The following is a 144179-nucleotide window of genomic DNA, read 5'->3' on the forward strand; positions in this document are numbered from 1 at the left end:
TCCTATAAGTTCGAATTTATTTAAAAAAAAAGACAATCAGGTAAGGATGGGTGTAGGTGGGAGACAGTTATAGAGGAGTTAAATAAGACTGTTTCGAATCTGTGCAGTTACTTGGGTTTTCAAATGAGGAGACTCAGGTCTTAAGAAATCGGGGTCAGCATCACATACAGGCCAGGTAGGTGTGATTTTAAAGGGCTAAGAAGATTTCAGTATCTGCCATTATCTGAAATGCCCTGCATTGCATTCGTTTGTTATCTGCTGTAACAAATAACTCCAAACTCAGTGGACTAATACGATAACGCTTTATTTCTAGTCAGGTCACAGTCCAGCGTAGGTTGGCCAGAAGGGAATCTACTCCACACCATCATTCAGGGACCCAGGGAAATAGTAATTAAACCAAGAATGTGTCATTCCCACACAAACAGAAAGGGCTCCTAATAAGTCACGTGATTCAAACAGACTTCGGAAACTCTAAAACGGCCGGTCGGTGTTCGCGCGCTGGAAGTATGCAGAGCACCTCACGAGCAAAACCGGGGTGTTCGCGCGCTGGGAGCATGCAGAGCACCTCACGAGCAAAACCGGGGGTAGAAGCAGAATCAGATGAAGAGAAGAGGAGTTAGGGAAGAGACTTGAGGGAGCCCCTTGCATTGCTCTCCAACTCAAAAGAGGTTTAAAGAAAGGGAAAATGAGTCCAAAACCCAGAAAGAAGTTGACAAATCCCTGTAAAGAGAAGCTACTGGCAACAGGGAATAGGTTGTGCCAAAGTAGGCGCCTTTGGAATCTTGCAAACACTCTGAGAATCCTCTTTCTAAGGACAAATCACCTAAACCAGGACGGCTTGGGGTCCCAAGAGCAGAATATGCATGCCGCTGTCTTAAGGCTCCTTCTCTCCTGCGGCCACTCATTTCTTACTTAGTTCAGCCAGAGCAGCGGTTTCCAAAGAGAGGTAGGTGGCTCATCACCAGACATGGGGTGAGTGGCGGGAGGGTGTGCGGGACAGGGCAAAGTCCTGGCTCCATACCACCTGACACCCCTGGATCTTCGTTCCTGCCATGGACAGCTCAGGCTGGAGGAAGAGGCTGTGGCGTGAAGGTGGTTTCAGGTAGACCAGGTCCAAACTAGCCTTGGGGACGGGAAGTCTCTTAGTTCCCTGGGACTGGGGGCTGGGTGGGGGAGACAGAATTTCATCATTTAAATTTCATTATTCTAACAGACACCTGAAGAGACTTCCAGGGAAGTATAGTGGCTTGCAGGTGAAATTGGAGCTTTCTGGAACTGTTTTACAACTCCTGGTGGTGCACTCACTTGCCTAATTGAGCAGCACCTAAACACTGTATCAGTGGGCACTGTTCTTCGTAGGGTGACCAACACTTCCCGGTTTGGCCCAGGACTTTGTGCTTTTAAAACTCAAAGTCCCACATCCCAGGAATCCCCTCAGTCTTGGGCAAACCAGGATGGCTGGTCACACCAGTTTTCTACACAAGTGTACTAACAACATGAACTCGGGGCTGTTTTCCCCAAATGATAAGAGATTTGGGCTGAGCCACTGACACGTTCACCTACAGCCAGGTAGGGCTTTTGTCTGTGATGGGGACACAAAGCCTCATTATACCATGAGAAGACTGAATTTATGACTCTAGTTCAAGACTTGAAGGGAGCTTGGAGATGATCTAGTACAACCATCTAGATGGCAAATGAAGACACAGAGATGCAGAACCCTTAAGGAACTCGCTTAAGGCCACACAGCAGAATTACCAAGGACCAGGACTCTTTCTACCACCCTGCATGACTCCTTCACTAGTGCACCAGGGCAACTGAACTAATGAGTCCCAAGAGGCCATCCTGGACATTCGTCTCAAATCTTTATAAGAAATATTCCCAATAGTCACCACCAGTGGCAAGGGGAGAAGGGCGGCAGCACACTCCATTTCGGGAGACCTTGTGTGGTGGCTGGGAGGCCACAGCTTCCCACCATGGGTAGCCAGGACCTACTGGAGCCCACTCCCCAAACTCCAACCAACCCCCACCCCACCCCCAAGAAAAACAGTACTAAATGATCTGTAATCCATTCTCCCACCCTACCTCTTGGATTTACTCAGGGCTAGAAAGAAGGCAAAAGGAGAGGGAAGGGAGGGCATAGAATGCCATTAATTAGGGGCTTCCTGTGACAGCCTCCACTGAGAATCTTGTAAATAAAATTTATTGGCACCTTTTGAGAAACTGAGTTGATTGCACAGAAACATCCATTTCTGTTCTCTGAAAAATAAGCCAGCAGTCAAACCACTACTTCTTCAACCAATGAGGCACCTACTTACAAATATATTATGTTTAAAGGAAAAGGTTTTGATCACACACAGAAAGGAGTGTTTTGCAGTAGTAACGTATGTTCCTTGGGGAAACAGGGCTTTTAAAATCACGACGCTTATAACGTCTCTCATTATTATCTCACAGTCATTAAACCTCACCTGTAGAAGGGTAATTTGGATTGGGTATGGCTTTAGAAAGCATGCGAAAAGTACCATCAATGAATACTTCTCTTGTATTCTCTTTCTTAATTTTTGTATTTCTTAATTTTTGTATTCTCTTTCTGGACTAGATATAGTCTGTGTAAAAGCAGGTGGACGTGGGAGTGAGACCATGCAGGTTCATTCCACCATCTCCAATATTTGGAGAGTTGAAGAACCACTTCAGATAGATGTATCTGAACCGAAAAAGATAAGATAATTGCAACGTGAATCACCTACTACGGTTCACTTTATGCCTCCCTGACCCTGAGACATACCATGTTCAGACTTTTCTCTTTATCCTTTGACCCTGCAAATATTTTCGATGCTCTGACACCCACCTTAAGATCTCCCCAAGACATCACCCCAAGATGCTCTAGCCCACACCATCCTCCCTTCTCTGATTTCATATCGCTCTTAACCATTTAGCTACAAAATATACTGTGCTTTGCCTCATGATAAATTTGTCTCCCTTAGAGTATATAGAATGGCCCACGTGGAAGCAGCATGTTGCTCAATTAATATTTGTTGAACGAATGAATGAATAAGAGCATGGTTTGGGGGTCAGAAAGTTCTGGCTTTCCCTCTTACCAACTAGATGATCCTTATCAAGCCACATCCTTCATCACTAAATGTGACTAATCCTACAGGGCTCAGGGGAGCAAAGGAAATACCCATAACAAGGACTCAAGAAAAGAGAGAACCCTTTACCCATGCCAAGTGCCCAATGAGTAGGCATTCATTTATTGATTGTCTAAACCAGTTTATATCCCAGCGTCTTATTTGAAAAAAAAACAAAAACAGCATTCATGTAGGGACATGTGTTCCAGATTTTAATTAGGACAAACTTTGATCTACCAAGTGTGAAAATTCTTCCAGGAACCCAGAGCAAGCCCTGTGGCAAAAAGACATGTGGAAGTCGGGGTGCAGGCATGTGTTGATGTGCCCTCTTATCTGAGAAGGAAAGTTTCCCAAACTCACCACAATTCAGAAAATGTTTGAGTCGCCAGCCGTGTTGGTATTTCCCTCAAAATGCCTACTCATGTGTCTTATACGTAGTGAGATGTAGTGGACATTCCACTGGTGTTTGTAAACTAACAGCCACGATTCAAAGGTGTTGGGAATTTAACCGATTGGGGTGGGAATGTTTTCAAAAGGCATTTCATACTTAGTGTTCTGAACTATGTTTCAAGATAAAACAGCGCCCCAAAAGATCACCCAACGCTGCAGCCAGAACAGCCCTGGGCTAAGAACTGTTGAATGGTGCTCTTTAAACTCTGCCTTGTAAATACTTTCAGCCTCCTGAACCCATACCCCCTGAACTGGTCTACTCGACTAACCCCAATACATGTTAAATTTATTATTTTTAAACAAGATAAAAGACCTAATCAGATTTATTCCCTTTAAAAGAAGAAGAAGAAGAATTCCATTTCTAACCAAGCCGGGACCCTGAGCTGGCATATCTGCTACAAGCACCCAAATGTTCTACATCGGTGAGGCACGTGACCTCACCTGCCACTCAGGCCAAACCTCCTTAGAGGGCTCCCCTGGCATTTTTAAAAGTCGCCTTTGTTCTCCGCTTGGCATGAGCCCACTTTTCCCTCACCAAGGATTGCTCATGGCCAATGACTCTTCAGGGATCCACCGATGCCTCCTGTAGCTGTGCCTGGGGACTTCCTACCTGGCTACCACCCAGCAGCTGTCTCCTAGGTTCCCTTCCACTCTTTCCAGGTGGACTCATGGAATCTTAGAGCGATCCACGGGAAATGGTCTTGGACTTCATCATGTCACTTTGCAGATAAGAAACAAATCCCCAGGAAGGGAAATTAACTAGAAGAGCAGGCTCTAAACCCAGGTGCTTGGTTCCGAACCCAGGCCATGCCCACTAGATCTGTGGCCTGAGGAAACACCCTGAGCCTCCACTCCCCCAGCACACACTCCTTTTGAGTCACTTGGGAAGTGGAGGGTTTGCCATCCATGTCTTGGGCCACCAGATGTCTACCTGGGCATGGTCCCAGAGGCTGCCATCCTCCTTCCCAACGTCCCTGTCCACTCCAGCCTTGTCTTAGCTGACTGCCCAGTATCTTGTCCTCTCAAGGTCAGACACCTTGCTCCTAGAATCATTCAGGTGGGATTTAAATGTGACAAAATAAAGACCCCTCCCAGATAATATGAGAATATTAATGACTTTGCTATCTAGACCGGAACAGCAACTTTTAACAGAGGGTACTTGAAACTCAGAGGGTGATGGGAACAGCTAACCTCCCTTGGGGGTAAGGCATAGCTGCTGGCTGGGCTCAGAAGTAGCCCAGAAGATATCAGTAGTCAGGTTCACCTGCATCTGCCATCTGAATGGAATCTGCAATAACCACATATCAACACCATGAATCCAAGACTCACTCTCCTCCCTTCCAGGAAAGGGTCTGTCCTCAATCCCCCTCACCCCAGGGGTAGGACCAGCTGCAGCCTGAGCATGTTAGCTTCTTCAAGAGCTCCCCAGCCCCCTCACTTACCTCTGCACTGCACACACACGTGCGCATACACACTTCCTGCAACGCCAGCCCACCCAGCACCTAGCATGTATCTAAACCCAGGAGCAGGCACGTCCAGAAAGGACAAGATTGAAAACCCCAAAGAGAGTCTGCAGGATGAGTCACGATACCTGGGCACTAATCCCCAACTCTTCTCCTAACCAGTTCTGCAGCCTCCAACACACCACCGGACTGCTCGGTGCTTCAATTTATTCATCTGAGAAAGGAGGGTAGTGGTAACACCTGGATGGCAGGAGGTAAAATGAGAAACTAAAAACTCTTTGACCAAGTAAAATACTTTTTAAAGGGTGCAATTATCTTACCACCTTATTAGCAATAAGCCAATCACTTCCTTGCCCTCCTCCAGACATATACTCACCACGTTTCTTTGGAATCCTTTCAGGAAACGCCCCAGATTTACCAGATAGCTGGCAGGAATGAGCCTAGCCTTTTGCTTAAATTCTCTTGTGGTTCAGCCCAGCCTGTACCAGTTGCTTAAAAATTAAATGAAATTTAAAAGGGCAGGTTTGACCAGGCCACCTCTCGGGACTCAAAACAAAATCATTTGGTGGAAAATGAATTCCAACTGTCTGCCTCCATCACCAGCCAGTTCCTGCTGGAAGCCACTGGAGAGCACATCACTGAACTGAGTGCATGGGGTCTTCGGCCCCGTGTTGGTTGCAACTTTAAGTTTCAGAAGTCCCTTTACTTTTGAGGCCAGTTTGTTTTTTTTGTTTTTTTGTTTTTTCCACGTGAGCCAACACCAGGAATCAATTCCCGGTCTCCGGCATGGCAGGGAGCGCTCTGCCTGCTGAGCCACGTGGCCCGCCCTTGAGGCCAGTTCTCGACCTTCAACTTCTAAAGCCCCTTGGCAGCTGGACAAAACACTTGCCCAGCTGCTTTATCTTAGTGTTCACACCTTGCATTCCAGCCACCCTCTTTCTATGGACTTTAACCTTCAGGGTTTGACAAACAGAGAGGGCTGCAGGCGAGAGCTATGGTTAAGCCCTCTTGTTGCTTAAGGGGGAAAAAAAGAAGGGAGGGGATTCTAAACAAAGAATGACCATACACGCCATCTGGCCAGGCACGATTTTGATTCTGTCTTCCCTGACCCAGCCCCAGTAAAATGTTTGTTGAAAGGCAGATCTTCCACTTTTCCTAATGGAAAGTACAGACAACGTGAAACTTTTAGAATTCTAAAAATAGATCGCGTGATTTTTCTACTTTTCAATCAGTCAGTTAATCAAAGCTTTCACAAATGAACAGTAAAGACTCCAGCTCCAGGGCAGGGGACATTTTACCTGTCTTTTGAATAATCCTCTAACTTTAAGGGACCCCACTGCTTGCACTTCCTGAGAACTCAGAAATTATTCAGACATGAAATTATGGTTATAGGGAGCAGTAAACACAGAAATTGACGACTCTTCCCAATCTCCTCCCCAACAGAAAATTTCCACTAAAGTAGATGGCTACGAGGGCACAGTTCACCTAGAAAGCACTCATATCAACCGCAGGCCTTTAAGTGGGCATAAATATCAGGTCAGTTCCTCAGCCGTTTATCCCTCACTGGGGGATAAAACACATAAATAAGCTGGAATGGTCACTTTCCACCACAGGTCTCCAGGCACACTGCCACATCGTGGAAGGTCAGTCTCTCTCCAGCGGATGCTGGGACAGTTTGCACCCTCAGGCCCAGCGAGTGCCGTCTTCTCCAGAACCAAGGCCTGCGGACCCCTCCGGCAGGGCCTTCGGTGACTGCCAACAGTCACCCCTTCCCTTCTCCTTTTTCCGCTTCACGGTCTGTGCCATTATTGTCTGCCCCACACCAGCCCCTGTCCTTTGTCCTCGGGCTTTCTCTCCCTCATCGTTTGGCTTCGTTTGTTGTCGTTTTTCTGTTGGGGTTTTGCCTGCTGACTTTTGGGATGAGGGAGGAGGTTGGAAATTTGTCCTAAACCATGCGTTAGTCCCCAGGCCTCAGACCTCTGTGAATTGGCTATGAAGACAGCCAAAGGAAGCTGCCACCTAGCACCGATGAGATACTTCCAAAGTCTGCCCCGGGAAAGCACACGGAACCGACTTGCTGTCCTGGTGGGAGGGGGGAGCCAGGTGGAGGACTCCAAATCGTCAGAGAACTAGTCCCCTACAGACCTCGTTTTACACCATCCTCACACAGTACTGACACATCTACTCTGGTGTCCTGATGCAACTTCTCACCAACTGTGTAGTCTCGGGGGAGCCCCCCGACCTCTCTGAGCCTCAGTTTCCCAGGAGGTGAAATAGTGCCTGTCCTGCCCGGGTCCCACCCTTGCATCCCTGTGAGGGCCCAATGAGAGAATCCTCGTGAACGCTGTCTGTAGGTTAACAGGTGCTCAAATGTAGGTACATTGATATTGATGCCTTTAGCACCAGGAATAAGGAAATGGTTGGGAATCTAAACAGCATGAGCTCCCCCGTGAACTGCTTCCCACGCTTCCCCCAAAACCAGAGGCTGCTTCACCTGCAAACCGGGGCTGTGCCTTGGGCATTTCATGCGGATGCTCGTGGCTTGTTCCGTCTCAGATCCCGCGGGGCAGAATCAACCCCAAGCGGAGCAAGAGTCTCCCTCAGACACAGGCATTTAGGGTTCTCTGTTCCAAAGGAAGCACGTGGGAGACACCTTCACAAGGTTAAAAAGGAAACTGAAGCTAGAGCTGGTAATTGAACTACTGGGGGAAACGGAGCGTTTTAACCCATGCCTTTGAAAACATGAATTAACAAACCAACTCCCAATCCATCCCAACCCCCTAACCATCTGAGGGTGATTAGAACAAACTGATGTTATCATCTGAATTTCTGGGAGCTTCAGGAATAACTTCCCTTTTGCTTAAAAAATTAATTGCAAGTTCCAACAGAGACCTGAATGTCTGTGGCTCTCCTGATTGATAAAACAAGAAGTAAAATCCTTCCTGGAGAGGAAATCATCCCACTGAAATTTTTGTTGACCTTTCAAAGGGCCATTTACACCTAGATTTCTACACAGAATTTGCTCATCACTTGGGAATTGTGTGCATGGGACAGTGGAAACCACAAAGTGTGGGATGGGGACAGGTGGAGAGATAAGAGATTCACATTGTAAGGCTCAATTAATAGAACTCCAGAAGACTAGTTTCCCATATATGAAGTAAGCTGGACTTAAAAACGAAAAAACAAAAACCTTCACTGAATAATGCAAAGTTCAGCTGTGGCCTCTGCAGCTGCAGAACTAAAATAGTTCCTTAGACGCTTTCACTCCTCTTGTCAGCCTGAGGTCAGCTGGTCCCTGCTCGTGGCTCAAAGACTGGAGACTTCAAAACTCATAGTCCGCACGCAGCCCTCTTAGGAGTTTTATCAACCCTGCCTCCATCCCCGCCCCCACCCCAAGGATGGAGAACCTCTGGTCCTTCCACTCCAACAAAACCAGCCAGGGTGCAACTTTTCCATTCCTTGTGATGACTGATTGGCCTATTGTTCTTCAATGCATTCACTCTGAAGAGTCTCTTCAACCCAGTCTTTGTAGAGTGAATGTTTTCTCTCTTAATTGTGCAACAAAAGGATGTTCCTCTTATTAAAGGAATTTCAAGCATCTGCAGGTTGGTGGGGACAGATAGTCCGAGAAGCCCCTGAGATCTCTGTAGCCATGTTTAAGTGTCTAAGGTGATTGGGGTGGGGGGGGTCCCAACCTGCCACCTCCCCCCCCATCTTCCACTCTCCGGGTGGTAGCAGCCTAGGTCAGGGCAGACCACCCTGATAGCTATAGGTTCTTCTAGGGCTTGAGCCAGAGGCTTGAGCAAATGTCTCTGCTCAGCAGACCCTCTGTGCCCCCAGGCTTGGGTGCCCCTTCCCTCTTAGCCAACAACAAGCTGGGGTTCTCTAAGATAGTACTTAATGCCGTTTCATGCTTGCATCCTGACAACCTCCAATACATCCCTATGCATCCTGTAATGTTTCTCTCTAATCACAAATCTTCTCACCAAAAAAATAAAATAAAAAACAAAAAGCAGGTGTCTGCTCATTATGCAAGCCCTTCAAATGATAAATGCCAAATGAGGGGTTCACGTAGTAGGTCAGAGGGTGGGATTGGCGGTGTTTCTCCAAAGTTCACATGTACAGGGGGCTTTGTTAAAATGCAGTTCCGAACTCAGGGAGGGGCTGCAGGTTACATTTCTAACCAGCCCCCAAGCTCCCCGCCCCCTGATGGCACTTTGCAAGGGGGAGAGACCAGACCCCCAGGAGAGGAAGGTTTCCGAGGAGCAGTTTCCTTGTCTGTTGCTGCAGGGGATGGGGAGCATTCTCATGGGGTTACTCTGGGAGGGAAACACGATTCACCTGCCCAGGAGTGGGTCTAGTGGGGAGAAATCCGAAGTACCCTGCAGACTGTTTGTGCCTCCCAAGGAAAGAGGAACTGACCTTTTTCTCAAGGGGAAGTACATCTTCTCTTCTCCAAACCACAGGGAACAACCATACCAGCTCAAGTGAAGTTCCTGCGATCACACAGGCCGCGTCCTCCGGCCCCTGCCGGGAGAGAGCCTTACCAGGGCCCAGACACCCAGGGCCGCCGTCCCCCTCTCCACCCCCACCCCAACGCCCCCCACCCGCCCCCGCTTGCATTCCAAACACACCACTGCCATGCCTCCGAGCCCAAGCCAGGAAAGAAAGCTGTGAAGCCGACACTTAAATGAGATCTTTGCAATTATCTCTCAATCCTGGCTCGCCCTGTGCTTCTTTATCACTTTTTTTTATAGCTAAAGTTACTCGCCCTCGTTTTAAGTACGTTGTGCTAAAGGCATAGGCCAACTTCTGATATATTCCCACAAGCAAAATTAAATACCAGCAACATGTGTTTTAGTGAATTGGGTCCCTCAATTTGCATCTTATAATAAGGATGTTATCATACTGGTTTATGGCTCAGCTCTTTAGTTTTTATCTCTCTGGGGCTAGATTCCCCCTCATGAGTTCAATATAAGTCTATGAACTAATGCAATCTTTAAGACACTTTTCTTCTGTGTTAACATTAACACCCTTATGAGTGAAAGGGTTTTACTCCCCGAAGTGTACCGGGTGTTTGCATTCACTGGAGGATGTGGCAGGATATTAGCCTTTGGTGATATCTGCAGCTGCTCTTTAGCGAAAGGAGTTGAGTCAGTAATCCGGTCTGCCACTGTAAAAAAAAAAAAAAAAAAAAAAAAAAAGGCTTTTTCACCTCTTTGCACTGAAACATAATCTCTGGTGTGTTCATTCCCTTACATTTAGATTAATTATAAAACATTGTCACCGGAATATTAAAGTAATGTTTAATACACAGAAGGGAATAAGGTATTCTGGAAAATGCATAATTTTCCTATGATGATTTCGCCAGTTGCATGCAATATGATCTTTTGATTGCCAGCTATAGAAATATTGTGACTAAGCTTTCACTAGCTTTTTATTTTTGCAACCATCCTGTCATAGCACTTTGAAAACTGTAAGCTTGGCCCATCAAAAAAAAAAAAAAAAAACCCTAAGGGTGCTCACGCTAAAGAGTTCTCCTCTCAGCTTGCTTCCCAAGAAGAGGGGTGTGCCGTCCACATGTGGCACCTTGCACCTCACCCATCTGAACCCAGCTGGGTGGTGGCGAAGGGACTGACTCCCACCCTCTGTCCAGGCCCAGCACACACCACACCAAGGAGATCCTGGGGGTATGGAAAGGTGTGTCAACATTCCTAAATGGAAATCTCCAGTCCTCTCGCTTGTTTCAGAGTTTCCAAGCTCTGCTGAGCCCTGTACCCAAGAGGGATGGTCCAAATCAATCCATAGGCGGAGCAGTCAGCAGAATGTTCCTTGCTGGCAGTGGCTGAAATGGGACTGGCATTCCTCGGAGGGCCCCGCCGCTGGGGACGACGGGTTACCTCAGCCATTTCCCTCTAGGTCACTGGGCTTGGCCCTGGGCGGTGTTTGTTAACAACAAAGTGTTGTCGCCAGCAGATCACCTCCTGTCCTTAGAGGTCTCTCTCCAGGCCCTCTGCAGCTGAAATTTTTCCATTTCAATAATGATAAAGATGCTAACAGCAGAAGGAGCTCTCCCTCTACCCCTCAGCAGCACCCACTGGGCAGTTTCTCCGCCTCAGCCAGAAAGGGCGGTAGAATGCGTCGAGCTTTTAAAAGCTGGAATTAATTTTCAAATATTTTCTATTTATCCATGCCACACACCCAACAACTGTCATCTTCCGGGCTCCCTATTCCTCTCTCTGACCCCCCACCGCCTCCTCTGCAAAATGTGATGGGAGAAATGAAACCCCTCACTCCAAAAGGCCCAGAGTCTGGAGGTTTAATTACCCTCTTCATTTGCCACACGGAGGCCCCTTGGGTCGGAATTAAATGTGATGTCTAGTAGGAAAGGGGATAGGTTTACTCCGCGCCTGCCCATCCCACGTCTGTTTTATACACACAACGACTCCTTGGGCGAGGAGAGGATAGGCTAGCCTGCCCTGTCTATCCAGGCTTCCTAGCCTTTGCCTTTAAGTTCTGTAGGAGGGTGAGAGCCCTGAGCTAATGCAGTGTCTGAAGATAAAATTCGAGACACTGAGGGTGATGACTATAAAGCAGCAAGACCCAATAATGTCATTGCAAACATCACTGTCATTACGGATGAGGTGTGTTTTCCTGCCTGGATGCTTCTAGGGACAGCTCACCCAGGAATATGCACATGGTCTCCATGGGCAGGTATATGGGTGCACACAGAATTATATGCACAGCTGTGCATATAAACACACTTCCCGAATGCACACCATATTTCTGACTCATGGGGAAAATGGAAAGGACAGTCACATGCTCTCGGCTCCTGGGATGCACAAATGAGTTTTCTAACCCAAGTATGGATGACTTGGTGATGGTCATTTTGCTGAGCCATGGATTGAGCCTGTGCTGACATAGGGCAAGGGATGCTGAGCTAATGAAGGGAGCCTTGTCTTCCCCTCCACTCATTTATCTCATTCTGCTCCTTGTTCCCTCCCCACTCCCATCAAGGTCTATAGGGGTTACTTAATATTTTCAGTTACACGTTCCCATATTTTAGTGGGAGGGGAAATGCAGGCCATCTTGGTAATATCAAAGAGTTTCCACACTTCAGGGGAATGTTTCCTCTTATGTTGAGCTCCTTGGACCATTCCCAGGCATTAGCTTATGAACAATCCTTAGCATGTACTTCCATACTTGTTCCCAGGTCCAGCGTGTGTTGCACACTCTTGTGGTTGGGGCCAGTGCAGGGGCCCTGGGGGTGGCCGGGTCACAAGAGCGGAGAGGGGTCTCTGGGAGAAACTCAAGAATGAAATGAAGAGTTCACAGCCTTATGTCAGAAATGAATTCTTCATGTGCCTTAAATGCCCTGACATATGACACTGGACAGTCGTAGACCGGTCCACCTTCTCAGCCAGTGGTGCAGGGGAAGGGCATGAATCAATACCAGATGACATGACTTCAACATGCAAATTCTAAAGGTCTCTATTTTTGAAATGCAGGCTCGGAGAGGGCAAAGCCCAGCCTGCTCTGCCTTACTTTGTGCAGAGACCACTTCTCTGTTCTGTGTGAACATGCTTGCTTACTTTCAATCCATTCCTTCATTGTGAAATGTGTATAATGCTATGACCAAATGACAATAAGATAATAGTCTTACAGGACTTGGCGTGTATCAGCAAGCATATTGCAAAGGAAATGCAACATCATAGATCTTTTATGAACAGTTAAGAGAATTTTAGAAAATATTTAATCCTTCTCCCTTTTCCCTCTCCCTTTTCCCTCTCCCTCTTCCCTCCCAAAGTCCTTGGCGCTCACTGACCTGTGGGATTCTTGTAGTTTTCTATTTTTTCTCCACTCAGGTTTATCCTTTTGCTTGAGACTTGATGCTCAAGTGTTAAATGCTTGAAGAGATATGTGTTTCCTTTGCATTGTAAAAATAGTCAATCGTTAGAAACCAAATGATTTATTTTGGCCTCAAGGTCTTTACCTTTAGACCTTCCCTTGTCTAGGTGTCTAGCAGTTAATACTGTTCATTGAAGACCTGTTGTTGACGTCCATAGATAGTCTGGAATGGATGGAGACCACAACAAGTGTGGAATTTTGATAGACCATTGGACAAACGGATTCTTTTCTATTTTAAAAAGACAGATGTCTACATAATTTGGCCTAAATGATACATTCATAGATGAGTTTTTCCTCTTGGAAACTGCCAGCACCTTTAAGAATCAGTCTCCTAGTGATCTCCTGGCATTCTTTGAGTCCCCCTTCAATCCATTTCATACCCTGCCACAGTCTTCCTAAAACGTTACTCTGGACACTGCTTTGAACAAAACTATTTATTGCCTAGAAGATAAATTATAAGCCCTTTAGTCAATCATTAAAGGGCCTCCATAATATGTTTCTAGCCTTATCTTTCATTATTATTATTATTATTATTATCATTATTTAGCACGGGCAGGCCCCGAGAATTGAACCCAGGTTTCCAGCATGGCAGGGGAGAACTCTGCCTGCTGAGCCACCATGGCCTGCCCATCTTTCATTATTTTTGTAGACAAACCTTCTCCTCCTGCCACACTGATCTAGTCATTTCCCTCCAAGAACCACAAAATTGCTGCTTCCGTTGGTTTGCCTTCATCCTTTCTCTATCACCTAAATCCTGGGCTGCCTTTGACAACCAACCAAAAGCTCAACAATGCTGTGGACCCTAAAGAAATTATCTTCTTCTCCATTCCTACAGTTTGTGCCTCTCAAATATGCATCAATCCAATTGCACCCTTCCATTGTTCATTATCCGCTTTTATACTTAGCATCTCATCCCCTCAGTAGGACTGACTCTAAGCTCTGTGAGGACAGGGTTTGGGTCTTGAACTTCTTTGCTCTCCCTCCCAGTGTCTAGAACAGCACCTTCTACACTGCAGGTGGAAGAAAAACCACAACTTTGTTTATGCCAATCTTCTGCGCGAGCTCAGTGTACTGCACGTTCAAGAAGTAAAGATTTCTTTTTCCTGTTCTATGTAGAACGATTTGGGTGCATGCAGTCGGTTATAGGTTAGCTCAGAAGGTTAAAATACATGAACGCATCTCCCTGTCTTGGTTACTAACCTCTGATCACAGGACAAAGACCCCATTCCTATCGCTACCTTCTTATGAAGTCATCTGGTATTTCCAGCCACAAGGAATGGGCCAAATGCATGCATACTCATCTCCACCATATGAAGAACAACTTTTAAGTGTGTATCCTACTGATTAGGTATAAAATATAGCGTTCCCATTCATTGTGGGGCACGGAAGCCGCTTGCCTGACACTGCTGTCTACATTAGCAAAGTGAATTATATATTAGCATTTTTAAAAGACCCACTCTTCTCACACCATCAACTTAACAGAGACCAGTTATTTAGTAGGATTCTAATTCGTTTAATTTTCCACTGCTGACAATTTTGGACAGGCAATGCCTACATCTTTTCCCTCTTTGCAACCCTTCTCCAAGCCTTTATCTAGCTCATAGGTTGCATATGGGGGGAACTTAATAAATATTTGTCAATTGAGCAAATTAATGAGCCTGACTGAGGACAGAGAAGACATTTGAGTGAATTCCTCAGGGGTGGATCATCAGTCCACACCAGTCACCCCAGCACCAAGGATGGACAAAAGTCAGCCCCATGGGAAATAATGACTTTAGCTCTGCTTGGTGGTCAACAGAATCAGAGCCCTCAAACAAAGCCACCTCAAGTGGGCTTTCTGACCGGTTAGCTAGGACTGTTTTGTTCTGTTTTTCGATATGGTACACTCAGCCTTGGCATCACAAAGGGTGACGAAATTCCATAATGAGAGGGATACTGGGAGTCATTACGCACAGGTGAAGAGTGAGGGCTCTGGAATCCTATCACAGCACCAGTGCTAGTTGTGCAACCTTGGCCAAATCATTTAGTCTTTCTAAGCTTCAGGAAAAAATGGGAATACAAATAGCACTTACAACCACAAGATGGTTAGAAAGAATAAATAAGAAGATACATGGCAAACATTTGCCACCATGCCTAGAACACAGTAAATTCTCCATACGCATTAGTTGGTACTATTATCACTAGCTTAAGTTATATATTCTGTTTATCAAACTCCAGGCAGTCTGACAGCTGAGCAGGAAAAGAGCTGGGAATCTCAGTCAGAGGTTGTGTCTTGGACATGTGCAGGCCTTCAGTCCCCAGGCGTCTTCACCATCCTCAGTGAGTTGTGCAAGACACCGCTGTCCTCCGGGGCCACCCTCCAGCAGGGCAAGGGGTGGAGGGACCACCATCCTCAACGTGCACCCCAAGCACCGCAAATTCAGCTATTTAAAAATTGTGAGCATTTTTTTTATTGGAAGGCAGCATTCATTTCCAAATAAAAATCCCAACTCTTTTTCTGTGACTTTTTTTTTTAACATGGGCTTACTAGTCCAAAGCAAAGGAAACCTCACCCTCAAGATGGACCATTGTGCCATCTCCACTTCCCCACTGTCATCAGAAGTGGATGCTAATACCTCACCCCACCCCACCCACCCATCCTACCTGAAGTCTAGAGATCTTGGAGGCTTTTGAATGACTCACTGCTCTAACTGCTGTGTGCTGCTGGGAAGAAGTTGGTAGGGAGCAGGGTGTGTCCTTCCTTTTTTGGAGAAAGGAATGGGTTTTCAATGAGCTCACGTAGGAAGAGAGGGGATGCCAGGCAGTGGCATAGCAATGATAAAGCCAGGGCCATAACCAGCACAATTTTGTCTGGATCAAAAAGCAGAGGAGGCCACCCCTGGCACATCAACCCGTGTCAGAAAGAAAACCAGATGTCCTCTCCGGGAACCAGAGAAAAAGAACTCCACAAATAAGACCTCGTGGCTACAGTCAAATCCACATAAGGGGAACCACTTTGGAGGAAAATCTCTCGTGTTCCTGAGCTGTGTCTGAGCTTTTGGTGAGTTTCTCAAGAGGAACATTTGCATCTTGGTTTTTCCCCTTTGTGTGGTGAAGCAAGCAACAGATAAAAATCAGTCACTCTGAAACGGAGACGTGAGCAACTCTGCAAATCACAGAACAGAAAGAAGGATAATCTCTGCGTACCTCTCCATTGGCTTTCTCTGTATCTGGAAAGAGAGGACAAATTAGCAAGAAGAAAGGAGCAAAGGGGCAGCGCTGGCAATAGGAATCTCCTGTTTGCATTATCTTGAGGAAACTCAGGGACCTGTCGCGGGGTGGGGGGCAAAGAGGGTTGGGGATCAGGCAGATCACTTCCTCTCAGACCTCCTCCACAGGGATACTTGATTTGCCGTGGCTCTGTGGGGCTCCCTGCTGTCTCGCTTCTATTTCAGGGACGACTTTGTCCATGCAGGCTCTGAGCAGATGCTCCACGCAGCAACTGCAGCCGGAGCAGGCCCCAGAGATTCAGAGGCCACCTATGTCCGTTCAAAGAAATGCGTGAGAATCAAAGTATGGTTGGCGAGAAACGAAGTGGCAGCAGAAGAGCTGAACGTGGCAGATACTATAAAGGAAGAGGCAGGATATGTCCCTCTCTAAGCAGAGTCAGGAACCCCTGACCAAAAGGGAAAATGGATCAAGATTCCTCCTGCACAGAAAAAGAATGTGTACTATAAATAGCACGTGAGGTGGCATCGTCTCCACAATCCAGAGTCGTATACCATTTCAACCAGCCTTCCCTTTAGTGAACTGCTATTTCACCACCTTTGAACTCAAAATGAAGTACGCCCAAGTGACAAGATTCAGGTCATGCGATTGGTCATTTGGATTCCCTAGCCGGATGTGATGTGGCCTCAAAATTCAAATTAAGAGGGTGATTCTCTTAAATCTCGTCTAGAGAATGGAACAGATTGTGAGATCTGTTTAAGTCATTTGAGATGAATCTGGTTTGATGAGTAGCTCTTTTTTTAATGCCCTTTTAACTTTAAAAGCCATCTCCCAGCAATTCTTGATCCCCAAGTTTATTTCCACTGCAGGTGGGTGAATTAAAGGACAAATCCTCCCAGGTAGTGGCCTAAATGCTCTCTGTCATAAAGGGCACTGCTTAGGAACACTTGGGATGTTGGAGTTGCTCACATGGTCCTCACTAGGACTAACACCAAAATGGACTTTTGATTTCGTTCTTAAAGCCTTCTGAAATGCATACTTTTCTGACATTCCTGTTTTTGAATTTAGTAAGTCACAGGGAGAGATTTGCCCTTTGAATTCCTTTGCACAGGAGCTGGGATCTTGGGTTCCAATTCTGCCTTGGCCACTAACTAACTGTGTGGTTTGGAGCTCGGCCCTGACTTTTTTTTGCAAGCTGTGTGATTGTAGGTAATTTGACTTACTCCTCAAGCCACCCATTGTCCCCGTCTGTAAAATGAATAATTACTATGGTTCCTTTCAGCTCTCGTCTATACTTGTCCTACCCAATTTATAGAATCACTAGGGGAATTGATTCTATCATGTATATAAAAGTGCTCTAGAAACCTTAAGCATTGTTATTTCCTGGGACTATTTTAAAAACTAAAAAGCCTTCTACAAGGGGAAAGGTAATGTTATTAGCAATAAAGTATGTTAATTTACACCACGATATCAAGGAAAGCAATTGCCACTTCTGGATTTGGTTGAAAGTTAGAAGCCCTTTGGCTTAATGTAAGACAGGAGGAGTGCAAACTGAAGAGTGTTTTCTCGAATCAGGAGTCAGAGGAAAGAAATATAATATTATGATCCCCTTGCTGGGTCAGAACTCAGGCAACCACGGATCCTTGTAGAAGGAGAGTGTGTTGGCAACATCTGCTGTTTCTGAACTTCCACCAGATTCAAAATTCTTCAAGTCTGATTCCCTCGTGCCATATCCAAAAGTGATCCAGTGTTATGTGGCATGTAAGAAGAGAAATAACAGTCTAGAAAACACTTAAATTCTAATCTCTCTCTCCTCCTCCTCCCTAGCTACATTGATTTTAAAAGTAATTTTTTATAGGAATGAGCATTAGTTAACACTACGTAAAAAAAAAAACAAAACCCGTATCAATATTAATAATTATCTTCTTCAACATTAACCTCATCATCTTGCCCTTGAAAAAATAAAATCATCGCAACACACACAAAACTTGAAAGATAATCCTCTCCACTTGGGAGATTTAGCTCTAACTCAACTGCCCAGGAAATATTTTGCCAAGGTTTGGAACACAACCTAAGCAGAACACAAGGCTGCCTTCCTTGCCTAAGATGTTTCTTTAAAACATCACCAGGTCTCGATGAAATTATGTCTTCAAGCATTGTCCATATTCCAAAGGCTGGGTACAGGTGCACCTGGGGGTACTGCCATCATGGGCTCAAAAGTCCAATAGACTTTTTTGTATAGTGCGACAATCTGGGCAGACCCAAAACTAGTGCCCAAAGACCAGGCTTGGGAGAGTAAGAATACTATTCTGTACATGGTATCCCACCAAGCCCTGAGGACCAGGGACTGTGTCTTTTAATCTGTGTTCAACGTAAGTTAGAAAAGCAATTGATCTCTGCAATTTGAAATTCCAGTCTTCAGAGAAGGCACAGTGAGGACCCCAGTCAGATAGGTCAGTCTCTTCTCCTGCTTCCACTACGCACAGATAACTCTGATGTCGCCACATCACACAGAGAGATGTCTTCCCAAGTCATCAGCCCTGTGTGGGGTTTCAAAAGCTCCAGTCCTAGTAGGACACCATTCCATCATGAATTTCATCAATGAATTGTTATTCTTTTCAATTAAAAAAGGGATGGAGAGAGACATGGTTGATTTTTTTTTTTTATTAATAAGTAATCTTTCTTACCCAAAAGGGGGAAAGAAAACATATCCTTTATTCACTCCCTCTCTCATCCCACTCCCACTTTCCAAAAAAAAAACTTCTAGAGATATCAATTTAGTTGCAAATCGCTGCTAAGAGGAAATAAGAAGTGGGGGTGAGAACGCAATTCAGAAATGAAAGCATATTGAGCACCAAATGCAGTTACCAAGGCTGAAGTTGTCCAAAGAACCATGATCATTATGCTTTTAATTCAGGTGTCCCTTCCAAGGTAATGTCGCTCTTTCTAGGTGTCAGCAGAAGAATCTAAGGAGAGAGGAGCTGCCACCAAGTCTCTCAGGGGTTTAGGTTTCAATGACTTGGAAGCAGAACTTGGGGCAGGAGTGAGAGTGCTTCTCCAGGAAATAACTTCTTGTCTGGAATTCCTATCATGACCCAGGTAAGAGGAACTCTAAAAAATTCAACAAGGGGGTGGGCCACCTGGCTCAGTGGCAGAGTTCTCAACTGTTATGCCATGCTGGAGACCCAGGTTCGATTCCCAGTGCCTTTCCATGTGAAAAAAAACCTCGACAACGCCAGCTGTTCAGCCAGGGTTATTCATTCGTCATGGAAAAGCCACTGGGGAAAGGAGGTGGCATGGAAGGACTCTTGCCCCCTGCCCCCTCCTGCAACGCTCACAGCTGCTGGTAAGAAGAGGTCACTGCAGGCCCTGACCCACGGACAGCACTAGCGTTGGTCTGTGTGAGTGTGTGTAAGCCACACACGTGTGTGCATAAGCATTTACAGCTTGTGTGCTAACACAGAGAGATGCACCCGAAGAAGAGAAATTCCTTTTGATCAGAGTTCAGTGGAATCAGTTCTGGACTATAAACCAGAAGATCTAGCTTCCCTGCTTTACCTCTTCTTAACCACCTGGCCTGGGTCAAACCCATGACCTTGTGAGCCTCAGTCTTCTCATCGGTAAAGTGGAAACGGTGAGATCGGCCTGTTGAGGAGCAGACGAAACAATGCACATGAAAGCTCTAATAAAGCACAGGATGGTACACCTCTGAGGCGTCGTTATTTATGATGAATAAGCAGGAAAGGATCCAGATGCCAATTATTTTGCTATCTTTTCACCAGGCTAGGTAATCTAGCCAGAGGATGAGTAAGATTTTTCCCTACTTAACTTTCACAGCCAATCTGTAAATCTATAATACACAGGTGTCTTCTGAGTTTTACTATTTATAAATCTATTCTAATATGCTATATTGTTTCTAATTCTCTTCTGGATCACCAGGCAACAGAAAACACCAAATTGAGCAAAGTGCTTTGCAAGTAACTTGGCCAGAATTTTTATCCTCTCACTTATTTGTGTCACTAATTTTTAAGAGATGAGCATGACTATCACCCCAGTGGTATACTCTGATGTGAACTTCCTTCCTCTTATAATGTTTCCCCTTTAAAAATTTGCCCCAAATTGCCTGGTATAGATAACAAGGGATATGTTTGTTTGTTTGTCCACATAAAGATATATTTGCCAAATGTCTGGAAGCCTAAAATTAGAATGTTTAATAAGCAACTACTGGTATTTATCGCCTTCTTTGAGATTTACCACTGGCCCAGTGACGTTATCTTTGCTGAATTAGATTAAAAGACAAATTCAAATCCTGCATCGTAGCCTCGGAAAGCATATATTTGAGGAACAGAATTCCACGTGCCATGGTATGCATTATTTAATGGTATGCAAATTCTACGAAGGCCAGTTAAGAAAGCCACACTTCAGCATTAATAAACAGCAATGCCACTACTGCATTAATTATGATATTGCTGTGATTTATTCCCGTTTCGCATTCTGATTCTCCTTGAAAATTTATGCCATCTGATAAGCAGTCACCTATTTCCCCTTCTCCACTTCTTCCGACCCATTCCTCACATCTGCCTCTCCTACCCACCCTATGGCTATCTGTAGGAAACGGGTACGGAAATACAGTCATCCCCAGCTGCACTGTCGTACAAGCATTATAAAGGAAAGAACAAGCAAACACCACCTAAAGCTCCAACATTTATTGTGTCAATGTTAAGCACACTTTTTAAAAGACAACATAGAATGTATAGAAACAAGGGGCTGGGGGCTCATGCTCATTTCCACAATACAGGTAATTGGGTTGGCTGGTTCCAAAAGGGCGGGGATGTCACCCAGGGCAGGGACAGCCCATGGGCCCTCTATACGGGGCTGATTCACTGTTCCAAGGTGGGTCTGTTTTTGAGTTTTTACTTTTTATTAAAAAATATAAATAAAATGGCCCTGCAAGGCCCAGGCAGGAAGGACTCTGCAGGACTCTGCCTTCCCACAACAGCTTCTTGGAGGCTACTGTCAGAAAACAGCACAAACTAGCAGGATGATAGACCACGCTGATGTCGGCTGGGCTGCAAAGCATCCAGCCCGCCCCTGGGGACTTCATATTTTCTCAGAACTTAAGGGCTCTCGAGCTTCCATCCGAAAACTGCCACACATCTTGAGCTCTCTGGGAACTACGCCGAATGGGGGTGTGTGAAGAACCTAGAAAGAGGTTGGGGACAGAGGAAGGAGGAAAAAAAAAAGTACAGGTGTGACTTGGCCCAGTGATTTTTCTGTTCTCTAACTAGCGTTTCAAAATTTTAACTGAAATCCAACACAGGTTGAGCCACCGGAATCTTAAGCACGATTTCAAACTCAATTTCCCTCCCCCACCCCCACCCCCAGGATCGCTGATCGCTGCTGACTTTCCCACGCCTCCCTCCCTTCCTTCCCCCGAGGGACCCAGGCCGCCCCACCCAATCATCTGAGGGTCCTAATAAACTCCGGACACACCTGGAGGGAAACACTTTCCCTTACGACTGAGCAAACCTGTAGGAAATAGTCCCTTTGGTTGAGGAGCATAGGGGAGGGGGGAGGGGAGGGGGCTTTTTTTTTCTTTAAATAATAAAAATTATAAAGAAACAAAAAATCAAAATTGATGTAAAAGCAGCACAACGAAAACATGAAATGTCATCAAGTTCAACGTCAAAGCAGCCAAAGATTTACAAGAGGCGAACAAATCTCTGAGGAGGAAACCCGAACCCCAAATGAGTTGCTCCCAAATTGCACCAAAAAACTGCCTGGAGGTTCTTTCAAACATGCAGTTTTCTTTTCCTTTTCCTTTTCCTTTTGTAAGGGGGAAAGGCAGTGGTGAAGGGGAGGAGGGAGTGGTTATTTTCCTCCGGGGCTCCTCCCGGGCTGGGTGCACTGGCTTGAGCGGCAGAACCGGGAGTCCGGATGTGCGAGGCGGACGGCTACCACTGTGGCATACCAGACCTCGTTGCCATGGCGACCCAAAGCAGGGGCTGGGGGCGGGGGGGGGCTCCTGTCCCCTGACTCGGCGCCGCAGGAGGCCCGGGGTCTGGCGCTCAGCTGCTCTCTCGCCTCCCCCACCCCCCACCCTCCCTGCGTGCGAGCAGTGGAGACCCGGGATGAGGGGCTTGCTGTGTCCAGGTGGGCTCTGGGGAAACCCATTCCCAGTCCAGCCCTAAGTCACTGTCGTTGCGGCCCTTCCAGCGGATACCCCAAGCAAACCCCTTTGTCAGGCCTGCTGCCATATTTAAGGCCCCCCGCAGAGAATGTACAGCACCTGGATGGGCAGGTACTACCTTCAGGGGCATTTAAAAACACAGCCTCCTATGGGGCTTGGGGGGAGATGGGGGTCCCACTTTAGAGAAGAGACTTGGGGAAATTGCTTAACTTGCCAGCTCTGCTGTCTCTATAAAATTCCTATGACATGTGCTCCCTTTATATGCTCTTTGCCACTTTACAGAAAGGAAAAACAGTATTTGGATCAACCGTTGAGTTGTGTTCAGCCGAGTTTGGGTACGTAAGTACAATAACCCACGTGGACTGTACTGGTCTCCTTTCCCATTCGGAAGGGAAAAACTAATCGCATCCCATGGCCACAGATGACACTGGGAAATAGAGAGAGAGAGAGAAACAGGCCCATCCCTCTAAAGGCCGATTCACTGGCCGTGTGCTTTCATAAATGAAACAGCGGGCTAATGGGATAACAAGATGACAGCAAGCAAAAGTGCATACCCAACAACCCGTGTCTACAATTTGTCGCTGCAGCCCTGGAATAAATGTACACAATCCCAGTTCCATCCTGTGCTCTGACGTCCCATATCTCTCAAACGGGTTCGTTTATTCTTAATTGGGAAAGCTGCAGGGTCTTAGGAGACAGTCGGGAAAATTTTCTAAGTGGCTCCTACTTTTTAAAAGCCAACAGTCTTTTAAAAAAAAAAAAAAAAAGCATTTTTTTTTAAGCAGGGTTAAAGAACACTGCCAACCCCATCCTCATACCAGCTGAATTCCCAATGTTTTTTTTTTTAAGTGGAAAGTTGTCTGAAAAAAAGAGAATGGGATGGGGACATTCTCGACCACACCAGGCCCAGGGACAATGGAGTAACAGAATCGCAATGGAGAACACACAGTTACGACACAGTCATAAGAAATCATGTGTGTGTGCACGTGTGTGTGTCTGTGTGTGCAGAGGAAAGGAACTTTAAGAAAGAAAACACTGTATTTCCTCCCTCACTCTTTGAGTTAAAACTTGAAGTAGGACATTATGGGGCCTGAGGCTTCCCAACTCCTTTTCAGGAAAGGAGTTATTATTACCTTGAAATCATCCCAGTACCTTTTAGCAAACTTTCAGTGTGAACAATCACCCCATTTCCTGATTCCTCCAATTGCAATATCTAACCCCCCGAACTTCCTGTCAAAGTCTCACTTCAAACATTATAAATATATACAATAGGTACTTACTGTACATACAAAAATGGTATTTAAATAAACAGTTAAATCCACAGAATGCCCTGGGAAAAACACAACTACTTCACGCTAGTACAAATGAAGAGCCCGTGCGTTCACCTCACTTCTTAGCAACCTTTAATATGTGTTGCTTTCAGCCCTTTTGTAGGCCTGAAACAAAGGGAGGATAGTGAGTGGTCTCTGTAAAGAGGTCGTACCTGCACTGGGAGAGTTTCTGAGTTAAAATCTGTGAGAAATAGGATTGATTGTATGCCTGCTTATTAAGATGTTTTCAAAATGTGGATAAAAAAGGAACATTTTAAGCATCAGGGGTTCAGGTGTGTAGAGAACACTACATCAGCACAGCAGGGGGGATCACAAAAACTTATTTGAGAATTCTGAATACTGTTAAGGTTTCCGCATTAAAAAAAAAATCATGAATTCACCCTTCTGTTGGAAATTTTTTTTTTTTAATGTTACCTTACACTGAGATTCTTAATTTTAGGGTTCCAGAAACAAGATGTCATTTACAAGGTTTATTCTTACTGGCTAGGTTTTCATACTTCTATTATTCACTCAGCTTCACAACTATTTTGTAAGAGGGCTTCAGTAAGTCAGGAGACTAAGTAAACTGAAGAATCTGTCTCCCAGTGAATTTACTTAACTCTGGGACCATGTAAATCAAACATAATCTGTGATTTATCACCAGATGCTTGCCCCCCTCCTCATTCCCCATTCTATTTACAAAATTTGAGCTTACAAGTCTACGGCATTCACCTTTGATTCTGTCAGAATGCAAAACCTAATTACACTAAGAGCATCATATACTGAGAAATTTGAGTGAGTCCTGTATATAAAGCCAGCACAGCTGCCCCTCATGGCTGCTAATAAAAGCGTAATAGGGACACAGGGGTTTTATGGACATCTAATATGGTGAGGTAGAAGTCGCCATGTCTAAAACCCTGGCATCAGCGAATATTTTTATCTGTCTTGGACAGCAGTTTAGATTCAGTTTCGAAACAACCTAATCTAAAACAACTTCGTCGTCTCTCAGTTCACTGATAATTAGCAAGTGTCCCACCTCCCTATGTCCTGTCCCATCCCAGCTCCTGTACACTGCTCCCCAGCACCCTGTCTCCTGCCACATCCCTCTCGGCCCCCTCTCTCTACTCCCCACCCAATCTGGCTTTGAAAAAAATACCTACTTTCTATTTTAGAAAGATAACCCTATTCTTGCCTCACATAAAAGGCATCACATGAAAAGGCCACCTAGCAGGTACTAGGGCATAGGGATTGAGCCACAACAAGAAAAAATGCTACCACAAGAAGACAACAGAACAGCTTTTGCTTTGTTTTTTACAAAAATCAGAACAATGCTCTATCCATTCATGTGCACTGGGAACAGGAGACGGTATCACAGAGGTAAGTGTTTTAGTAAAGCAAAGAGAGGCTGTAACATGCAGTATTTGGAAAACTGGCAACATGGATCTCTGAGGAGGTCTTTAAGAAAGACCTAACTCGCTTTCCCAAAACAATGCTTGCGTAACACCCCGCAAACCTGCTGGTTGGTCGAAAGATAAATGAAGGGTATTCCCAGCCTCCATTTACAGGGAAAACCCAATAAAAGTATCTGTTAAATCTAGGGCTCCTGGGGGATCTCAGAATTACAAGGCACAACACCCTACAACTCGGAACCAGAGGCTGATTTCTACAGATTAGGCCAAATCTGTCTGAACTCCTGATTGCTTTCTTTTTCTTTCTTTCTTTCTGTTTTTAACCTGATACCTTTGTTTCTGAATTTTTAGAATCAGGGAGTGGTTTATTTATAATTTAGAATTGGGCAGTGGCTTATAAATAATTGGTTACTTTTCATATGAAGACTGTATGTGGAGACCAAAGGGCTGATTTTTTTAAAGCCTTTTTTTTCCTTTTTTTTTACATCATGTTCTAAGACAGGGCAGGGATGGGAAAATAGAGAAGAACTTTTAGACAACAAGAACAGCACAAAAATCCAAAGGAAGTAAGAGTCTAAGATGCTACTACCACACGTTTTTCATTTATATCTGAATGGACTACTGCTAAGAGATGGAGGAAAAGTTTTCAACATCAGACTGAAAAACAGCTTTCATTTCTTGAAAATTATTCTAGAACTGTAAAGCCTGAAAACTATTTCCATGGTCTGAGATGTGTCTATTTTAATATAGCAAGTACTTTATGTTCCTTTAGGGTATAATACATGCATCAAAATGCCCATAGAAATAATCCTGAAAAAGACTGACTGGCCTTCTCTTAAAACCTGTTATTATTTTCTTGAAAGTAATTTACAGAGTGTGTCAAATGAGGACACAAGAAGCTTACATTGTGTACTTTAATTTTTTTTATTTTTTTTCAATAAAGGGACAAAATGGGTGTATGAACAGGTTAATGCAGACAACTGCCAAAAAAACACAGACAGTGGTTTTTCCAATAGAACTTAACAAAGACCAGAAACAAATACAATAAAAAGCCAGGTTGTAATGACCTTTGGTCATTCAAATAAAAAAAAATAATAAAAACAAAGAAAAATAAAAGATCAAATTAAGTGCCTCTGTTTTGAACAGGGCACATAAACAATAATAAATAGTGACTCCCATAGTAAAAGATAAAATTTCAAGTTACGACAAACAGCTTTCATTACAGGAATAGAAAAGGCCAATAACAAAATATTCTGCATTGCCATTTACAAAAAAGTATTGACTAAAGCGGGCTTTCTCTTTAATATGCTTTGCATATGAAATTCTTTCCAATCTAAATATAAAGCACCATTTAGTTTTTGGCAATGAAAAAAACTGCAAAACATTGTTGTTGGTTTTTTTTTTCTTTTTTTTTTCTTTCTTTCTTTTACTGCATATGAAGGTAAGATGCTGGAATGTAGGGTGATAGAAGGAAAGGGACAAAAAGCACACTACATAACAAACCAACGTTATTAGCTTGCAGTACTGCATACAGTATGGCAGCAGGAAAAAGGAACAAAAAAGGATATGTACAATCCCTATGACAGCCATCGGTGTGACATTCTAACAGGCTCCCCCAAACCGCCATTATATGGCTTCTCATCTGTACAATGTCACACTTTTTTGTCTCTCTCTCTTTTTCTTTTTTTCTTGAAGCATACAAATAATTTGCACTATATTATCCTGCCAAATTAAAAAAATATACTGTGGCAGCCTGTCTTTTGTTTTCCACTACCAAAAAAGGTACATTGATACCTTTTAAGAGAACAAGCAACAGTTAAAAATACAAGCTTCGATATAAATACTATAGTGCCTAACACTAGATGAACATTTAATTCAAATACCATTCTAGAAATACAGAAAAAAGACCATAAATGTGTTTTAGCATAGGAATCAACATGAGTGTGCATTTTCCTATATTTAAGTACTATATAATCTTAAACCTTTCCCCAATGTATGTTTTTTTTTTTTTTACAACCTGAAGAGCGGTGTGTATCCAAGGCATAGAATTTCCACTACCATTTTTAAATGGATAACAAGTCTTGTAACACCTCCAAGACAATGGAACCCTAAAATGCAGTTCCCCCCTAAACATAATGAAGTGTTTTTTAAAAAAATTTTTTCTTAACATTTATATTTAAAAAAGTTTTGTACAAAAAATTCCTTGCACTGTAGAAGCGAAAGCAATCATTCATTTCTATGTTAAGTGTATTCTGTTTCCATTCACAGCGCTTGCAATGTTGCGTCCAAGTAAGTAAGCTCATTAGTCAAGTAAATGGCTGGCAAAGTTTTTTAATTTTTTTTTTTAAATGCTCATCAATGAGATTGTGTTCAATTTTTTTTTTTCAGCATTCTTGCAACTTTTCCCTTAAGTATAGACCTGTAAACTGGGAAAATTGTACAGTGCACTTAATTGTCCTATCTGAGCAGGTTTATTTTATACTCAACCTCTGTATCTCTGATTAGAGAAAAGATACAGACATCACAGGCAGAGTCAAGTGCTATTTGAACACCAACTGGGGCAGATGCTAGCTTAATAAAAAGGAAAAAATTAAAAAAATAAAAATAACAACAATGAATCCTCTTCCATGTTAACACAAATAGCACACAGTGTATGGAAAAGAAATGAAGTACAACTTTTAGGGAGCACAGACATATATACTGCTACTCTTAAAATTCTTTCTCTTCTTTTTTAAGAATGTCACATTAAACGCAAGTCTTAAGTATTCATAGTTAATCATCATTGTATCAATATTAGCTTATACACCTGTTCTAGTCTAAAATGGCAAATAGTACCATGTTGTGCTAATAAATCACATATCTTTTTCCTCTGTTACTCTCGGTCAAACCTTATTGTCAGCCTCTTCTTTTTAAATATGGTATACAAGGTCTTAAAGTTTATTGTTTGATTGTCCAGTTGACAACCAAGTAGATCTGGATCTATTTCTTTTAGTGCCAGAATTATTTTTTCAAAGACATTATTTAAAGCAAGTGTCTTCACAAAATGAATTCCTTGCTAGTGTACTTAATCGTGTTTCAGGGATTTTGCACGTTGCACATTCAATTTAATCATCGCTTAAAAAAAATAAAACTTTGGGCAAAGCAGCCCATTTCTTTTAAGCTCTCACCAGGAGCAAAATAGCTTTTATACTGGTATAATCAGTTTTGTTTAAGAAATTAAACTAAAGGGAAAATGATGATTAACTAGGACATAATGGGTCATATTTTTAGGTAGCCATCGTTGTGAGAAATACAATATAGAATTATATGCTAGGTCCTATAAGGTTTATTACCTCGCCCAATGCTGAATTAAGCTACAAGTTTATAACAAGTAGAAAGAACCATCAACGTGGTTTTAATTGATCCAAGGCACTCATATTTTAAAACCAAATGATAGAATAAACTTGTTTTGTTTTTCTGTTAATTTGTCAATTCAAGGCCTTTTTTTTCCTCTCCAATTGATACATTTAACCCTTTAGAGACAGACATTTAGCTCATAGAGATTTTTTTTTTCAGTGCTATCTATTCTGTCCATAGAGGGTTAATCCAAAGACTGTTTTTCCTCCTCACGTTATAAAATAAAACTGTACATGATATGTATTACAGAATGTATGCAGCATGGTCTTTTTCTCTCTCTCTCTCTTTTTCTCTCGCAGAACGGAACTGAAAACAGCAACATGTTTGCTCAGCAACGAATCGGGGACAATTTAAAATAGCCATAACATACCATACATGCTGTCTAAGTTTAAAAAAAAAAAACATAAACAACATGTAAATTATTGCACAAGAGAAAGGCTCAAAGTTTGCGTAAAATGCAATAGTATTGCCCCATACAGATCATGCATTCAAACGGTGAGAACATAAGGAAATAAAAAGAAAAAGAAAAAAAGAAAAAAGAAAAAAAAAAAGAAAGGTGTGCTGGTGACAAGCACTCTCATATTCTTAGCTTCGGTTATTTCTGTTTTTGTTTGTTTGTTTGTTTAAATCACGTGGGACTAGAAAAAAATCCTAGAGGGAGTAGGGCTGGAGGGCGATGGGGAAGGGGGGGTGAAAAAAGGGGGTGTCGGGTGGGGAGTGAGGGAGGGGTATTAATATACCTCTATTCAGTTTTTATATCATTATTCAACACTCGATCACTGTGCCATTTTTTCATGTGTTTCTCCAGGGTACTGTACACGCTAAAAGGCATCTTACAAATTTCACATTTGTAAACGTCCTTCCCCACCTGGCCATGCGTTTTCATGTGCCTGGTGAGCTTGCTACTCTGGGCACAGGCATAGTTGCACAGCTCGCATTTATAAGGCCTTTCGCCCGTGTGGCTTCTCCTGTGGACAGTGAGATTGCTACAGTTCTTGAAGACTTTCCCACAGTACTCACAAGTGTCGCTGCGTCTGCCCTCTTTTGAGCTGGGCCTGCCCGGGCCCGGACCACTAATATGGGGCGTGCTCCCTCCACTTCCCGTGCCGCTGCGCCCCGAGATCCCTCCGTCCAGCTCCCCGGGCGGCGTGGAGAAGCGCAAGCTCCCGTTCTCCGATGAGTGCTCCGACGAGGAGGCGAAAGGCGATTGTCTGGAGTCTCCGAAGCTAAGGAAGGGATCTTTGAGCTGCCTGGAAGCCGCGTAGCCGGCGAGCCACTGCGAGTACACGTTCTCCGTGTTGGGCATCGCGGCCGGGGGCAGGTCGAACTCCTTCTCGAGCTTGATGCGCTTGGAGAAGGGGCTCAGCGAGCTGGGGCTGCCCAGCAGCAGCTTTTTGGACAGGCCCCCCGAGGCCGACTCGCCCGGGGAGCAGCCGCGGCCGTTAACAGTGCCATCGTCTATGCGGTCCGACTCGCCGGCCACCGAGTCTTCGTCGCAAGTGTCCCTGTGGCCCTCGGCCTCGGCCAGGTGGCCGCGCTTATGCTTCTCGCCCAGGACCTGGTGGAAGGCCTCGCTGAAGTGCTGCATGGAGCTGAGCACCATGCCCTGCATGACGTCAGGCAGGGCGCGGCCCTCGTCGCCCACGCCCACGACCGCGCCCCGCGAGCTGTTCTCGTGGTGGCGCGCCGCCTCCAGGCTCAGCCCGAAGCCGTAGTCCACCCTCTCGCTCTCCGTCAGCTCCTCCTCCTCCTCTTCCTCCTCTTCTTCCTCTTCCTCGTCGTCCTCCTCTTCCTCCTCGTCCCCGTTCTCCGGGATCAGGTTGGGGTCGTTCTCGCTCTTGAACTTGGCCACCACGGACTTGAGCGCGCTGCTGGCGCTGCCCACCAGGTCGCTGGTGCCGGGCTCCGGGGAGCTGGCGGTGGAGAGGCCGTCGTCGGACTTGACCGTCATGGGGGACGACTTGTGCATGTGCGTCTTCATGTGGCGCTTCAGCTTGCTGGCCTGCGTGCACGCGTGGTCGCACAGGTTGCACTTGTAGGGCTTCTCGCCCGTGTGGCTGCGCCGGTGCACCACCAGGTTGCTCTGAAACTTGAACGTCTTGCCGCAGAACTCGCATGACTTGGACTTGACCGGGGGCTGGGAGGGAGGAGGGGCGGACTGCAGAGGAGGGAGGGGGGGCGTCGCCAGGAAGGGCGGCTTGCTACCTGGCTGGAATGGTTGCAGTAACCTTTGCATAGGGCTGGGCCGGCCTGGGGACAGCGGTGGGCTAGACGTGTTCCCTGCCAGCTCTCTAAGTCTCCTAGAGAAATCCATGGCGGGAGGCTCCATAGCCATTGGATTCAACCGCAGCACCCTGTCAAAGGCACTCGGGTGATGGGTGGCCAGGGCCATCTCTTCCGCCCCCAGGCGCTCTATGCGGTGGGGGTCCAAGTGATGTCGCGGCGGTGGACTAAACAGGGGGGGAGTGGGTGGAAAGCGCCCTTCTGCCAGGCCCGAAGCCTCTCTCGATACCGATCCTGGTATCCTTAGCAGGTTAAAGGGGTTATTGTCTGCAATATGAATCCCATGGAGAGGTGGCTGGGAAGGACATTCTGCACCTAGTCCTGAAGGGATACCAACCCGCGGGGTCAGGGGACTTCCATGTTCGCTTTCTAAGTAGATTCTTAATCCATGAGTGTTCTGTGCGTGTTGCAAGAGAAACCATGCACTGGTGAATGGCTGTTTGCAAGTTGTACATGTGTAGCTGCTGGGCTCATCTTTACCTGCAAAATAATACAACACCAACATCAATGTTTAATCACCAAGGCGGGCATCAGCAATTGTTTCTTCATGTTCCACCTACAGCCTAGTCCCTGCCCTCCACCCCTCATCCCCCGGGCCCAGGCCCCCTAGGACAGATGCCCTGTGCCTACATGGTGCCGCACACATCTAGTGGTGGGTGCCCAAGAGAGAGTTTTTGAATCAGTCTCCCTGCCACTAAACTCAAAGCATTTTAAATCCGATCTCCAAGGCAGAAAAATCTAGACCAATTCAAACTTGGGAATGAGGAGTCCTACATCCTAGGTAACGTCTGCAGACTTCTTCCGGTCTTTGCCATCTTCTATCAGCTGTGGTGCGGGGCAAGCCACTGCATCTTTCTGAACCTCTGCTGCCTTTTCTGTTAAAATGAGGGACTTGGACAAGGTGACATAACGGAAGCTTTTCAGCTTCCTAAATGCTGAAATCATTCTACTCCCCCACCCCCACCCCCACTCCCCACGGCAGATGGGCTTTCTGAACGGACAATCATTTCATAGAGCCTCCAGAAAAGAGAGGTCAACTCACTGCAGTTCACTCTCTCCCTAGCGATGCTTTGAATCTTAGCCTGCAACACACTAATTGTTAAAACTGAGAAAGCACCTATAACATAATTCCCTGGAAGCGAGAATAGGAACAGTCTCATCTCCCAGCCTGTGTGAGGATCAGTGAGTCCCAATTCTGGTTCCACGATACCTCACGGGAGGGAGATTCCCTTTTTTTTTTTTTTTATCTCAAGGGACACTGTGAAAATCTCAAAAGAAGAAATTAATTCAGATTTAAACAATCTTTAGGAGTTGTCCCCCAGTCAAACAAACACAACTCTAGAGAAGTTGGGAAGAGTGGCTGCTGCCAACTTCAGCAGACCCGGCATCCTAGTTTCAGGAACAGTTAAAGCAGCCAGCACCACGACAGGCAGCAGGCTGGGAAATGCTACACTAGCCTCCTCCTCATTATTTTGAGAGGCTAACAACGTGAACCAAATTATACAACATCCTGCGCCCTCGGCTGAGACTCAGCTCCAGTTGAGAAAGAAACAGAAAGATACAGTTCAGCTAGTCAACTCTTTGGCCAGTGGCCAAGCCGTCTGGAGAGGGGCCCTGCGTAAGTCACATTATTTCTCTTTCGCTGAAAAGAACCCGAGAGCAGTAAATGCCACTTTGGCAGAGAGGGGCCAGCTTGATTTCACAATCATTTATTTTTAGAGATAGCTAAATTAAAGAAATACATATACACCCAGGGAATAACTAACCAACAGTTTACCAGTCAACTGTAACATAAAGAAGGGCATAAACGCTGGTGGCCGAAAGTCTGGGATGAGAAAAATGAGTAACTTCCAGGATTCCGAAAAAGAAAAAGTGTATAAAACACAAATGGAAATAAACTTTCCCGCCCCACATCCTTATAAATGAGGGGCGAGAGGAGTGTCTTCAGGCCACAGCCAGGGCTCGTCAGTAACTTTTTAAAAGGGAAAAAATTCACCATGGAGCTACAGAGAGGGGATGAGGAATTAATCAATTATATGATTCCTCTATTTAGCCAGTCAGAAAGAAACTCGCTGGCGGGGTCTTCTCAGGGGCCCCAAACACAGGTTCCAAAACAAGCCAGCCCTGCTCAAGCACTTGTCTGCGATAATGGACTCCCATCCTGACCTTGTAATTTACTTTACAATGCATTTATAATCTCACTCAATAGAGCCCACTCCTGGGTAAATCTCTTTAACAAGATTAGATGATAAGATACCAAAATGAGGTTTCAAACATTTGCTTAATGTGGAAGGGAAAGAAAAAAAAAAGGCAGAAAGATTTCGAAAGAAAATGCTGACATTAGTATCACATTATCTGCCTATTTTTGTTTGCCTCCTCTCTTCAAAGGGAAATAAAAAGCATCACTGGGTGTATTTTCATAAATTTTTTGTTGTTGTTGAACAATGACTTGGGTCCCAAATAAGCAGAGAAAACACTACCTGGTTCCCACTCCTGTGACCCTCCGTGGCTTTCTCCTTTGCCCCCCTAGGACCCTGCATTATTATCACACATTTAGCCTGACACTCTGAATTGGGTGAGTAAAAAGGAGATTCATCAGCTGAAGCAAGTCGTTAACACTTTCGTCACTGCAAACGCTTTAAAATCATGTCGCATCTTAGAATATTCCATTGAGGCTTAGGTTCTGGATCCCCGATGAGTGAAGCTGGTGTCACAGGCACCGTGAAGGTGGCCATCGATAAATACCAAAGCCTGTGGCATCAGCATTATATCACGGTTCTCGCTGGTATCTTTACAGAAAGGCTTAAACGAGAAAAGTCCATTTTATTTTGCTGCCCTGAGCTCCCTAAATTTCCTTTTTTCAGAGCCAGTTATGTGATCGTCCTACAGTCTGTTAACATTGTGATGTCACCCTCCCCTCTCTCTCCTACGGCAGGTCAGAGAAAATGGCATTTTATCTTATAATGAGCATACAACATACAGTTTTCACTATCACATTTTAGTATTCCCATCAAATAGATATTCTAGATCGCGAGGGCAGCTAGTGTAATCATAATGTCAATGAGAAGGGCTGTTACGATTGAGACTAAAGATTACATGGAAAGAGCTGCTTTGAAACTGGTAATTATTACCAGTCCACTAATAGCAAATGATGCATTACAGTTTCACTATATAATCTGTATTTCACTCAGCTCATGCCAGTGCAACATATTATATTACAGTGCTCACAGATTCTAAATTCCTAAACTGCAGCCATCAATAAATGTGTTACTTGCCATAATTTGTGAAATTACTTTGTTCATAACATCTTTGATGGTTTAGAAAGACCAGAATTGATTTCCTGCGTGGCAAAATTAGGGCTCCATTGATTTATTGACGTGTAAAATATAATAATATTCTTCATTTACTCTGATGAAAATCAACCTCTCAATTTGAGAGCCTCATTGGGCATTCGTGGAGATTGTTTTGATTTAGAGCAATAAACTGTGCGCCAGCCCCCAGCCTAGGGAACTTGGGGAACTGAAAGGGTTAAAATCAGCTATTAGCCCACCCACTGGATGTTATGCCATTTCATTTCATTTTCTTTTATGGGAAAGAATGACCCCATCTCTAGTTTGTCACCAACACTGAAAAGTCACATGGTCTAAGCCTTGGGATTTAGAACAAGGAGGTCTGAGGTGAGAATCCTAGCTCTGCTCTTTACTAACTGTGATTCTGGGACTGTCGTCTAATTTCTCTGAGCCTCAGGTCTTTCCATCTGTAGAATGAGTGCAGAAGCAGTACTTAAAGAATTGTGAGACTCAGACGGAAGTCTATAAAAGCTGTCTGTAAACTATCAGGTACAACGTGAATGTGAGTTTTCATTACTACCAGGCTTGATTAATTACCGGAAGTAATGACTAACCACGTTACAGGCCCAGACGGCTTCCAGGGGAAGGTCTGAATCCAGGCCTCACCACGCTCAGAAAGGAGCTCTGGTTACAGAAGGCAGGAAGGGGGGAACCATTTTAAATCACGTGAGTGGTTCCCAGGTGGGCAGGAGGGGGTGGGGGGGATGGGCTCTGAAAGCCAAGGGTAGCTGGTTAATGCAGCTGAGTGGGGAGAGGTGGACGGTCAACATTGCTAGAGAACTTTCCCTACAACCCATTTACACATACCTTGTTCTGGTCACTCCTAAACTGGTCCTGCCACCACATGGGCAAACTATGCACCCTCCCTGTGAGGGGAGCGGGGGGAAGTCAAGGGGTCCCAGACTCCTAGATTCCCGTCCATCAACTCAAACTCAGGAAGACCAAGCAGAAGACAGAGAACTAAACTGTTGCTCAGACAGGCAGCCCATGGCCTCTCAACTCCACCCTCCTTTCAACTGCCCCACTTCCTTCTTTCCCTCCTTTCCAAGGGAGGCTCCTTCCCACAGCCAAGTGCAGGCCCCAGGCACTCCCAGCAAAACCAGGAGAGCTCTCCCCACCCAGCCAGCATGTAGGGACTCGAATCCATGAGTCCAACCCCCTAAATCTTCTGCAATCTGTGACCTAACCCAGGCTGGGGCCCAGCATGGGGGAAAGGGGGAAGACCGGGTGCAGATGAGGTGCTTTTAACCCCTGCACCAGCCAGCTCTCAGGACCCAAGGCTTGTGAAATTCACACAGTAACTCTTTGTTACCTAAGATTACCTAGGAGTTAACACAAATAAACACCTGGCTTTGAATTTGGTCTCAGGGTGAATGCCCTGCCCTGCAGACACCATTCACAAGAGGGTTACGTCTAGTTTACCTCCCATCTAAAAACAGTCCCCTGCATAGCCTCAATCTTGCACCTTTGGTCTTTGGTCCTGTCTTCCCACGACATTTTCTCTTTCTTTTTGCCATTCCAACAGCAGGTTATTCATCATTGACTTTCAGAATAAAAGAAACGTTCCTTAAATAAAAATCTGATGTTGCCCTTTTTTCTTGAATCTGCTTTTTGGTGTTCAGGACGGAATCCGTCCGTGCCCACCCCCCAACCCCCACTTTTTAGCCATGCATCACTCATACCATTCATTCCTACATAAAGAAGCAAACCATATTACTTTCTAAAACAATCTTCAAAAACATTTTTATAAACGTTCAAATCTAAATTTCATTCAAAGATCCCCAAAATAACAGTTGACTTCAACAAGTAGTTGAATGGTGGTGGTGGTAAAAGTCTTTGAATTTGGACAACAATGCTGTGTGTTCCTCTCTAAAACTGGTGGGAAAATAAGTGGAAACTATATGTGTGTGTGCGTATGTACATATAGACATGTATGTACACATATGTAGATGCATACTATGCCATGTATATAGAATGTACTGTGTTTCGGTACACGTGTAGATGCATATATAACATGCATTAGAATAATTCTGGAGTAACCTTAAGCTGACTAATTAAGGGGGTAGTCCTCTTTTTGGTTCTGGGCACTGGTCAAAGACATATGCAATGGATAACTTTCAAGTCCTAAATGAGCCATCTGGTCATTTAGCAATAAAATGGACCCTGTGAACGTACTGACGTGTCCATGTCCGGTCACCAGCCATGGAACCAGGCAAGACCTAGGGCAGGAGACCCACAGGGACAAGCCGCTGTCAGCTCCATGCCTTCAGTTTGGAAAGAAAAAAAAGGGGAGAGAGGGAAAGTCACTGCTGGGGTTGAGTGGAGCGTGGAATGGGTGGCAAATGAGAAATGGGATAATATGTATGCGGGTGCCAATCTATTTTGCAAGTAACGCCCTTCAGTACTTAAAAAGTAAGAATAATTTCCAAAAACTCTCATCTCTATACACATGAACATTTGAAGAAGAAATAATGCTCAACTTACAAATACCCTGCGGGGCATATTCTGCACTCATCCCAGGTGTGGGGATTAGAGCTCCGTGTGCAGAACGAGGGGAGGAGAGGCCCCTCCAGTGCAGAAGTTTATCTGTGAAAGAAATCCAAAATCAAGCACTAAAACTAAAAACAATGTGCATCGAAACAGGATATCATTATTTCAATTCCATTGAAACAGGTTAACATCATTACAGCAGCCTTGCAGATAGTAAACAGGCCCAAGGCCTGTGACAAAAGAATAGTGGTGAGTTATTTCCTACCGTTTTGTTCTGTTTTACATTTTTGTTTTTTTGACAAAAGGAAAGGGGTTTGTTTTTGGTATTGCCCAGCGGGGTGGGGGGAGCGCTTGGTTCATTTACTTGTTTATTTGTTGTCATTTGATTATTTTCTTGTGGTAAGAGATGTGTAAATAGCAAGGGGGAAATTGGTAAAATCATGGTTAGGCTGGAAAAATGGGGGTTTATCTGCAAGGCTGGTTTCCATGCATACATTTACTTTACTATCGAGACAAGCCCAAGCAAAAAGCAATAAGCTAAATAAGGAACAAGCGAGTTTCTTATGGCAGAGAGTCCCACTTTGCCCTCCGTCCCCCCTTGCCCCATCCGCCTTCTCCTCCTGTGTTTATGAAAAGATCCTCAATGGTGGGGAAGCCTTAGGCATTTCAGTCTTGGGTGGGCCCCATTGTAGGGTCTTATCAGTGGAAACAAAGCAGCAGACAATAAACATTAGACCTTTGGGGTTAAAATAACTTTGATCAAGTGTCCGCCTTGAAGGTGAGGTGCCAGGCCATGAAATGACAAGAAAAGGACCAATATGCCAGCAACAGCAGCTCCCAGAGAAAGTGACTTCCCCATTCGTTCTCCTGTATTCTGTGGTGCTCTGATGAGGGGGTAAAAAATGACTTCTCACGCTAATAAATTGAAATCTAGCAGTAAATCAGGCATTTCTAGCACTGAGACTTTGGGGAGAAAGGAAATACTGAGTTTTTGAGGCCTAGGGATTATACGATTTGTTGCTGGGGGCTTGCGAATAACCACAGAATGTCAACCTGGAGACAGAACGGAGGAGATGGGGTAGGAGACGCTCAGCGTGTTCTAGAGATTTGGAGTTGGTGGTGATTGGAAATCATGGGAGAGAAGAAAAACAGGCTTTGATGCGGAGTAAACAGAGCATGTTTTCTATTAGCTTAATATTAAGAGCACTTAAAAGTGTTGCTGTTATACACTAGGATAGCAGGTCTCCAATGTAAAATACATCCTGTTCTCCTTATACCGGCCACACTGCCAAGTACTGCCAGGGCAGTGGGACAAGGTTTCCTTTCATGAGGACCTGGTGGGGACAACGGTGTGCTGCTCGTGGACGCTCTCACCCCAACAGTGTAGATCTGTGGTTACCAGGCCAGCGAAGGGAGGCTGGATGGCAGACCTGGGACTACCTACACGGCCATTTCCTCCTCCCTGACCCCAAACAAAATAAAATCACAGAATGAACCAACCGATAGGAGAGATGAGACTTAAAAACCAAGAATGTCTTCATCTTACTGTTTATGTTCAATGACTTGACAGGGCGGGGTCAAATTAACTACAGATTTATTAAAAATATTTTTCAACAAGAAATCTGAGACTCCTATTTTTGCACTTGTTCTTGCCTCAGGTTTGCATTAAGTTTTCTTGTTGCCAAGACTAAAATCCTTTTCTTAGGCAATCCACACAACCTAGGTCTCTCTGTGACCCCAGCATAAAAGCAACAAGATACTTGGGCCCTTCCAGATTCCCTGCCATCCTGGGAAAAGAAGCCTGAGATGCTTCCATAAGCCTCCAGCAAGAAATGGAGATGTTAATGTAATCCAGGCCGAGCTGCTTGCACATATCCCTTGGTTGGCAAACTCGTCTACAAACCCATCCTCTGAGCAAGGCGAGCTATGGTGGCAGCCACGGAGCGGCCTGCACCAGTTCTCATCATGCCATCCATGGGACAAAGCTGGGTCTCATATGGATGAGCCTGAGTATTTGGCATCATGGGTTTTTTGTTTGTCTTTTGAATTGCAAACAATATTAGACATCGTCAAGTCTATCTCTTCATTTTACAGATGCGGAAACTGAGGCCTTGAGAAATTAAGTATTCCCCAAGTCTATACCAATGGTTCATCATAAAGCAAAGATTGGAATTAGTCCCCTAACTCCGGGTCCGTGCTCTCTCCTGGGGCATCCAGCTCTTCCCCTCTGCTCTTTCCCCCCTGGTTTCCACTGCCCAAGAAGTGCCCAGAAGGAGGAGTCTCTCTCTACTGACCCATTAGGCAGCCCTTAATTAGCTCTGTGGGGACAGTCCAGTCCAGTGGTGTCAAGTGGAGCTTTCCAAATGGCGATGAACTGACTTGGCTTCAAAATCAGAATGCAACATCCTCTCTGCTTCCTGCTCCTCCTGACTCAGCCTGCTGTTTCCAGTCTGCCCTGACTCAGACTCTAGCAGAATTAGCCAGGTAAAGAGGAATAAACCATTCTACCAACTTAACAAGCTATTTTCTTGAGGAAAAGAGCACATTGTCTTTGTAAGAGAGATTCAGATTTGTGTTTCTCTTTCTCTAGGAAGGGAGTCAAAGCAAAACCGATTGGGAATCCCAGCTGATTCTTCTGATTCTTTGGCTAAACACACCCATCCATAATATTCTCCTTGGTAAGTAGACTCGACATTCCCACATGAACTGGAAATGCTAAATTGTTAATAGCCTCCCTAGGGTTTAAGTTCTTGCTATGATGCCTTCAATTATTTCATCACAGCTTAGGCAAAGTGAAGTACCACAATTAATACTAAGCATCAAACTCAATGAGCAGTTCTGCCTTCCCCGGCTGGGGAGGAAAAAGATAGATAGATAGATAGATAGATAGATAGATAGATAGATAGATAGATAGATAGATAGATAGATAGATAGATAAATGGATGGATGATAGATGGATGGATGGATGGAGAGAAAAAGAGAGAGAGAGAGATGCTTCTCCTGGTTGAGGATTTCTTCTCTTCCCTTCCTCATTTTAATTCTTCCCAGGGAAAGATGTGCTGGAGTTCCCGGCTGTTAAGTGGGTGGTCTGACTATGCACTCTTTGTTTCTTTGGTGGTATTTTTAGGGCAATTTTTCTGGACCCAGGACCAGCATCAGTTACCACATGGCAGCTTGTTAGAAATGCAATTCTCAGGCTCCACCAGAGACCTATTGAATGAGAAACTCTGGGGGTGGGACCCAGCGATCTGCATTTAACTGATCCTCCAGGTGACTAATGCATCACCAAGTTTCAGAAGTGCTGGCTCAGGGTTAGGGGAGGCAGAAGGAAAGCCAGAAGCTTTGATGAACCTGGACAGTGGGCCCACTGGGCAGAGACCCCATCGGCTGTGGAACTCTCGTCCCTCTGTCCTAGGCCCACCTCCTTTAAGCCTGGAGCAGGCAAAGGCAGCTCAAAGTTGAGAAAACACTATGGATTCTTCCACATGGATTTGGAGATTCCATCCTCCTCGATGACAAGTCTAGAGAAACAGGTCCGGGCTTTTCATCAGCTATTGCTGACCCTCAAAGTAGGGAACCCTCTTAGCATAAAACAATACTCAAACTAGCTTATGTCAAGCGAATGGTGTCCTCGCTGCTCAGTGACGTTGAAGGGTTTGAGAATGCTGCTGCAGTGTGCGGCCCGATGAAGCAGGAGCAGGACATATGGCTTCCCCTCCTGCACTCGCAGAAGTGACATGTTGCCCTCTTCTGAATCGATCATTTTCAATGTCTGGTGAAAGGTGTTTTAACCTGCTATGTTGTATGAAGGTTTCTCTGGGCCCAGCATTTCCATGTGGGGTCTCAGAATGCCTCATGCATTATTGGGGTTGCAGAATGAAAAGCAATGAATTTCTTATTCACAACTCATTAAAAATCTGCCACAAATTGTGATTGTTTTTTATTGGCTTTGAGATATTGTCTTCCTTGTCTACCCCAACTATAGATAATAGTCCAGCAGTTTATTTAATGTTATACATTGGTCACTTCAGATTTCAAAACCATTAGGTACCAACTTTCATGTGATGCAGACCTTCAAAGCCCAAAGGGATCCCCACTGAATTTAGGGTCACTAGCTCAAGTTTTAGGTTTCCTCAAGAACATTTCAAAGATTTCTTAACTATTATCATGCTATTTGTTTCTGAAACTAAACACTGGACATGTAATTTTGCCACACTACTCTAATAATACTGTGAATTTACAAATGTTCCAAAATAGCTAAGCACAAAGCATCTTTCCCAATATGCATCATGACTGCTTTGGGAGCCCAACTTTTACCAGGGTTTTGGTAAAACTCCAGGACTTTCTAGAGGAATGCACAGATGTTTGCCAGTCACTAAAACATATATGTGTACATGCTTTTTTCTTAAACATACATTTTTATATAACTTCCCTGTTTTTCCATTAAGAAGGTGCACATAAGAAGTAGATCTGTCCCCAGGCAGAAAGGGGCAAGTTGTGAAGCCATGCCCTCCCTTTCACTCTGGGTCTTCAAGAGAATGGATGGGAACCTGTCAGAATGGAGAAGGGATCTCTGTCTTGGGGAAAGGCCAAAATAAAGGACCTTAGTGTCCCTGGCAGTTCCACGATTCTCACATCATCCTCCTGCCACACACACAATAAATAGCCTTTTAGACAACACTAAAAATGTATCATGAAAGTTTGTGAAGTCCCCCAAATGAACCCATTCCAGTTCTGTTCACATTACTGGATTCAAGCCACATATAAAACAATAGCACAGCGAGTCTGGGTTTCTTTATCTAACTGGAAAACAAACCCACTGAAATGTCCTTTCTAGTCAGCCGCTTCTAGCTCTTGACCCTACGTTTACGCTAGGTGCCAGCTCTTCTCCCTCAGATTCTGTGACTTATCAGAGAATTACAGAGCAAACATTAGTTATGCCCATGTCTTAAGTTATGTCAATCTGAACTAAAAATGTGCCAGCTTTATCATTGCTAACAGACTTCTTAATTAACCTTATGATATTGTCAAAATTCATCCCCTTTTGTTCTAGAAATGAGCATTTACAAGAGCATTTCTTACATTCACTGCTTTCTCATTGGGTGTAGTTTTACTGAATCGAAATGGTCTTTAATAGCAATATTCTACAAAAACAAAAGCAAGCAAGAATTCTAGGGATACCACACTAGAGAATTTCTTTGCTGAAACTTGTTCATGGTTCTTATATTCCTTAATACTTTATCAATGACTTTAATTACATCACTCGCTCATTTAGAAACTTGTTTTCTTTTTTGACAATTCTAGCCTCTCTGAGCTTTGATTACTGAAACAACTAATTTCACCTTTTAAGACTTATCAACTAGGCATTCACTCTATGAAGGGGGAGGAGGATATGACATCCTTCATGCCCCCTCTATCTATAAAAATGCAAAAAATGCAAGCCACTTGCATATCTGTCAGGCCTAAACAAAATTTTCCACAATCTGTGTCTTTATCATAAGCAAAGCATATAATTCAAAAAGGAGACTGCTTTTCTGAAGAATAAGTAAGCCAAAGACACTGTGTTCCATCTTTGTGTTGAAATGCAGATTTCCCACTAAAAGGCAAATCCTTCATTTCAAAAGGTTGAATAGGAGGGTACTTAAAAAAAGAATTCCAGCTGGTTAAATTTAGGGTGTTGAAAAAAGTTCAGTCCAATAATATTCTTTGGCTCTGGGCCCAAAGCATTTTCACTTGATCGTGAATTAGATACATTTTTATTACACTTAAAGCTTTTACCTCTTAGAATGGTAGAACTTATCTAAAAGACTGGAAGGGCAGCTGCATAAAAAGACAAATTGTCTTAAGACAATTTTGTTTGTTTAACTGAGAGCCTCAGGATGCAAAATATGTTCCCAGGAGAAATTCCATTCATTCCTTCTTTCATGCATTCATTCAACAAATATCTACCTAGTGCCTATAATGCCCAAAAGAACAAGTTAGCCTCCACAATAGTACAAAGAGAAGTGACACACAGGCTTCCCTATAGGAGCCATCATTTCGTAGAGAAGATGAGGCCTGACCAGAAATAACGCTACCCTAATATAACAAGTGTGTCATGAGAGAGGTACAGATAAACTGCAATGGAAACTCAAAAGAAATTAATTCCACTGTGAACAGAGACAAGAGGCTTCAGGGAAGAGGTAACTTAGGAACCAGACCAGACTGGAAGGTCAAGAGGAACGATTTTCTAAAAAACAAGAAAAAACAGATACGGATGCTCAGAGTGGAATAAAGCCCAAAATGTGTATAGAGCAAATGATGAGCAAAAATTAAATTAAAATATTGTCCCCCGATTCATTTAATTGACAACAGAGGATACGGTCAGCTCACTAAATCAGCTTTCACAAGTCTCTAGTCTCAAAACCTCAAATTTTCTTAAAAGAAGGGACACAGGATGCAGATGGACTGCTGTGAAACTCTTTATGAAAGTTCACCTGTCCTGTTTAGTTGTCTCCCATCTCCATGTTTGCCCCTGATGGGTGGGGGGCTGATCAGCTAAGGGAGAACTCACTGTGTTCTATTCCTCCAAGTCAGATGAACAAGTGTTGATGGTCAGGCTCTTCTCTGCAGTAGTCTCCCTGGCTAAGTAATCTATTTCAGATGCATCATTGCCAGTTTAAGATAGGCTTGTCCTTGTGCTGACACAATGTCAACAAATGACTGTGCAAGAAATGCTCAGATTTTCCTATACTGCTTCTTCATCTGTCTCCTCAATTGTCCACTTCACCTTCTTTCCAAATACCCCCTTTCTTCTCTTCAGCGATGGGGAGGGTTTGGGGACAGCCTTACTCTTGCCCTGGCTCCTTATTTGAGGATTTTGTGTGTGTGTGGTGAGGTGTGAATGAGTGTGTGTGCAGCAGACTTGCCTCTACCTAGATGTTTTCCGGGTTATTAGGGCTGGGGGGATGGGGATCTGGGAATTACTTTTAAAGATGGCCTTGCCCATTACATATCCTTAAGAGTCCCACAGACTCCCCAGATATTTTTGGGGGGTGGGAGGGGAGGGTGTTCTGGGGCAAAACTGCTGGAGCAGAGCCAAGAATGTATACCCTTAAATCCCTTCCCCTTTCTGGCCTTTAGTTTTCTCATCTACAACAGAAGCCTGGGTTTCATGGGTACCTGCTCCCTCCTGTTCCCATCAAAGTTTGTGTGTCTTGGGACCAGCCCTGGGGCAGAATCTTAGACATAGTCATGAGACCTACTATGGATCATCCTCAAAACTGGCCAAGATGGGGCCTGTGCCCCTGGTGATCTTGCCAGGCCTTAGGAGGAACCTACAGGAGAGTGTGGGCTGCACCCGGCTAATTCTTAAGACTTTAGAGAGTGAGGCTGATGGTAGATTTCAACCATCACCTATCTGTACCTGCACTTTCAAGGAGGAAACCTAGGGGAGCCCTGGGCCAATGAGCCTGAAGGTCAGAGAGAACCAGGAAGAAACTTCCCACAAACCCAGGCTAAATGTCAAGGGAAAAGGTCTCCACGCCCAGTGCCAGAAGGCCAGTGGGAAAGCCCGGCCTCCCGCCAGGGCCTGGCAACCACTGCCCACGAGGGCACACTCAGGACTCCAAGAAAAGCAAGATTCCACCCCCCCTCCCCATCCCCCGCCACCTCAAACCCCCATGGCAAGGCCCCAGAGTTCGTGGTCTCTGCCCTCACTACCCAACTGGAAGGGTTCCTGGAAAGTACAGCGTGGACTGAATTTCTAGACGGAGTCACATTTGCCAACTGACAGAGCTTCAGAGATGTTTCATGGCCCTTACAGACCCATCGAAAATTGGCAGGGCTTCTAACATGTTACCTTTTAAGTGCTTCTCCCCCCCCACCCCACCCCCCCACCCCCCAACCTCTCTATCAAGTAGTTAATGATCTGTAAACAAACACTTTAAATCCAGTGGGGGAGCTTACTATTTAAAGGAACCCTGTGGCGAACCCTTTTGAAAAGTTAACAATCTTTCTGTAATGTGAAAAATCACCCTCTAATTTATCAGTTTCCATGGATGAGGTTTTTGTGCTCATTGGACTTTCTAAGACTGGGGCTCAGCTATATCATCTCTGTGATAAGAAGAAGGGGTGAGCAATCAAAAAACTGCCGGGAACAAGTTTCTTGCAGACAAGTTGTCCGGCATCACACAAAGGTATTCACAGCTACAACCCGTGCCCCCTCCCACCCCACCCCCAAGAAATAAAGGATGGAAATCATAGTCTCAGATCCCTGAAAAGCCTTGAAAATAACATCTGAGTTTCTCACGAGCTCAGTCTCACACGTCTGAGGAGGGGGGAATGAGCATTTTCAACTGAGGGGAGGAACAAGCTTTGGGGCTGTAAAGAAGAATCTGATGAGAATGACATTTGCTTAACAGTCAATTCTGATAGCAACAGCCAGGGCAGTGAAGGACTTTGTCTATCAAAGGCAGCGGAACGTGCAACTCCCAAATTACTCTGAAGAGGCCACCCCAAGCCTTTTTATCTGTGTCAACTCACAACATATGTAATACATGTCTCCATATCACCATTTTGAGCCGTCTTAAGAAAATACCAGAACGAGCTAAAGAAAACAAAGCCTGGTGCTTAAAAGAAGACCCTTGATGTTCTCAGGTGTTCTTGGGCGGCGTGGAGGAGGAAGTCACCGAGGCAGGGAGCTCTGGTAATGGTGTGGCCAGGAAGGTGAGAGGCTGGCTCAGGAGATGTGAGCGGGTCCAGGCCACACTGCAGGCCAGCACAGTGGCGAACTTTTGGCCTCACCTTCCATGACTGATCTATGCAACACTTCAATGGAGAAGGGGGCCAGGGGAACGGGCAGTCCCAGGAGGTCTGAGGCCTCTCCCACGACCTGCCTCCAAGGCTGACCCTACCAAAGCAGGTATGGTTCCGGCCTCAGTGGAGGGCTTTATAATCTCCCCAAAGTGCTTCCCTCACATTCTGCCCCACAGTAACCTACGGGGTGAGGGAAGGCGTTCTCACCATCTCACCAGTGAGGAAACCGAAGGTCTATGAAGTGTCCTGCCAAAAGCTGCTGACCAGCCAGTAGGAGTGCAAGACTGGAACCCAGAACCCTGCCATCGCCACCTCAGGCGCCACCATGGTAGGCCAAGGCAGATGGGCTGTGTGGACACTAGACTTGTGGCCACTTACAGGCAATCACTTGCCTTTCTGAGACCACAGAGTGGTGGGTCTGCCTCAGGGAAGTAGGCCCAATACTCTGTGACAATCTTGGCCAACTGGAACCAGAACTGGCTATTCTCCAGAATTAAAACCAGAACTGGCCATTCTCCAGAATTTAAACTTATTATGTCCTGTGGTTAATGCAGAACTGCTCGGGAATTATGAGAACTAATTTAAGGCTTCAAAGCTCTACAAACTAAAAAAAAAAAAAAAAAAATGATCTAGCAGGTCAGGCTCTGACATTTCTTTGGGAAAAAAACTAGGCTGCCCTCTTGCCTGAGGTTAGTCTGGATCCAGGATGGTTCTGGGGCTGCGAGGCCAGGCAGCCTGGTCCCACGGCAGCCCGTCCCTTCAGAAGCAGGTCTCCGTCCGCACGCGGGCTCCTCCGACCTTCCCTGAGCAGGCAGCAGCTGTCTCCTCAGTCCCCCAGCACCTTCAGGCCCAGAGCGGCAGAGCTCAGCCCAAGGCCTTGGAGAGCGTCCCAGAATGCAGGAGAAGCAAACACAGCCTATTTATTTGAGGCCTACTTCCTGGGCTTCGGAGCTATTTTACAGACTTTTTTTGGTTTTAATCCCATTTCAAATGCTTCGCTAACATCACCCACCCACTGGAAAGAGTTCCCTGAACAAAAAGAAGTGCCCATGGGTCTCATTTGCAGTGGCTGGAGAGGTAGGGCCCCATCCCACCAGAGGGCGGGTGCTCAGGCTATTCTCAGGTTTACTGAATCTGCAGATTGACAGGGGTGACATCCAAAGTTTATCAGAGACCTCCAGCTCCTCCAACCAAGAATGCCCATGGTCAACTCCTTTCCACCCGCTGGACGGGTCCACTCAGGAACTCAGCTTGTGGAGGCCTGGTCTGGCTAGGGAAGGGCCACATTTCCCCCTTTCCTTTCTCTACCAAGGGAGCTAAAAGGACCCCGTGCTGTAGGGGAGTCATTTTTTTATTTTGAATCTCTCCAAGGCTGCCTTGGAATGGGGGTCTTAGAGGCCTGGCATTCTCAGCTGCCCTCTACTTCCCTGCAGTCCCAAGAGAGAGACTCAACAGAAGCCACCAGTGTCAAGCTCTCTCGGGTCTACCAGGAATGTGAAAGACTCAGCTTCCCCTTCACAAGCCCCTCAGGCTGAAATCCTTTTGCTTCCAGAGCCTCACCTTCCCACTGCTGCCTAGAAAGCCCCCTCTGTCATGGGCCCGACAGATGGCCGCAGCCGCCATGGTGCTCAGACTCCGCCAGGCTGTAGAGGGCGTGGACGGGAGGGCGCTTTCAAAGAGGCCGACCAGGCAAGAACCATCCTGTACTCCTGCCCCGGCTCCAATGCAATAAAATGTCTTTTATCAATGTAATTCAAGGCAAAGAGTCAAGGGTCTGTCACCATTTTAAAGAGGCTTATTACATGGCCACAAAAATTTGCCTCAGGCTCAAACCTGGCATGTAAGGTATCAGCGTGGGACAGGTCCTTTTGATTTGATTTGATTTTCTTACAAAATCTGAAAATGAAATGCTTCTGTCCCTCCCTTCCCCCAACCTTTTTTTTTTTTTGATTTATGGGGAGGAGAAAAGAAATCTGAAGTTGACAGGTTGGGACAACTCCTCTCAGCTTTCTCACTCAAAAGCTGCTTTTGTTAAATCATACTTCGCATTTATGGCCTGCGGCCTTTGGCTCAGGCTGGCGGCTCCTCCGGCTCGGAGTAGGCTGTGGACTTCCCCGGGAGGAGGCCCCCTGAGAGGACTGAGGGCGCTGAGGCTCGGGGGGTGCTGGAGACATGGAGATACCTAGCGAGACAAAGCAGGGGGGCTGCAAAAGGACGGGCCCTTCCGACCCCCAATGGACACTACACTTCCCTTGGACCCGGGGATCCCTGTAATCTTCATACATCTGCCACCACCGATTCCCCAACTGAAGTCCAAGCCTTCTGAGAACCAAGACTAACTAAGCTGTCCACCTCTGAATGCCCGGCACCGTTCTGAGAAAAGATGAGCCCCTCAATAAATACTGAGGAATCAAGCCCTGTTCAATGGACTTCTCTTCCTGTTATAGAGCTACCCTAAAACAACCTGGCTGGAAGAACCCAGGTGCCAGCAGTGCCCAGTGGCAAGCCTTCCCTTCCCGAAGTCACTGCTGTCTCCCCAGTAAATGATTCACTAACCAAGGAGGCTCCAGGTCAGCCTTGACCCAGGAGATGATTACAGTCCCTTGAAAGTGGCTGCTGGCCCATCAGGTTCACTGTACTATTTTGGCAATCTGTAATTGTATATTTACTCAATGGTTGTTACGGACAATCAGGTTAATAATTCACTTTCCAAATGCAGTGTAATTACACAGTTAGAAGAGTTACACTAGATGTCAAATTTCCTTACAGTCTTTTGATGAATTGGTCCCAATTACCTGGTCTGAATCCCTTTCCTCTCCCTCTCTCCCTCAATTATTTTTAGCAACCCCGCCCTTCCTCTAGTCTCATCCTCCACCTGCACCCCATGCTCCTGCACCAAGAGAAAGCACAGTGCGAAGTTCTTCAGTTCAAGTGAACCCATAAGTTTTTTGCTCTAATAAAAGGGCTTAAAAATAGGTCTGGGAAGCCAGCCATGGAGGGTGCATTAAACGCCGGTTGGCTGACCTCCCTGGCCTCCCTGTTTAGCCCACACCTCAACACCGGAGTCGTGTCAGGATGGCCACAGGCCAGGGGAGGCCAGAGCCTGGGAAGAATGAATGCAGAGCCCACAGGTGCTCTGTGGGGATAAGTGGCAAGGGCCCTGGAATGCAAAGCAATGGCGCAGGGCAGAGATTTCCCACCCCCCACCCAGAGCCCCAGGCCCAGGCTCAGACACCCACCTGTGTCTGGAACATGCCAGAGGAAGTGAAGAGAGAAACCCTTACATCCCAAAAATTAAAAATGGGACAAGAATCTCAGGAAAAGGAAAAGGAAAAGTATTCAGAACCCAGGGTCATTGGCTTCATCTTGGTCTCACCATCACAAGGCATGACCGTGCTTTCCAGGACCACAAAAGTGACTTCTGCCCACTCCTACCCCCTCCACCCTAGAGGGCAGTGTAGCCAGCTGACCTGGATCACCTGCAGCCTCCCAGACCAGGAGCTTCAGGGCCTGGCAGGATACAAGGCGAGACGGGGGTCCCTGAGCACTGTCGATGCAGGAGGAGGCAGGACAACGGTGAGAGGGCTGTCCATGCCAGCTCCTGGCAGAGGGTGACTGCAGCCGAGACAGTATTTCCTCTCCATCTCAATGGGATGCAACATTTTTGAAAGTCACTTTTCAATACTCCGTCCATTTGCATCTCTGTATCTTTCTCTCTCACACAACACTCCAACACACCCATGAACACACAGTCTTGGGCCCAAGTGTTTTAAAAGGCTTTATTTATTTTACTTATTTTTTGCATGTGCAGGGAATCGAACCCCGGTGTCCAGCATGGCAGGCAAGAACTCTGCCACTGAGCCACTGTTGCACTGCCTGGTTTTATTTTTATTATTATTATTTTTTTTATCCCATAGCTTACTTTTCTTACAGCTCCTCCAGTACATTTAATGCTCTGGTGGGACTGCAATGGTGAACACAACGTCTCAGGTGCAGAGAACTTCTCTGGAAACTCGGGTCAGTTGTAATGTTGGTGTCAAAAGAGCAGGGAGTGGGCTGTCACATTGAGATCTAACATCATGCTCATCTGGGGCAATCTGGCTCCCCGGGGGGAGGACAGGCTGGTAATAAGGGGACCACGGTCCATTTAGTGAGTGTTGGGCCATTCTAGGTAGAGAGTTCAGTTTGGTTGGACTTCTTTCGTTGTTTATTCAGGTTGTAGTTTCTTCCCCCCACCCTCCTTAAAAAAAAAAAATCAGAGCAGTATTTCTGTTTCCTCTTCACGGCACGGACAGAAGGAGGGTGTGGAGTGGAGGAGGTGTGTGGGGAAGGCTGGTAGATGGAGCAGGGCCGAGAATATCCGGAATCAGAGAAAAGTGAGAAATGGAGCTTTTTCTTGGCTTCCAAATGGTTGTAATTTCCACCGATATTGCTTAGTTCCTGGGCATCAGCATAGAGAGTGGGAAAGGGGCATGTGACAACTTTGCCACAAATCAGGATTTGGCATTTAAATCCACAGGAAGCAAGAAGAATAGAAGGACTTCTTATTTATAGATTTGCAGATGAGCTGAATGAGATAACCAAAATGCACTTCTCGTGTGTCTGAAGGAGCAATTCCATTTTCAGACTTGGAAAGTCTCCCATAACTGAGCAGCACCCAGCCCTGGAGGCACACTGCATCCCAAGGTGAAGGTCCGTTTCTTGAGGACAGGACAGAAGGCGGCAGCTCCAGTGCTAAAGCTCAAAAATTCCACTTTGAGGGACAGGTTGGTACCACACTACATTTAACTGGATTCAGCTCATCTGATTATACAGTGCCTTGCTTTCTGGAATATGTAATCATCTCTTTCTGATGACATTTTAAATATCCAACTAGACAAATAATTGCAGCAATAATTGATGGCAGAGTCAAGCTGGAAGATCCCTGATTGGCAGAGGCCCCACCGAAACAAATGTTCTTCTATCAAATATTACAGAAAGGATGGATGCTTAAATCTAACTTTTGCTGATAAATGCTCAAAAGCTGATTTACTGATAAAGGCACTGCAAGAAAACTCACATTTCAATCTGTGATTACTTTGTGAGATGCTTAAGAAGAATTGGAGAACATGATTTATATTATTTTATTTTCCACAAATAATTGCAGGATGGTGTGGGGAGCTTCCGGGGGGGGGGGGGGGGCGGGCATTGACACAGGCAAGAGAAGTCCTATGGAGTGAAGCTCCTCACTGCTGCACTCCCTGAACAGTGCCAGCCAACAATCAGGGTTCACAGCCCTTCACCCTCTACTATATATCCCATGGTAGAGAAAGGGTCTTGATAGGGGACACACTCAAAAAAGGGAGACCCACAAAGAGTTGTTCTGTCTAGGCTTGTGAAAGCTGATCTAAATTCCCTTCCTAAGGGTGTGGTACAAAGGGTCCTGGAAAGGGTCAGGAAGCCTGAGCTGTCTCTCCAAATGATCTGGGGCGAGCAAGTCCCCAGGTACAGCTGAAGTTCCTTCAGTCCCCCCCCGCCCCAGTCTGTTTCTATGTTCAAGGTGGAACCCGGATCGATGGCTGTTTATATCGTATGTTTTGATAGTAATATCAAGTTGTTATACTTTGGGGCACTGCTTGCAACAATTCAGACCTGGAAAACTACAATGGTCAGAAATAACTCACAGGGGATGCTGTTCTCTGGGAAGGAACATCAAATGAATGAGCTGGCCTATTAGCAGACAGGAGAACCTAAAACAGAAGACATATCTGAATACCTCAGCTAACAACAAGGGCAAGCATTTAGGGAGGGGGCCTGAGCCTTTGCCTCAAGCACGAGCCTGAGGACTTCATTTTTTTCTTTTCTGTTTTCTTTTCTTCTTGTTTTTTCTTTCTTTTTGTGTGTGCGTGCATGCATGTGCTTTTTTTCTCTTCCTTAAAACAGGACCACCAGGAATGAGTTAGTTTGCTAAAAATCTGATGCTTCTTAGACGTAATGATTATCTGCACTGTGACACTTACCGCATATGAGGGGCTTTTTAAGCAGCTTTAATCTAATTTAGAGATCCTGTGTTAATTAGAAAACCCTCAGATTTCCTGCAAATGCAGGTCGCTATCGAGAGCTCGTGCTTTTGATGCTCAACCCATGACAGTTGCTGGGCTGCCCTTCCAGGAGCTGGCGGGGCTGTCCAGACTCCAACAGTGTCAGAAATTCAGCCACCGCAACTGCTTCCCAGAAAGTCACATGGAAGGTGACCGGGCTCACAGAGGCGGCTCCTCCCAGCCAACCAGCCTGGTGAAATCCGCATTTGCGTTCACCTAAAAAACAGCTCAAATTTCAATTCTTCCCCTCTCCCCTTCCTTTCCCCACTGGCTGTGCCTTCTCTCTCCTCTCTTTCTTCGCCCTTCTACTCCTTGCCTCTCTCTCCTTTTCTTCTCCTCTCTACTCCTTGCCTCTCTCTCCTTTCCTATCCTCTCCTTTGGCATCTCCTCCCTCCTCTTACCTCCCTTCCTTTACTTCCCCTACAAGCCCCATCCTCTGCTACTGAAAACAGTCACATTCACCAGAAAGGGAAGTAGGTTTTACAGATAAACCAGGTTGGTTTTTATTGGAACTGCACTGATTGTGGAACGGAAACTCCCCTCCCCTTCTTTATAAAATTATTGCTTATTTGTTTACGCCGTTCAGCAGCTGCAGCTGGTGAGGTGGAGACCAACTCTGTGCATTCAGCCTGGCTCATAAGTTTCTTTTCTTAGGGGAAGGGGAACCTTGGAAGTGGAGAAAAAAAAGTAGAGGAGGAAAGAAAAGGTTAACAGCTCAAGCAAAAATGCCTATAAGACGAAGTTTCCTGTTCTTATCACAATTCCAACGCAAGACCAGAAAATTATAGGAATTCTCACTGTGAAGAGCTCGTTGTGGGTTATGTGATAGAGGGGCGTGTGTTGTGTCCACGAACATGCGAGCATGTGTGCGTGAACATGTGTGCTCTAAATTTCATCAACTTCAAGCCAAAAAGAAACTCTCCGTGGCACTTGCTTAGCACATGGCCAAAAGAGACCAATTTTTAAAATCAAAATAGGAAAAAGTAAAACTACTTGCGTCCCACCCCTACCCCCCCACCCCAAGGCACAGCCCTGGAAGAACCAGCTATCACCTGTTGCCGTATTTCCCAAAGTTGACTCAACTCACGAGGCCAAAGCCCAACTCCCTGAGCAGACCTGAATCTCCCTGAGGTCCCCTGCAGATAAAGGCAGAAGGGCTAAAAGGGAATGGGAAACTGGCCTTGCAGTTGCTGGCTGATGTCACACAATGGGATGGCGCAGGGTGGGATACCAAATGATGGACTGATGGACTCACATAAGCCCAGAGTGAGTCGATGTCACAGCCCCTGGCTGGAGTAGAACAAGGCAACTCCAGCAAGCACCCCCACGCCTCATCAACAGCCGTGGTGGTTTGCTTACCCCAGCAGGAACCCACAGGAGCCTGGGAAATGTCTCCTGCAACATTGGCATGGGCATGAACTTCCAGATATGAGCCCAGGAAAACCCTCTGTGCCTCTATGCTAACAGATTAAACAGCACCGGGTGAGTCAGGGCAGATCCCCTGATCTTTTGGATACTGCCCTGTGAGCAGAAAAAAAAAGGAAAAACCTAGACCCAGAAAATGACATGAGAAGCAGTGAAACCAATCAACTCATTTAAAAAGAAACACTCTCCATTCAACATTACAAAACTGCCGAATACTAGGTTCCTAGGAAGCTGTCCCAGCAACCCAGATATAAGAAACAACGCTTACTATTCTGGGGTGAGAAGTGAAGTTACCTTTCACTCGGGAGTATCAAACATGGTCTATAAATACTAGCACTGCCCTTGTGAGCAAAGGGTTGAGCCCAACCCAGAGAAGTCAAAGGTTTACCTAAGGTCACACAGCAATTCTAGGATCCCCACATGTACCCGGTCTCCGATGAGATGTCTCTGTTCTACTTTGGCAGATATATATTGTTAGCTCTGGTCCCCGTTGTTAAAATGAGGGCTGGGGAATGAGAGTGTACTTTTCAGTGTCTCTCTCCACCACTTTCTTTCTCAAGATTTCTGCCCTGGTACGCTCCTCCCCCAAGACACACACAACCAACATATGTGGCAAGTGTATTTAGGGATCTAATTTTGTGACTACTCAAGGTTGCTAAGACCTTTGCTCTGTCAGCAGGTCAAGAAGAGAAGACTGTCATGCGGGAAACCCGGGTTCGATTCCCGGTCTGTGCGCACACACCCCCACCCCACCCAAAATAAAATGTTGTCAACAAAATTCCCTGTGATACACATATCCCTGTGACAAGCTGTTCTTGTCCTGGATTGGATTGGACTGAATGGCTGCTGAAGGCCACAGCATCCTGAGGAGGGTGGAAATGGCCTCATTGCTGTTGTGTGTGTGTGTGTGTGTGTGTGTGTGAGAGAGAGAGAGAGAGAGAGAGAGAGAGAGAGAGAGACAGTGTGTGCTTTGGGAGGTACTTAGCTCATTTACAAAGAATGGCTTATGGTCTGTTCTGTCCTCCACATATCACATCAGGGCCAATCACAGAGCTCCTAGTCATCCTGCCCCACCTTCAATTTGCAACACACACCTTCTCTTCCAACTAGGAGAGAGGATGGGGTGGCCAAATGCTAAGCGCTAACTTTCATACCCAGGTGTGGTTAAGTCTCAAAGTAAGAGAAATTCAAAGAACCTGTACCTCACGTACACCCCCCACACACACACAGAAGCACATTTTAGGAGAAAATTTCTAAAGACCAACCAACTAAGAAAGTGAAAGAAAATGGCAATATCAGGACCAGAGAAACCCTAAAATTGACCCTTTCTACAAACTCCTGGCCCCGTGGTGGATACGTGGTCCTCAAGCTTTGAAATAAAGAGTACACGGAGACAGGCAGCACAATGAATGAGCTTGCAGGTTATTATCAGACATCTGGAAGCTCAACTTAGCATCAGGATTAGGCCTGGGATTTCCTCAGGAAGAACCAAGACTAAGAACCATGATGGCATTAGATGTGACCAGGCCGTGTGCAGGGCTGACAGGGGAGTGGTCCCCAGTCTCAGGGTGGTCACATTCCTTCCCCCAATGACATCTCCGCTCGCTGTCCTGCAGACGCTACTTGCCAGCTGCCCACAACAGCCACCAAGTCTCTTGGACATGCCACCGCTCGGCCCCCTGCTCGCTCCCCTGCCGTGTATTCTCCTTTTCCTCTGCTAACAGAAAGGTAATCAGAACCAATTACCATTTCATTTAAGAATTGCTATTCTATCAGAATCCATAAGACTCGGGAAATTCAAAACTAAGGCAAGCATCCTTCCTATAAATCTACCTTAGCTATTCAGACATTGTGCAGTTCTATAAATAGTGAGTTTTCCCGCCTTCAGTCCGTTATCTGCCACAGTCCTTTGCCACAGGCAAGAGGGGAAAAGTCAACACTACACCCTTAAGTGTGTGAAGTTCTAACCTTTTATCCACATAATGATCTACTTCATATAGTATTTTGTCTTTAATCAGAGAAAGAGTAAGATAATTTGATATCCCATAAAACTCCCTAACCTATATTTTGCAAGTCAATTAGCCGGTCCCTCGGCGTGAACGCTGGCACACCCCACGCTGCACTCCAGACAGGCTGCCGGGCCACCGCAGTGCACACACAGGGCGCAGGGAGAAAGCTCGGCCGGGGAGCCAAGCAGTGGGCAGTGACTTTTTCATCATCTGTATGGAAATTGGGAAATTGTCTTCTCGACTGGGAAACCATCTTCTCAAATGGAGACTACCTTCCCTTGGGATCCTCCCAGAAGGAACATACTAATCAATCTCATATATTTAAAAAATGAACACAGAATCAGATTAGGGGAAAACCGAAATTATACAGTTATAAAATCCCAAGCAAAAGCAAAAAAAAATAAAAAGGCATGGAAAAGATGTCTCAGCCAATCCCCTTTAAGTTTGCCCCGTTCTCTGATGACCTCACCAGCCTTCAGCAAGGGTATTCAAGAAACCACTCCTTACCGCCTTAATTAAGAACAACACAGTGTTAAAAAGAGGAGGCTCGATTCTACTGCAGGAATTTCCCCAACCACCATTCTAAGAGAGCTGCAGAAAGGTGAAGTCTGAACTTAAGAACCTTTTCTGGAGAATGTGGATGAGAATTTGGACCAGATATATGAGGAGAGACATAAGCATGTGGCACAAACACAAAACACTATGTTCCCATCTCCAGCTCTGATACCATCTGCCTTTAAAGGTGTTAGGACTCAGTTTCCCCATCTCTAGATGGAGTTCCATAACTGACTCTGGGGAAGCAGTTTGAGGAACAACTAGATATTAAACTCTTAAACTCTTAGAGCCCTCTCTGTTTAGTTTTGACTTTGGTTTTTAAAATAAAAGAATAATAATACTTATAATGCACTCTCATTATATTTAATAAGAAATATTAAAATGATCCTGGAAGAGCTTGTCTCACTGGCTGTTTAAAAGAGCATGTTTCTTTCCATCTAGGAGCACGAGGAGTGAATCTTGTGTTTCATCAAAGTCTGTAAAAGATACCTGAGTCAACACTTTAACTGAACAATTTCTCCAAGAATTCAATCTACGAGAGGGGGAACAAGAACAGCTCTGCGGTGAGCTGGGAAACGTCATTGTGTTCTCCCTGATTCCTCTCCTCTGTCCCTGGGCAATCCAGTTATGATTTGACAGCATTTAAAGATGACAGTACTTGAGGTAATAGGACAATGCCGTAACAGGATTACAGCAAATGTGAAAGAAAGGACACACAAAGGTACTGTCATCTAGGTAATGTCATCTACAATCAGTTTTTGTTTCATTTTTTGCTGACACAGAAGTCAGTATCACTTATACAATTCATTGGAAACCCTGTTATGGCTGAAAATAGTTTGCTTCCTCAATGAAAGGAAACACTTATTATACCATGGGGGGATTCAGTAAAACTTTCTAGCTTTAGTTGAAGTGAAAATAATACCCAAAAGACTTCAAAACAATAGCCAAAGATTCAAAAACAGCCTGAAGTCACTACCATTCATTTGAATTTGTCTTCAAAGAAAGAAAGGAAAAAGTACTGTTGGTCATAGGACAAGAGATGGCCAAGAGGTTTGTGAAGGACTTCTCAACCCCAATGAAACTGCTGCTTTAGAGAGTTTGGGGATGATAAAATGGAAATACCTAACACGAAGTTCATTTTGTATGAGGGAAGCCAGTCAACTAACTCAAGCCTACCTGCCAGCAGGGTCCTTGTCAGTCACTTAAACTTACTTCTCATTCCTTTTCCTTTCGGTCATTTTGCTCACAACACGACCAAATCCATGTAACACAAGCCACTGGGATCCAGTTCTATGTTACTTTCTAATTAATTTCGGTCACTGAGTTTTTTTTCAGGCTCACCAAGTCCCTTAGAAATCATTACTCCTTTGCAGTGGACACACAGCTGCCCTGCCCACCATTAAAATAGCTTCCTCATTGTCCAGAACAAAGCACTGTGGTATATGCAAAGTGACCAACCACAAGCAGAAGTCTGTTCAACCAATGCTTGTTCTAGAACAGAATTCTGGCTTCTTAAGGGCAGGGATTCTGTCTTCTATTTGTTTCTATTTTTCTTCAAAGTACCCAGCACAGCATTTGACCTATAATATACATCTATCCTAAGAATTCAGTAAGTAGTGGTTGAATGACTGATTTACCTTCCTAAAAGAGAAGTTATTTTCCAAGTATTGTTTCTGTTCATAATGGTAATTTCAACCATCTCAGCACCCAGAAAACAGTTCCCTTCTGATATCTGCTTGAACTTTCTGATAAAAAGGGCAAGTGGCAGAAACATGTTATGTTACACAGAGATTAGCATTAATACCCACCCTTCTCTAAACAGCCACCCCACGCCCTAGAGAAGAGCAGAAGTGGAATATATGTGCCAAAACAGCATGTGCCAAGTCCATCGATTCTGAGAGTCAAGGTTACCAAAACATAACGACCTCTCCACCCTCCATATGTGAAACCCAACTTTATGGTCGTGCAACTCTATAGTTGTATTTCAACCATGGTCGTCTGCAAAAAAGTTAGGGACAATATTAGTATGTCCTAAAAATACAAAGCTAAATTCTCAAAACATCCTTTTAATACTCTTTAATTCAGCACCACTAAAAAGGACTGGTTGGTCCTAATCAATATCCTTTCGATGCCAGTGAGCAGCAAATATGGACATCCTTGGCCTCCTTTAGTTATTAGATGTGGTTAAGGTAAGTCCTAGCAAAAACAAAGGCAGCAGGTAATTTAACTATTTAGAATATTACCTGTCTATATCAAAGCAGCCTGTGCATCCTCACTCCTCCTGAGTCAGGCAGTATCGCCATGTAAGACCCAACACTACACATCCATGGAGGTTTACCATGTTAAGGACCCAAATCTACAGAGCATTTAGCACCGAATAAGGTTCAGAAAAGGTATGCCACACAAGTCTGCCAAATTAATGAATAAAGTTCAGATATCACACTGATGCTGAAACTCTGCATGAGAGACAATTTGGAGAAGATGGGTGTTAAGAACAAACTAAATCTCTCACATTACAGGTAATGCAACTTACGCAGTTGGACTCTCCACCCAAGGAGAAGATTTATCACATGAATGAAATTGACTTGGGTTCATCCCCTTTTTTTTCAAACCCCACTGAAATTCTATGAAATAATCCCCTGCCTCCTTACTTTTTCTTTCCCTCACATACCCACAGGTGCTTGATTATTTCTCACCCTGAGGCTCTGCTCTCCTCATAGTGGCCTCCATCTCAGACCCTGTCTCTAAATTCCTCTCCCAGAGTCATTACCAACCTCTGTGAATAGTCTCAGAATCCAAAAAGCATTCTGGTTTCCCTAAAATGTGATATTCCTTTGTGCTCCCTCAGAAACAACTGGAGACTTGAAAAGATAGCCAAACAGTTAAGAGACAGCCAACTTTCCACACTTGTCCAACTCAACCTGGTTTTTTTTTTTAGCTTTATCGAAGCATAATTTACATACAACAAAATTCACCTATTTTAAGTGTACAATTAGATTAGGTTTGCTAATTGCAGTCATGAAACTTCCATCAAAATTGAGATACAACACACTGCCACCATTCTAGTTTCCTTGTGCCCCTCTGAGTCAATCCCCTCCCCAACCCCATGACCCATGACAATCGTTGCTCCACATCCCAACACTATAGCTTTGAACTGTTTAGAGTTTCATATAAACGGAATCATACAGCATGCAGTCTTCTGTGTTTAATTTCTTTCACTTAGCAGAATGACTTTAAGATTCATCTATGTTGAGCTTATTACTATATTATCCTTTTTCTTGCTGAATCATATTCCTTTGAATGGCTGTACCACACAATTTGTTTAGCCATTCGCCTGCTGATGGACATCTGGGTTGTCTCCAGTTTTTTCTTACTATTATAAATAATGCTATGTACATGTGTTTGTATGGACATATTTCATTTCTCTTAGATAAACATCTATGGCAACTGACGTTTTGCAAACATAGAAAAGGTTTGAGAGTCCAGGGAGCCCCATTCTATCACCCTCTACCTTGCCCCACTTCCACCCCGTCCCTCAGGGATGCAACTCCAAAGCCTGCATTTCAACCATCTATTTGGCTCAGCTACCAAACGTCCACCAATTCCAGGTAGAAATTCTCCACTATTCTAAGGAAGAAATGGAAAGGGAGGTGGTTGGTCTCCCCGTAGCTGTTTAGTGGAACAGCAGCTGAGCGCATGGGAGGCGACATCTACTTTGCCTTTTTAAGAAGACTTGGGAAGAAGGAAGCCAACGGCAAAGGCCTCAGACCACACTCTAGGGAACAGGTGCTGCCCAGTGCTAGTGGACAGCAGAAAACCAGGACAGGAAACGAAGGGTTACCCTCCTTCTCCTCCCCCATCACCCTCAGCTGTGACAGGGCTGGGGCTGAACAGGAAGTGGAAGGATCCATGAAGGAGCCAGAGCCTCGGGACTGGAGCTGCAGAGTCCCTAAGCAGGGGAAGAGGCAGAGTCCGGGAAGGCAGGGAAGTGGACAAAAGAGTGGGCAGCCATCTTAGAAAAACACCAAACCCTCAAAGAGAAGATGCCAAAGAAACCAGAAAGGAGACCCGACAACGAACTGGGGAAGAAAGGAAAGCTTCATGGGTGAGGGGCACCTACGTTATTTAAGACACCTGTGCAGATTCTTTCTCCTGGGGCAATAGAACCTATAACTAAATAAGAACGGACTGAGGAAGCATGAGGCCAGGGAGGAGATGGTGCTGACAGACTGGCATGAGAGAGTGGGAAGACAGGGGGCCTGGGGTGAAGAGGCCTGGCCTCTCAGCAGTGCAGTGACCAACTGGAAAAGTGACCATGGGCAGGGCTCAATGCCTCCCAGGGCCTTAGTGGCCCCACAGTAAAGGAGGCTGGACCAGGTTTCCGCTCAGACTGTAATGTCTTATAAATACTGTGCCATTTTTGCAGAGACGGGGTTATGAGGAGGGTGGAAAAGGCCCAGAGGTGGCTAAGGTGAGCCACAGGAGGAAGGAGACGTGTTCACTCCTCTGCCTCATCACCCATCGGCAAAGCCAGGCTTGGGGAAGAACAGATTGGTTCTGTGAAGGCAGATGACTCCTTGCTCACTCCTCATGTTTCAGCACCAAACTTTATTTCTTCTGTTGGAGTAAAAATTGGACTCATCTGTACAACGAGAAAAGTAATAGTATCTGCTTCATAGGGTTGTTCTGAAAATAACCAAGTTAATACCCGTAAAGTGCTTAGAACACAGTGAATGCTCTATGATTGTGAAATAAAATACACACCTCCAGGTGGAAATGAGATTAGCAGTCCCTTTCCCAAGAGCAAGATTTGGTCAGCAGAAAAGGGTAAAGGGAGCGAACAGAGGATAAGGATGGGAGGCTAGGAAAAGGGGGTCAATTGGGAGTGCAGATCCTAGCCCAGTAGCTGGTACCTGATGGCACCCGATAGGTGCTCATGTTTGATGAGGAGATAGATCGACAGGTGGATAAAGAATGGATGGACAGTGATGGAGTAGGGAAGAGTTCAGAGAGGAACTTTGCCTCCTTTACGATTTTGGGAGGAATGATCTAGTCCACCAGGTGTGTCATACAAATCACATTATTCTCATTGAGAAATAAAACCTTATTCTCCACTAGCAAGATAACCCTTATGGAAGAGGCCACCTGAACAAACAGCCAGAGACCCAGAGATCTAGCACTCTGCTTCCACCCCACCCTCACGCCAATCTGAGGCCAAACACTTCCTTGGGGACTTTGATAAAGCAACTGTTAGTTTACACTAGACCAGTTTTGAAAGGCTGTGCTGACCCTGGTGCATTATGTCTAAGAGTGGATGCCATATCTCTTCTCTGGCAACTGTAATTAGCTGCTAGGACTTTGCACTGGAATCAGCTACCTGCTGTTACTTATGTACACCCAGCCCTGTATCTCTCCTTCAGCTATATCAATACAGATAACTCCCAAGTCCTGCCTAGCTTCCTTTCTTTTCACAGTGATGGCATTGGGGTCCCCTCAGTTACTCAAAGAGGACTATCCCTGACGCGAGTCCAGTTCAGCCAGGAGAGACAGCCAGGTTGTTTGTAGTTTGGGTGCAGACATTATGATGCATTTGTCAAGCATATGGCATGGGTCTTTTATGGTCCCTGCAGGTTGCAAGGTTGCGGCTTCCCTGAAAGTCAAAATGTACGAAAGAGACCCCGATCTGCCCAAACACATAAGAGGTATCCGGCAAACCCCAATTCCTTTCCTGCTCAGAGATGAACGATTCAACGCTCTTCACCCACTAACCCCTCCACCACCGTGGCACCTGAAGCAGAGAGGACACACCGGGCAAACCCATGACTCCAGGCTCTAAAGGCTGCTGCCCCCATGGTCATCTTAAACCTCAATTCTGGGACCCCTGGGGAGAAACCCACATTCATTTCGTGGAGAGTTTTTTAATTACAAAGATATTTTCATTTTTCTTAGAATATTTTCTCACAACATCTAAGAAATATACTGTAGCTCTGGGGAAGATTACCAGAAAAAAAGGGAACAAACCAAAGAGAAAGAGGGCCAGAGGCCCTTGTACATAAAGACCATCAATCTCTGATGAGGGTTTTCAGGATAAAAAGAGGGGAACTGATTAAAAGCTATGTATACACAAAAGGAAAGGATTAGACGACAGACTTGCTCACAAAAGCCCAGAATACTAGGACCAGGGAGGCTCCCTGAAAGCTGAAAAAAACAACAAAGAAAACAATGACCTATAAAATGGAAGTGCAAGAAACACTTCAGAGACTGCCTCATCCAGCAAGTGGTGCAGGTTGCACTCAGGCAGGAGGAAAGTGCAAGACCTGACCAGCCCAATGGTGTGACTAATGGGGGATGCAGCTCACCCTCTGGGGCAGGTGTTCAAGCTAGATCTGGAGCCCTTTGAAACCATTCCCCATGCAGAAACAGCATCAAGATGGTGCTGACCCTGTTTGACGACAGGTCTGCCACTGTCCTCTGGTCAGCTCTGGACACACAGCAAAATTGAGCTCAGAGTCTGCAGGAGAGCAGGAAGAGAGAAGGTCGGCGTCCACCTGCCACTATGCCACAGGTCCAAGACAGACTGGAGCCAGTCAGTCACCTCTTCTAGAAGAGCCTGGTGAGTACATCCTTCCTGTTTGGTACAATTCTCTCTCTTTACCAGTTACCTATCCTAAGACCCTTGACCATTTCTGCAGTGTAAGCCCTGACCAGCAGAATTAAATTCCAGGACACCCACCCTCTGGATTCCATTGTGGGCTCTTTCTTGGGCCAACTCCTTCCTCAAATCCCTCCCCACTCCGCCTCCCCCCCCCCCCCCCGCATCTTACACAATACCAGTACTCTTAAAAAGTGTGTGTATACTGAATTTTTTTAAAGTCCAACCCATTTTTCCACCAACAACCATAAGAGACACGTGACCACAATTTAGCACTTTAATTTGTATCTTGCATCACTTCACAACTCAGTTCCAAAGGGAATGTTAAGTTTTCAGTGAGAAGGAAGCATGCTCCATACCTCTCCCCAGACTTGGATGCACAGGGAGTGCTCAGCAGATACCTGTTGGCCAACTAATTCTAATTCTCTTTAACTAGCAACCCCTAAGATAGCACTGTGAGTCCCTTTCCTGGCAGCCTTCTGTTTCTCTACTGAGTCCTTCCATGGAGTAGTTAATGACCTGTAAACACTTAATGAGCTAGAGAAACATTCCATTGCAAGGAATCCCACTGTGGATCCCTTTGTAAAGTGAAAAAAAAAAAATCTTTTGTAAAATGAAGCATCACCTTTTAATTGCTCAGTTTGATAAATTAAGATTTTTCAGCATATGGACAATTAGTGTTCAAGGATATATAAGCTGTCTTCACGCCTATCCCTATAAACTAGCTCTCAACTTGTAGGTCAGGGAATTATAAGAGAGCTTTGAAGTCTGGGCTCAAATCTAAGCTCCTGAACTGAACTGAACTGAATTGTAACGTTCCAGGTAGGCAAATTCACAGGCTCTAAAATCAGGAATCAGCTGGAAACCAGATCAGGGCTCACTGGTCACCACCTACCTCGCTGCTTTATCACATAATGATGATACTGATGACCATTATCATGATGATGATAATAGCGGCTTCCACTGGATGCAGTTTACAGAGCAATGAACAAACATTACTTGCTTTGAAGACCTTCGAAACCCCTCTCCTTCTCTCCCCTTTCCCTGAGCGACGCCCTTATCGTCAGCACATTTCTCCCAAACAAATTCATGACCTCTTTTGTCCCTCTTCTACCTATGCCCTACCTTCAGTGGACAGGACAATGATCTAATAAGAGAAATGATCAAAAAAGTCCCGTGCATTGCACTAAAAGAAACCACACTTTCTCGGCAGCATGAAAGAGGCCCATCTGGGGGAAGGGGGAAACTGGATCCACCATTTCATCAGCCAAGGGCCCCCAGGAGAGCCCATAGGGTCTGGGAGTCACACAGACAGGCTATGCATAAAATCCAGGGGGGCCGCAGGGGTGAATGATGGAGGGGACCCACAAGGCAGCCCCTGGCGAGCTGGGTATGGTCCTTCAGAGAAGAACACTGCTCTGAGCAGGGCCAGGGAGTGTCAAAGTCCTTGGGGGGAAGGGGGGTTCAGACTCAGAGTAAAAAGGGCTTCTGGGTATAATGGGTGTGTGGCTCCTCAAAGGGACCCCACAGCCCTGGGCGCAGAGGTGGAGAGTGGAGATAATGCCACCAGCGATAACCAGCAGGGCCCTGGCAGAAGGGGCCCTGGACACCACTGGCCAGGCATAGCCTTGGGGACAGCTCATGGGTCGGGCAGCAGTGTGTTCCGAGGAGAACTCCTCCCTGCCGGTGACCCCTATCAGTGCCGACCAAGTGCACAAGATGCACACCCAGGCTGGGCTGGACTTAGGGGTCCCCACCAGGTTGCAGAGTGTGCCCTGAGGTCACAGCCTCCAAGTATTGCATCATCTTTGGTACCAGGAAGGTACCTCGAAGCACTAAATATGTTTCCTGGGTTACCCCCTTTGTGGAATTGGCCTGGGACATTCATAATATAGCTGCCTCTGGCACTTGCATTTGTTTTCCAAAATTTAACAGCAAATAGGTTTAGTGTGCTAAACAGAACCGACCATGGGTGATCTGATTTATCCCTGTGCATACCCCACCTATGATCAGGATAGTGATGAAAGCAGGCAAATGAGGGAGGCCAGAAGCCCGGGAGCGTGCCGAGATCATCTGTAGGTCCAAGGTCATCCCCCACCCCCACCCTGCTCACCCCACAGTTTGCCAGGCTGCCAATTCTCCTAGGGGCCTGGAGACGTTATTGCTAAGCGAGGCCTCTTGGATTTAGGACCTAAAATGTATATGCCTTGTCCATATATGTGAATCACCGGTAAACCTTGACGAAGGTCATATGATTGCCCAACTCATCCAGAAACTGAATTTCTCAGTAGAACAGGAAACAGGTGGGGTGGAGGAGCAAGGGGGGAGGTGTAGAGTCTCTTCCCCGATTTCTCTTCCTTTGACCCTTTCCCCACACAGGTATCCAGAGGGAAGAATGCTCCAGCCACAACCCATTTACCTTTTCCTTTTCCGGGAGATGACCCTACAACATGTCCCTGGAACTTGGGTTTCTACAGCTGTGACTATCTCCTTGCACATCTGGGGCCCAAGTCAATGAGTTGGAGAGCAAAGTCTGGCCACGCAGGCTGGGCGGACAGGTGCAGTGCGGGCCAGTCATGCGTGGTGTGCACAGCAAGGAGACAATGCCCATCAGGGGCTGCCAGGGCCCAGGCACACCCTTCCCCTGCCATACACTTCCTTCCCACGGCAGCTGAGGCTGAAGTCAAAAGACTGTGACGCCTTCTTCCTTTGCTTCAGGAGCAATACCCCCGGGAGAAGCCACACATTCTGTAATACCTCTGAGGAAGTGAGAGCCTACCAGAACACTTGTTCCCAGCATGTAGGAAAGGTAATTAGCCCATTTTACAGATAAAGAGCCTGAGGCTCAATGCGGTTGCTCAACATGTCCAAGGCCACCCAGCCAACAGGTGAAGGGAGTCAGGTGTCCCTGGCTTTAGAGCCCAAGCTCCTTCAAAGCCCTGGTTTCTCAAGATAACACCTGCCACAGGCCAGGAATGGTGAAGAGCACACACCAATGGCCCCCCACCTGTCCAACGTGACAGGTGCAGGTGTTGGTGAGCCTTGGGGAACAAGAAAGCCCCAGGACCAGAGGGTAACTGCAGTGAAGAAACTACTCAGTCTTGAGTGGGGAGGCCGCTAGGAAAACAGCTCCAGGGGGCATGACCTGGGAGACAGCCAACAGGGGGAAGGGGGCGTATTCTGCAGTTGTTTGGTCTTCTGCCATTCCAGGGCTCCCTCTTCTCCACCTGACCCATAACCACCAACCACACATCAAGACCGGTGTCCATGGCTCCAAGCACAGCTCCAGTGGCTGGTAGGCCTCAAGCAGCACCAACCACGCATCAAGACCGGCGTCCATGGCTCCAAGCACAGCTCCAGTGGCTGGTAGGCCTCAAGCAGCACCAACCACGCATCAAGACCGGCGTCCATGGCTCCAAGCACAGCTCCAGTGGCTGGCAGGCCTCAAGCAGCACCAACCACGCATCAAGACCGGCGTCCATGGCTCCAAGCACAGCTCCAGTGGCTGGCAGGCCTCAAGCAGCACCGATTCTCTGGGAGAGCACAGGGCAGGCACCTAGCTGCCTCCTCCCAGGGCAGGCCAGCTCGGGCCAGCCCCTCCAGCCCAGGCACCCACCTCGCTGCTGGGCTGTTTACTCTCGAGCTGGCTTTTGTCTCTAGTCTGCGCTGCCACAGCTCCCCTCGCTCTGTCTCCTCCTGCTGGTCCTCTGCCCAGGCCTGTCCAAGGCAGCTTGCCAGGGCAACTGCGTGTCAGGGCTGTGCCCCAAGATTGAAGGTTGGGGCCGCCAGTCCTCCTTCTCTGTCCTAGGTGGAAAAGCCAGAAGTAGTGAACCTCTGGGAGTGATACCTGGGGCAGCAGAGGGGCCACGTGTTAGAGAGGTGGCCCCTGACAAACTCCCCAAGTACAGCCTGGCAGGGAGGGGAAAGGGGGCAGGTGAGGTCCCGTGGGACCAGTTCCCTCAGGCTGAGCCGCCTCTGACTCCTCCGCCCCCAGGAGCCGCTCCCCTGAGTTGTGACAGACGCACCTTCGGGGGAGGGGGGGACCAGGGGCCTGGCCAGAAAATAACCCACAATGAGAATGTACATCTGGGCAGGCACCCTACCAAGAGCCAGGCAGAGCCTCTGGAAGAGAAGGAAGGTGAGGCCCTGAGAAAGAAGGGAGAAGAATGGAACAGACTAGAGTATCAGGGGTGAACCAGACATCCCACACACCCCACAACCCCTCAGGTCCAAGAAGTCCAGAGCCAGGCTAGCACCTGCTACCTCCAGAGATAGTACCTGCAGCAGTTAAGGTCCGTGAGGCTGACAACCTTGACCTTCAAACCCAGAGCTCAGAGTTGGGACACAGGGGTCCAAGCCTCAGCCCTTTAAAGAGCAGGCACCAGCTCAGGCCCCCATGCAGGAAGATGAGCCTGAATCTTCATCTACCACCAGTTCTAGGCTATGCAACCTCAAGTAGCTATTTTACTTCTTCAGGCCTCAATTTCTTCATCAGTAAAATGCTCATGACAGCATCATATTGCCAACCTCCTGGGGTTGCTGTGGGAACTGATTAAAATAGTATATGTAAAAGCCCGCAGCAGAGAGTAAGGAACTCAGTAGATGCTCGACGATCTAGCCGGGAGATTGTACATCTGCACAGTCTCATCTGTCAAACGGGAAATACCTTACCTGCTTGTCCAAACTCAATGCGACCAAATCAATATCAGAGGTCGCTAACTACTACATGAGTCTCTCCCAAGTAAGCCACCCCTGGTGTGTCTTCCCAAACAAGAACTGTCTCTGGAAAGATGTCTGTAAATATCCAATTCTGTACTTACTTACATCATCTTTGTGGAAACAATATTTTCATTCAGCTTGATATTCAATGACAGCCAGCTTCATTCATTTTTTCCAAATGTCTATTGTTTATTGCTAGGTGAACAAAATTAAATGAGCTTCAATCCTTGCCCTCAAGGAGCTCCAAGTCTAGCAGCTCTACCTTTAATGATCTGTAAATAAGTATATAAATGTCCCAGGAAGCCATGGATCCTTCAGTGAAAGGAAGGGCTTCTATACCATAATTAATCACTTCCGAATGGCTTCCCCAGTTTATAAGATCTCATTCAGATGTAGGCCTGCACAGAAAGAGATAAAGGCCTTTTGCAAGTACTGCGTTGCTTTCTTAATCACGGCAATGTACTCATTTTGCATAAAAATTTAAGAAGGGAGAGGAGGAAAATACACTCAAAGAAGTTACACCATCCTCTCTGGCTCTTTACATTTCACAGTGGCCTCTTAGCCTATTTTATCAGCAGGTGATGGAAAAAGATAATATTGCATTTTCTTTCTATACAACCTGTGTTGCACTATGTGAAATCTCAGGTTAATGGGGCATTAGGGAAAAAAGGCTAGACTGAAATTTTCCCTCAGTCCACAAAGAAGCTTCTCCACCAGAAATCCTAGAAATCTGACAGCTTTGAACCCTGTGAAGAATGCAACTCAAGACTATCAGAATCATATAAATATTTGTACAGACACTTATCAAAGTAACAATCGGACATCAGGTCCCTCTAAGTGTGCTTACAGTTTATTGTCCTGACCTGTAAAAGTTGGTAAAACAAAAGGATGCTGTACTCCAAAGTCAGAGAGCAGATAACGGTGCATACTTGTTTGCTCCTTCCTTCCCCACTCTATTCTACGTGACTGTGAGTGAAGGGAAAAATAAACCATGGGAAAAAGTCTCAGCCTAATAAAATTACACAGAGTAACTGCTTCGTGGAATTCAGGACAGCAGTCCAGTGGGTTCTTGCTAGCTCACATTTGCTCTCTAGCATCCAAGGTTTCGCAGGTATGGCTCCTGGATCTCAGGTATTGCCCTGGAATTGTCCCCAGACTGCATCTCTCACTCAGCTTCAACCTATGGTAAAAAATACTATTCACACCCACTCCATGCTTCCTTTTATTAAAACATGAGTTTAATACCAATAAAAAAGGGTCTACTGAACAAGAATTTTTGTGTTCTAATGTTCCTGACACATTAATAAAATTCTGTTCTCAATTATTATCACAAAGAAAGAAAAAAAAATGTAGCTTCAATCAGGGTAACAGAAAGAGCAGAAAGAGCACTCAACTGGGAATCAGGTGACACAGGTTCCAGTTCTGTCACCAAGTAGCTAAATGACCAGGAGGAGGCACTGCATCACTAAGAGAGTCAACTTTCTCATGGGTAAAATGAGACAGGGTTAGGGGTGAGAGAGGGAGAGAACTCTGGTCCCTCTGAGGCTTCCAGAAAGAACAGTGAGGTTGGTTTCTTACTCTCATCCAAACACCTCTGTCCTCCAGGGCCCTGGGCTGATCTCGGGTAGACACTACTGGCTTGGAACAGAACCAATGCTCCTCTCATCTTAATACACATGCAATGTGTTCAAATTAAGGCTGAAGGCCAGTTGTGAAGGGATTTGTGGGGAAGGGGCAAACCGAGAGACGCTGGCTGCATCTGCCATGGGGATTGGAGTGGGGGAGGAGCCAACTCCTGATGCACATGCTGGTTGCCCCCCAGTTCCAGGAAAGAGGGGCCACATCCCCACTGGTCATAGGGCCCCACTCTGACTTGGCAACAGTCTCCCACCAGGCGTTAGGACAGACTGAGTCCAGCCAGGAGACACAAGGCAGAAAACAGGGGTAGATGCAAACAAGCCTCAGATCTCCAGGGGACCTGATTTGTTAAAACCCTCCCCTGTGCCATCCCAGACCGGCAGGCATCCTAGAGACAAGGCCTTTCCCTAGGAGATGGCTGGCTCTTCCTTCTTCTGTGCATCAGCAGTTTTCTTTACAACCTCTCCTCAACCTCTTTTCAAGACAGGGCATAACCCTCCTACTTCCTGGTTAGGCATCACACACACCACATGTTTGGGAAAATGATTGGCGGAGCTCAGGTCTGAGTACTCACCAGGCCCAATATCAGCTGCCACTTCAGGGTTTACAAAGCCTTGGTGGTTTCCACACACAGCTCTTATCCAGGACTGAGCAGCTTTCATCAACTACCTACACAGCCTTCGTTCACCCTCCTGGAAACCCAGAGTTCCCGCCAGGAAAATATGACTTTTTGTGGGTACTACTTTACCCCTTCTAGAAGATTGGGGAGACAAGGTGCAAAACCAGCACGCACCAGTACGGGCAACAGTGTTGAGCTTGTTTCAAAGTTTATCTGCTTTTATAAACTTTGTTTTTAATTAAACCAAAACTTGCATTCACTTGAACCTACTGAAAATTGAGTGTTGACTGAATAATTGAAGGAAGGAAGGAAGGACAGAGAGAAGGACAGAGGGAAGGAAAGAGGAAAAGAAGGGGAACGAAAGGAGTGTCTTGATTCAACCAACCAGAGCCCTGCATTTCCCACCGCCAGGCGGGAGTATACAGGACTTTGGATGGTAGATTCTGTGAGCTCAGGAAAGTAGCGTTCAGCTTACACTGGGCCACAGGGCTCTGGTCTCCTTCTCTACAAACTAGCCTGGCAGACTCCCCACACAAAAGAGAGATGGCCAGGCAAGCCGTCACACAAGATCCGGGCCCGAGGCTCAGAAGACACAGCGGTTTCCCCAGGAATGCATGCAGAGCTGCCGGCTGGCACGCAAGCAGCAGCGACGAAGAAGATGCACAGCTTCCCAGGGCCTGGCTGCACCTACCCTCCCTTCCCTTTCTAAATCATGCCAGGTTTCACCCAGCCGGCTGCCCACTGCAAAGGCAGAGGAGGCTACCAATCTGAAGGCTGAAATACCACACACCCATGAGCCTTTCACCTGCCAGCCCTCTTTCCTGGAGAGGAGGGGAGAATAAAACAGAAGGAGTCAACCTCCGATTACCTGTGGTTTGAATATTTTCACTGAAGTTCTCCTTGAAAAGGCAGCTCAGTGTCCCGGGACCCGGAAAAAGTAAGATCTAAAGCAAAAATCAAATGGCCGGGTGGGTCTCCTGAAACAACCAACTCTGTTCCCCAAAGCTTCCTCTTCTGAGCCTTCTTTCAGCATCTCAGCGAGTTAGGACTCTAAGCCCAAGAAACCGGTATCACTGCTCACCTGGAAACACACCCGAGGTGCTCCCTGAGGAGCTGCTTGAAGTTAACGTTTCCAAAGGTGTTTAGGGATTATGGCAATAAATTCTTGAAAATTACACAGAAAAGCTGAGTGTCAGGCATGTTGGCATCCCAGCAAAGACTAAAAAGACCAAACTAATTCCTGTCATCTGCCTCCCATAGCAGTGAGCTCCCCCACCAACTTTCCTGCTCCAAACTATTAAAAGAGAACTTCTATCAGAGAAAAACAACCCAGCCTTCTGCAAGCCGTGACTGTGTACCCTGTGCAAGGCCTGTGGGGTGTGTGTAGGACGGGGAGTTAGGAGTCCTGGTCAGGATCCCAAGTCTACCCCAGGAGCTGTGTGAGACCAGACACACGCTTCAACCTCTCTGGACTTCAGAAACCACTTGTCCTGCCTCCTTCACAAGGTTACCCAGGAGGTAAACACAATAATGGCCCACAGAAGGCTTGCTCAAGGACCTTGAAAACACACTGTGATTTCCTCTTCATCCTCATTATTCACAGCACTATGGATGCTTGAAAGGGATGGGCTCAACTTTTCATAAACTCCAACAGCAAAAAAAAAAAAGGTTGGGGAGAAGGGAAGGAGGAAAAGTTCCAAAATTGCTTCAAGGTTGTCCTTTTGAGACCCATTCTTCCAGATCCTTCCAAATACCTGCTATAGTAATAACAGCCCCAAAAGAACACACCACTTTGTCAGGACTTGCAGGTGAAATGTGCTCAAGCAGCTGTCAGCTTGGGGGAAATCACTCATCAGGTAGTCAACCAAGAGGGGTTGCCTTCAGCTGGACAAACACTTCATCCACCCTGGGGAATGAGAGCTTTCCTGTCCTTCCCTGGGGTGGGGAGGGAGGGGGACACACACCAACCCTCCCTTCCCTTGCCCTCCCCATCACTCACACACCTCTCCACCCTTCCTTCCAGCTCCCTCAGGGGACAGGCAGCCTCTCAGGCCGCCAAACCAATGATGTTGTGCAATAACGACCCCTCCCTTCCGCCCCCACCCTCCAGGGGAGGGGGACTCAACTGTGTCGAGGATGCAACTGTAGACAAGTCATCGGAGGCTGACTCCTGAAGAGGAGGATTCATTAGCTACCAGGAGGAACAACTCCACCTGAAGGAGGGAGAAAGTACTCCCCCCGCCCCAAAATAACGGAGGGCAAAATATTTCACATCCTAGCTGGATACAAGCAAATAACTCTGGAACGGACCCACCTGATTTATCTGCCAGACGCTGTAGAGGAGGCGTGGTGGCATTTGGTAAATAACCCAAATAGGGTTTTGCGGAGTATGAGACGCCATGCTAGGCTTTGCAGCCAGGGTGAAACCAGATGGTGTGAGAAGACAATGAATTACTCATAGGCAAAGGATCTGTTGTTAGCACACCTAAAAGTCCCTTTTTTCTAGCCATCATTTGACACCCACCTCACTAAGTCACAGAGAGTTGGGAAAGAACACCTGGGCTCAGAATAGCTTTGTCGTCTTAGCCAAATGCCAGCACCGCCACTCTGAGGACATGGAGGGAAGGTCACGATGCACCAGTGGTTAGTGCCCTGGCCTGCTCGTTTCACTCCCTCTACCTCCAAGGAAGAGTCCCCTCCACAGGCAAGAGCTGAGATCGGAGCAGCCACATCTTACGCCCAGGTTCTGCCAGGAGCTTCCTTTCTGGTCTGTATGACCCCATGGGGCTCGCGACAATGGTGATCCATGTGCTCCTCGGACTGTGGGCAGAGCTGGCTTGGAACACCACAAGGAGGAACCCAAGTGGGTCAAACCTCAGACCCTCCTCGGTGACAAATGCCTCACTCGACTGTGTCTCACCTTTTCAGTCTTGGTGAGCTGGCCCAAGCTGGCATTCTGCCTCCCAGGAAAGCCCCGACGACACAGACCCTTTGTTTCTAGCTGCTTATAGGACTAATGATAAAGGCCGCTCAGCCAGGAAATGGCTGTGCCCGGCAGCCAGCTAAACTGCAAAGGCAACATTCACCACTGATGAGAGAAGCCCCTCATGTTCCCTTCCACATGGCTGATATATATCCATTTTTCTGTCAGCAACCTCAAATAATGTCTATAATGCTGAGATTTATATATGTGTACTTATAAATGTTATTTCATTATAGCCTCTGCAAAACTATCTTTCCACCTAAACATTCAATTAATGTAATTAAATTGCTACCTGATGGCATTATCTAATTTAACTTGGGATCCGAACTATTGAAAAGCATGTGCCTTTTAGCACCCTGACTGGTAAGGCATGTGATGAACAGAGCTATAAACATGTTGGCGTAACTGAGCTGTTTAAAAATAAATTAGCAAACTATAAAAATAAACAGCTACATACATATGTACTCAATTATGCACTAACTCTAATTTTTGTTCTGAAATACTGTCTTTGACCTTAGTCATAAACAAGCACTATTAAAAAAACATAATATCTCAACAGACAGGAGGCCAAGGATTAAATGTTCTTCCAGTTCAGTAGAATGCAAAACAAGGCACCAAAAAAAAAAAAAAAAAAAAAAACCAGAAAGAAAGAAAAGAAAAAGAAAGGGCTCATCTTTCATAAAAAGCTGGAAAAACGTGTATGAAACACACAAAAACTGCTGTGCTCTTGTTGACTTCAAGTTGCTTCTGTTCGAACCAGAGAAGTTAAAACCTCATGAAGTGCTTTTGCATTTTCAGATGTTTTGGAGTCTCTCAAGGAAAGAGGGCAGGCAAGGGGAAGAAGTATTTCCAAATGCAGCTGTTTCAACAGCTCACGCTGCAGAACAGAGCCTCTGTTATACAAGGCTGCCTCCCCACCTGAACTAAGCTCCCTGTCCTAAGAGTGCTCCCTCCTCTAAGTCCTGAGCTTTTAAGACATATGGCAGAAATGTGGAAATTGTCTTCCAAATAGCACAAGATAGAAAGGGGAGGGGAGAGGGGAAGGAAGAAGCAAAATCAAGCTGTTGAAACCGTATACAGGACACGTTTTCACACTAATCCAGTGCTCCTGTAACAAAGGACAGCATACTATGGGATAATTACTATGGATTATTATTACAGTTTCTAAAGCGAAAGAACAAAAAAAATTTCACAAAAGACATATTACACACACAGATTTCTAAAGCTTTAAAATCATACGGTCTTTCGGTGTTGGTTCCTAGGGGGTTAGGGATAATGCCCTAACTGAGCAGGACAGATGCAAACACAAAAAAGAAATCACAATAAACCTGAAATTCTCTCATGTCATGGTGCTTACTGCCCTTTATTTCACAAACAAAAGTAGTTGAGCAACAGCTAAGTAGTTATTCATCTCAAAGAACTAACCTAAAATGCTGATTGCCCGAGGGCTGTCTACCCCATCCCCAAACAACAACAAAAATTATACAAATAAAAAATAGGAGGAAACTCAAATTCGTCAACGCACAGAATAGACTTGATGTGAAAGAGAAGCCGGAGAAAGACTTCTTGGATCCACGGAAATAGGCCCCCGGCCACCCTCCCCACCGTGGCAATAGGGGCAGGCGCTGAAGTCCAGTTACTGAGTCTGACATTTATACAAACAAGGAGGTTACAAGTTGCTGCGGGACAAACATCCCCCAAAGCACATTGTAAAAGAACGCCATTATAAGATTACGTACCAGCACAGTGTGAGCGGCACTGGACTTTCTGCTTTCTGAAGAGAGTGCTTTCCTCCAGGGTGTGAGGAATGTAACCGGTAAGCACAGGATGAAAACTAATCTCAAAGCACAACGGCAAACTGGTCAAAGAGTGGTGCAGCTAAGCAAATGAAGATACCAGGAAACCATCTCAGCTTGGTTCCGAGGAGATTGGTGTTGACATATACAAGAGCATGGGAATGGCTAGAAGCCTTTGGATTTCCTTGAAAGTCTCCTTGGCAGCAGGGCTGGACCTCTGAGCTGGCAGCTGGCCTTTTCTATGGGCTATTCCCTGGGTCACCTACGGTTCCAGAAAATTTTATCTTACATGTGGCAAAGCCAGAGCCATTGAGAGGACTGAGAGAAAAGGAAACACGGCTACCTTGAGGGACAGTAAACTTAAGCTTTAAACCCAAGGGCAAAGGAGCATTTCCTATGATGAAGGAATCTGTCACTGGCAAAAGATTCTCATCTGTGCCCTGATGCCTGAAGACCTCCTCAAAAGAAAACTGGTCAGACAGAAATGCTGTCTCCTATTTCTCACCAGACTCCCCAAATCACAGGTTTCTGGTCTGAAGATCCAAGTTGAGGTTGGCAAGAAAGCAATTTGCTTGATTCAGGCCCTTGAAAATGACCTCAAATGACTGACTCGGTCTCAGCTTTGATTGGCTTGGGTGTTATGAGGATTCCAAGAATTATTTAATTTCCATTAGAGGACTCTCCACTCTCCTTTCAAGGAAAAGTTCTCTATCTGCCAGCCGACTTCTTTCCAGGAATGGGAAAAGGTTGGAGGACCTGTGGAAAGGAGGACAATTCCAAACCCTGGGCTAACTAGAAGATCTGAGCACATCAAAGCCACAGAGATATCTTCAAAAAAGGATTCTCTAGAGGTACAAGATGAGAAGGCAGTGAGATTCCAGATAAACCCCAGATACCTGGAGTGGGTGAAGACCAAGAAAAACTGCAACTTACATTCCCGTTTCCAAATGCCCTCACTTAGCAGCCCCTGATGGTTTCCCCGAGCCAAGGGAAAACAAGCTAAGGGAAAGAAATGCAAGAAACAAAGCACATATTTCTGAGTCAAAAGATCAAGTCGTCTTTGGTGGTTGAAGAGTAACAGAGAAGGATACTGAGCAAAAAACTTGGGGAAAGCACCCACCCTCCCTAAAGAACTACAGTTAGAATTTGACTTAAGTGGTCTCACTCAGCTGGAGCTCTTCTGGCTGCCCCGTCTCATGGGCGCACTCCTTTCCCTCACAATCTTCCCTGCACATGGCAATTCCACACCCACCTATGGCCCTAGGTAGAGGAGGAGGAGGGGAGCGCCTGAGCTTGGGCTGAACCCTGGCATGCTCCTAAGTACCCCTCAGAGCCTTCCCCATCTCAGGAACAGCAATTCCATTCTTCCAGTTACAGAGCACCTTGAGGTCCATCTCAACTCCTCCCTTTCTCTCATATCCCACGTTCAAACTTTCAGCAACCCTACTGGTTTTGTCTTCAAAATATGTCCAGAATCCAAACTCCTCTCACACTCCTGCTTCCATGGCCAAAGCTGCCATCACCTTGCCTGGATTGTTTTGGAAATAATCTCCTGATTGCTTCTACCTTGCCTCCCTTCAGTCAACTCTCAAAAAGCAGAACCTAAATCATATGACATCACTCTAACAGCAGTTTCCCCCTCCCCCCCGGAGGAAAAGCCATAGTCCTCACAATGGCCTACAGGGGACCCGATCCTTCCTGACTTTAGCTCCCACCCATACCCCCTACTCAGTCCATTCTAACCACGGGGGCCCCTTGCTCTTCCTCCAACCACCAGGTACATTATACTAAGGTATTTTAGCTATTTGCTTTGCTTGGAACTCTCTCCCTTATACCAGGAATCCATATGGCCAATGTCCTCACTTCCTGAATCCTTTGTTTTTCAGTAGGGCCTACTCAGTGGGACCTTCTCTAACCATCCTATTTAAAAGTGTGCCTGCCTATCCCTCTTCCTTGCCTTATGTTCCTCCAAAGCAGTTTGATCACCTTTTGGCATACTATATATAATTCATGTGCTTATGAATTATGAGCATCACCAGAATGCTTTGAGCACTGCTGTATTCCCAGCACCTAGAACAGTGGCAGGTACTAAAAAAAAAAAAAAAAATCCGTTCCAAAAATGAATGAATGGGGCGAGCCATGGTGGTGCAGTGGCAGAGTTCTCGTCTGCCATGCCGGAGACCTGGGTTCAATTCCTAGCGCCTGCCCATGCAAAAAAAAAAGCATAAATGAACTACCAGAATTCCAAACCACCAGGAGACCACTCAACACCATATCTATAAAACCATCACAGACCTAACCTTTGGCTTTGGAATTTGGGTTGGAGCCAAGTTCCATTTCTCCCACAGGCCCTGAGGTCCAGAGGGAGCAGGATTTCACATTACAGAATAATTGGGGGTTTCAGCTGATTTTGGTAAAGGAAAGAGAGAGGGACCAGTCAAGATCAAATCAGAATCTCTTCCCTAAGATTCCAGAAGAGAAGAGACTAAGGGCCTAAGGAAATGTCAGCCACTGGCAGCTGTTCAGACCTCCTCCGATGTGGCTGTCCCTGCACACATCTCCTCACAGGCATGTCTCCAGGCCACCGAGAAGCTCACGTTCATACCCAATGCCATGAGGGGACACCAGCCAGGCACGTGAACCCCTGAGATGCCAGCTTCCTCTGCAGTGTTTCTCTTCCTCCATGTGTGCTGATGGATTTCCCTCCTCCTCCTCAGGTGGGGGTGGGGGTGGGGGTATAGAGAGCCTTGGCAAAAGGACAAATCTCTTATACCTGAAAGCCCAGGATGCCGCCACAAAGACTGAAGTACCCTTTCCCACCCTGGCATACATTTTGACAGGTGAATAAATGCTCCCCGGTAGGCAATAACAAGTAGAAGCTGGAATTAAAAGAACTTGCCAATTTGAAAAGTAATGACATTCTATGTGACTCCACTCTATTCTGTTACCAATAAAACACTTAAAGATGCTATTCATGCAGACATAAAGTGCTAATGGCCACTTGTTAACATGTTTCATAAAGCTAATATTTCCCTCTGATTTCGACAGTTCTTTTTTTCCTTCCTTTCTTCTTTTTGGGGGCTATTTTAAGTTAACAGAGCACTAACCTAATTTGAAACTGAAGGCTTAAAGAGCGACGCTCCGCACAGCTACGCTGTTAATGACAACCATTGCTTTGCATGTTGCACCATTTCATGAAAACAATCATCACTCAGTCAACTTATTTTCCAAGCCATACAAAAGCTGTAATAAGTTGGAAATGCAGCAGGGATAGAAGAAGCTGGTAATGTAAGAGACACTGGGGGGCGGGGAAGGGGAGGAGGCTCCATTAGTTCTTCTCAGAGCTTTGTGCAAGCTTTTTATGAGGGCAAGAAGAAGGAGGATTATAAAGCAAGTGGGGGTAATGTTTTTTCCTTCAAAAATAAATAAATAAATAATAATTAAATAAAACAAGTAAATAAATAAATAAATAGCATATGAGGTGCTTTGTCTGCAACACCTAGCAGCCCAGGCTCGCTTGCCCCTTGTTGTCTCTCTAGTAGCTGGGATGGGTGTTCAAAACACAAGAAAGGAAACAGTTCAGTGCTTAGTACTCACTGAGCCAAAGATATAGACAGCAATTCTTCCTGGGAAACACCAAGGTCTCCATGACTCCAAAATGGACATATATGCAACAACCTGGACAAGCAACTTAATTCAAACAACTTGGAAGGCTAAGAAGCACTGGAGTGGGTCTGTCAAGAAAACTTTGTGTTCACCTTCCCTGAAGAGCTGTCAAAAGAGAAAGCCTGTTTATCTAAGATGCTTTATAAAAGGGGCGATTCAAAGTCACCTATAGACCCACCTATGATTCTGTTGCTCAAGATGGCTGCCTCACGTGCTAGACAAAGCTTGGATCTGGGACTCAGAAAAACCTATCTGGGCTTGGGGCCAAGCTCTGCTGGGTAGCTGGGTGGTCTGGGGCAAGCCACTTCACCTCTCTTGGACTGTGTACTTGAGCTTTTCTGGATGTCCATCTTGCTCTCAGGTATAAGGGATTTCCACACACATTCATCTCCCGAATGAGAAAGTCAGCTTCAAGAGAGGGTATCTCCTTATCTTGCTCACTTCTGCATCCCCAGCACCCAGCACAGGGCCTGACAAAGAGTAAATGCTCAATAAATACACGGAGGATGAATCAATTAGATTCATCTCCTCTCAATTCTAAACTCTTCGGTCCTGTGAAAATACTAAAGCCCCCAGTAGCCTCACCCTTCATTTTGCTTATCTAATTTAAGATGGTTTCAATAATGTCGGTATTGGGGCATCCCCCTAGTTTACTTTAAGTCGATTCACAGTCTGGTGAGGTTCACAGGGCAAGGAAGATGGTTTATTTTCCTTCAGGTTCTCAGCTGAGTCACCTTTAACAAGAGGTAGGAGAACAGGCAGGTTTTACCGCAATAGGCACCTAAAGCAAAGGAATAAACTTGACCACATTGCCCACCCACACAGACATCCAAGTTGGATGATGTGAGGAGAAAGGTGTTTCAACTCTAAGGCATCTGAAAATAAATAATCTTACCCCAAAACAGAATCTAGGACAACAGCTGGTAAGTCACATTTGACCACAGCACCACCTCCGGTTACTCCTGAGAAAGGCAGGGGAAGGTCAGCCCACAGGACTCACCACTCCATCCAAATCCATGGGTTGTGGAGCCTTTGAGAGGAGGTGCACTACTTCTCCTTTCTCTTCCAGCTTCTCCCCCAGATTAGGATACCAGAGTAAAGAATACCAGAGTAAAGATAATTCCCCAGTGTCTGCAGCAGCCACCACTCCAAGATAGTGGAGGGGACAAGAAAGGAAGGACTGAGTCCCAGGAGCAGTTTGCTAGATAGAGTTCCTACCCCCAGCGTCCACTCCCTCAGGAGCATTTACTGCCAGGCGGCAAGAGAAACGCCATAAGCACGTCCCCACTCAAGGCCACTCTGCAGAAAAAGCCAGTATCCAGATGTCCTAAAGCCAACCACCTCCTGCCACCACCTTCACTAGGTATGAGTTCTGGATCAACCTCTGGCAAGAGGTTGCTGCTTCTCTCACTGTGGAGCACAGCTTCAAGTCCTGCCAGTCTCACTGTGGAGCACAGCTTCAAGTCCTGCCAGTCTCACTGTGGAGCACAGCTTCAAGTCCTCCTAGCCCTAGCTGTCCTGTCCTCTCCCTCCAGAGCCTGCTGCCTCGGTCCTCACTCCCATTTCCATAACAGAATAGACCCATCACTGGCATCATGAACTAGGACGAAAACTGTTTTCTCATTGTCCCGAATTTAAAAACAACAACAAAATAAATCCACAGTCACTACTCCCATCACTCCCATATTTGGGAAATTAGAACTGAGACTCAACCTTTGGCTCAACAACCCACTGCTTTCCAACACAGGCATCAGAGGTCTGCATGGGATATGGTGGAAAATACCCTGGATTAAGTTAACAGACATAGATCCTAGTCCCACTAACGATCCAGACTCTAAATCCATGCTCTTAAATTCCCCGAGGAGGAGGACAGGAAGCCATGAGGGAGGGAAAGCAGACAGGCAGGTAAGAATGCCAACCTGGGCACTGTCATTTCTTCTGAACCTCTTGGGGAGCACCTGCAGCCAGGAGTGAATGCTCCTGCTGGCCCTTGGGGGAATACTCTTCAACTGGACCACCTCCAGAGTGCAGGTAGAAACAAATGGAAAAATAACATGAGAAAGGAAAACTAGAAGACCATAGGCTACTCTGGCCTGCCCTGCTGAGTAGCCCATTTCTGAACAGTCCTGGAACTTCAAGAACAGGCCATCGAAAACTAGAATTAAATTAGAATATTTATCCAGCCAGAAAGAGGAATGAGGGCAGGCAATGGTGGCTCAGTGGCAGAATTCTCACCTGCCATGCCAGAGACCTAGGTTTAATTCCTGGAGCCTATCCATGTGGAAAAAGAAAAAAAAAAAGGAATGAAGTCCTGATACATACGACAACACAGATGAACTTGAAGACATCATGTTGAGTGAAATAAGCTAGACACAAAAAGGGCAAATAGCATATGATCTCACTGTTCTGAAATAATTAGAATAAGCAAACTTATAGAGTTAGAATATAGGTTATAGTGGACAGAGCAGGGATAGAAAATGGGAAGTTAAGGCTTAAAATGTATGGGCTGCCTGTTTGGAATTTTGGTAATGGATGGTGGTGATGGTAGCACAACACTGTGAACATAATTAACAGCACTGAAATATATATCAGAATATGATTAAAAGGAGAAATGCTAAATTGGATATGTGTAACAGAACAAAAAAAATTTTTTTAATCCATGGAACTGCACTACACAGTGAACCCTAAGTTAAACCACGGACTTTAATTAAAATAATACAATTATAAATATGTGCTATCATCAACTGTAACAAATATTCCATACCAGTGCAAGGTGTTGGCGGAGGGTGGGTTTATGGGAACCCTGTATCTTGTGCATGATTGTTCTTTAAACCCACAACATCGCTAATAAATATATAAAACGTACAGCGTTCCTATTTAGAAGGATGGAAATGTTTTGGTAATGGATGGTGGTGATGGCAGTAAACATAATTAACAGCACTGAAACATATATCTGAATATGACTAAAAGGGGGAAATGTTAGGTTGTAGACCCGGTAACAAAATACAAATGAAAAAAAAAAGAAAATCCATGGAACTGCACTACACAGTGAATCCTGAGTTAAACCATGGTCCACAGCTAACAGTACAATTATAAAAATGTGCTATCACCAATTGTAGCAAATGTTTCACACCAATGCAAGGTGTTGGTGGGGGGGTGGTGTATGGGAATCCTGGATTTTATACATGATTGTTCTGTAAGCCCACAACTTCTCTCATAAAGAAAAGCATTTGGAATTTTTTTTCTTGTGAAAGAGACCAGCGTTGTGCAAGTGAATCGAGTTGCTCTGAATCACTCTCCTCACTACATACCATAAAGGGTAACTCATTGTAAGAGTCAGATGGTGAATTCCGCTGATAAGAGAGGATTTCCCTACTCAAATATCAAAGGTCTCTCACACAAACAGAAAAAAAAAAGAGAGAGAGAGCACAAGAATCACCTTTTAAATCCAACTCAGAGGCAGTGAGGGCTACCTAAGAAACACAGCCCTTGGGCCTTCTAAGCTCCTGCACTGCCTTCAGCGAGCCAGGATCTGGGCGCACAGGATACCGCTCCCAGCTGCCCCACCCTCAGGGGGTCCCCTGGCTCTGGGGTGCTTGCCCAGCCCTGCCTGTGCCTCACCCACGTCAGACCTGCAGGTGAGGAGGGGCAGAGCCAACAGAGCGCCCACTGCCTGGCCAGAGGAGGAGGCCACCCATGGGCAGTGAAGTCCCCAAAGAGGCCTCCCTCATGCCAAACCCCAACCTTCTCAGCTTCTCCACGGGGTGAATGGGGGCAAATGAGCTTGCCCGGATTCGGCACCTTTCCAGGCCAGCCAGCCAGGGAGTCTGGTCTTGCAATTCTCCATCAATAAGCCTGCATAAAGTATGCATTAAATACCGTGTACAAACCAGAATTATACAGGATGCCATGAAAATATGAAAAAACCCAACATAATCTTTGCCTTCATAAAGGCTCTAATTTGGGGAGGAGTAAATGCGAACACCTCCAAAGCTATGTGGGTATAACATTGATCTCCTTTCTCTGATTCCAAAATGAGGTTTCCTCAAAGGGGAGCAAAGGGGTTGGAGCCACCTAAGACCCCAGCCCAGTCCCCACTCAGGGAGAGATTTTTTGGTTTGTGACGATGGGCCCAGGGGGCAGGGTCACAGAACCAAGAACTCAATAAATGCAGGTAGGACAAGCTGCCTGAAACACAGCCCGGGGCTTCCAGGCCAGGAGGCCCTCGTGGTAGCCACAAGGAAATTGTGCAGAGGCAGCAAGGCTCTGACACAGAGCCAGCTCTGCTTTCCTACCTGCTCTGTCACCCGACTTCCTGGCTTCTCTATTTCTGCTTCTGACTTGAGACTTGAGGCACAAGTTCCCAGGCCACTCTGCCCACGATGAGGTCATGCCGTGGGGATTACCAAGTCACCTCTGGGCCAGCCAGAACAGGAAGTGAGCAAGTCGATTCGAGACAGATCTGATCAGGAAAGGTTCTCTGGGCACAGCTAAACCAACACGCAAAGGGGTCCTGGGTTCCAGATCGTCGGAGTCTATCAAGTAGGTGGCCTGTCTTTCACCAACTCATTTTCTGACTTAATTGAACCGAAGTACCAGAAAAGGAGGCAGGGATTGAAAAGCTGGCCTTGTGGCTATAAGCCTGCGATTACTCATGCCACATTTTGCATTCTAAGATGCTTTCCCATGTCTGTAATGCTTTTCATATCATCCTATACACTCACTGTCACCTCTCTTCACCCCAGCACACAAAAAAGATGTGCTTATTACATTGCATTTAGGTTTTTGTTTTACTATTAAACACAATGACCCACTCCTATTATTATAACACAGGTTTTGCTGGAAAGTCAAAAAAGACTTGGCTCTCTGCTGGCTCACAGGCAATCTGGGCTCTGCTCCTCCAAAACCTTTGTTCTCCAGATGTCAGCGGAAAGTTATGAACAGCTCTCCCTCTGAGCTAAGTTACTAGGCAGTAAGTGAGGCAAGAAAGGCCACTCACTGTATTTCTCACCTTCCAAGAAGTTGTCACTGGGAAGGGAGCCCAGAGAGAAGAGGCCCCTTAAGAGACAAACTCTTACTCTCAGTCATCTGGTGAAGCAGACAGGTGGTCAGGGAAAAGTGACAGAGTGGAGAACTAAGTTCAGTAGAGACAGGGCAGGGTATCTGGGAAGGGAAAAATGTGGCAGCCATATAGTTGGGAGTGAAGGGTTAACTGCAGTCAAAAATGGCTGAAAAAGATATAGGATTCCTGGTGGACATCAAGCTGAGCATGAGTCATCAATGAAGCACTGGCTTTTTAAAAAAGCAAGCAAGATACCCAAAGTACAGATATATGAGCAAAGAATTGGAAAACACTGAGGAAGTGTTTTCCAGGAAATGGAAAACACCATTGTAGTCTTTGGTGATCAGACCAGTGTTTGAGTAAAAGATCTGGGGAGGTTCTAAAGAGAGATACAGAAATAATAAATGGGTTAAAAGATAATAGATCTATGAGTTCAAGGTCAGTTCAAAAGCGAATATTCAGGAAGGCTCAGTGGCAGGGGGTGGAGAAAAGAACTTTAAAATATCAGAGATTTCTGCCAAAAGCTAGTGATGAGATACTTTGTCTTCTCTGGAGTGAAGAGGAAATGGGTTTAAACTAAAGTATAAGGGATTTAAGATAGACAAAAGGAAGGATTTCCTGCTCTTGAGAGATGTCTTTAAAAATAGAACCAATGTGGAAGAAGAAGTTGGCCTGGGCAATTCTTAAGACCTGTGTGCCCCTGAGAGGGTGCAGTTTCCACCATCACCCCACCCCCAACTCCATCTACCCCAGATGTCCAGTGATCTGCAAAAGAAAGCCAAACTGTTTGATATGCACGCTGTGCAAACCGCAGAATTATCACACTTGGGGACCCCTGCAGGAGAGACAGTAGGAAGGTCAGCCTGAAACAGGACAGAGGAAACAGAGGAATGAGGCAGGACAAACGGACAGAGCCACACAGCCATTCTCTGTGACAGCACAAGGTGTTGGGTTTTGTTGCTTGGGTCCTACCACGGGATTTCCATGTTAGCGTCGAGAGCTCCAGGCTCTTCATCAGCAAAGCTCCAGGTCTGAAAAGTACTCCAGCTGTCATGCATAAAGCACAGGGATCAGCACAAGTGTCTCGGGGAAGGCATGGGAAGGCTCCCCCATCCCTGGTTCCTGCGGGACGTGGAGAGGTATGCGAGTGTGAAGCCCCGGCTCTGGCCCGATTCTATCAGTGCCCAGTGTGGGACCCTAAGTGGGCTGCTCCCTCTCAGCCTCAACCTTTCTCATCTGCAAAGGAAGGTGGCAAAAAATATACCTCATGACTACGTCTACCTAGAAGACACTCGATAAATAAATACTTACAGGCAAATATTTCCAACCCCCTTCCACAAAGGAAAATGCCCGAACTCAAGGAACTATGTTCTCTTCTATGATTTCTCAGACGCGCTTGTTGAGAGGTACAAGAGCCTTGTCCTAAAAGGCAATATTATGGGAAGAGGGAAATTCTTTAAAGACACTTTAAAATTATCACTGAGATTTGGCTATCTTAATACAAGAAAAGATAAAATTTTATTTAGGCCCATTTTGTTCTCTATCCAGCCTTCCTCCGACCAGGCTATGCCTCAACACCTCTGAGGACTTCACTGCACACAGCATTGAGGATGAAGGTGCCGCCAGGCCGCCACAGGGTATTGCAGCCTGTCATGAAGTGGCCCCAAAGATTCCGTTACCACTTATTGGTACTAAACCTTTTTGTTTTAAATTTTTAAAAATTTAAAAATTTGTTTTAAACTATACCTATACTTTGGTATTCCAACTCACTTGAATTTCAATATGCTTACGTGGGTGGAAAGTAAGAGGTGGGGGCCCAGGCAGAAATCGCACATGGGGAGGCATCCCACGTGACAAGGCCAGCTTCTCACATACAAGGACATGGGAAGGGGGTGGACAAGGCAAGAATCACCATTCTCTAGATCTGAGAATCACTGCACACCAGAGGGGGTGAGAGACGACACACAAACTTATCCGAGAATGTTGAGGAAGTATCTTATCCTTTGGAGCTTCCCCTTAAAAGCCCATTCAGAACCAGAGTGTAAGAGGGGATGCCATGGGGCATCCTGGTAGGGATGAGGGGAGGATATCCTAAGCGCCCAGCAAATCCTATTCAAGTTCAAGTCCAGTCATGTGGGCCCCACCAATATGTTGCTGCCCAATGGGCCAAGGCGCAGATATGCACAGCGGTATTGCACAAGGCTGCTCGTTTCTGACATTAGATCCTTCAAACTGGGACCTGAAGCCTCAGAACCAAATCTGCCTCCCTACAATCCACAGCAAAAGGAGAGTTCATTCTTTAAAAGAGCTGGGCCACTTTGGACGGATTGTATGGCGTGTGAATATATCTCAATATATTTTACTGCATTAAAATAAAAAAATAAAGAGCTATGACATGCGACTGTCAAACTTTGAGAGAAAAGGAAGTGGGATTTTTCAATCCAGGTGCTAGGAGTAAACAGGGAGTCTCAGGTAAGTAATATCGGAACAAAACTTCCTTTTCTCCTAAGTTTACTGAGGACTCTTTTCTAATACAGGTGACACAGGAAAGCAGGTGTCAAAGTGGGGTAAGAAACGGAAACAAAGCACACATGTGACCAGCACACAGGTATCGACATCTTCAAAGCATTTTGCGCCTTTTTCATCCACAGCTTCCATATTTGGAGGCACAAAACAGAAAACATTACACCTGTCAGGTACTGTGCCCTGAACTATCTCCAGGAAGCTGAAAGCGAGTGCATCAGACTTTTAACAACGTCAAAGTTAAAAGATTAAAAACATGTTGGAACGCTTACTTTACGCAGTGCCAAAAATGTGTCTGTAACCTGTGAGGAGAGATGCGTATGGAGCATCGTACAAGAAAGATGAACGCAATCCTGCTGCAGAGAACAAACAAGGTCCTTGCTTGCTTTCTTCCCTTCCTTCCTTCCCTCCAAGGGAAATTCCTCCTGAAATCCGACATGCTTTGCAACTGCAGCAAGTTAACCACTCAAGAGAGTGAGGCTGGAACCACTGGAATCCTCTACAGATGTCTGAGGTCAATTTGGCTCTGACAGTGGGGCTGGAACGGCCACTGGTTCAGGCTTCCACGTGGGCATGGGACGTGCTTAGTCAGACAGGGCTCCAGGTCACGTCCTGCCTCCTCCACAACTGCTCTAAGGACAATAAAAGTCCATGGAAAGCGAAGAGATGCTTTTTGTAGGGCATTGCCACTTGCCAATCTATAACTTAGGAATGCATGGCTATGCTTGGCTAACTCTCTCTTGACACGGGGCATTAACGCTTACACCCACTTATTCTCCCCTCTCTCTGGCAGGAGAATGATATCATTGGTAAGTAATTATTGTATCTCCTTCAAATAACTCAGCTTGAGTTATTTGTGTGGTGTAGTATGATGGCTTCTTTTTTCTGGAAATTGAAAAATCCAGAAAGCCAAAGATAATATACCTCGAATGGTCTGTCACATGGACAGACCCCCCCAACCCCACGCCAGCCCACCCTCACCAAAAACACAGTTGCACAATTATTTATGCGGAGGGATTAAAAATTTCCTCAAAAGTTCCCCAGAAAATGGGTGCCTCTTTAATTTTCACCCTTACAATAAACTCTTCTGCAGGTTTTGTTTATTTTGAGGAAACATTTCACTTTTTTTTTCAAGACATGAGGTGTGAATGATGCAAAACAGTATTTGGATATGTAAACTGCATTATTTGCATAATGCATTACTAATCAGTGAGTACAATTCTAGAGTCTGAGGAACTGACATCAAGTGCCACAGGATTTTTTAAAATCTAGATTATAAAAGACCATTGCCCTTCAGTGGATTTGCATTCTGTTCATAAGAAGGAGAAATTACCCTCATAGAGTTTTCTGAAGAATTTTAAATAAGTGGCCTTTGATGTACATGGCTTTGCTGTGACTCAACATTTTGAAGCCTAAACACCCTGAATGCCCTACTGAGAGCGAAGATATCTGCCTGCGTCAAAAAGACAAGACGGCCCCTCCCCCCACGCCGGTCTGCCTGCCGAACCTCCAGGAGCCTGAGAAATAAAAAAAACAGGGTAACGGGACAGCCAGACATCCTGGTTAGTCCGCACATCGAATCAACCTGGTTGCCACATCACAGCGGTTGGAAACCAACTACACATTTCTCCAGTTGGTTTCCATTGGTGTTTTCATGCAATTTTAGCCCCTTCCGTGCAGAAAAACACTGACAAGGATGTGAAGACAACGGAAAGGAGAAAAAGCATTCCAGCTTTTTGTACACACCCTCTGTCAATGAAGAATAATAAAAGAAAGTTTGAGAAACTATTTGAAAAAACACTTCTTTGGGAGGGGATGAAATCGGGAGAAGGAGGTGTTGCCCAGCAGCCAGCCCCAAACGATGGCACATTCCCCACTCCCAAATGGTGGTCTGGCACATCCCTGATCTCCCAGGAGTCACCTGCTTGCTGAGAACTCCCAAGTGCACCCACCTGAGCACACGTGCGTGTGCATGCACACACACATACACACACACACGCAAATACATCAGTCCTTGAGAGTGCCAGGTTACATTTCTACAACAGCTGCTCCTATTGTCTACTGCCAGTGAAGCCAACCCAGCCTAAAATTTAATTTAATCTGCTGTAAGCCCAAGTGTCAGGCACTTAGATGGCAGCTAAAAGCGCCACTCTCAGATAACTGAGTGACACTTGCTAATAATAGCCTCTGCACGAAGCAAGCTGGAGCAGACATTTTGTGAAACCAGAGGAACCTGTGCCTGGGAACGGCTAGGAGAGGATGGTCTCAGCTTCCAGACGGCACAGGCCAGGCCCAACCTGGCTCCCGTGTCACTGGCTGCACTAAGACTACTGGTGACCTCTCTTTCAAGCTATAAAGCAGTCCTGGCTTTTGCAAAACAGGAAAACGAAATGGCCCTTGCAGCTCTGCAATCCCTGCACCATTCCTTTTTGATCATCAGAGGCTGAGCCCCAGGGCCTCCCTTAGGAAGGGTGTAGCTTAACCCTTGACTGCACTCCTGATCCCCTTCCTCCTCAGGGTGTGTTCAACCTCCTCTTGGGCAAACTATCTTTCTCTAATAACCAGGACGCAAATGGCCAAAGGAAGGCCCAAGGACCTTGTCTTCACCAATCCTAGACAGATAAGTGGGCACATTCCATCTGCTTATGCCCAATCCCCACCAAGAGAAAAAGAGGGTGCCCTGGGGCTAAAACCCAAATTCAAACTCTATCTCCAACACTTCCTCCTGCACTGAAAAATCACGGCCTCTCTTTTCTTTCAGGAGACTGGAGAATGATGCACAGCACAAAGCTAAGGCAAGTCCCCTTAGAGACAAATCTTCCAGATACAAGGCTTGAGCTCACAGGTACTTTTTTCTCCATGACGACCTGACCCCTCACCACCTCCAGCAGAACCCTAGTTAAAAAAAGGACACTGTGCTGACCAAGGCCATTTTGCTCTCTACCAGTCAGAATACCTTTATTTTCTGGAAAATCTCAAATAGACACAAAAGTAGAGAACAAACGATTTAAATGAACCTTTAAGTACACATTATGCACCTTCAACCACTAGCAATTTAGGGCCAATCCCGTTTTATCTATAAGCCTATTGCCTTCCCTGCCCACTGGATTATTTAGTCTGATTCCAGAAATCGTATCATTTCATCAGTACATATTTCAGTGAGTACTGTTCAAAGATAAGTGTTCTTTCAAGGAGCACAACCACAAAGCCTAAAAAAAAAAAAAAAAAAAAACTGTGACAACAACTCCTTATCATCAAATAGGGGAGTTACTTTAAACATCTGGGTCATGCTTTGGAGGATTCCCTTCCACTAAGGTTCAGAAATGAAGCTGCCAAGAAAAGCATTCAGAGAATCGGATGCTTTAAAGAAGTACCACCGAGCTTGTGTAGAGCCACTTACACATCATCCCCAACCCCTGCCCCCTGCCGGCACCTGGGACGTCCCCAACCCCGTCACCCCGACAGTCAGGAACACTCCTAGTGTTCAGAACTGGATTTTGTTTTCCTTCGAAGCAAGTACTCTCCTGGTTGGCTCCACACAGAACTCACTCCCAGAGCATGTCTTGGATATACAGCTGACTAGATATGTCAGTTATGTTCCAAATGGGTTTTCACAGGTCAAGGTTCTGCAGGCAAGAGCAAATACTATTTTTAGACAGGAAAAGGTCACAATGCTTTTAGAGACAGTGAGGGCTACAATAAAACCCTATTGATCAGCCTCTGGAACTAGCGCTCCAGAGAGACACGGAGATTGAAACAAAAATTGCCTGGCCGTTTTCTCTGTAGACTCAGTAGGTAAAAGCTTGTTGGACTTAATATCTTTCAGGATATAAAATAAGTAAGAAGTAACTGTGTACAGATTACTGAAGTCCATTTAACCAATGCAGAGGCAGGTCACGGGCAATACACTCATGGCAAAACTCTAAAGAGTGACTTCAAGGCAACAAGTGTTGCAGCCACAGACAGAGAACAAAGGTGAGGCTTCCCAACTCCATGAAGGCAAAAAGTGCAGCCCACCATCCGTAATTTCTGCTTGGGAGTGTCATCTGGCAAGTTTCAACTGTGCCCCTCAATCCAGGGCTATGCGAATAAAGACTCTCAGAGACAGAGCATGAAGACAGATTTCCCCAGGTTAAAATTTGATAAAAAGAGGTACTTACATGGATGATTAAAGAAAACATCTAGACTAAATGAAATCATGGCAAATTCTAAAACTCTCCCTACCATAAAAGTCTCTTTCTCTCTCTCTCACTCTCTGTCATATGTGTGTGTGCGTATATGTAGGAATGTGTGTAATATGTAAAATGTGTGTATATACATATACATGTGTGCACATGAGTTTATATGTGTGGCATATGTATATGTATATGTATATACATGCACATATATACTATATCTTATGATGATAGTGTTGAAGTTGGGGTTTTTTTTCAAAAAGATGTAATAATCCATTTATAAGTGTAGCACGCAAGACTTCAATAAAGAAAAATCATTCACTGCCAGGTGAAACTTGATAAATATATTTAGAAATGATTCAAAACCCATCAGGAGCCCAAGCAAATGGATTGCCAAGACACAGAAACCATTGCAAAGTTATTTAACTAGCCCGAAGGTGCATGAATTTACTGAGGTTTTAAGCAACAAACCCTAAATAATTTATTTAGGTCAAATAGGAGCTTTAAGCAAAGACATTAATGTAATGGACTATCACATCTTAAACTTCAGTCAGAGATCTAAAACTGTGAAGTCAATTATGTTCCCATAAATACCTCTCCATTATCAGCGGTGCTTTATTGTTTTGGAGACTCAGGACCACAGGAACAAGTGTGAAAACTGTAGGGTATCTTCATTTATCATCTGTTCCCATCTCACAGTCCAGCTCACAAACAAAATATGCCATGGTAAACATAATCCATATATCATATTGTGACACAGCTGACCCCATTAGTGAGCCCATACTGTCCTAGCAGCAGCATCCTATCATACATTAACAGTACAACAGCTGATACATTTGCACAAAACAATAAGGGGCGGGGAGAGACAATATTGGGCTAGGAAATCCAAAACTTCATGTCTGAATACACATTTTTGTCTTCTATCTCTTTGGCATGAATGCTATCATGTTTTCTTCCTAGGTAAAAATCAAAGGGGGTAGTAGAGCCATTCATTCAATCTGTCTGTTATCTTATTTGGGGTGGGCTAGGACTAAACTTTTTCTTCTTATTCTTTTTTTTTTGCCAGATAGAACATGCAAAACTTGAGACGGCTGATTATCAGTATCCTAACGGAACACTCCTACTGAAAATTCCCAAACATTACAAATTAAAGAGGCAGTGATTTAAATAAATTACTTTTTAATTGAAACTACAGATATCAAGAATGCCTGTGTCCTATAAGGAACATGTATTTCACAACTGGTTCATTCCCGCACCTCCCCCCTCCCCTTGTTCTAATCATATGGAATAACAAAAGAAAGTTTGAAATAGTCATTACCCAATAGATAACTTTGAATGTTCTTTCTCAGTATGCTTCTGAAAACATCATTTTATATCTCATTTAATGTCACATATAACTAGTATTTGCTGGGCAGGTGAAAATCAGAAACATTCATGTTAGAAGTCAATGGTAAACACCATATTTGGAAAATAGATTGCAAAGATCACATGTCCCAGAGCTGGCCATATGCTTTTACCTAAATGATGAATTTAAAAAAAGAACATTTTTACCCTCAATTTATGCTATCTTCAAGAGTAACAGAGGGAGAATTCTTCCTAAACATGTTGCATCCGATGCCTCTAACAAGCAAGAATTCATAACTCCAAGAACTCAGCATATGTGGGTTACATCCATGCAGAGAAACCAGCTTTTGAGGGAAGAAAGGAGGAAAATATCACTGAATCCCATCAGTTCACTGAATTTAAAATACCTGGTTGTTTGAATTCAACTGAGTTCTTTTTCAAATCTATTTCTATTTTGAAATAGTTACAGTTGCCCCAAAAAGCCAATTTGTCAAAAATACACATACACTCCCAAGTTTACAAAAAAAAAAAAGGTTCACAACAATTAAAAGATGTAGAGATGTTGTATGGATGGAAACTTCTGTGAGTTATCACCATTCCATTATACTGCAGTTCAAAAAGCCACTGTTAAGCTTTCTGCTAAGAGCTCATGAGCTCAAGCCCTATTCACGACCACAGCTTCTGTCTTCCCAGGCAAATCAAGAAAATATCCTGCACTCTGCAGATGAACTCCACTCAGAACTAGATTCCAAAAAGAGCAAGGAAGAGAGAAAGTAGGGAATCTGCCTATGGTATTCCTACTATTAATATATCATGGGAGCTTAGAGATCCACCAGGTCCAAATGTCTATTCTACAGACAAGAAAACTAAAACGCCAAGAAGTAAAAGAAACTCCAGACCTCACAACACAACATGACTGGGGCCAGAATCCAGACACACTGGTTCCCAGATTGGTGTCTTTCTATATCATTCAAGGTCAACATTCTTTTCCTTAATCATTCTAGAAAAATTTGTAATGCCCAAAAGACCTCAATCTCCCCAAACCAGTCTTGGTAAAAGGGTAAATGTCTAGCTCTAAGGACTTCACTAGTTTTTATTTTATCTTTTTTATTGGAAATAGTTCACCATAATACTCTCAATGGGAGTATCTTCATAATACAGGCAGATATCATTCTTTTCTAGTAGAAGATGACAGCAAGGCTAGAAAAACGATGCAGTTTTTTTTAAACACTGCAGTTCTTTTTATAACAATTATGTCAGATCCTACGTACAAAACAGGTACGGTTTTTCTCATCCTTAACTTCTGCAAAGTAAAGGAATCTGGTCAAAATCCCATTTTTTATGATGATACATTCTAGCAGAAAGCTACTAGTTGACTCTATTTTGCTGTTTCTTTCCCAAAAGATTTTTAAATAGTTGTCAGTTTTAAAAGGATTCCAACCTCAAAGTGTGCCAATGCCAAAGTCTCTATACATCCAATCAATCAATCAATAAGACAAACAAAGCAGCATATGTTTATCCTTTACCATTTGGGAAGTGTACATTAATTATCACAGATTGTCTCCTACACATTCTCCCCACCCCCCGCCCGGTCGCAGACAGCAGTGCTCAAAAGGGTCCGCAAAATAAAAATGTATGGGGTAATTAAATGGATATTTATAATTAGAACTTAATAATTTGCATCAGGGACAAATGAGCTCTGATTTTAATCTGCAGTGCATTTAGATTAGCCTGAAGATAGTGTAATTTGATGGTTTATAGGGCCTCCTCTTGGATTATAAAACAATACCAAGCCTTCAAAGGCGGCGTGTCCGTGTCAGGCATGTGTTAAAGAAGAAGATGCAATGAAAATGTTTGACAACGTGAAAGCAGCCATAAATTACATGACAACTGTGTAAAAGTCATGATGAAACAAATAAAGGGCTGACCTATAATGCGTCTGATTCATTGTGACACACACAACTCCCTGCACTAATCTCTGCCCAGCCAACGCATTCTTAAGCGGGGAACTACTTAGCACCAGGAACGTTGTAAATTATCACTAGTCAACAGCATTGATTTTTAGTCGACATTTCAATCAGGTTGAAGTAGAAATACTACCCAGCTCCTCCAACAGCCTCTTAACCAGCCCGCTACCCCTCTGCGGTCTCCTCTGTTATGTTTGTTAAGTTTCCATTGCTCTCACCATTCAATATTTATTGTAGCGTTGCCACATCCAGGCACTTGGCCTGAAGGGTCACCAGCCTGCCTCTTGGGACATAAAATTCGTGCTTACCTTAAGGAAAGCAGAACCAAAAAAGAAAAAGAAACTAAAGGCCACCACCGGAGATCTGGCCTGATTTTCAAGAGACTGGAGAGGACACTAAAAAATAATTAAAGAATAGGGGCTCTAAAGCAATACTCTTCCTTTTATTATTTCAACTTTTCAATCTAAGCATAATAGCAAACAAAACTAAGAGCTTCTGGGGTGGTCGGAGATACCACTTCCCTCCTAAACCAGGTCCACGTAGAGACAAGGTGGAGGGCCAGGTAGGAGGTGAGGGGATGAGAGGAAAGGAGACCAGACCTGGGGTGAAATTCATTGCAGACAGCCATGCAAATCCAAGGGCAGGGTACAAATCTGTCTTAAGTAGATTCGGAGTTCTCTACCCACATGTATCCTCACAGGCCACCTCCATCCCCACCTCCAGCCTAGAAGACCAGCCTGGATTCACACCAAGGACATCCTCGTGGCGGAGGATCTGAACCACCTCCCCTGTTTCCAGTAGAAGACCTTCCCAAGCGAGCAGAGCTCCGAGCTGCAGTGAACAGGCAGAGGCCCACTCTTCCGCTCTCCCACGGGGCCTCGCCCCACAGCAGGCGCTTCGTAACTACCAAACGCTTCTAGTCTTGTAAATGGAGGTCTGGGGTGGCCCCGCCAATTCAAAAGGCTGGGTAATTGAAGGAAAAAAACTGACATTTGCTTTTGGAACACATTATGCAATCCCTCTGCAAAGAACCTCAGGTCTTGCTTCAGCAAATATTAATGGTGTCAGAGAAGCCTGCGGAGTGACTGGGGGAGGTTGCCATGCAGTTAAAAACTCGCCTCAGGGAAAGCCACATGTGTATCATATGGAGTTGTTGACTGTAGTTTCCATTCAAAAATTCTCTCAAGTCTCCTAGTACTTCCGGACTTGTTACCACAAGTCGTCTCTGGCCAACATGGAAATCTCCTTGGATCCCCCAGCACCCATAGTCCCCACCACCACACACACATACACACACACATACACTCTCTCACAATAATTCTGCTTCTCCCTACCCTTCAAAGGTGTCATCAATAATGCAAATGCCAAAGAGACAATGAACAGAATAATTGAAAGCCAGAGCTTTCCTAACCCTTAAAAGTCCTAGCCTGGTTTCTTGGTCAGATAGCCTACTGCTATCTCATAACCAAGTCACAGGAAGGTAATTAAAGCTTCCTCACTCTTCTTCATAGGACTCTTGCCCAAATTCTGACTCACTCTGGAAAGCTGGAGAACTGACTACTTGCAAAGCAGGATTTGTTACATTGCAAATTTTTCCAACAGCTTCAAGGCTCCTGCAATATGCCCAGGAGAGCCACCCGGGAACCGGATGAGAACACTCCTCTTTTTCCCAGAAGAATGAAAAACCTGACCACAGAACCCAGGGGAGGCCCAGACGGCCAGCACCAGGTGGTGTCCAGCCCCAATGCAAAAAGTGGCAAATCTTTTAGGGAGATAGCGAAGAGTAGTGTGGTTGGAAGCCAAAGATTGTTTAATAACTATGGACTCTCAGGGAAGTTATTTAACCCTTGTCCAGACCCAATTTCCTCCTCTACCAAATGGGGCTAATAACTTCTTTCCTTCTGGGGGTCTGGTGGGATGGAGCACCAAACACATCAGGCACGCAGTAACAATAATAACCACTGTTGGGGCGCATCCAGTGAGGAATGCATGTGCTTTCCCTTACACACTCTCGCACTGGCAATATAAGGTAAGTTCACGGAGCTGTCTCATTCACAGGTGAGGGAACTGATGCCCAGACTCTCCCAACCAGTCAGTGGTAGAGCAGGAATCCGAACCGGGAGTAACTCTACCGCGCACTCTCCTCATGCCAACACATGTGTGGAGAGACAGTGGCGTCCCAACCAGGCACGGAGCTGCCAGCTGGCTGGGAGCCCTCCTGCCAGGGTCTGCAGTGGCTACCAAGCTCACCCACCCACCCAATGACGACCCCCAGCAGCCCCGGCCAGGAGCCCACCCCCAGGCAGAAAAGCTCTGAACTCTTTCAAGCTTCTCCCCCGCCCCCATTTCTTGTTCCCTTTTCATCTCAACCTGCTCCCCCACAGAACCATGGGAACTACGTTGAGGCCTCAGTTCTTCAAGGAGGAAAAATGTTCCAAGCGGTGAGTGATCATCATAATAGCAGCTGGCTTTTATTAAGTGCCCAGCACTGAACCAAAGGCCCTTCACGTTCTCATTCAATATTCACAGCATCCCCAAGATGGGTCCTAGGACACCCCCCCACTTTACAAGTAAGGAAACTGAAACTGAGGAATGAAGAAACCTGCCCAAGGTCGAAAAATGGCGCCCTCCGTTGAAACCATTTTATTTCATGTAACCACAGAGGCTGAAGGGTGGAGACTAGGGAAGCGCTAGAACTTATTTTTCACTAATAATTTATTCCCATTCTTTGAGCCCCTCTTCCCTTTCTTACCAGAGCAGGCTACCAAGACCCAGGGTCGAGTACACGAACGCGGGTCTCTCCGCTAAGCTCTGCAGGTTATCTGTGGGGGGAACCCAGAGGAGCCCCCAGTTTCAGTTTGCTGCTAGAGAAGGGGGGGAGGGGGGAACACACCTCACTTGTGAGCCTTCAGCCTGGGGAAGTAAGCATTATTTTATCAGCGTTTATAAGAGTGCTCACAATGGTGCCTTTTCATGTCTGCGGTGGGAAAACTGCATTTCGGACAGGTCCCCGCTCCTCTAAGGTACCCCAGCAGCCCCCCTGGAGGGGATCCGAACACGCCTCCTGCCAGTTAAGTCACAGAGAACCGTGATCACCTCGCCACTTCTGTCAGGGGGGCAGACTGCACACTAAAAGATCTAAAAAATCTCAGCAAGTTACTGGGCTGATGATTCTTGCTGGCGAACACTCATAAGTGAATGCATCATGTCACAATAAACGACAAACAAAACCACACACACACACACACACACACAAACAGACCAAAGAAGATTAGATTATCAAGAACAAAACAAGCCCGAACACATGCGCTCGCCATAGCCCTGCCCGGAAACCGCCGCGCTCCCAACAGGGGCACTTTTTCCCCATCCCTGAAGGCCTTTCCCTGGGCCTTTCCTGTGAATTTTCTTTCTCAGCCACCAACGGATTAATTCACAGGTCCTCTCCAACAAGGACTTTAACGTCAGCCATTTTTTAAGTAGTTTCCACCTCTTTTCCTACCTGCAAGCGCAGGCCCGCGCGCTGCGCCAGGCCCCGCCCCGGCCGCACACGTGAACACCCCCGCGCACGCCTGCACACGCTCGGCCGCACGGCACACCACGCACGCCAACCCTTCCGATCCCGGCCCTCGGGTGACTGGCGTGATCGCAACCTTTCTTTTTTTCCCAATGGCAAGCCAAGAAAGATGATAGAACCCGTGTGTGTAGCCAAACGACTGGCCTCAACTGGTTCAGAAGGGGAAAAATTGAGCTGTCTTTTTTTCTTTTCCTTCTTCTTTTCTTTTCTTTTTTGCCTTTAGCCAGAAGACCTAGGTGCATTTGATGTACAGTCAGCAGGTATTTTTAAAAGAAAGAAAAAGAAAAGAAGAAGGAAAAAAAAAAAAAACCACTGAAAAGACTCGGCTGCACTGGGGCCCTGACACGCTCTCATGTAAAGCCTGGCCCTCGGCCAAGTTCATCTGTTAATGGACAGCCACGACCAGGGCCGCCCTGCCCCCACCTCCCTGCCCCTCCGGAGTCTTCTCTGTTCTCCTACCTCTTTCGAGCTCCTAAAAACTAGACATCGATTATGTATGCGCTTTTCCCTTTCTATTCAAGATAAACAAAGTGCTTCAAGTTCAGGGCACACCCTGGGACCCTTGACAAAACAATCTATCATTCTGTCTGCTAAACCAGTCTGGCTACACCGCAGCCGTGGAGAGCAACGCTCCCAATGTACAATTTTCCCTTTGTGCTCCTTCCCTCTTGCCACTAACCTCTTTTCTTTACCACCTTCTCCGGAGCAGATGGACTTGACCACTTTGCTTAAGCCCCTCCTGGCAACCTCAGAAATTAAAGAAAAGAAGAGAGCTGATGGCTGCTGCCCCTTCCTGCCCAGGTTTTCCTCCTCTCTCTCGGTTCCCCCCCACCGGCCCCCACACACGCATACACAAATCCCGTTAGACCCACACAATCCTTTCCACCCCCTCACCACTTACACTCGCTGAGAAAATAAATTAAACGCAGGACTACCCCCTCCTTCGCTCCCTGCAAGAATATTTTAAGTGAGTTTTGTTTTAAATCATATCCATTAATTTATCCTGACTTGCAATTAAGTGCAAGTACACTTTTTACAACCAGTACGGAATCTATTAATTATAACTACAAATGGTCAAATAAGAGCAGAGTCCCTCCTAAAAATATTAATAAAATGCATAATAAATAATATTAATGAAACAAAAATAGATTCACAAGCAATTGCCTTGGCCAGGGCTTTTTATTATTTCACGCAAGGGGGAATCCAGCCAGTGAAACTTGCTACACACACTTTGGCAGAACTCTGACCAACCACAGCCATTAAAACTTAAAGCGTGTATCTGCGGGGGGCGGGGGCAGGGGCAGCATCGGCCTGGCGCTGGGAGCTCTGTGCGGAGAGACACCACCACGAGAAGCTGATGCCACCGTGCACTTGTCAGGGTCCACAATGTCTTACACAGCTTTCTGATCTGGGCAGGAGAACTATTACCCACAGGCTGCTTCCCCTCCCTAAGCCAGCCTGGGTTGTTAATTTCAGTGTCCACTCTGGCCCTCCAAGGACAAATGAAATCCCCTAGACCAGTGGGAAAAGGGCCCAGCTGAACCATGGATTCAGGCTTCACACTCCATCAGCATCTGTATCAACGACACAGTATGCTGCGCCAGCGCTGAGCTGCCTTTGTTCCTGCCACAACAGCCAGGTCCCTTCTAACCTGTCTCCACATTGCTCAGCCTCTAGCTCCAACCCCAGCCCTCCCTGCTCCCCTCCCCTCCCCCCAAATCCTACACACCCACTGCACAATCGAATCTAATTAAGATCAGGAAGAGATTTGCATTTTCTTTTCACTGTACCCCCAGTAATCACAGAAGTTCTTCAAATTTTGAGAATTTTGTTCCTCTGCTAATTATTTCCCTCATTTTGCATTTCAAGGCACAAAGACAGTCTATCTCACTGGTGGTCTATTAATAGTTTGAAGTTTTGAGCAATAGAAGGTGGTTTTCTTTTTCTCTAAAACTATTCTGTCATTTTCAGTTTTCTAAAACTGGAAATTTCTGCTGTTGTTGTTGATGTTGTTGTTAAAATATCTTCAAAAAGACAGCTTCGCTGTGCCATTCTGGCTATTTTCATTTGGTTTCCCTTTATAATAGTTACTCTCTGCCTAGTTTACTGAACCTTGGTATATGAATGGCAGAGAGAAAAAAGAAAAACCAAAAAAAAAAAAAAAAGAATAAAAAGGAAAGAAAAGAAGAAAAAAAGAGAAAATTCCTTGGCATAAGTATATGTTTGCTGATCAAATTTCAGATCATGTGTTGTTCATTATTATGACTTTACTTGAAAAACAGTTTGCCACAGTGAGATGGATTTGCTTTATATGCTTTCCACCCCTCCACCCCCTTTAAGTACTTTGAAAAACAGTGCAATTTTTTTAAAGGTACGTTTAAAGCATGAACTGGTTTGGATTAAAACAATGTTTCAACGTCCGTAAATTCCCTCAAAATACATTTTCAAAAGACTTATGCAAAGCCACACGTGATTTTGAAGGAACTAATGAGACTGTCCCACCCAACAAAATTTAATGGTGATTTAAGAAATTCTAATACTTTTCATTTATTTCTCGTAGAATTATTTGTATACTTGACATTTATACAGTTTCTCCATTATATAACAATCTACTCTGGGTACACCAGATTATGCCAATCTATTAGAATGAAATTTGTACTCCATATAAGCAGAAGTCTCCAGTCGGTTTTGACTTACCATTATGTTCCAATGTAAAAGTGTTATTATAGCTTGAGTATAAAGCACAGCTACTCCATGCTCACGTTTTTAACTCTAATACTGTAATCTTTCTTGCTGCGTCTAGGGCTGTGTCAGTGTTTACATTCCTGGAAGTTAAATAAACCGACATGGCAAAACTCCTGGATAGACTGAATAATAAGGCTTGTGATGACTAAATTGTTTACTTTTTACCTTGTTAGGATCCCTTTCTTGTAAAGTTTGGGGGAGAGACAGAAAGAGAAGGAATGGGGGTGGGTGGGCAGTGATAGGAGATAGAGAGAGAGAGATTTGCACCCTGGCTTCCATATGTCACAAAAAAGCCTTCCTATCCACAGCCAATGCGATGGAAGCAACGTGCCTAAGTTAAGTTTTGCCTTTTTTTGGTTTGGTTTGGTTTTCATAAATGCCAGGTCATTTGAATACCTCCTCCTCTCCACTACCCCCCAATATAAAGTATGAACATTTTTTTTTTGCCCGTTTTCAAATAGCAAATTATCCATTAGATTTCATCATATCTTAGTGAAGCAATTACATCAAGAAAATGATAGTGCGTGTGGAATCAATTATGCATGCAGTTGGCCGGAGACCAAAGGCTGTGAAGTCGGAGAGGGCAGAATCGCTCGACACACACACAAATAAAAAGCCCCTGGATCTCACAGATGGACCCCATCAGTTCATCTTACTGCCTAAAAAGTTCATGCACTTAATAATTTATTTGTGTTCTGGATACTGTTTCCCAGCTGAATATTAACAACTTTGAACTGAAGCATGCTTTTAGCATGGTATGGATGGAAGTCACGCTAGGGCGGTGCTATGGCCCCCCCCGAGGTTAAAACTGTAGTTAGGTTTCTTACACACTGTTCATTTTCCGTCACAATTTATTTTCTTTCATTAAACATTCCTTTTAATCAGAATATCAGTTTCAGTGTTCTGATGCAGCTTGTTAACCAGTGATAAATTCATAAACCAAAGATGAACATCAATAATACAGCACGGGCTATTCGACGGCAAAGGCAAACACCAAAATCACAGGTTCTCAAAAATCAGAAACCGTTAGCACCTTGTTTTTTGTTTGCAATCAGGGTACTTAGATACCTCAAGAGAAGCACCTGGAAGCCCAGAGACCAGGATTTACTTGCGTGACTAGTTGAGGACTGAGGCAGAGCAACTGAGAGCAGAAACTGAATGAAGAAGCCACAGGAAAACTTACTTGATCTATAAAAGATAAAAGAGGCAGCTAAACCTCATGCCCAAGACATTTAGGTGCCGGCCATATTTAAAGAGGAAACCAAAGCATTGTCAGAAAGGTCTGTATGAGGAGAGCCTAATGTCTTCATACAGAGCACTCAAGGCTCCCTGCCATCAAACTGCTAACAATGCAGTTTACGGCCCACACCTTACATGGGGGGACAGGGACAGGCAATACCTGTATGTATCTGGATGTGCCTCAATCCTACACCTCACTTTTACAGTATTCTCCCCAAATAAGAACAAACTTGCAGTCAAACCTTTCACAAACTGTGCTTAACGTTTAAAGAAAACGGATAAAACATACGTAATTACTCAAGGTTAGACTTCTAATTCCTCAATTCACTAAAGGAAACTTGGCAAGAAGATGCATCATTTTGCTTCTTTCTACTGGGGCATCTGAGGAGGAGAGCCACTGAGGCAGCTAATACACAAAACATGATCAAAAGTGATTAACAACAGCTTCATATGCAAATTGCATTAATGAAGGAGTGCAAAGTCATCATGTAAATTAAATATGTCAAATCTCTTGGTGAACTTTCAATCTTGAGAAGAAAAAACACTGCTTTAATTTTTTTACATCATCAATTTTGCAAGATTGAAAATCTAAGAATCTTGGTGCTATAAACAATTTTCACCTTTTTTTTCTCCTTCAGCAGGCTGACAGGCCAGCCTGATGTGCACCGAATGTACATGTTAATAGGCCAATCAAAAATGCAAAACAATTCGCAATTACTGGAAGGACCTAATGGTCATTAGAATTTACAACTAGGTAATGAACTGAAGTCTGCCCACACCATGCATATTCATAAAGCAATTTAGCCTTTGAAGATTAAAGAAGTGCTTAAAATTCAAATGAGCTTTAGCAAATTATCAGTAAGATTCATCCAAAAAGCAAAGGGTTTTTCTTCCTATGATTTCCTCATTTTTTTTAATGCAAAATTGTTATATCTTCCAGACTGAGCTTAAACTAAACATAGAGCTCCCAGTCAAGCCAAAGGGGCTAAGACACAAACAAGAGGCTGCAAACATCGTTACGGACTTTGTTCATAAAACTGAGCCCTGAAGAGCCAAACCTATCTCTAAACATGGTAATTTATCAAAAACAGCGCAGAGTTGCTTTGCTCATAGGCAATTCCGCACAGTCCTCCAAGAGAACAGATTAACACGACTCCCGCCACCTCCCAAAAAGCCTTTTTCCCCTCAAGTTGCGTCTCCTGTGTAAACATCCACTGTGGTACAAAAACAGCATTTTCATTGGCGTAGAGTGGCATCGATTTTAGAAGTTTCTGCTTCCAAAGGGAAAAGAGCAAGAAAGGAGAGGAATAGGAAGCAGAGGAGAGAGATCTGGTTTGCTTCTCAGAAGTGAAAATCCTGTCGTTTGGTATTTATCTTCCTGTGGCTTTCTCCATCCTGCCCTGGCAGGCGGCATTTAATCCAAGAGGAACGGGTCATGCGGACATCAGCTGACATTCGGAAAGTTGCGGTGTCCCTGCCCACACCACCCCAGTTAAGAGCGAGTATTGTGGGAATTTGGATTTTCATGCTTCCCAATTCCCAGTCTAGAGAAGAATCCTTTCCTTGAAGCCTAACTCACATCTTACTAACCTCATGATATTTAACAAATGGTAGTGATGGCATTCCTAGTGCACCCCTGCTCTTTCTCCCGTCCTAAATACCCTAGCCTAGGTAAAAGCACACAAGGACACATATCTACAGATCCTATCCCAGCTAGTAACCAAGTCAGACAGAGAAGAACAGCTTGAAAGAGACGTGTTGCTTACTGCTCTGAAAACCCAAAGGGCTTTCTGGTTTGCTGACTGTGTTTGAACTCCCATTGTCAAGTATTCCAGTAACTTCTCCTGGGCACCCCCACCTCCCCATCTCCAGCTTTTGCTTGAGTTGATCTCACCTGAAATGTGGGTGTTACCGAGAGAGCGGGAAAGAGGGGGAGAGAAAAGGGAGAAAATCTCAGGTACTAACCCTGTTTTCTTTGAGTCTCTTTTCTACAGGCCCTGCTCAGAAATGTGCCACGTTTTAACGTTTATTAGAAAGAATAGGATGCAGAGCTGCATGGAAGCCACATCCGCCACCATCTGTATGAGCCACAGGTCCACAGTCCTGCCCAATTCCGTCTGACACTAATGTTACTCTACATGAGTAGAGTTCAATGAGGGCTGATATGGGATGTGACAGGGTAAATCAGAATTAGATTAAAAACAAAAGTTTGGAAACCGATGCTACACTGCAGAACAAATGGGACTTGAAGGCCAAATTTACCCTAACTGCCTTCAAGTCATTTTCCCTATTAGAGCGTTTGCCTGCCACCCTGCTGCTGGCAACACCACAATCACATCAGAATGCAGAGTGAACTGCACAGAGGAAGGCTTGAGATAGTCCTCTTTAAATATAATAACTATATATTTGATATATGGCAATTAACTTCTGGTCAGGGGTCTGCGGGCAACAGACTGCCCCAAGGAGATAGGAGGGAAGGGGGGGCCCAAAGCTGGGACAAGCACAAAAGACAGGTCTGACAATAATGCCCGCTGTCAGCAGCTGAATTATTTTTATACAGGAATTTTTATCTCTATTGTACAAACAAGTACGTGTCTGTGCTGACTTGTTAAGCAATCCACTTGTATGTAGAGTAAGATTTTTTTTTTCTTTCTTGCTACCAGTCACACAGCTCCAAGATCAGAAGAAAAACATAGTCTTTGAAGCTGCTCAAATGTTTTAGTTAAAAGGACAGCAGTTGTTTTCAAAGATCCAAGAGTATCTTTATCAGAATTAAATTTTTCCTTATTGATTTTTTCCCCTTAACATAACAAAAACATAACATGAGAAGGTTACGATTTATTATTAAAAATGTTCACTCTTCAGTAGCCAGTGTTCACTTTTAAATGTAAAGGGATAATTTTTGTTTTTAATCTTAGAGCAGGATGGGAAAAGAGAAATACATGAAATATGGAATTTCACATTGGTTAATGCCTTGTTTTAATTGTGATCTCAAAGAGTTTGTGGGGGGCTGGGGTAAAAATCAGCAGTAAAATGCTCATTGTGGGCTGCCTCCTACATGTAAATAAATCATGGTATCCCCTGAGTTGGTAAAAGGAAATGCTTCAGATTTTTTTTTTTTGACCCAAAGAGAAGCTCCACGTTTAAAACGTAAAAGATCAGAGGAGGCATTGTAGTGCTTTGTGTTCCAACTAAGGTAAGAATCCAAGCTACACCTATTTCCCTTAAAATTAATAGATGTGATTTTTTTCAGTTATTTTTTTAATGCATCCTTACCTATCAAGAAAATGAATTGATGACTGTAAATTTAAATGCCCTGATCTCAGCTTCCTTGTGTTTTTCAGACAGTTCAAAAGGAAAATAGAAAGAGAGTGGGGGTGGGCACACAACAGTACTTGTGTTCTTTTAAAAACACCTCTGCAGGTTTCACAATAATTCCATTCTTTATTTTTAATGGGAGTTTTTAATCAGTGGACTTGCCTCTATCTAAAACTAAGATCAAATTGTAGGTGTAATTGTTCAGCACCAATGCTAACAACAGTGGGGATGCAAACAAAAACTCATTGTGAGTGACCAAAGGTCCCCAGGTATCCCCTTCATCAACATACATGCTCCAGGGTCCCACTGGGAATTCCTGGCAGAGACAGAGTCACTTCTAAATAACACGCTGCCAACCCTGTCCAGAAAAGGGTGTGCAAGGTACCTTCTTACCACTTTTACAGGAAGTTTAAACCTGATCATCTCACCTTTAAGTGGGTATAATTTGTTGTTTAGTGCCCTAAGAACCTGGCATCTTATCTATTTAAAGAGATCTAAAAGAAAAAAGGAGACCATAGGAGGGAACGAGCCGAGGCCAGCCTAATACATGAGCACAGGCCAGCTGTGCAGAGGCACTGCCTTAGAGCACCAACCTGTCCATGTAAACCTTCCAGCAACATTGCATCAGATCCGCTCAGATCAGTCTCTAGGGTGAACCAAGAGATGAAAGAAACACTTCGGGTCCCTGTCTGCAAACTTCTAATTCACCAGGTCTTGGCAGCTTATTTTTCCAAGTGTTTTGTTTCAGGAAATGTGTGTATTTTTCTTTGTACGTTTGGTGGATCTCCCACAACTGGTTCTGACAGCTGTTGATTCTGTTAAATGAACACATTACAAAATCCTCTTTAAAACCTCAAGCAACAGTGGACTCAAAAATATAATGGTAAAATATTTTAATGGAGTTCCAGTTGGGAGTGGTAAGAAAGTGCAAATGAAAGTACAGAAGTCCTTTAAATCAGCACAGGATTTAAAATGAATGTCACTGCGTGTGTGTGTTTTAATGGGGAAAGGGGGGTGTTGCAAATCACCACAAATATTTACACTGTGCTCCCTTTGTTCAAATCACATACTTTTAACAGGAAAAGCTGGAACTGTGGCTATTTAAAATTTTAAATATTCAAACGCCTGTAATTAACCATATGAAACAGATTATGTCACATTTCTCCATACCAGCACATGCAAAAAAAATTTCTGCTGGTGGATGGGGAGGTGGCGGAGTTGGGGAGACAACTCTAAAAGGAGAAATAGATGTGCTGTTTTCATTTTGCTAAAGATCAAAGGCGAACAAGAAGGGAAACTGTGGCTTATCAGGCATTTTCACATCGCTGTCTTTCGCACTGGGCTATCTAAGTTTTATACAATCCCCCAGACTAGCTGCATATTAAGCTTGCTGTGTACAGCTTTATTATGGCGCGGTGATGGAAGAAACATTAATATTCCTGCTCTGCATCTGACAGGGCATTTACATGCGCCCATCTGAGCGGCACCTGAGAACTCCTCTAAGGTGCAGTAACTGTGTGCCTATTGTAAAGGCAAATGAAGCTCACCTATTCCCTGCTGGGATCAGAAGTGACCTTACCACCCCCCATGCCTCAAATCCTTCCCTTGCCAACCTAACTCAATGCCATCGCAGAATGACGAATGAGCTCAGAAATAGACCCCAACTTGCTCACCCTGCTAAGAACAGCAAAAGCCTTTGCTGAAATGTTTTAAAAATGCATAGGGGAAAAAAAAATGCATAGGGAGTGCAGCTGGCCAGTAAAAAAGCAGAGAGACAAATTCCAGTGAACTCAATATGGAATACGTTACATTCTAAAACTGATTAGAAATACAGTTTGATGTTTACTGGCCTCAAATTGTGTTTGGCATCAAGCACACTGGCTTTGATAATGCTGGTGTTCTTGTATTATTATTATTATTTTAAATCTGCCTTTGGTCTCTAGGAGCACATGGTGGAGAGCTAAAGAAATCTTATTCGTCAGGATACAGTTCCTGGAAATTAAGTTTGTGACAGAAAATGACTCTAGTAGTAATAATATGGTTCATGCTCAAATTAATTAGGTCATTGTTGTAAAAACTACATGGCAAATTACAAAGGTAAATTTACTGATATTGGCCAGTGCTGTATGCTCTGCAACTAAAAGGGAGAAGAAGTCTAACGATGCTCATTCACCTGGGCAGGAGGCAGGAATACAACGGTCAATTTTCTGTTTGTATCACAAATAAAATACTAGTCATTATCCATTAAATTATATAGTCTGAACATATTTTATGGGCTTTATTAATATTCTCCAAATTAACACATAAAATAAAAACCTGCATGATTTGAAATACTGTTAAAAGTGGGCACTAAGTTAAAAATCTTTTTTTTTAATCCTTGTAATAACAACACTGCCGACATAGCCATGACCCAAATGAAATGTGAACAAGCAGAAAGGCACTAAAGATCCTTGGTGATTAAATCTCATGCTAAAAAAAAAGTGGCAAGGTGCCAAGCCGGGTCCAGCTTGATGCTAAGTGCCTTTTATTGCACAAAGCTGGTTCTACTGTATGCAAAAACAGACTTGGGCTAAGGGTAAATTTTGTCAAATGATTTCTTTGTGTAATAAAGGGTGTGAACAGACCAACCAAAGTAGATTAAATTAACATCGAGTGACACAGTGTCGGTACATCTCCCGAGCTGTGTTTTTCTGCTTCTTTTAAATTTAATATTCCCACCCCCCCCAAAGCAAGCCAAACTTTCTCCTTTTTTACTGACTGCTGTGCAAAGCCACCATTCACCTATTCTCCTTAATGTAAGCACTTACATTAAGAAGTCATGAAAATCTGAAAAATGCTTCTCTATGAGTTGCACCTCTGTTGGGTACCCCAAATTTAGTCCTCCCACATCAGTCCAATTACATTGAGGCAGTAGTGTGAAATCAATGATTTTCCAGAACCCTAAAATATGCCATTGATATGCATCCAGCTTGCCTCTTCCCTGGTTTCCTGACACTGCCTATTTCTATACCCAATTGCATTTCCCGGCCCCTGGGCAGCTCCACAATTAAATGCCACATTCACCAGGAGAAAGGTGTGCAAAACATATTTCAGATTCTTTAAAATAAAAGGCACACCTTGCAAGACAACAAGGAATGGAGTGATTTTTTTTAAATTACAGCACTGTTTTTTTTTTAAGCTTTCACAGAATAAACACAGAGAATGGAAGGGAAGCTCTGTCCCCCTCTGCTCCTGTTCTTGAAGTGAATACATATTTGTGTTTCCAATAAAAGGCCATTTTTACATTAACTGTCTGTAACAGCAGGAGACAGAAAAACTAACACAATCTCCACATCACACACAGGATGATCTTCATATCACGTGGACCTAGCCTCAAAACTATTATTTATAAAAGACTACTTGGAAAATGCACAATGCATCTTTTCTGTGTCACTGAAAGGGTAATGTCTGAAGAACTCTGAATCTTTGGGATCTTCTACATTTTAGATTTTTTTTTTTTTCGGCTTTCCGAAGTAAATTTAGCAGCCATGAGGGCCACTGTGTTTAATTAAGCTTTCAAAAGTCCTCTGACAATGCCAACAATTGTAAGACACTTCTGCGGCTCAATCATGCAATCACTGTGACAGTTCTATTTACAATTTGTCTTAGAAAGAGTTTCTGACATTGTACTTTGACAAAACATCCAAGCTGCCAGTTCACAACCTTTCTCTGTCTTATTTACAAATACAGCTTGTCTACAGGCTTCCCAGTCTCCTGAGCATGAGTCTGTGGGTAGTGGCCTCTCAAACATATATTTGATTCTCTGTGAAAATCCTCCATATTTATTAGGAAACAATACGCTCTGTTCTCTGAATTCTGAAGGTAAATCACAATTCACTACTACATTGTTGTTGTTTAGGTGTTTTGTGTTTTTAAGCTGCAAAGGTTAGTAGTTTTTATCCAGAATCACACAAACAGAAATGAAAAATAAGTAGTCATAATAGGCTACTGTAATTTATAGTCTCAGTCACAATTACACCGAAAAGTATACACATACATGCTCCGGTTCAGTCCGAGCTAGGAAAAAATAAGAATGGGTATAAAATGAAAAGGCAAGTCGATTTTCTAAATCCTGAAAAGCCTAGGTATTTCCACTTGATGCACCTTTAAGTGACATGCTGATGGATTTCCTTTTTTGAATCAGTACTTTTCCCTTCATTAGAGTATCTGTCTTACATATTATTATCTACATATGAGCTGTACTGTCTAGGCAAATAATTTTTAAATACCCTGATATAAATGTCTATGTCTATTTTAAGGAGAAAAATGTTAAACATCAATAGTAGGGACCTTTACCACATTTTGTAAGACCCCTCATATTTTTTTCCCATTCTCTCAAAAAGCTAACTTTATGAGAGCCAACCCTAATTTAGAGATTTCTATGTGCAAAAAGCCAAAACTCAACTCTGACACTGTGGGATAATATATTTTTGGCCTGTTCCATAAGTGAACAACAGTTTCACATTCACCAATCTTCGATGAATATTTTCCCCATCATCAAATATGAGACTAGGAAACAAAACAAAACCTCTATTGAAAGCCCTGACTGCCAAGCAAAGGCTGTTGCTATCTGATGGTGAATATCTGACACATATATTGATGAGCAGGGTCCACACAATGTAACCTGCTAATTACCAGTTAAATTAATACTATTTCAGTGGTCACGATGCATCACAGTCACACAACATTTTGAATAAAGGGGGGAAAAAATGAAACAAGTAACCTGACCAATGTATATGTGCACAGATTAACACGTGTGCTATTCTCCAGGTAAAAATCATTCCCTCTAAAAAATACTCAGCTTTGAGAAGCCTATGTACAATCAAATGCATACCATTTTATCACTATAGATTCAAACACCTCTACCTTATTATCCTATTTGAAAACCCTGAATTCTAAGCTTTATCTATCTTAGGGAGAAGATCTGTCCCTTTTACGTTCCTGCTTCCTGCCTATAAAATGGCACAGAGCACACAGTGAACTCAAATCCAACTTACATCACTTTAATAAAGCCTTGCCAACCAGCACACTTAAATGGCTACCTTTTATGTCGCTGCCAAACATATTCTTCTAAAGATTCATCAATATATCTCTTCCTTAATACAGAGCATTCCTTCCCCCATTCTTTCCAGTGACACAAGTCAAGTAAGTACTGAAATGATTACTGTTATTGTTTCCTTCCTCATCATAAAAAGAAAAGCAGATCTGGAATGGTGGAGATGTGCTTTAGAGAAATGGGCTGGGAGTACACAGCTATCTTCCAGAACTTTGCTTCAGGGACACCTGAAGATGGGAACACCATAATTTATGTGCAATGATGGAACGTCAATTTCACCACAGGAAACTCTTAATTCATTATCGTGAATTATGAGAAGTCGTGATTCTGGTTACTGACATACCACTTTGCGATGTGACCATGCTATTTCTGTTCAGCCAACTCGAGGATGGGATCAGGTGATTAAACATAATGAAAGGACTCAAGACCCTGGAATTATTCCTGCATGGAGGGTTTACCTCACCTGGGTCACAGCACTACTGCATCCACTGATCATCTTAGATATTGAAGACAGCTTTTCTTCTCAGGAAGACTATTTCGTATTAGCCTTATAAAACATATTTAAATGTTGCTTGCTGGCTGGATTTTGTGTGTGTCTGTGTGTGCGTCCCTGGGATCTGCTATTTGCCAATGCACTAGTTCTTACATTTAAAAATGGGACAACCATGGAGGTAAGGGAAATATATTTTCTTTCCTACATAGACTGACAATGGTATTGGGAAGCCTTAACTACAGGGCCCTCCCTCCCCATCCCCCACGCCCCCACCCCCCACCCCCCCACCCCAACCCCGGCTTCCAGATCCCTCCTCTAAGTACAGAGGCACTGAATTTTTGAGCTGGTTATCTGAGACTGAATAACCTATTCGGGACCTCAGTAAGAAGTGTGGTTTTAATTCTTGCTTGACAGACACTGTGTTTTGTCTTTTAAACGAGCAGCTCGATATGTAAATACGATGTTACATCACGCAAGTGTTACTCCATATTTGGTGATTTAGCAAGGCTTTGGATCTCCGAAGACGACAAATCCCCTTCCGCTTGCTCTTGCTTCATTAATCAAGCCTTACACTTCTGTTCATTTTCCTTCCAGTCACAGACAACACATGGAAATGGTCATTGCCATATCCTACTGGCAGGGGGGTGGGGGGATGGGGGGTGGGAGATAAAATCTTAACCTACATGTCACATAAGCTAAACGTGGTGGATTCCAAAGAAATACTTTGTAAATGCAGCTTCCCTAGTAGCAGATTTCTCATTTCACTAAATGAAAAGTGTCTGAGTGCTAATGCAAGAAGCATTAAAAAAAAAAAAAAAAAGGAAGGAAAGGCCACGTCTGATTTTAATGATCAAATTCCAGAGGGGGAGAAGAGAAATAATATGACATTTAATCCCCTCAGGACCACTGACCTATTATGGTTCAACTTTCTGGTCAAACTAGGTCGAAGAGACAAGTTCCGGTGTATCAATTGATTATATGCACTCCCTTTTCCTAAAACCGAACAAACCTCCTGCTCTTCAGAGGAAAAAAGATGAAGAAAAGTGATCCACGGCGAGACCTGCCTTCTCTGTCACCAGAGACCGTTCATTCACTCTGTCTAATGTGTTAAATCACTGTTGTTTCATTAAAAAAAAAAAAAAGTTTTAAGGGTCAGTATATAGTGTTGTTGTTTATCACTCAGAATAGGGAATTTAAATCCCTCTGTTTAAAGCCTTTAATTTCTTTTCCCCTGAGTTGCTGGGAAATCCACACACCTAGCTACCTCCCTGCTAAAATTAACCGAAAGAGGGAATGCTTTAAATATGGGTATTTATTTTTCCCAGAGAATTTTTACATTGTGTTATAACAGCAATGGTGGAGTGTGGACTGGACATTTTTAAGGGTGACATGTGGCTGTGTAAACCACAAACAAAATCAAGATACATCTGTCAAAACCACATCAGAGACAAGAAAGAGCACAGAGAAGCATTTATCATTTAGCTGAGGAGGCAGGCTGCGGGGAGCAGCCATTCCTGTCAAACCAACCTTTTGAAATTTCCAACATGCCCTTAAACTTTTCGAGTAAGCATGTCTGTGCGCTTCAGCAACTGCCCTCTCTACTCTGGCCTGGCCAGTCGAAAATGGCATCTTAAAGTCAAGGTCACGGTGTCATCCCACCACGGGGCTGTGTTTAATTACAGCCCCATATGGGCTGACAGCCAATATGGATCCAAGGCTAGCCCCGAAGCTCAGTTAACTCTTTCCGCCTCCTTCAAACCACCCTGCCAGCCCACCCCACTTTGGGGAAGCCCTGGGAACTACTGTACCCCCCTGGGGTGGCTGGACACGGATACAAGGTTTTCTGAGCTAAGCATGACATGGCCCAACTAAAAATGCCTATATGGCCACTTTGCCTCTGACATGTCACCCAGGCTGGAAATGGACACTGGAAACTGGGCTAAATGTAGAAAAGGTTTAACACTTACAAATGAGAAGGGGGCGGGGCGGGATTCAGGATCAGCAGATCCAGAGAGGGCGTCAGGAGTGCACACCTATTCCACCTCCAACTGACTCAGTGAGGAGGAAAACATTTATTTTTCTGTGTTCTGAACGTAAGCAATAGGAATGATTATTTTAACATTACAGGGCTGTCATGGACAGTCACATGGAGAGATCCAGAAAGCACTTCACCACTCCTTAGTACTTGGCTACAGCACCTCTGAAAATGAAAAGAAAACATGCAAACAGCTTTTCTCCTCGCTTCTCATTTACCTGCTATGTGTTCCTGTTTGGGGCAAATTCCTCTAGATGACGTTGATAAACAATCGTCATCCTCTGGCGTGACCTGGATGCCAACCTCCACAGGATTGGATGCTTTTTTCATCTCGATTGGTGAAGGGGAAGGTGGCTTATCCACAGCTTTTTCTAAGCAGAGGCTGCCATTGCATTGTTTCCGTTTGTGCTCGATAAAAATAAGAATGTCCCCCAAAGGGAAGTTCATCTGGCACTGCCCACAGGTGAGGAGGTCGTGGTCGCCTTCGGGAGCTCCCAGCGGGCCGTGGTGATCTGGTTCATCATCTGTAAGAATGGCTTCAAGAGGCTCGGCTGTGGTTGGAGAAACAAAAGCACAATTATCAGAGTGCTAGGAGGAGAGAAAAGGGGAGAAACAGCCTCAAACCCCACCCCACTGCACCACATCATATAGTGCTTCTGGGCTGCTCCATATAAATACCCAGAAAATGTGCACACACAAATCTACCAAGATGGGGAGCTTCTCAACAAGAAAGGGAATTTAGCAATGAGGCAAATCACGTATTTAAAGAACACTGACTTGAAGACTGCAGAGAAAACACACACATGCACACATCCACACTACCAACGTGTCTGGTTTGTGATCTTAGAAAGAACGTGATTGTTAAATAAATAGTTAACCCAGGGACCATAAAGAAAGCTTAAATGACAACTCCCCCTGACTGGTAAAAAGCACTGGCTGAAATTAAATGTTTCTTGTCTTTTTTTTTTTACTATAAACTAAGTTGTCTATTGTGCCCAAGAATACAAGGAGAGGTGAGTAAGCACACATATCTTTTGTGCATGTGTGTATATACTCCTAAGTACACAGGAACATAGCGCCATAAATTAGAGAGGTACTATATCACACGGAAAATGTGCCATATTTACACCAAAGTAATAAGAAAACGACTGCATTCACCTGTGAAACAGATCTAAATAATAATCATAGCACAGCTTAATTCACACTGCCAAAAACCTTCCTGATCTCACTCTCAGCAGTGCCACAAAATCAAAGAAATACCAAATTCACTGGCAATTCTTCTCAAACACATTAGCTAAGTGGGATACTTTTGAGTACTTAAGAAAATAAGCCAATTAGTCATTTTTTCATTCCGAAGAAAGGCATGCCTAAAATATTCTAAACATGTTTGCACTTTGTGGCTCCCATCACATAAAAATCAGTATGGTCAAGCAAATGCCACATTTCAGAACAAGGCTGAGAAGTCCTTTCTTTAGACTTGAAATACTTCGCCTAATGTTGTCAAAGTTGACTAATTTTCTGAATGAGCTCCAAAACGCGTCATTATGGGGCTATTTCTGCACACATAATCACCAGCGGATATTATAACAAGGTAGACATGTCTTCCTTTCTTGCTTGCTTTTTGTTTTGTTTTGTTTTGTTTTAACTTTGCACCGAAATACTCCAGCACCTATTCGAACAGCTTCTATCATTTTTTTAAACCTTCCAAAGGGGGAAAGAGAGTTGGTAAGCCTCAGCCTGGAGAACTTCATGCCTACAGTATCAAACATTTAAAAATCACCAAATACAAAACACATTCAAGATGCTGCCAGTTAATAAAACTGAAACAGAAAATGTACAAGTCTTAAACAGTTAATCAGTCTGACCTTCTTTAGCAAGCTGCCAATTTCACATTTAATGAACTTAAAGCCACAGAGAATCAAAAAATAGATTTTAATTTGAGTGTAGAATATTGGAACAGATTTTGATAAAGTGCAAAAATCCAGTGAACTCAGGTTAAATTTATTTCAACCCTACCCAGGCTGAATATTAAGGGGGAAGATCTGGAGTAACTCCCAGATGTGCTGGGTGAAATAATATTGAGAGAGCCCTGCCTAGTTGCACCTGTGCTCAAGTAGGACATGTCATAATTTCTAGCCTCTGGTACTCCTCCTAATTTAACATAAGGTCACCACAGGAATATGAAGGTTATATTTCTACTAATAAAGTCAATAAGGTAAGCATTTATATTTCTTTGCCCAACATACTGACCAACAGATAAATACAGAACGCACATGCATACTTTCAAATAAAAGGAGACAGAAGAAAGTGCTTCTACATTGTGCCTCTATGTCATTTTTCTCCCACATTTGCTTTCATTTTGAACATGTGAGGAAATGAATAAGGAAATCATCCTCCAGGGTGCCTGTTATGTGAATTAAAGATTTTATGTACACATTCGACGAATGTGGCTTTTTTTTTCAGCATTAAAACTACAAATTCTGAGGCTTATATGTTGTAGGAAGACTCGGGAAAAATATTTTATTTATTAAGTTAGTAGTACCTGGAATCTTTTGCAAAATGCATTTTGTAAACTCCACTGTTTAAGATTTGTTGTGATTTTTATTCCCAAAGCCTGATACACTTTTTAAAATGGAAATATTAATTAGGAGCAAAAGGAAATATTCTCCAAGGTATCAAACAGTTAAAGGTAATGCAATACAAAGACAGACTTGGTTTAAGTCTTTTAAATGTAGTGACTGAACTGATTTACAATCAAAACCAGGAAATGAAGTGGTAATTCAGAGGTTGCTGATTACACCTCCACATTTCACCTAATTAATTTTATAGGAGGCAAAGTTCTTGAAAATAACAAGATGATCAAATGTACAGATATAAAACCTGTAACCTCAACATTTTCTATGCTCTTAACATAAATTATTGCTAATTAACAAGAATTATATCCTAATGTATGAAATACGTTTATATTGGGTTCCTTGCAAAACATTTGGCTGGTGATGTTCAAGGAAATACCAAAACGTGTTTGTATTATTGCTGCTATATTATTATTAAAAATCAAACGAAGTGGGGCACAAAGAAAATACGGAAATACAATTCTCTTGATGTAGCCTACTGATTTGCATTGACATCTTTTCTCAGTGGCAATCAACGTTTCCTTTCTGGGCATCGGATAATTTCTCTGTATTTTAATGCAAATTCCCCTTTCCCTAAAAACATTTCTAACCTCAGCCATTTTACACCTCCCTCCCCTCCCCCCCCCCGCCCAATTCCTCTCCATCCTCCGTTTCTCTCCCCCCCCCCCCCCATACCATAGTTTCTAAGCTCCGGCTACAAAGCGGGGAGTCCTGGACTGAAGTGGAAGGGAGTGAGCAAATAATCAATAATTAGCCGGAATTCTCCCTACAAGGGGAGGAAGAAATAAAGAATAAAATGCTCTGCGTTCAAACAGCAAGACAGACTAGAACGTCTCAACGTCCCAGCGGCCGGCTGAGCTCTCTTTCCTCTCTCTGCAGTTGCAAAGGAATAAAAAATAAAAATAAAAAATTTTAAAGGCCTTAGAGGAAATGTAGGGAAGGAGCGAAGGAAACGAGGGCTGCTGGGGGAGGGGAGGAGGAAGGGAAGGTCTGTCTTCAAGTTTGCTTCCCAAGTCCTTCCCTTTGATTGTCTTAACAGGGCAAGAAAGGAGAAACTGAAATGCTCGGGTTTTAACAGAAGAAAAGCAAAGAAACAAAAGCGAAGGCAGGGGCGACCGGCCGGGGGCAGGGGGCCCGGCAGGGTCCGGCTGGGCGGAAAGTGAAGTTGGGCGCGCTGACTCGGAGGCACAAAGCGAGCAGCGTGCTGGCTGCAAGGCTCGGGCCGCGCTCGCCTCCAACACGTGCAGCCGCGGCCGCAGGGCCGGGACCCGGAGGCGCCGCCAGCCAAGGGCCCGGACTGCTGCCTCCACGCGCGTCCAACCCAGCCGCGCGGCGACGTCTCCCTGGGCCCACCAGTTGGTGAAAAGGGATGTGAGGTTTGGAAAACTCGGCTTGTTAACCTGGTGAAGTCTCGATATCACCACATACATCTCACGCGCGGGTCGCGAAATTCATTGTGTGCCCACGCTCACACTTTTTACTTTGGGTATCTCTACAAATGCGTTTCCCTCGCAATTCCCAGCCCGAGTGGCGTGCCGCGGCGGCTGCAGTTATTTATTATTAATGACGCTGCTTGCCGGACTCATTATGATGATAACTATTACTATTGTTGTGATTTCGGGCTCCGAGGCGCGAGCTGCGGGGGGCAGGAGGGCGGGGGAGGGTTGGGGAGCTGGAACTGCGGGGTCGCCGAGCCCACCGAGGCCTCCGGGATCTGGGTTTTGCGCGGGAGTGAGGGGGATGGAAGAAGTGAAGCTGCAGTCCAAGTGCAAACTTGCCATCTCCTGCCCTTCGGCCTTGCCCCGAAGCCCAGGAGCATGCACTCCCCCTTAGTGCCCACCAAAAATGCCCGCCCCGATAGAAAGCGAAAACTGCTCTCAGCTTTGCGGCCGGCGCGCGCTTGTTTCCTCAGCTCGCGCAGAGGGGTGTCGGCCGCGCGCCCGGGCGCTTCTCCGCCGCTCTGGCCAGAAGCATTTTTAAAGTCAAAACGAAGAACAAAGACATAAGGGGTGATGGGGGGTGGGGGGGAGAACGGGAATTCTGCCTAACCGTCCGTGCCCTCCCACCCCCACCCTCGCAAAGCGCGTCCCTCCCCGGCCGAGAGTAACGCAGAGCAGAGGGGGTGGGGGAGGAGGCTGGTACAGGTTCAAGTTCGCCGAGCTTTCTCGATCTTGTTCTGCCTCCTAGCGACCGAACGGTTCACTCGGTCCAAGAAGCGGAGGATTGGGGCGAGGAGGTGGGGGGCGATGCTGAGGGCCGGGATAGCCCCCGCCCCCCTCGACGCGCCCAGAAAATAAGGAAGGAAAGGAGCGACCCCAGCACCCACCCAACTGGCCTCTTAACTCAGGGCCAGCACCCTCATGGGGGGGGGTGGGGGGCGAAGGAGGCCAAGTCTCCAAACTGGAGTGGCCGGAGAAGGACCCGAGAAGTGTGAGGGAAGAACAGCCAGAACTGCACACCCCAGAGTGTCCTTTGAGCCCCCAAAGCATCCTTCAGAAGAAGGGCCCGGTTTTCCCGAGTCCTGCGCACACTGCCCTTCCTTCCCGCCGGTACCTGGCCGGGCTGTAACTTCACACCGCCGCGCTCCGCGTCTGCTCCGCATCCGGCGCGGCCCGGGGAGTGGGGGGCGGGGGAGAGCGGCGAGAGAGGGATGCGCGGGGGTGGGGAGAGGGAGGGCCCCGCAACGTGCCGGGGCGAGGGCGGGGGGAGCGGGGGAGCTTCCGAAGTGTGTGACAAGTTCCAGGGCCCAGTGAAAAATGCTGTTCCCTGTGCGCACTCCCCACCCCTTTAAAAAATAGAGAACTGGGTATAGGTGGTCCTTTAAAAATTGCATCAAAAATTAAAATGTCGTGAAGTGGGGGGTTGGATGAGGAATGCAAGTCCTCTCACACCTGCCTTTCCCTTGCTGCCAAACTTTCCTAAGTGCCCACCGCCCGCCTTTCCAGGCGCACTCAGTTAACCGGGAGCCCCCACCCCCACCCTCCTTCCCCTTGGTATATAGATTCAAAAGGATCCCAGGCCGAACCTGGCCGAGGAAGAGGGCAAGAACCAAGGATGAAGAGCGCGGGGGTCTCTGAATGCAGCGCCCCCAAAGCACATACTCGAACACACTTCTCTGCTTACCCACTCCCCATCTTCGGCATACACACACGCGCACACACACACACACACACACCTGGCCTGGCTGCGCTCGGGCGCAGGTTGCTGGTGGCCAGACCGGGAGGGAGATGGAGCAAGGGAAGCACGTGGTGACCTCTCTTCTGTCCCCTGTTACCCAGAGCACTACTGGACAAGAAACGTCTGAGAGTACCATAGGGGGGAAGAAGAAGGAGAGCGGGTGATGCAGACCCGCGCAGAAATGTGCTTTTTCAACTGCTTTGCAAAATGCTTTGCAAAGCCGAGTTTCTCCCCAGCCGGTTTGGCGGCGGGGAGGCTAAGAGGAGTTCTGGGCATTGTGCTGGGGGCGGGCGGGGACCGCGGACCCGGCTGGCGCGGAGCCGCGGCGTGGCCTGCAGCCTTGCGCCGCCTTGCCCCGCGGGCGGCCGGGCGGGAGCCGGGTGGGTGATCCCTGGTTGGGTGGGGGCGCGGTGAGGCCCGGCGAGTCCCTGGCCAGGCCCGGCCGCGCCGCCGCCCGCTCCCGGGCGGCCCCGCCGCGCTCGGTCCTCTTTCTGTTTGTTGGCAGGAGGCTCCCGCACACGCGGTGCTTGTAAACATTCAGACACGAGATTTTTCCCAATCAAAATCCACTTCCACTTTTTTTGAAAATCTTCCAAAAAATAGTAAGAGGAGGGAGTTCCTCGCTCCCTCTCCGTGCCGCCGGCGCTCTAAGTTTGCAACTGAAGGGGTTTTGGGGAAGGGGATGATTGCGATTTTTTTTTTCCTGGTTAGAGAATGTGAGATTTTTGCAGGGGGTGGGGGGTGGGGGAGTCAAAGAGGAGACCGTTGTAGAAAGGGCTGTCGTAACGTTTGGCTTCTGGTTTCGGGCACGAATTTTTCTATTTCTCTTGCCTTATTTTATGGTATTTCATTTTATTTTATTACACGTCTTCCCCTCGCCTTGGAGGCTCGGTAGCGAGCGGCGGGCAGCGACGACCGGGGCGGCGACGGCCCCAGCGCCCTCCCTTCTTCTCGCGCGCGTCCCCAGCCGCCTCCTCCCCCGGCCCCTGCCCCTGCCCTTCGGCGGCAGTGGCGGCGCGGGAGGGCAAGCGCGAGGAGCCGGCACAAAAGGCAGCGGGACAAACACCCACCTCGGGCCGGAACAAAAGGCGGCAGCGCCGGCCGCGTCTCCCTTCCTTCCCGGTCCCCCGGCTCTCCCCACCGCGCGGCCCCTCTTCAGACCTGGCGTACTCCAGAGCGTCCGGGCCCCCCTCTTACAGTCTCACTTTCCCACTATTGTGGGGATGATTACTTTCCTCCCGGTGCACACTTGACCGTGAGTGCGCTGGCGTCCGAGGGCCAGTGTTACCTCTTTTTTTCTCCCCGGGAATTGGTATTTTAGGCTTGGACTCCCCCTCCCCCCCATTTTCCTACGTTGAGTGAAAGCAACCCCCCCTTCCCCTGCAACTCCCTCCCCCAGGTTTGCAAGTGAGTTGTTCGCATCCTTTAGCATTGTTCATTATGTTGCAAAACTGGGGAACAAAATCATTGCATTCCTTTTCTAAAAGAGAAATAAAGCAGTGGAAAGAAGGTAAGAGGAGGAGTCAAATTTTTTTTTTAATTAAGTAAAATTAAAAGGCAAATGCTATCCCCAAAGTGCACACGGCTATGGTGCGAGATGGGATGAGGGTTTTCCCCCCTTTGAGTCTCTTTGAACAGGACTCTCGGAGATTTTTCTCGTGAAAAATAAAAAATGCATGCACACACCCCTCGATCCCCCTCGCTCTTGCTTCTCGTCTTGCGCGCTCTCGTGATTATTAATAATTATTATTACTATTATTGGGTTACTTACGCGAGAATTCCCGTTTGCTTAAGTGCTGGGGTTTGCCTTGCTTGCGGCGAGACATGGTGGGCTGCGGGGCGGGCGGCGGCGGCGGCGGGCGGACGACGGCTCGGTTCACATCGGGAGAGCCGGGTTAGAAAGAAGGAGACTCCAGAGAAAATATCTTCATCAGTGCCTTTTGACATCCAAAATAAATTAGAAATAATACAAAGATGGCGCAGGGAAGATGAATTGTGGGAGAGCCGTCATGGCTTTTTTTTTTTTAAGCAAAAAAAAGAGAGAGAGAGAGAGAGAGAGAAGAGATAGAGGGAGAGAGAGAGAGAGAGAGATGAAAAAAAATGGCAAAAGCCCCCCTGAGCTGCAAGTTCAAGTGCGGACGTGACGTCCCTGCGAACTTGAACGTCAGGAGTCTGGATGGACAGAGACACACAAAACATGGGCAGGGCGAGCAGGAGAGAAGGGGAGGAGGGAAGGGGAAGCTCACACCAATGGACACACATCAGGGGCTGGACATGAAAAAGAGACCAGGACAAGCCAATGGCCAGTGCGGGGCGGGGGAGGTGCGGGCGGGGGGCTCCGCAGACGCCAGACGCGGCCCCCGGGGGAGGGGCGGGAGGAGGGGAGGGGGCGCTGGGGCCGCGGGCTCACCAGTGGCCGCAGCAAGCACCGCGGCAGCGGCGTGGCCAGGAAAGAAGAAAGGGGCGGCGGGGGTGGAGGGAGCAAGACGCGCGCCCTGCTGCCCCACCCCCCCACCCCCCACCACATAAGGACCCTAAAATGAAAGATTAAAGGAAAAAAAAGAGAGAGTGTACCGGGAGCCTGAAACCCAGGGCCGGGGAAGCGCGGGCGGAGGGAAGCCAGGTAGAACTGCTCCCGGACACCCCGCTCGGTACGCACACCCACTTCCCCTCCCCGCGGCCACCGCCGCCGCCGCACTCGCTCCCGCCAGCGGACGCCCGGGGCAGAAGTGAAAGCCCGGAGCCCGCGGCTGCGCTCGGGAAACTTTGCCTGAGGAGAGGAAAGCAAAGAAAAATCACCCGAAGTTGAAAGCTGAGCCTCCAAGTTACAGCTCCGCCGCGGGAGAGGGGAGGCGGGAGGGAGCGCGCGATAGAGCGGAGTCCAGCCCAAGTTTGGATGGTTGTGGGCCCGGAAGAGCAGCTCGAGGGCCTCCCCGGGCCCAGGCGGCGTGGAGGAAGGGGGCAGGGACGAGGAAGGTGGCAGGCGGCGCAAGCCCCGGCCGGAGGGTCGGGAGGGCGCCCCCAAGACCGAGACGAGGGCTGGGGACCCGAGCGCTCGGCCAAGGGCCTGGCAAGGACTGAATGCAGCTGGAATCGCGGAATCCAGGCTCCCCAGGGCCGCGGAATGAGAGAGAGGCCGAGGAATAAAGAACCGGGAGCCAGAGGAAAGGGTGCGTTCTGGCCCCGAAAGGGGAGCGCCGAGGGCCAGGGCCAGGGCGAGGGAGGAGCGGAGGCGTCCACCTTTGCGAGCGGCCGCGGGCGGGAGGACAAAGCACGGGCAGTCCCGGGAGTCCCAGTCTCTGGGAACGTGCTCCTCGCGCCGGGGGAGGCCCGGGTGCAGGCTCCAGCGGAGGGCCACACCCCCTCCCGCCACAGAGCAACCGCAAAAGCACAGAGAGAGGGAAAGAAGATGTTTCCTCGGGGGGCAGGACACAACTGTTCCCATGCTGTTACCAGAAGAAAGAGAAAATGGGGAATGGAGAGAGAGCGACTGGCTCGCAGGAGCAGCCAGGAAGCCACGGTGGCTGGGTGAACGCCTCGGAGCGACCGGCAGCCCCGGGTCAGCGCCGCCTCGCCCTGGCGCCCTGGCGCCCTGAGCCAAGGCGGACACCCGGGAGCCTCGAGCCCTCTCTCGCCTTTCTGCAGACGTTCCCTGGAAATTAGGGAAGACCTGTTGGAAATAAGCTCCTGTCTCTTTAATGCACACACGCACACACACACGTTGCCACTGTCAAAAAGTGGGCTTCACTCCGGCGTGGGATACTTTCAGTTTTACGTAAAATGTACAGCAACAGCACCCCCTGCGATTGGAAAGTTTATTCAGAAACGTGCCTGCAAAGTCCCTCGGCGTCTCCCGCCTCCCAGCCTCCCTCCCTTGTCTGCGCCACCCTGCAGCCGCCGCCGCTGCCGCCGCCACCGAGACAGCGCTCCGATTCCAAATCGGGAAGGGCCGTGGTGGGGGTGGAGGGGTGGGGGGAGGAAAATGAACTCAAGTCCCAGGGCGGCGCGGAGGGTGCAGGTGGAGACTGCGCGCCGCTGCCCGCGAGACCCCGAGCTGCAGGTGGACGTTTGTGAGTGTGTGTCTGCAGAGCGAGAAGCCTTCCTTCCCTCTCCTTCCAGCCGCTCCATGACCCCTCGTGTCTTTTCATCTCCTCCTCAGTCTAAGGGGTGCCTTTTCTGTAAATTCACCCACTCGGCGGAGAGGCGTTATGGTTTTAAACCAGGAACCCGGGCTTGCACGCGCGCATCCACCTCCCAGCCTCGCCGGCAAGCGCCTGTTTATGCATGTGTCGTCTTAGTAAAGTTTCAAGCCTATTTACAAAATGCCTGGCTCGCCCAGCTGGGCGAAGCTCCGGGCCCCTCAAAGGAAGAGAAGGTGGTTTTGATGCCAGCGTTATGAGAGGTGTGGGCTGGTCTAGGTCTGTGTAAATGTGATTTGTTGTTGTTGTTTCGCTTCAGTTTTAGGGGAAAAAACTCTAATCCTGTTTAAGAAGCAGGAAGATTCACTTGCAATAAAGCTCTGTGGCGTGTGTGCGTGACACCATTTCCTCTTTTTTTCATGAGTTCTTCAGAGCAGGTCAGCATCTCTCTTCCACTACGGTCTGTTTTTTGTCTTGTTAAACCAGCCTTGGAGCTACCAAATGAATGTCACTGCTGGGGGAGGGGGAGGAGGCGGGGCGGCGAGGCGGACAGTTGGAGGGAAGGTGAGGAGCGGGACGAAGAAAGTGCAATTGGGAGGCCTTCAAAAAGAAAGAAATAAAATAAAAGTCTCTGCAGGTAGCGATAATGAGCCAGGTTCTTTCGGAACCGAGCATTTCAGATTTGAATATTCCCATTCCTCCATGAAAGTCCATATACAGAGAAAGTATATAAGTGGGGAATGTGTGCTGTGGAAATACATACGTATGATTTATATATAATGATGTGTATAAAGCTTTTCAGGGTTGGCTGTAGTGTAAAAAGTAATGACTTTATTACCTCTGAAAGGTTCTGTGGTTCACATTTAACAGTCTTCTGAATTACAATTCATTACACAATTGTGGGCTCTCTAAAACCGGCACCCCATCAGGGCCGCTATCTGTGGTTATTTCCAATAAATAACTGGCAACATTTTATTGATTTTCTTTAAAAAAAAAAAAACATGGGAAATTAAGCACTTAGTTACAAGTAGGTCTACTGTGTTATTGCACTTGTGTCAGATTCCAGGGGGTCCTTCCGAAACCACATCTTAAAACATACATTAAAAAGCCAGTTTTGCAGCTGCTTTCCCTGGGTGCCAGTGCAGAGGTAAGCAGCGACTTTCCCACTATTAACATATATTTAATTTCACCATCATTAAATGCCCACGACGAAATGGAAACTCTGCCCTCTGCTCCCGCACCTCCCCCCCCCCCAAGTTAGATTTCGCCCGGTCTCGAAAACCAGGGCTGTGCGTCGGCATCCGACCCCTCCTCGCCCCCCACCCTCTTGCACCCTGTTCCTCTCCCTTCCCGGTGACGCCCCCTCCCTCAGTGCTGCTCGATGCGCCCTAAAGTGCCCAAAAGTGGTGAAAGGGGAGGGTTTGTGCGTGTTTAAAGAAATGAAAGTGTGTTGTTTTAGGAGGTTTAAAAAATATTACATAAGTATTGATTAATGATGCAGGTGGTTTTGTGGAGGGGGTGAAAGGTCACTTTAAAAGCGCACACTTGGGCACACAGTAACTATATTTACCTTTCCAGAAGTGGCTTTTAGAAAGTCATAAATTATGACAACGTTAAAATGATTTTCTGGCCGTTCAATTAACTTCGTTTGGGGCTGTAGACCCTTTGCCGATTCCATTGAGGGGGTGATTACGCTCCGTGGCTCTTTCCCAAACCTTCGGCGACGACACTGAGTGTAAACCCCAGGCCAGCAGATGACCCCTCCCCCTCCTCCTCCCCCTTTTTATCTCGCCCGCGGAGGAGACTCCCCAGGACTTCCTGCAGTATATATTCCTCCTCTGATCTCCGTACTTAATAGCCAAGTCCTGGTTTATGCTTTATAATGTGTTGACAAGTTTTCTAACAGACTTTCTGAAATAATGCACATATATTCACGTCGGTTAGAAACCCCACCGTATTTTCAGAGTCGAGTAGATCTATACCCTAATGCAGTGAGAGAGTGTAAATCATAGAGAATTTCATAGTCCTTTCAGTAGTTTTCGGTATGAAGTATGAGCCGCGTGGCCTCCAGACGTAACCTTTTAGAAAAAAAGACAGTGCTTTTATTTTATGGTGTAAAGTGCTTTTAGCTCCAGGGCTCTGAACGTGAACGTGGTCAACAAACAGCTCGGAGAGCGAGGAGAATACAGTCCCAGCCCTCGTGCGCAGGAACGCCTGGCGCGGGCAACTCGGGCTGAGCTGGAGACTGAAGGGTTAAAAGGTCTGTCTCGTTGGAAACTACAAGATTAAAATAAAATATTCACTGTCTGCCTTTAGGGGGAACACCCTTCTGGACTTAAAGATAAACAAATGAATGACAATGAATGGTTAAGAATACGATTGGTAACACTTTGCTTTTTATGTCATCTTTTTTTTTCTTTTTCTTTTTCTTTTTCTCTTCCCCTCCCCTCCCCCCCATCATGGGCAGATCAGGAAAATAGAGAATGTACGGTCATCTTTATAGAAATAAAACTTAGCTTTGAATTCTACACTTGGTATAGATTTTGCATTTGGGGTTCTTGAGTGTGGAAGTGCTAAAGGTGCTACGAAGACAAAGGGAAATGAAATGAAAAGGGAAGGGAGCGGGGTGAGGAAGGGGTCGCCTTATGTGGACACCCTAAATTAAAAGGTGAGCTGAAAGAGGACAGCTCCCTTCTCTCCCAGTCCCTTCCATGCCTCACCCCTGTGACATCTCCCCTACTCCCAGTGTGACCCAGCGCCTGGGACTTGGGGAGGGTCCTGGAGGACCCTGCCTAACACCTTCTGCAGAGGCACAGACTTCCCCCAGGGGGGCTCCCTAGGAAGCCAGTGAATTTCTCTAGAGGCTCCTGGGGCTGGCTGGCTGGCTGGCTACAACACGTACCTGTATGGCCCTGTCAGAGAGAGAAAGAGAGAGCCAGAGAATAGACAAGAGAAGAGAAGGAAAGTAAAAGATCAAAAAAAGAAAAGAGCTGAATCTGACTGTAAGTCAGTCTATCTAGGTCTGGTTTCTGTATGCTGAGTCAACAATGTATGGGAAGTGGGGTGGTCTATACATCACTAAATTAGGGAGCCCCTTTGCAGGCAACAAGGAGTTTTGAACACTGCTGGGTGAAATATTCAATTTAGCTCTCTATTGTTGACATCAAAGATACACAGTGTTCAGCACTGATGACAGTCCAAACTTCTGCATTAGAAACTTCCTAGTGCAATACTCAGCACATAGTAGGTGCTCAATAAAATTTATGTACTCTGAGTAAGTAAATAAATAAAGCCTGTGGCCACATAAATGAGACCAATATAACCATCCAACTTCTATTTAGTTCACCCCAGAAGCCAATAAGACTTTGATCAGGCAACCCTATTGTAAGTGTGCATTTAAGCCTAAAGGTGATTCCCACAGAGGACCGGTGAGCTCAAAAAAGCAGGTCCCAAATATCAGAGCAATTGAACAATTAACAGTAGAGTGCAAGGTATCTTCAGCAACTTACATTATTAAATACTTTCAAATGACCCACTGTCAAGAACCCAGTATTTTGGGGTATGTACAAGTCTGTTTTCCAAAATAAGGGCATTTCTAAAGAAAAAACTATATATCAGAACAATCAAAAAAATAAAGGTATTTCAAACTTGATTCTCTATGCTTCCCCTTCCTATCCCCAATGAATCTTTTGCTTTTAGCCAGGGAATAATCTTTTCAATATGTGTTTTTTCACATCCCAGTCTTAAAAACAAGGTTCACCTATTTGCTTTTCTTTTTTTTCTTTTTGTAAACAAAAAGAAAAGCAACACACACATACACATCTGGTCTGACATTTTGTACAGCAAGTTTCAACCCAATGTGATTTAAAACAATGTGAGTTAAAAACCTCTTAAAATTTGGGTTTATAATGGAAACGCTGACAGACTCTTAATTATAGCAGCCCTGCCAGACACTGCTATAATGAAATAGTTGTGCTTTCATTACTATAGAGGCACTATAGTTAAGGGTCTGTCAGTGTTTCTATTATAAATCCCAAGTTTAAGAGGTTTATAACTTGGGCTATTTAAATGGCGCTGAGTGGAATTCAAGTTATCAGTCCAGATGTGAAGTTGTTTTATAAAAGGCAGAATAACTTAACCGGGGAAGCTTTTGGAGATCTTTCTTTCTCAGTTCCACCCCCACCCCCACTGAACATCACACAAATGATTTTTAGTAGTTTCAGATGGTCTTATTGCCAACTTCTAGCTATGACTTCACTGTCTAAAAGGAAATTTTATAGGCAGTTAGTCCTTTATTTGGACAAGTTCTCTTTGCTATGGTCTAAGTTTTTATTATTTTATTGTCTCCAAGTATGTGTGTGAGGCATGTGTGCGTGTGTGCGTGTGTGTATACATGTGAGTATGTATATATGGAGAGCAAGAGAAACACCCTTAAAAATCAAAACTATTTGCCAAGAAATGTTGTGACTTCGTGCCTATACAGCACAGGTATATTCCGTGTTGCATTCTGATGAAAAAGTATGAATTTACCAAAGAGGAGAAATAAGGTATTTTAGATAGTACTCTTTTCATTCATCTACTGTGTGGTTAAAAGAAGAGAAGTATTAAAATCTTATTTCATAAAAGTTGTAGATTTCCTGGTATCACTTGGTTTACTCAGAAAGCAACAACTTAACATACCAAGGGACTGTCTACACAGTACCTATAGCGCTGCTTGACTTTGCTGACAGATTAATGAAGGACGTACCATGAATTATCCATCAGGCCTGATTTTTGAAATGTGTCCTACAAACCTGGCTTATATTATCATTCACCATTATATGTGATACATGCTTAGTGGTCATGTGGCTAATGCTGATTCTGATGTTATGAAGAAAACAAGAATGGGGGTGGCACCGATGGTCGTGAAGGTGATGATGGTGACAGGGTGGACACAGGAGTGGTGGTGGTGATGTCTCTAATTAGGATGTCCACCAGAGGGCGGTAGAAAGAGAGGAACGCTAGAGTAAGATGAGCTCAAACCCTTGCTTCTCTAACTCTTGGTGGTTTAGAAAAACCATTCCATAAAGATCAGGTGGTAGACAAGTCACAGTGAGGTTTCTAAACTCATGCAGCTCTGTGGCCGCACCGTCCCCCTCCGCCCCCACCCCACCCACACCACCCCACCCCCGCAAGATGTGGCCTGGGATGGGCTTCTGAGCTGGAGCTGTCCAGCAACCTCATCTGCATTTAGAAAACTTTTCAAGTCTAGAAGAGCAGGTTCTTTTCTCTTTTTCTCTCTGACTGGGATCAGACTACAAACTCAGACCACCAAGTATCACAAGGCTTGGGCAATTCCTACCGCATAATAGCTTTAGTTGGTCTTCACTGGAATTAGCTGGTTGCCAAAAGATAGTCATCAAAACATGTCACCAGGGTCAAGTTCCCTCTCTGCCAGTTTCTCATAACACCCACAACAACTACAAAGAGCCTACTCCCACATCTCTCAGGAGACACGCCAGTCATTCCTAGAGAGGACTAAAGAGCTGGGGCTCTGTGCTCTTCATTTTTTCAGGTTTTCTTCAGGCCCCTCTTCCAGTAATTGAGATAACTTTTTTTTCCCTGGTAGTTACGAGTTCCCCCCCTCTACTCCAAATTCACCAAAGGAACTATTCTGGTAGAAATGACCTAATCCTTTTTCTTCTTTCTGTGGCAGATTGGTAGAAGATAAACAAATATCCCATTCTTGGTTATATGCAATTTGCCTGTTTTCTGTTAAGAAAAAAAATTCTCCTGCACAAGGTCAGTTATCTATGTCTCCAGGTTCCTGTAAAATGAAGAATCTGGTCCTAAGAATAGTTATTCTTTCTTTCTTTGTGGAGCACTGCACTGAGGAGACATAAGACACAGTCCCTGCTTTGGGATAGCTTTTATTTTTAAGGTACTAACGCAAACATATCCTGGCACAGTCATGTCAAGCAAAGAACACCTTGCACATGTCAAAGCCATTCAAAAGCGCATTCATGGTCTCACTTCGTAGACTCCTAGCTTCGTAGAGTTGCTGATTTGAACAGTACTAACCCTTTAGCAAGGCTCTGTCTAAGGTAATACAACTCTGGTCACTTGCGATACCCAGATTTTTATTTTCAGAAGAAAGAACTTAGTTTCCCAGAAATGCGAATGGCAAATATCAAGATTTGGTCATGTCTGAGATAATCTATTGTTTTTACAGTTTCTACAATGTTATTGCATAGTATAACTAGTTACTTTTGAAAAACGAGATTTCTCTCCTATCATTTGTTTTGTAGGCAATGTTATAGACTATTTCTACTGTACGTTTGTGAAGATAATCAATTTTTTTAATGGCATTGTTTCAGTTCCCTAACACGTAGTAGGCATTTAGTACCTCTGTTAAATTGAAGAACGAATCCCACAAGTGCATTCTCAGTTGCTGCTAAGGTGGAAAAAAACACACATATTTGTGTCTGCTCACGAATAAACCAAATATGCAAAGAGTGGGAATTTAAATTCTTCACTTTTTAAATAGTTAAGAAGTGTGGGCCATTTGCCTTGCTGTTTAATCTACACGTTATAAACCACAAGCCCTTTTGTTTCAAGTGGAGACAATGCATGCTTCTTTGCATATACTTCATAAAATAACTTATGTCATAAAAGCCTCCTCATGCCCATGCCCTCGGTTGTTAGTGCTTATAAAGGAGAGCCTCAGTCATTTTCATCTTTTATCCCCCTCAGCACAGAGTAAGACCTCTGGAAAACATCGGTACATGACTGAAGACTTACAAAGTAGAATACTTAGTTTCCCAGGAAGCTCAGCATCCTATGTACCATAGATAATATGTGCTTTTTTGTTCTTCTCAATTCCCTGATTTTAAAATGCAATAGAATATGCAAACAGCCAAATTCCAAGCGCATTGTAACACATAGTTATGCTGAGAGATTAGTTCTAGAGTCTGATTCTCTAGATACTACCTTTAATAATCAAGACCTGCTCTAGCTCTTATATGAAAACAGGTTTTTATCTGAAACAGGCAAGGCTCACAGACCTATATATGGGAAAACCTTCTCTCATCTATTCCCAAACTGTGGCCTGGCCCAGAGAACAAGGAAAGTAGCAGTATGTGTTCTTTAAATACGATGGGAAAGGAATCCTGGCGCTCCCTTCTCAAAATACTGAATCTTGAACTCAGAGCTTAACGAGTAGGAGAAAATACAAGATTTGTGGATTTTCAGAATAAATTCAGCTTCTGACTTTAAAATATATATGGGGGAAGAGGATATGCATCAATTATTTGAATCTTAGGCACCTAAAGCAAAAGCCTGTAGATCTTTTCCATGTGTTGGTTTAAAGTTTCTGGAAAATTGAAATATGCTCATTGTAAAACAACATATTGTACAGGAAATCAGTTCTTCTCCATGGGAACTTGCAACTCTCAATTTTTTCTTTTATTTTTACCTAAACAAATCAAGTTGAAAATCAGCCTCGAACTAAAAAGGAGCTACTTTAAAAAAGAATTTGGTGTAACTTTAGCAATGCCTTTAGAATTCCACATTGATTGTTTATATCCACTAATTTTCACATTTAAGGTTTCAATCTCCTAAAATTAATGTGACAAAGAGAAAATTTTAAAAGCTAAGCCCAGACTTGAGTTTGCAGCTATTTTACCCTCAGTCGGAGTGACATGTTACCTGGGTTGTAGAAAAGCCAAAATTGATACATTTCTGACTGCTAAAAAGTTGTGACTCATTACTTCCAATTTTAAATATTCTAGAAGAAAGAAGCTTTACACTATGGAAGCTAAAAGGGGCAAAAGAGTATCTAATTTCAGTTGGTATCTTTTCGTAATTTTTTAGAGACAGGGGATTGACCAGCATCATGGAAATAAATATTATCACTGAAGCACATATTTTTTGCAACTTAATACCAAATGCCTAAACGCTGTGGATAAACTTGCACTGAAATAATAAGATGATGGCAGTAATTATTTTAATGAGAATTTCCCTAGCCAGAATAACAAGCAGATATATCACCTAATGTTACATTGTAAGGTAGTACATAAGGAAGAACACGGCTGTGTGACAAATGTGTGATAAGAGAATCCTTCTGCTTACAGTTTGAGCATTTTTGTCACCACATATTATTGATAGCATAGATTATTTTTACTACATGGTGTCTTTGTTATGTAAAGTCTAATTGCAGGAAAAAAATTTTATCCCCTTGATTGTGATAGACATTTCCACAGAAAGGGTAGGAGAAAGGGAAGGCTGTATATTGTGGAATTCCACTATCACTAAGGATGTTTGCTGATGATTGCTGATAAGAGATCCATGAGCACTGTACACTGGCCTTTTAAAAGGGAAGGAAATTAACTACAATAGACTTGTGATAAAATACGAATGAGGTTCTGATGAAGATACACGAAAGCCAGAGGACTTGGAATTAAAGCTTCAGCTCTCATCTTCCCTGAATACTCTTGTGCTCAGGTATCACTAACTAAAGAGCATATGAAATCTCTCACTCAGTTAAACCCCCTGATAAAATAGCACATTAGCTGCACCTTGGTCTTGAGGTGGAGGTGAGTTTTTTCCTGGGTGTAATTTGAATTATAATGCTCACTTTAGAGGAATGTTTTCAAGAGAGAGAGCAGAGGAAGAAAAACCTGGCATCGAGGCCCAAACAAGCCAGAGTGTCTAAACCGTGTACAGTTTCCACAAAGAAGGTCAAAAAGGGCTGAAGGAGGAGGTGTATCAAAGGTATCCTTGGAACTCAGAGCCAGTAAAAATGAAAACTATTCTCTTCTGAGACCTAATTAACTTTTATATCCAAAGCTACACTGCACATTTGTTCATTGCTTATGACTAGGACTAAAAAAAAGTGCCATGGAAGTAGGCTTTTAAATGATCTGCTGGGTGGTTTTTCTATGCCTGTAAGGAATTTTGTGTTCTTTAAAGGTAATCATTCAATGAATAAGTAAGTCTATGCTAATTTTTCCCTCTCAAAACGTTAAGTATTTTTCTGTATCTATTTTTGAAAAATCAGGGACTTAGTCCTGCAAGTTCCAAAATATTGCCTTCAAATCCTAAAACAAAACCAAAACAAAAAGGTTCAGGAAACAAATATCTTGCTATGGGCTTCACAAGGATTAATCTCCGATTAGAGCCAGTGTTCCTATATGATCCTTTTTCATGTTTTAAAGGAGGATATATATTTTTCTGTTACCTTTTCTGAGTGTAAAGCAATCATGGGAACCTGCAGGAGGCACCATAAATATGCAAATTTCTGAGAGATAACTGTTTTCAGTGGATATGCCTCCAAGTAGCCTGGGAAACGGGAGAGAGCGGGAGCTTCCTACTTCCAAGTAATTCATATGTTGGTGGTGCCCCCTGCTGCAATCACAGGTTGTCCAAGAAAGGCAGAATACAATTCGGAAGCATTTAGACCTGGTTAATATGTTAAATTAATGCCCAGTGCTCTGTTCCAGGATCTACCATACCTGAGTTCAGAGTTCCTCCTGCCAGCCACAATTTCGCTTCATTTTCCTCAGCCTAAAACGTGGAAGATTCACTTTTATCTCAAAACCATTAAATAGGCAGGTTACATAGACAGAATGTTATTTCTCAAAAAGCACACTACACCCAGATCCAAAACAGCAGTTTCAAAGAATGAGATGTTTTCCGAATTCCCTAGAGGTTACCTAATGGTAATAAATTCTCAATTAAGAGAATCTCACACTACCCATTAGGACATGAGGGCAGGGAAAGAAAAAGTTAAAGTGTTAACGGTGTGTAATGCTATTCTACAGTTTTAAATGGCTTTATTTATCAAAGGAAAATTTTGTGGTCCATTAGCTTATGGTGGACCGGACATTTTGATATTCAGAACTAAAATGAAATAAAATAAATAAATGTAACAACCAAGTTAGGAACATTGGAAAGCTGGTTGCCGTAGCTCTATAGTCACTCTATTACAGATTTTCATATTAAGACTGGGGTGGGGTGGGGGTGCAATAGAACAATACAGTTCAGACCTGTGACGGTCTACTGGATGCATAATACGCATTTTCAAATTGCCTGAATATGTATTCACATGACAGAAACTAATGGGTTTAGGAGGAGCTCTTGCTCTTGATCAAATCATAAAAACTGTTATAAACTTGTCTATCACATCAAATCACATACGCTTCTATTAAAAAATTGTTTTCTCCTTGTTTAAATATTAGAGCTGGAGCGGATAAAGGGAAAAATTAAACCTACGAAAGAAGCTCACCTAAACATTAGAGGCTCGGGATTAGAGCCACCAAGATAAGCTTTGATGACCAACTCTCTTAACTTTTTCTGTCAGACCTCATCCCCCATCTTCATCACAACCCCCCCCACACACCGCGATTTTGCTACTTTTAACATCAGTTTCAGAAATGCAAGCTCTCATCTAGAGTAAACATTTCACAGTGGCCCTGGGCTGGAGTTGGAATGGAGGTGTTCTCTGCACCTCATTTCCATATTCAGATCTTCACAGCTAGAGCAGAGTAAAGGACTGGGGAAATTACCTCCATAATTTCAGCAATGAGCCTGCCTTTATCTGCATCATCCAGGAATCTTTGTATCCTGTCTGCCGAGCTCTGACCTGAGTGCCTGTGAGGACAGGGAGACGACCTGGTGGATCCTAGTTACCAGGCAGAACTAATTAGAAATAGATCTGGATATTAAAGGTTTCCATCTTTCTCCTTACTCAAAACTTAAACAAGCTCTTATTACTGTATATGATGAGGAGAATTTTTAAACCTCCACTTGGAGTTCTAATGCTACAGATAGCGGACTGTTAGAAAAAGAAAACCAGTGCACAAAACAGCAGTTGGGAATCGAAGCCCCTCTTTACCAGAACCCCTGCCATATATGTTGTGTCACTCACCTTCTAGACACTCAGTACAACCATTCAATCTATTGAATCAAGAGACTGTTTGATCTTATCTGCATCTGTGAGCTGACTGTCAACCTGCTTAGGCTGCATATTAAATCATCTATAGTAGCTGTATCAAGCTGGGATGATCTGTTAATTCTAAATTTATTAACCCTTGGAGTGCAGTCATCATGTTTAATCTAGTGTAGCCCGCATTTATTTTACAAGACTAAATCCTTCTTTAAGATATGGCTGTGCTGTAGGTTAAAAACAGCTAATGTGGGTTTCATTATGATAATTGGGGGGAGATACTGTCTGAAAAATGCCAGTCTCTATCTTAACAGGCTGTGTCTGGTCCCAGGCAATATCCTAGCCTGGGGTTTGCCTGTGAAATGAAATACTCTCCAGAAACAATTCTGTCTCTAGAAAGAATGCAAAAGGAAAAAGAGGAGGGGTTAAAAAAAAAAAAGGGAAAGGGGGAAGGCCTCTGACAGATTTCCGGTGGTCCCAGGCCACAAAGACAAGAGTCCCATGGCAGCGGCAGTGCCTAATGTGATGCCTGAGGACTCAAATTCCCAAAGACACACACCTGGCAGCAAAACACGCCTACAAAATTCCTGAAAGGAGTCAAACTTCTTGATCAGTAAGGATCACATATTTCTGGATTGAATGATATTTCACCCCACCCCCAAACAAAAAAGCATTCTGAGCAGTTCAAAATAGAAGGCAACCCTTCTGAAGAGGAGGGGGGGGAATGTTCGTTTAATATGTTAATCTGGTCTTCAGACAAAAACTAAAATAAAAAAGAGAAAAAAGAAAGATATCCGTCTCTTCTACTTGCCCATTACTGATGTTATCAACATATTCATGGCTTTTCTTTCAGACACAAACCGCTAGGCATGCTCCCTTTTTTGGTAACCACGTGCCTGATATCTCGCTAATGTAGCCTAATAACAATTTTAGCATTCAGATGAAGCGATTTCATTCTGTGACTGCCTTTTCTATTAGATTTGATTTTGAGAAGCCCCAGTGGGTGCCTTCGAGGCAGAGATCTATCTGTGAGGCTGCTACCGACTCAATAGCAGCCTGGGCTAACCTTGACCTTTCCCGAGACCCCGCTCCATCTGGTGCCAGCCTGCTTTCTACCCCACCCCCCCTCTTCTTGCTTCATAGTCAACATTGATCAAGGCAGAACGGAGCGCCTCGTCTCCTGGAGGACTGGGCAGGCTCAGGAGGACAGCACAGTTCAGTATATGGAAATGATCAAGCCTCTTATGCAATCATAAATCTACATAGGAGTCTTGTGATTTGATATTTCATTCACCTCCAAAGATGTTTTTTTTTTTTTTTTCCTCCATCCAAACAGGGATTTATAAGCCCTGTAAGAGCTCCCGGACAACGGCTTTCCCCAACACCTGGAAATTATCAGGCTTGCTGCTTGCTGAATGATGCTAACAGCTCTAATACTGCAAATTCATTTTTAACAACTCACTGGCTTTTATCTAGGATTTGTGTGTGTGTGTGTGTGTGTGTGTGTGTGTGTGTGTGTGTGTGGTGTCTTTCTTTAAGAAAAATCTACCAAAGCAACGGATAGTATCAAAGACACCAAAATTAAATCTGACTTGATTATCCCTGGTCTCCACCTCCACGCCCACCCCCATTATCTATTTGTAGATAGATTTTTCTACCTCTGTATTCTGTCCCCTTTCTTAACAGCTTAGGAAGGGAGAGATGAAGAGGGAAAGGGGAGTGAAGGAGAGAGAGAGAGAGAGAGAGAATGAGAGAGAACAGGGAAAGAGATGGAGAGAAGCCAAGTGCAGAGAGCTAACTGGATGTAACACACCAAGGGACCTGAAAAGCCCCCTCTCCCTCCCTAGGCCACAGGCCTCCTTTCCCAAAGATCCCCACACATCTCATTCTCGCGATCACCCACTACAGTACACAGATGCCTCCTCTGCCTCACACTCTCTTTTTTTTCCTCCTCTTCTCTCGGTATCAGGGGGCTGGGTGGTAAAGAGGCTGACTGAGGGGGAGTCACGTGGGCAGCCCGTGGGCAGCGGCGGCAGCAGCTCAAAAGAAATTGACTGACTGGCCGCTTGGGCGCATTTCAATATATGGAAATGACCAGAGGCTTCTGCAATAAATCAGCACTCAACACTTTGTCATTTTTCTAGTTCTGCTTCCCTCTCCTATTTTCCTCTTCTCACAGAAGCCTCATTTCTTGCATTTTGCCCTGCCGCCTCCCTTCCCACCTCCAACCCCCCACCCTCCCCAAATTTTGTCCCATCCTCTCCAGCCGCCCCGCCCCCTCCTGTTCTCTGAATCCCTGTAATTGGAAACATCCGGTCGTCGGCGAGTCTTTCTTTTCTTTCCCTTAAAAAAAAAATTTTTTTTCCAACAAAATCGGGCAGTGCTTGCTGTCATGCCTCAGATTTCCTTCGACAAGAGGCGCTCGGGATGCGCTCACGTAATCCCCAGGACAGGGACCTCCAGCCCCTTGAGATAAAGAAAAAAGAAAAAGACCGCGGTTCTCGCTTCGCCTTCCCCCATCCCTGTCCCCGTCTCCACCCTGGAGGAGTTCTCTTAGCAAACTTAAAAGAATATCAGAAGCAACTTGTGTCATAAAATGCCCAGGATAGCGCTGGGTGGGTAGCCAGGAGAAAACGGGAGGATGCTGTGGGAATCTAAGTGCGTTGGCAGGTTCCTGCTTTTTTCTTTTGCAGATTCTCGGGTGCCCTCCACCTAACCCTGCCCGAATGCCTCGGGTCTTTTTTGGAACTAAACCTGGGCGTCCCTACAATCTGCAATTACTCTGGTTATTCCTCAGGAGCTCAACTCAACCTGGATTTCGTGGCGCGTGCAAAGCGAAATTAGCGAAATCCCACCACCGCGCTGTTTTTTTGTTTTGTTTTGTTTTGTTTTTTACTTCGGTGCAGAAGCAGTGGCTACCTAGCCTCCTTCACCCCTCCCCCAGCTCCTACTTGAGATTCCTAATCTTTCAACTTGGGTCTCTCTAGTCGACTGGGCAGCCTCTCTTTTTTCTTCCGCTTGGATCTGGGAACAATAGGCATGTAAAGGGTCAGTGGGCATCACCCTATAAAGCTCAGAACCTAATTAATTTTATTAAAGGAGGATCTGTTTATGCAATATGACAGCCTGGGGGAATTAACCATTTGAGGACCCAGACGCTGTTCAGATACCAGAGATTCCCTTCTCACATCCCAAGCGCGCTCTCCCTGTCCCATTGGGCGGCTCCTCGATCCGCGTCTGGCTTTTGTTTGACCTCAGGAAGAGCTTGTCTAAACCTTGGGGTTCTGCACAATTCGAGGGACATCTAGAAAATCCAGATATTCTGATTGCCAGATGACAGAGCGTTGAAGTGCTCACCGGTTCAGTTTGTGGCATTGACAGCTCAAAAGGTCTCACTATTAGGGATGGGGGGGTGGGGGGGTAGGCGGGGAAGCGGGATGCAGTGACCTCTGATGCGTCCTAAAGTGGCTATTTGGTGTTCGGAAAACACTGCACTCGGAAATCACATTGTATGAAATCCAATATGCCTTCTCAAGTGCAAAGGAAAATGGAACCTTTTTTAAGTTATTATTTTTTATTTTTCCTGCCACTCTGGTAACTTGAAATACATTTTTAATAACCTCCTGGAAAAAACAATTTAATAGTTCAGACATATTGTTCTTCGACTTAATATCTCTGTGTGTTCCTTAATTGCCAAAACAAAGTTTATTTCATTTACAAGGGCTAACTTTATATCTCCTAGGAATTCTAATATCATAATCTTGGTTTTTTTTCTTATCATCACCTTGGATTTTGTTCAACAGGGATCTAGAAATGTATAGCATATGTATAGAAATAGATATGATAAAATATTCAAGAGCTCTCTGAAGGAAAATGTGCTTGAAAATATCCCCCTCTTTTATGGAATTTGTTTTGATTTAGATCTATAGATAGTAAAAAGAATGAAAGAAACTGTGAATTACACTGAATATAAGATGTTTATCACTTTAATATTACACTTCCTAGCTTCCATGTTACAGAGCTTTAGAATACTCCCCAAACTTTCAGATTGAAACTGTGCCTTGTGCGGTCTGAGGTTTGTCTGGAAAGACCTGCCAGCACATGCCAGCAAAAAATGAGTGTCAATTAATAATAATAATAAAAGCTCCCTTATTTCTACACTCATGTAATTTAACAGGTTTGGAGAGGAACATAGAATGACAACAGTTGTGAGAACATTCCAATATATGCAGTTCTAACAGCTTTCATTCTAAGACGCCAAACCTTCCTAAAATAGAATGGCTTAACATTTCTTTTTTATATTAAAAGTCCAATCTACACTTCACATAAAATGTTCTTTTTTAATCACAAAAATATTTGTCTCTAACAAAATGCACTTTTTGTTTTACCAAGAAAGCAAACATCTTGAAACAGATTATCCCAGTTTTTTACAGCTCCCCAATGCAATTTCTGTGCTATTTTCAACTGTCCCCACCACCATAAGAGATACTTCGAACACTGGAATAAAAATAATTACTATTGAAATACTGAACTAGCATGCCCTGCTTCCCAGCATTGCTGACAAAATCTGGAATTCTCAAACTGCTCTCTGATGGAGCTAGGCGAATTGGGGAACTTACACTGATATTTCTAAGTGCAGTTTGTTGTTTTAAAAACATATTGTACTGATTAATAAAAATGTGAAATAATTTGAGTTACAAATTTTGAACTACGAATCGCCATCTGCTCAAATGGGGGGAAACCAAAAATTGCCGAATATATTTTCGCACCTCTTTTTTTTCCATGATAACATAAACAACATTCCTGAATAATTAAAAAAAGAAACTGACTACACTTAATGCATTTTTATAGTTCAACAACTGCTTGGTGAGTCCACCTTCTCAAATGTGCAATTATTTTTTTCTTAATTACTTACATATGTTCTATTCGAAGATGCAAGTTCTAGTGCTTTTCCTGTGCACTGTGCAAATCTGCTTAGCTCTATATTTTAGAACTGTAAGACTTTGTGTTCATTTGATAAAATAGGCTGCAATGTGCTGTAACCCCAAACTGGTTCTAGATGTCAGCTAAGTCAGAGACCTGTGAGAACATCTGGCACCCAAAATCCAGTGGCATTTACTATTCTACCAGCAAAAAGAGTGAAATGGTGTCTAGGATGTAACAAGTTGCTGCCATCATGGCAACGACCATGAAAACCAGGAGTCATCAATGCCAGGAGCCTAATAGGAGATCCCGTATAGAGTTGTACGTACTGCTTTTCAAATTATCTACCAGGCTTGGATATGACAGGTAAACTAAGTAGATTTTTAATCATTCTAACAATAAAGAAATACAATTCTATTCAAGTGGATCATAGAATAATATGCAACATTTTCATTTTTTGTTTAAAGCCTTATTGCTATGGGGACAATTGTGCCTCCTTTTTTGTAGAGAGACATTTTTCACCATAATCAGAAAGCCAGAATATCATAGGTCATGTCTGTTTTGATTGGGCTGTGTCAGGGATAGGGAAGCATGGACCAAACCTTGTCCCACTCCCATGCCACCGCCACTGCTGTGCAGTGGACAGCAGCTGCTTTCACTCTCTTTCTACCCAAAGTATAACTCCTTGAACACGGCAGCTGCTACTTTTTTGTTTGTTTTTAATTAATAACTGATCTATATTATTTATAGGATATTTAATACTGGGTAGTATAAGAAATAGACAGGCCCCTTATTTAGAGTCAATTTAATACCAGGTGCTTTGAGGGTCTACCACTCCCAGAAACCTGTGCAGGAACTGATGACAAGTTAAAAAAACAAAAATTTTGTGCCTTTGAGTGGTTCAAGCACATTTAGCTAAGAAACAAGTCAGTCTGGGAATGGGCAATAAAGAATAAAGAAGAGATCAAAGAGGCACCCTAAAGCAAGAGATCTGTCACCTGCTGAGGAAGGATGAATAGGCCTTTGCTAGGCAGGAAGATGGGAGAACACTCCTCATGGAAAACTCACCTGAGCAGAGACCAGGAAGCACAAATGCACACTGCAAGTTTGTGAGCTGCAGGAGGTGTGATGTGGCTAAAGCATAGAGTGAAGCGACAGGAAGATATCTGGGAAGGGAGGTTGGGCAAGTTTGGGGTGGGGTGGGGGGGTGGGCTCAAACGTCACTCATTACGAGCTTGCCATGACTCTGTTAACGTGGAAAGCCACTTGAGTTTTTTTGGGTACGGCGTGGTGACATGTTCTTTAGAAAGTGAAACCTGGTGGTAACCTAGAGGATGGATTGAAGCAAGTTGTCTCTGCCACTCAACTTATTTTCCATTTGCCAACCTGCAGAAGTAGGTCCATACGCAAATGACAAGACCTGGACCTACCAGGGATGGAGTAGTCACTGCTTTGTCCTTTTATGGGTCTGGAATTCCAGACCCATAATTCCATTGCTAAAAATTCCTTTGTCCTTCATAATTCAAGATGATGCTTCTAACTGATTTCTATTTACATACACAGGGTAGCTGACTGTCTGTATCTTCACGTATAAAATCTGTCCCTTGAATGCTTCTATATTTGGAATCTTTATGTTTAAGAACCTAAATAGTCCTTCTCTGTGTGAATCCCAAGAGTTTTACCTCCAGCTGTCACTCCTTCCCATGACCCAATCTGCCAAATAGTAAGGCCCAAACTCAGGAAGCAGACCCCTCCTCTCTACCTCTAAGCTTTCACTCTGTATTTGAATTTGAAGATATCTAAGCTTCCAACCACTCAATCACATCTATTCAGTACTCTCTACGGGCACAGCTCTTTGCTGAATCCTCTAAAAAAATGAATTTGACCATTGCTACTAAGAAAACAAGGATGAAGAATACAACCATTATAAGTTTTTAAATGAACCTAAAATCAAATGATTGAAGAGTGGCCATTGTAATCGATTGACTGGTTGGATGGTGAGCTGGTTTTTAGCACTACACTCCTGGTATAATAAGTTTTGTAAATGAAAAACCCTTTAAATTAGAGTCTGTCTTTATAGGGCTGGGGAGATCAACTTATAGAGCTTAAACTATCAAATTCCATGGCTTTTGTTTTACTTCTTTAGCTCTCTAACTGAGTAGAAAAGAACAATATGAAAAATGGGACACCATGCTGCATTTCAGATAGCCTCTGCTAATTAGAAAATTATCCTGCCAGCACTGTTTTAATACGGGTCTGCTAATATTCCAATCCGAAGGCCCTATGTTAAAAATCTTGTATCTTGGCTGCTAAAATCACTGCAGGCTGAATCTTGTCAAACAGGAGACTTTGTTCTCCAGTTCTGGACATGGAGGATAATGGTGTCATTTTTAAAATGCCTGGAATGTGTGTGCATAGTAGAGGGTGGGGTGGGGAGGGGGTCATGAAAGTTATCTTTAAATGCCTTCCTCTCAGCACACCTTAGCTGGGATTCCAGATCAGAACCTAGTTCCCTTGAGAATAAAAACTGCTTTGACATTTTTTAGTGAGGAAAATCTCAAGTAACTCATAATAGATTTCTCACCCAGGATTTTGCTAAAATATATATTTTAAAGCAAAGTAGCTTTTACTGTAATGTTTACAATTGGTAGCTGCTTCTCTGCGAAATTATTTGTTTTGCCTTAAATTAAATCTATTCTCAGTAAGAATATGGGGAAAAAAGGTGTTATATAAACACATAAAAATGCACATGAGCAAATTTTTACATGATACACAAAAATATACGGTATGTCCATTTTAGCATCCAAATTGAGCTCTTATTATCTGACTTTAGAAAAACATTAGGAAAATCAGAGTTAAATCCTAAATTCCATTGCTAATTATTCCTTTGTGACTTGGTATTATGTTTATGTTTCCCTACTTCAAATATCATGTAGTAAAGGATTTAATTCATCTTACATATACTGTATACCACAGGGTCAAGGCCAAAGAGAGAAGAGTTACAGCATGAGAAAACTCTCAGCCTAAACCTAAAACATCAGGTTTCATTTTATCAGTTTATAATAGGGTGTTATTTTAATGTAGATTGGTGTGGTAATATGATGTGATTGAAGTGAAGTGATACTTAAAAATAGCTATGTCCGTAATAAAGATTTAACTAAAGAGATTAGTCTAGGTCGTTTTCTTCCTCTTCTTTTGCTAGCTGAACTTTCAACAACGTGGTATGTTTTAGGCAACTTCTATTTAAACATAAAGACTGATTAATCCCTTGAGTTACTCTTATTTAAATTACAGACCCATAAGCATCGCTTTCCATCCTTGGCAAAAATTAGAAAGTATCAACTTAAAATTTAAACGCATCTCTATCTAAAAAACAAGTTTAATAGTTTACAGTATGTGGCAATTTGAGTATAATGACTACTTCTGAATTCTGTAAGCATTCATTAGCTTAGTTTCTTCCCGTTAGCTTGTAATAAAAATAATATTTGCCATTTAGTGGGAGCTTTTCACCCTCAAAGTGCTTTATGGGCATCAAATAGTTTGTTTATTAATAATCTATGTTTCTGCTTGATAAACCAGATTCTAGTTACAATCCAAGAGAAAATTAGAAAATGTTCTGCATGTGATGAGTAAAAGGAGTTACTAACCGACTATCAGATTACATATTTATTTTGCCCTGCCCATTATTTTAAAATAACTTTCTGCTGGCCAATTAAACATTTCAAAATCTTAGGCAGCAAACTATAGAAGGCTGCTTCATGTCTGTTTTTCTAATTCAGGAGAAAGTCGTTTATTTTTCAACCCCCTCCCCAATGTATTCATTCAAAAGGAAAACCTGGTTTCAGATACTACAGATTAGGACTCCAAAGAGATTTTCTTTTCATTTCTGTTTGTAAGAGCCTAGCAGCAGCTCCAAGCTGTAAGGGAAAGAACCCCTGCAACCCCCGGGGTGCCAGTTCAGAGTCCCTTGGGTTTTGCTCTGATCAGATTGGGGACTGCAAACTAATATTTTAAAGACCCAAAACATCCGGGACATTTGAATTTTGCCTGCACCGTTGTCAGCTAGGAACCCAAGATCACTTACTCGTGGACTCTGGCTTCAGGGCAGCCTGTGGGTGTGGGCATGGGTTAGCCTAGCCTGGTCGTGGGTGACCTCTACAGGGGAAATGGTATAAGTTGGCCGGGGGAGGTGCAGGGGGGACCTAAATGACAGCTATAGACCCAGAAAAAAAACACACTTCTAATACATCCACACACTCTTGTTCGAATTGACCTTTTCATCTCAGGCCATTTTGTTCCCTAAAAACTAACATTTAATTGGGTAATTGGAACTGCTTGTGCTTGTTTTGACTTTACCATGTTTGCAAGCTCCTGCAGATTCCTTTGAAGGGACACAGAGTAAAAGGAAGGTGCAAACTGGTTTACACAGAGGTTTAAAATGGCTCACTGTCCTGCAATTTAAATATATAAGCTCACGAAGCATCAGGCTCTTCCAACACATTAGGAAACAGGTTGTATTCATGCTATCTTTTAAGGCTTGGAGGTAATTAGGATAATAGGATATTACCTGATGGTTGGTGACGGTTTACATGTATTTTTATAGTCTTTTCCCATATATCCTTTCTTTTTCAATTAGGCATCTTTTTGTGTTGACTTTGGCTTGCTTCTCCTTTACTATTTTTTTGTTGTGTTACTTCTAACTGATAAGAATGGGGTAATGTAAACATCACCCCAGCATGTTTGCACAATGCTGCCTTGTTATAATTAAGTGTATTTTTCAAAGGTCTGTAAACCAGTCAGAAAAATTTGCTCAGAGCTCCGCTCGGAATGTTAGGGTTTGGTCCTTACAAGTAAATTCTTCCAAATACCATGATCACTTGATTTGGGGTCATTTAAAAACATTCACACATGAACAATAAATTTGAGCTTGAGTCATTTAAAAATACTTCCAGGTGAAAAATAAAATCTGCAAGAGAGGGCTTCTGTTTTACAGAATGATCTGGTGAACCCCTGCCTCCAACTCTTACTTTTGCGAAGAAGAGATGCATTTCAAAGTTAATCTGGGTCTTTTGAAATGGATCAACAGAAGCCCTACAGCACAGTAACGGGTCCTGTGATTCACCTTCGATTTAAAAGCACTACCTTCTGCCTTCTGGGTGACTTTATAACAATTTGTCCCAATCTTTGGCATCAGAAAGCAACTTTGCAGTGAGAGAGGAGGAGAGGATGGAGGGAGTCGCCCTCCCACCTGAAATCTGTACCTCCCCGCTGGCACTGTCCATGGAGGAGGTAGAGGAACAGTTTGCAGAAATCTCCCCTGGCAGGACAGTAGACATGCCCCACGATTTCACAGTTCCTTCCGATCGAACAACCCGCAGAAGTCTGTCTCCTCACACCGCGAGGTCCCTTAACTCACCCTCACCAACCCCAGGTAGGCAGAATGCCAAACAGGTGAGAGGACCCACCTCTCTCTTTCTAAAAGCCATTTACTGCCTCCTTCACCCTCTCTTTCCAAAAGCAGCATTCACCCAGATTAACTTTGAAATGCATCCCTTCTTTGCAAAAGTAAGAGTTGGGCGCAGGGGCTCACCAGATCATTCTGTAATGTTCTCATGTAGAGAGAACTGCAAGGGGGGCCAGGAATGGGAACAAATTGCCATTTGATTCCTTTTTAAAACATATTTTGTAAAATAATGGCAATAAATGAAATAATCAAAATATTTAGCCATGTAAACTGGCTTCTGCCACTCGTGCGGTGACTTCTTTTCAGGAGGATGTTTGCTTTACATACCAATAGGTGTTTTTAAAATTATCTCAATATCTATTTAGATATGCTGCCCCAGGAAGGTCTTCTGGTTTTTTCAGTTGAAATTAATATTTGCTAATAAAAGCCCTGTCAGGACTTTAAAGTAAACATTCATTTATGCACCCAAAAGAACAGAATGTTTCCAGTTGTCATTTGCATGGGGTCCCTCTGTCCCAGTCTGTCAGCAGTCCAGCACAGCATGCAGCTCTGGCCTCAGCTGGACAACAAGCTCCAGACGAGAAGAGGATGCATCCTCCTTGAACAAGGAACGTGGGATATCGAATCAACTCATTTCACCATCCCTGTGTGCTCCTGGCAAAAACAAAGACAGTGTGTGGGCTGGATTTTGCATTTAATCGTAAAGTTTAAGGTGTTGGCGATGAGAGTAACTGTCAAAAGGCGATTGTAGCGGAGCCCATGAGAATAAAAGGGATGAGGAGGTGGTCCGAGGGAGGAGGTAGTCCGGGGGAGGACTCCAGAGGAAAAACTCAATCTCACACCTACTAAATTGTCCTATCTGTTTTGGGCACAAATGGATTCTAAAATGTTGTGGCTTAAAAAAATTCCGTGAACACGGCCGAAACTGCAATGCCGAGACATTTCAGCATGCAGACCTGGAAGCACAGCTCAGATTCCGGAGCCAACTCGGACATGTTTTTGGATATGTCCAAATCAAACGTCACACTCCAGATTATTGACCCGGAGCACTACTCCCAAAGGTGCCTCTGGTCTGGCCGCGTGGCAGCTTCGCCTGGACCTCAAGTTCTCTCCTGCCTTTGCCTTCTGAGTTCAGCAAGGCCCATGCGATAATTGGAGAAAAAAAAACCCACGAGATTTTGTAATAATTTTCAAGAATGACCAAGTCAATTACCGAAAAGGAGAAAAATAAAAGGGAAATAGTTGGGCGTGGCATGGTAAGGCACTTTTGAGTCAAACAGCTCCCAGGGAGTTAAAATTCTCCCTCCGTGAGGAACAGAATGTACCTACATGGCACTTGCAAGCCCACAGAAGTTTAAGGTACTATTTTGGTCAGCAGGTGTAGACTCCAAATGAACAGTGGTTTAAGACCTGGATTGTGAAAGGCAGATCTGTGCCAAAATTAGAAAAGCATTCTCGGGATATTATTTAACATTCTACATATGTGAGACACAGAATGAAAGCATGAGAATTATCTTAAAATCCCTGCTAAAGCAGGGCCTGCTTTCTCAAGGCAATCTCAAGCTTTAGTAGTTCAGACAGATTCTCTGGCTGACAATTAATATTAATGGGTAGATTTCACAATGTGGCATTATCACACGGGAGATGGGTGGGCACACCATCTGGGTTTTGGCAGGTATTAGACGTAATCAAAGGGATTACTTGGCTCAGGGAGAAATAGAAAACCTTAGGTTTGTTTAGTCTCTTGCCTCTTTTGTTTGGACGCAGCTCTAGGTGTGCTTAACTATTTTCCCCCTTGTCCTTTATTTGTGGTCAGGAGCATCTCCAGGC

General features: G+C 44.8%; 1 protein-coding gene and 1 long non-coding RNA gene across 12 annotated transcripts; one reads left to right on the plus strand and one right to left on the minus strand.

The window, feature by feature from the left end:
* Window positions 1-20844: 20844 nt before the first annotated feature.
* BCL11A (BCL11 transcription factor A) lies at window positions 20845-118830 on the minus strand. 11 transcript variants are annotated; one of them, XM_077134296.1, is made up of 5 exons: window positions 118671-118830; window positions 111308-111640; window positions 36576-36677; window positions 29327-31221; window positions 20845-21355 (listed from the first exon to the last, which is right to left on the minus strand). In XM_077134296.1, exons 1-5 carry the CDS (start codon window positions 118723-118725, stop codon window positions 21254-21256), a joined length of 2487 nt encoding a protein of 828 aa, XP_076990411.1. In that variant the 5' UTR covers window positions 118726-118830; the 3' UTR covers window positions 20845-21253. The 11 variants fall into 11 exon arrangements, with proteins under 11 accessions (XP_076990411.1, XP_076990409.1, XP_076990404.1 ...); XM_077134294.1 differs by having other exon boundaries at window positions 31079-31221; window positions 118671-118826; XM_077134289.1 differs by having other exon boundaries at window positions 29479-31221; window positions 118671-118740.
* On the plus strand, window positions 22173-40499 carry LOC143660858 (uncharacterized). Its single transcript, XR_013164286.1, has 6 exons — window positions 22173-22454; window positions 22626-22678; window positions 28758-28953; window positions 38676-39065; window positions 39172-39259; window positions 39709-40499. It is a non-coding gene; the product is annotated as an uncharacterized LOC143660858 (long non-coding RNA).
* Window positions 118831-144179: the final 25349 nt, after the last annotated feature.

This window comes from Tamandua tetradactyla, chromosome 17, assembly GCF_023851605.1.
Source record: "Tamandua tetradactyla isolate mTamTet1 chromosome 17, mTamTet1.pri, whole genome shotgun sequence".
Classification (NCBI taxonomy): domain Eukaryota; kingdom Metazoa; phylum Chordata; class Mammalia; order Pilosa; family Myrmecophagidae; genus Tamandua; species Tamandua tetradactyla.

Bases quoted from the DNA above. Each gene is read 5' to 3' on its own strand.
- BCL11A (XM_077134287.1), bottom strand. From the start codon at position 118,725: ATGTCTCGCCGCAAGCAAGGCAAACCCCAGCACTTAAGCAAACGGGAA. The intron at 36,678-111,307 runs GTAAATGAGAAG...TTTCTTTCACAG, and splicing joins CAAACAGGAACACATAGCAG to ATAAACTTCTGCACTGGAGG. The intron at 31,222-36,575 runs GTAAGTTGAGCA...ATTATTTTGCAG, and splicing joins ATATGCCCCGCAGGGTATTT to GTAAAGATGAGCCCAGCAGC.